Below are 123052 nucleotides of genomic sequence, written 5' to 3' on the forward strand. Positions count from 1 at the left end.
AAGTAAGATTTATTATTTTCCTTCCTATTATTATATTTTGTTAACTCGCTTCATAATAATATATGAGTACTTTAACCTCACCCGAAAAACAAAACTTACAAAACAAAATAAGATCAAGATTTATCACTACACTGCAAATAGACTACATGTACATTTTAAAACATGTCCATGGAAATATAAGATAAGAGAGAAAACGGACAAAAAAAACAAAAAACAAGCTGATACGTTTTGAAATTTTTATGAAAAGAAATACTCAACAACTGATTATAATCTAACACACAGTTCATGTCATATGCTAGAAAGAAGAATTACTCTGATCTTTTTTATTTTATTTTTTGAACTCAAACTTGAGCTTTCTTGGGATTACGTCCATGTTACAACCTCACTAGCATGTTTTTGTATATGGTGGGATCCGAATCCGATCTAAACTATTACAAACCTTTTATCATTATGTGTTTTCCATAAACATGAAAAAACACGGGTAAATGAACTATGATCCACATCTCGATCTATATAACCTCATCATGTTGTTTATAAGAAAACAAATTTTGTGTAAACCGATGGCTTTATGTGAATCCATGGCTCTACTGCTTAATAATTTTTTTTTTTTTTTTTTTTTTTTTTTTTTTTTTTGTTAATATGTGAATTTTCATTACTAAAACTTAATTGTAACGATTACAATAACTTGGCAAACAAAAGATAACCCATGCCCCAAAAAAAAATAAAAATAAAGGGAAATCTACCCGTATCCTGATACTTAACAATGGTACATTATATTAGCCTCAACCAGTCTTGAAGGAGATTCCTGAAATTTTTCCATGCCTCTTTGCAAGGATGGTATCGCGAATTTATCTGTCTAGGTGCTTGAAGAGGATATGTGCTGAAGTTGCTATGTTGTTGTGAAGTCGAGCATTCCTCTCAGTCCAGATAGTGTATAGAACCGCTTGAGCCACCAGACGCCTGAGATTTATCGAAGAAGTGGAGTCCTTCCTGTCTAGCCACGCTGAAAGAGCAGTCCAGGTGTGAAAGACAAAAGGCCTATATCCCAGTCTCTTCGTTACCTGTAACCACAAATCCTCACTCAGATTGCAACGAAGAAATAAATGTTCTCTGTTTTCCGGTTGCATACCACAGACGCAGCAAACTGTGTCTAATTCCATTCCCCATGAAGCAAGCCTAGTTCAGGTGGGTAGCCTGTCGAGATGCATCAGCCACATCATGAACGCGTGTCTTAGAATAGCCCCTTTGAAGCACACTTGTCTTGACCAACTTTGTGGATTCTGTCTTTGTCTCATGATTTCCCAGGTCTTCTTTGTGCTGAAGTGATCCAGCTCCTCAGATTCAATTTTCCAGGTATAACGATCCAGCTCACAGCTCAGTGTTGGAAGAGTTAGTGATGTCAGATGAATTTGCAGAAGTTCAGCTTGCGGTGATCTTGCAGGACGTAATTGCCACCCCTCGGATGTGCAGGCATGAGCCACAGACTCATGAACAGGAATGCCAGTTTGAGATGGGCCTGTAGTTCCCAGAAAATCTAAAAGGGGACCGAAGGGTGACCACCAATCAAACCAAAAACTTACCTTCCTGCCATTTCCCACTTTACATCGTAAGAATTGTAGAGCTAGGGGCCGCAATTGAAGGAGAGTTTTCCTGGTCCATGACGTTTGCTTCTTCGCATCAATTTGCCAGAAGACCCCATCTTTTATCTTGTTGTTCCGCATCCATTCTACCCACAGAGAATCCATGGCAGTTAGCAGTCTCCAGATAAGCTTAAGACAGAGGGTTTTGTTCCACTGAGCAAAGCATCAAAAACCTAGGCCTCCTTCCTCATGCGGTAAACACAGAGAATGCCATGCAACTTTAACAGCTGGTTTCTTAGTGATATCACCGCACCAAAGAAATCTGGAGCACATACTCTCAATGCTCTTGATGCAACCTTTTGGCAGTATAAACGCAGATGCCCAGAAGTTGACAATGCCATAGATAGCCGATGTAATCAGAGCTTTTCTCCCCGCGTAAGAAAGAGCACGGGCCAACCAAGAGGAAAACTTAGCTGAGATCTTGTCTAACAGAGGTCTGTAATCATAGATTCGAAGCTTTCTATGCGTCAGGGGAAGACCAAGGTAGCGAATAGGAAGTGAGCCGAGGTTGAAACCAAGTGTGCCAATGCGTGAGGTTTCATCCTGGTTCACTCCTGCTAAGAATAGATCTGTTTTATCTTTGTTCATGGATAAACCAGACAACAAAGAGAAATCTTGAAGCAATTCTGTAATGTTCTCGAGTGAAGCCATCCTGCCATAAAAAAATATCATTATATCATCCGCGAAGGCCAAGTGTGTTACCTGAGGAATCAACGCTTGGTGATGATGACCAATTGAGTTGTTGTTGTATTGTTTGTTCAACATCTGGGTTAGGACTTCCATTGCAAGGCTGAAAAGATAGGGGGATATAGAGTCTCCCTATCGCAAACCCTTGGCTCCCTTGAAATATCCACATCTTTCTCCGTTTATGGAGACCGAGAATGAGGTCGTAGTGATGCATTCGGTTATGAGCTTAACGAAGTGGTGGGGGAAACCCATCACCTTGAGGACGCAAAGAATGAAATCCCAGTTAACTGAATCAAAGGCCTTCTTTAAGTCCACCTTTAGCATGCCTCTCTCTGAGATATTTTTCTGATTATACCCTTGCACTAAATCCATTACCAACAACACATTTTCAACAAGGAGTCTTCCCGGAATGAATGCAGATTGAGTGTTGGAGATGAGATCCGACAACACTGTGATATGTCTATATTTTGCATCTCATTATCATGCATTTGTCATACACTTAGCTAGGATAAATAGTCGTTTTGCATCATTTTAGAACCTTTTTTATACACTTTGCATGTTTAGGAAGTTTTTGCATCATCCTTGCATACATTGTGCATTTCAGAGTATTTCAGGTGTCTAGGAGACGTTGGAAACGCAGACGATCGAGCCACCTTCGAGTCAGTAATCGAGCCACTCTCAGACACGCAATCGAGCCACTCTCACCCAAGCAATCGAGCCACTTTCACTTGCTCAATCGAGCCACTGTCGCCCACTCTGACTCGATGCACATGTCAGGAAGACGTTCCGTCTTACACGCTTCAGGAGATTCCCAAACCAACGCTTCACCTTGTCGTTTTAAGTTTTAGGGATTTACATGTTTTTACTATAAATACGTTTTGTTAAGTCTTTGCGGAGACATCTTATCTTTTATCTCGTTTTCTTTTTTAAAGTTTGACCTAGCCACCAAAAAACGCTCTAAGACTTGTAATCCAACATCTCCGAGTTTATTCAGTTTTTGCACTTGATTTCTTCTACAAAGTTGTTCTTCTCATTTCTATCTATCTATTATGCTTGGTTCAATGTTTTCTGTGTTTGCATCCTTGATAATGATTTTCGGATCTGAGTAGTGCGGTTGTTCTTGAGGATGGGATAGATTAGGTGGAGGATCTTAGGATGTAGAGTGTTTAAGCTTTGATTGTATGATTCCCTTCTGGACTAGAGTTAGAAATACTAGTTTCTCGATGAAATGTCTGACCAACTAGTGCTAGAGACTTACGTTCCTAGCCTAAGAGATTAGTTGTCTAGGATGTTTGTTGACGTGAATGAACTTGTTTTTCATGCCATGCTTGATCATGTTTCTCTAGCGAGAGCTAGGTTTGGAAGTGGTTGAGTTTGAGTAGCTTCTGTCAAGAGATTGGATTAGCTAAGAAGTGATGTTCATTGTTTAGGGATGGTTTGCTTGTGGCATGTTAAACACTTTGTAGACTAGGAGACTCCACCGACATCAATTACTCCCATCCTTAGGACCTCTTTCTTTCTGATTTTTATTACATTTTTGAGACTGTTTCGTTTCTTGCCTTTTAGTTCATGCTTAGACTCGTTTATGTTTTTATTCATTTTCGCTTCTTGTCATGCATTTTCGTTTCTAGTTCAGTGACTCAATTTTCGTTTTGTATCTTTCCCATTCTAGGATTGTTAGAAAAAAAAAACACTCTTTTTGAATTGGCTTAACTTGCGATATTTTGATTGCATCTCAATTGTTAGTAAAGTTTCCCAAATGGATTGACACCTTAAGTATTACAACTGCATAAGGTTAATTGAACCTGCTAGGATAGACACAAAAATCCTAGTATTACACTGTCTTGAGACTATTAGCCAGGAGCTTCGACACCACCTTGTAGACTGAGTTACAACAGGCAATAGGTCTAAACTCCGTCATTCTTGAGGCACTTGGCGTTTTAGGGATCAATGTCAGCAGAGTGGCATTCCATTGTTTGAGAATCTGTCCTCAGTGATAGAACTCCATAACCGCTGCTATCATGTCAGCTCCGACTGTGCCCCAATGAGCAGTAAAGAATTCTGCACTGTATCCATCTGGCCTCGGAGCTTTATTTTTTGGCAATGAAAAGAACCCTGACTTTATTTCCTCTAGTGTAAACGGACTGGAGAGAATCTGGAACGCGGACTCAAAGCATTGCTGACTAATAATATCTGCAATCACATCAATAGACGGTGCTTGAATTGGTCCTTTGCTACCGAGGAGGGTTCTGTAAAAGTCCATCGCTAGTTGTTGAATCCCAAGTTTCGACTCCACCATTTGATCATTGTCATTGAGCAAGAAAAGGATTTGATTTTGGCCTTGGCGAGACAACACAACTCTGTGAAAGAACTTCGAGTTCTTATCACCATTTTCCAGCCAGCAAATTCTGGATTTTTGTCTCAAATATGATTCCTCCGCTGCAGATAATATGCACCAATTCATATGAGCTTCTTTCTCTAGATGTGACGAGAGAGTAGAAGGAGAGGCCAATAGAGTTTGTTGACAAGTCTGAAGATTCTCAAAAGCTTCACGTGTCCTTTTTTCCAAAGCCGAGTAGTTGTCATGGCATAAGTCCTTAATTACCCTCTTCAAGGCCTTGAGCTTTTTAGATACCATGAGCATTTTTGAGCAATCAAAAGACAAAGCTTGCCACCATAGCTTGATTAAAGGCCCAAACTCCTCATTGCAGTTCAACAAAGCTAGAAATTTGAAGGGTTTCTGAATCTTTGGTTTACCAGTGTCTAGAAGACGCATGAAGGGCTGTGATCCGAGAAACCAGGTTCTCCAAAAACTCCTTTCATCGACTCATCGTTGATTAAGATTCTATCCAGCTTCTTCGAAATCGGATCTATGGCATGCTTGTTTGACCATGTGAAAGCATTACCGCAGAATGGAAGATCTGTGAGATGAGAATTTATTAGACATTGATTGAGATCTCGCATTCCTCTTGTTGGCATGTTTGTGCTGGGATTAGAGTGTTCCTCCGGGGATAGAATTTGGTTGAAGTCTCTTGTAACTAGCCATGGCCTGTTCGTGACAATGTTTGAATCTGCAAGTTGTTGCAGCTCTGACCATAAGGCCAATCTTTTCTCGCTGCTTATTGCAGAAGCGTAGACGATGGAGACCACCAAATCTTGAGTAACAAAAGGGAGGTTCACTAGACAGGTAATTATTTGAAGTGACTTAGATAAAATAGTAACCTTTACCGAAGGATGCCAAACCACCCATATCTTCCCAAGCTGTGAGAATTCATAATTATCCGCAAAAAACCACCCAGGAAGAGCGCGCGAGACTATATGATGCCTTCTCTGGGTGAACGTGGGTCTCTATAATCCCACCAAAACAAGGTTTATAAACCTTAACCCAATTCTGAAAACTTCTCCTCTTTACAGGATCATTTTGACCTCTTACATTACGACAAAAAATATTTATCAAGGGGATATTGGATTAGAGGATTGGAGGGCCTCCAGCCCTGGCTCGTATTTCCTTTTTTCTGCATTCTCTTAGAGATTACCCGTAGAAACCTATCTGCATCTTCTTCAGGGTTGTCATCATCTCCAGATATACTGTCAGGGTCAGAGTCAGCCTGATACAAACCTCCTCCATCCGCGGTTTGATACTAATTGTGAAATAATTTTACCGTTAGATCAATGCAGAGCTTTTCTACATCAAGATTCTGCTGGTAATTCACAGGTGCAGTAGGTGTTGGGTTCGTGAGAGGAACGTTGGTCGCCACCAAGGTAGATGCACCTCCTTGCTGCACAAAACAGTCTGGCTTTTTGCCAGCTTTTATCGGTTGCCAGGTTGCATTTTTTTGGTGAGGTCCCGATCGAGGCGCCGTAGAAGTGACTTCCACAATGGGAAGCTGACTCTGGATTGGTGCTTTACCATTCTTATTAGCTTGAGCAGAGCGTGGACATGCCTTAGAGGAATGTTTTACGGATCCACAAAAGCTACTGGTCGGCGGAGCTTTTGTACAGTGGGAGACTGTGTGGCCAACACTCTTACAGTGACTACACAATGAGGGCAGCCAGGGACTGGTGACAATAATTCTTTTGATCTTCCCAGATTCGAAACGAGCATTTACAGCCTCTGGTAGAGGCTTACGTGGATCAATGACCGTATACACTTTGGCAACCTCAATGTTGATAAGCTTCTCATTTTGTGGATGCAGACATACCGGATGCCCGAAAAGTCCAGCAATATGTTCCAATCCTTCCCTGTTGAAGAACTCCAATGGTACTCCATGAAACTCTAACCACACTGGGACCATGGATAGCTCTGGCTTCTTTGGAACGACATCCGGAGACCACTTTGCAACGAACATAGTTTGACCACCAACCTACCATAAAGCTTGAGTCAGAATCCTTCGTCTTGCAATCGGACAAGGCACCTTAAATAAAAACGAGTGACCTTCCATCTTTGATACAGTGATGTCTCTGCGTTGTTTGCTCTAGATGCCATTGAGAATGGCATGAACGGCTGCTCGATGAGGAGGTTCTTCATAAAATTAACCAAGGATGAAACTATCCCAAGATTTCTTGTTTTTCTCGATGACCGAATTAGGGATGGTAACACATACCTCACCTGATTCAAGCGTGAATGGAGTACCCTTCTTTTCCAACTGAACGGTGTCACCTTTTACCAAATCTCGCCAGGGGGACTTTGTCGTTGGCTCGGGAATGGCAGCATTAATCGAGGTTTTGGCTGGCATCACTGGAGGACTTTCTGAGACAGTTTAACTTTGGCCACAAGTGGGATTCACGGGTACGATAGCAGGTACATTAGTCGTAGTATTGGCATTTGCAGCTGCTTCCCCCAAATTTTCAGATCTAGGGTTTTCAGATCTAGGGTTTTCGATTGCTACTTCATCAGTCACCAGAGGGACTGATTTGCAGGAATCAGCTGGTTGGCTGAGATCCCAGGAGAGTCAGGCAACATTTTTGGCGATGTGGCAGACGACGCGGCACCAGCAATTTTGGTGAATCAGGCGGATTGCAGTTCACCGGCGACATGATTAATACATCTTTTGGGATACATCTTGATCAAACATATGTTATTAAAGACACCATCAGCCAAAGAAAGAGGCATGGCCGCATGGACAGCTGAATTCCTTTCCATAGTAGTTGCAGTTACATTTGTAACGATTGTCCTTCATTCTTGTGAAATGTTGCCATACATTTGATCTTGGGTTGAGAGTCTTTTGGATCTTAGACTCAGGCTGCTCAGACTCTGATCCGCTATTACGAGTCTGTTTCTTTTTGCTCCTTCGATTAGACTCGGGTGTTAGAACCTCTTCTTCTTCGTGTATATCTCTCTCGTCATCATCAAAATTTGGAGATGATGAATCCATCTGCAAATCATAAGTAAATCATTAGCAACTATAACCAAACAAATAGCTAAACAAATAGAGAGCTAAACAAACTTGAGTACACTAATGCATCATCAATAAAACACAAAACAATAGACAAAGAGAGAAGAGGGCTACGAAATGCTCAATAGGTGAAAACAAAAATAAGAAACGAATAGGACAGCAACAAAACACACCCTGGTAAGCTCACAATGATACCAATCACAAATCACACAATCTTATAAACTTTTCTTAAAAACCAAAAAAGCTTACTATTGTGGTCTACATAATTTACACATTGAATCAAAAGTAGATGAGCAAAGAAAAAGACACCAAAAGCTCTAGCAATAAAGATTGAACTAACAAAATGAGACAGTAAGTAGTAAACCTGGAAAACCAGTAGAGTCATGTAGAGTTGTAGACAAAAAAAGCCAGGTCCATTGAGAAAATTCGTAATCAAAAGAAGAAAACCAGTTCCTTTTCCTTATAGCTCATAAGTTTCTGATTTATACTAAGCTAGTTTCGTGAAACAAATCCAAGTCCATGCAAACAAAAGTGACAATGCACTTCCATACTTTTTTTTTCCTCGTCAATACACTCCAAAGACAGAGACAAAATAGTAAAATACTCATTCATCTCTGTTTCTCATATACATATCTACTACTCAACCATTTCTCTTTCTCAAAATACAGATAATGGTTTCGATCTCAATATTTACAGTAACCGAGAGAGAAGAGCGAAACAAAGAGCGAAACAAAGGACACACCACAGCCAAAAAAACGATTCACGAAACCAAAACGATTCTAGCAAATTCCCATCTCTAAACCATGGCAACAAGAAAGATAAGACAATTTCTATTTGATTTACACACAAAAATACCAATCAAGAACCATCCGTACAAAGCTAAAACTCACAGTAAAATCTATCAAAATCGTTTCAGCTAATCGTTTCAGTTTTACAATTGAATTGAACAAAACGTTTCAGTTTTACAATCGTTTCAGATGAAGAGCCCAGTTTTACAATCGTTTCAGTTTCAGCTACAAAAACAAAATCTCAATTTTGAAGATGAAGAGAAAGAAGAAAAACCTTTGATTTCCTCCGTAAAGTTTCAGAAGGAAGAGAAGATGCGACAACCCTTTGATTTGGTGTATCTAGTTTGACGATTTGGGGATTATATATTTTTTTTAAGAGAGAAACCGCACTTTTTGTCTGCGAATGCAAAGAGAAAGAGTAATGTAAAACTAGGGATTTAGGGATTTAGTTCGAGTGATATATGTTCGGGTTAATCGGATTTTATTTCGGGTTTTGGATAATACTCGAACCTGATCGGGTATCCGAACTTAATATACATTACACCCGATCGGGTTTTACATACTTCCCAAACTCGAACCGAACCACCTACTTCGAGTTGGGTTCAGGTTCAGGTTTCGGATTCGGTTAATATGTCCAAGACTAGGACAAATATTCGTTGTACATTTTTCGTTAATTTGCTTAATTAATTTTAAATATATATATTTAAGCAATGCATACTATCTAAAAATTAATGGGACCAAATATTAATAACTCAATTGGTAAAAATTCTCATTAACAAAAGTCTGTAAATTGCCGGTACAAGTAACGTTTTAAAAAAGACTATATAAAATATTTTGATATATGACATGCGAATATATTTATTACGCTGATATTTAACAAAGTCTATAAATACGCTGTTAAGCTCAGAATCTCTTTATTATAAAAAAATAGACGGAAACATTTACATTATTTGAATATATTTACTAATTGTAATAGAAATTTGTCAGATTTAAGATTGGAATGGTTTATAAATGACACGAATCCCATAATGTAATGGATTTATGTATCTATAAATGTTACAATATTCGAAGACTATTTATTAATGCTCATAGTTCATCTTCTTCTTCTTTTTTTTTTAACTTATGTCTATATATTGCTTTTCTTGATGAGATAGATTGTACAGGTGTAGTTTCCTCTTATCATCTCAAATATTCTTGTAAGCTATAATAAAGATTAAAGCCTTTGTTTTATTTTGTTTTCTCGATTTTCCACAACATGATTTGTAGAAATATATCTGACTGGAATTATCGAGAAAACTGCCTTTTACAAGCATCAACTAAGTAATGAAGATTCCTACATTAATATATTAGGGGGGAAAACGCTATTAAGCCAAAATTTTAACCAACCAAACAAGACTAATGTGTAGACTAATTCCAAATTTTACGATTAACATATGAATATACAATGTGGTAACTTAACGTGTACTTCAACTAAATTCAATTTTATATCGATTAATCGAGCCAAACCACAGATTTTTTTACAAAGAAACAAAAACAACTTGATTTAATTTAATTCAAACACTAAAGAAGATAGTAAGTTGATTATTATTACTAAGCTAGTGAGTGACATATATATAGGGGGAACATGCCGCCCAATACTTGGATCTTTTTGAAACTTGAAGCTACTTTGTGTCTAAGTCATGATTAGTAATATTTATCTATTTGTATAATTGTTGTGTTTCAATAATTTATTATTATGGGCTAATAATTATGTCCATAGGATTTGAAATCACTTCACAATATTATGAATGAATGAATCCTCCTTGGAAGTGCTATTTTTTCAGTCCCTTTTTTTCCCTCCACGATGGAAAAAGAAACAATTTTAAATACAAAAAAAAAAAAAAAAAAAACACATGTGAGCTTCTCCGTTTCTTCTTTTGTTTTCTTTCTCTTTTCCGATTAGAGAGTTTTATTCAGTCAAATTGCCAATTATGTTAAAGGTGCACTTCCTGAAGTGTTCTTAATGATAAGAGTTGGATTACTTTTTAGCTCTATCAAATAAACAAAGGAAACTTATAGTATTTATAAAGAAATAATGTTTTAAGATATTTTAATAGATTTTAAGTAATGTTTGATCATACTAAATATGAACTTAAAATTATATTAATATATTAAAAATCTGTGAAAGTTTTAAATATTATTCGAAAATGGTATAATAATTATTGTAAACAATTATTGTCTTACTTTTAAAACTGCATTTTCTATGAGTAAAACAATAAAAATTCATTATGCAAATAAACAAATATATCTATTTATTTGATAACATTTGAGAAATACCCTTTTTAGTGTATCTATTTTCAAAAATATATTTTATTAAATATGAAAATTTTATAAGTTTTATAAGCTTTATAACTTATAAGGTAATTTTAATGGTATCTACTATTCACCGACTCGATCCAAGTATTTGTAAAGTTTCATAAGATTTGATAATGTATTTATAAGGTTTTATAAGATATTTTATAAAGTTTTTCACAACATTTATAAAGTATTTGTAACTTATGTCTATGGTAGGTACTAGGTATTTATAAGGTTTTATACACATATAAATATAATTTGTGTATGTTTTTATAAGGTAACACACGTATTCAAGTAAATCTCAGATTTTAGATGCAATTATGATAATGTTTTAGAGATGAGACATTTTTGAAAAATGGTATGGAAAAAGTAATATAATTGAAATTCCCTCCCTTATTTTTATAATGATTTTTACTGCGAAAATATAAATACTGGATTTTAACATTGGGTAAAACATTATGCAGAATTTCTTGATTGATCAATTTTTTGCATAATTACATAGAGTTAGTTTTAAAGAAGAGACATTTTTGAAAAATAGTATGAAGAAAAGTAATTTATTTGAAATTCCCTCCTTTATTTTTAGGGTATAATGATTTTTTTTAGGCGTAAACATAAATACTTCATTTTAACGTTAGGAAAAACATTATACAGAATTTCTCGATTGATCAACTTTTTGCATAATTACATAGTGTTAGCATTCAGAATCTAAATTGTGATTGGAGAATGATATTATAGCTTTTTTTTTTTTTTTGGAGTTTATGGTTTTTTCTCCATTTGCACAGAGGGGAAAGTCGAATTATATTCGAGCATATAAAGTATACCAACATATATGACTGAATCACCTAGCTGTACAGATCCTCAACAGTAATTTTTGAATCTTGATTATGAAAAACATAGTTTTATTTTATGTGTAGTATTTGAGAGTAGACCTCATATTTGTGGTATTTTAGGGTATCCGAATAACTATGCATATTTTTTCTTTGCTTAGGCATCATTCATGCACGTAATCACTACGTACTAATCGGTAATCATTTTATCATAAGTCATACTCGTTTACATATCATTTTGTTATAAATCTTACATATAGATAATTAGATACTTTATTAAAACTACATATGCATTAACTAATACATTAACAAAACGTCAAACCAAAAAAAGACACATACATATGGTTTTTTATTCTAGTAATGGTCGATCGATATATATATATATATGTATATATATATATATATTATTGATGACAAAATAAATCAGCTAGGGTTTGTGAGCAAACTTTTTTCTCCACAAGAATTTTGATGTCGATTTGTTTATTCAGTGGGTCATTTGGCTTTCGGTAAAATGTTATTATAATTCCTTAAGCTTTTCGTGCACTAAGACCATATGCAACGGCGTACATTTGGCATGTCCCCCGGTATTTTTTGTTTTTAAATAAATCAAAAAAGGCAGCATCTGTATAGGACGTTTCTTAATATGGGACGTTTTTTGCTGTGTCCTTCATTACACGTGGCAGCATCTGTGTGGTTGGTGTTGTTTGGGTTTTTTTTTTTTTTTTTTGGTTTTTAATTTTATGGATTGAATAAAACTGTTTTTAATTTTTAATGTTTTAATTGTATGTTTTATTTTTTTTCAAGTTTTTGTAACTTTGTAATTTTCTTATGAACGGTTAAAAAAAGATTTGATTGAGCATATTTGGACTAACTTCGGACATCTTCCAGATAATGAAGATTAATTAAAAAAAATTCTATGAATTGAATAAAATGTTTGTTTTTATCTTTGATGTTTGTATGGTTTATGTATTTTATCTTTCATGTTTTAATTGTATATTTTGTTTTTTTTCCAAGTTTTTGTAACTTTTTAATTTTTTTATGTTTTTAATGTCAATGTTAAATGATTTATTTAAATTAAAACTTTAATATGTTTTTATTTATTAATTTAAATAATTAATTTTTTAAATTAAAAATACTATTATTTTTTCCAGGGGACCAACTCTGAAGTACACCAATACTCATACCACACTTAAGAAATTCTCAAAATAAGATTAATATATTTGAAGGACCAAAAATTGTCCTACACCAATACACATGCTCTAACCAAAGAGGATCTTGATCCTCTATGGTTGGGATAATTAAATAATACTATTATTGTTTCATGATAAATAGCATCAAAAATTCGAATTTTCAGTCCACTAATCAAAATCTTATAAAAATTGACATCATATGAAAGAATCTTCTATCTGGGTCAAGGATTTTTGCATAAGCTGACATTAAATTATTAAATTCGAACACTTGCACGAAACAGGTAAGGCCGTAAGAACAAACTGACAAGTCATTTTCAATACAGAAGAAAAAAATAACAAAAAACAAATACAATGTAATTTATTAGTATATGTTACATTTTTCTAAAATATATCAGTTTTATTGATGTTTTTTCTGATGCAATAATATACAATACAATTAAAACGATCAACTGAACTCGACTTATATATCAGAAATTTTCCATTCAGATGAGTCTTTCAAAGAAAGTGAAAAAAATATTGAACCCTTCGTCTTATAATTTAGAGTCTTTCACCAGAAAAAGGTAGAAGAAGCTGAGTATTGCAAAAGAGGCTGTTGCACCATAAAGCTACTCATAGTCATAGAAGCTTCCTCTTTCTCATGCAGCCCATCCAATTTCTGCCCACCATTATTTCAATACTAAGAGATCAAATTATTAATCATAACATACTTTGACAACTTTACTATACTATAATGTTTTTCTTTGCAATTAAGTTTATATATATATGATGAAAAAAAATATTTATGATATATACAAAACTAGTTTTATGAATATGATATATACCCAAAGGTCGGAGTCATCGTCTTCAATGTTGGGGATTTCTACAACTTCGTCATTGCGTGCGAATCTACCACGTATTCGAGGTCTACTGTCCGCCAATGTTTTCCGGCATGCATACTATTTTTTGTTTCCATCCAAAACACAAAGAAAAGTTTGTAACCAAAAAATATGAATACAAAGCCATCAATTTTTTTAAAAAATGTAATGATAATATTGTTACCTTAATAGTTTTGGTAAAGTTTCTCTGGTTTCGTTTAGCTCTATACTTTGATATTTTCTCTTTACGTTCTTCTGCACTATAACGCCCTACCTTGAAGTTATTATGTTCCTCGGATACGGTCGCCTTCTCCGACGATCTCTGCATTTCGAAATTGTTCTGAATACCAATATATATAAAAAAAAATCAAATCTTTTAGTATAATTACATACAGTGCAACGTAAAAAAAAAACAGAGCAACAAAACAGAGACCTGTAAATCTCCTGTGCTGTAGACTCGTCGCATCTGACCAGAAAAGAAGGCATTTTCCGGCGAGCTCAAGGTATTGTAATGAAGATTTGAAGAATCCATCACCGGAATGTTGTTGATTTGGTTTCCCTTCGACCGAGTTGCTGCTAAAGCTTCTCTGCATATATCTCCCTGCATTCTCTATTGCACTGTAGCTTCGTGCCATTGACGACGTCTGATCGAAGAAGTTCTCTGTTTGGACGGCGTCGGAGATTTCGAAATCTGAGAAGCTTGGATACATTCCGGTGGGAATTTGCTGAGAGAGAGTTAAAGTTCCGAGAAGATCACTTGGAGGAGATGAAGAGAGGATGTTTTGTGGGGTGAAATGGTCAAAATCAACAGAGTAGAGTTCGCTATTACAGAACAGATCTGTAGTTGTTGTTGTTGTGTCTGAAGAAAACATTTCTGGACTTGAGTTTCGGAATATTGAAGAAGAAGATGAAGATGAACCATCAAAGATATAAAGATCTGAAGAAGTAGCCATTTTTATCTTTGTAGTGGTGAACAAGTAAGTAAAAATACTCTGTTTATGTTCTGTTTCTTGATGTGTTTTTGTTTTACCAAAAATGGCAAGTAAAAATTCGAAATTTTTTCACAAAAGATGTGTTTTTTTTTTTATGTTCTTCGGTTTCTCTGTTTCAGAACCAAGACATGACAGGTGCAGTTTCTTTTGTCTGGTGGGCGATATTGTTGTATTTATAACGGTAGAAAATATGAGTTTTATTAATACATCCTTATATGTTTTTGAATTTACGGATTGGCATATAAGGTTTTGTATTATTACATTTTGAACCCAAAAGCTTTACGTCCAAATAGTTTATTTTTTAGAATCTACTTGGTCTCTCTGTCTTTTTGATGTATGATGTGTGCAAAAGCTCCTTTTGGTTGTTGTTATATTACTATTCAATTCTTACGTTTTAGAATCCAATTCGGCTATTTGCATTGCTGTTGAAAATGTACTTTTAGATTAGATAAATATTTTAAAGTGTAGTTGAAAATATTCGAGAGAATTTTTTGTTATGATCAACATTTTGTTTATTTGCAGCTAATTTGTTTTTTAGTCAGTAATATTTAATCCTATACATGGACCCTTTGCCTTTCCCGAGAATTGAAGAAGAAGAAGTTGTGGATTGCAAATGAGACTGTTGCGCCACAAAGATGCTAACAAAATCACTTCTCATTAATGGTCACAAAGATATTCTCACCATCGTCGAAAATGAGAATTTCATGGTAATATGGAGCATAATATAGTACATGGAGGTGGTGCATTTGCGTATATAGAAGTCAAGAAAACCTGAAATCTGTTTAAGCCGGACCCTTCAAAGGTCTAAAAGGATTCTTGTTTAGTTTTGCATCAGGAAATTTCAAATTCGAAACTGCCACTACAAAATCTGGTCCAACTACACGTCTTCTAGTATGGATTCGGAACACCAATATTCCTTTATATGATGTTTTGGGCACACCATCATACACAATGGAAAATGACTTCCTCTGATGCTAACATAAATTCAATCATCTGTAATATACCATTCACTTCTAGTAAACTATCAAATTATGCTGCCGTCATGCGTTCAAAATCTGGTTGGTCTTAGCATGAGCATAATATTATACGACCTAGCATGAGGAGGACTAGATGCATCCTAGCTTAAATGCCAGAAGAGCCTAGCTTCATGAGACTAGATGCAGCCTGAAAGTGTAAAATAAGTCAGACAACCCCTTGAGTAAGTATTATATGGGATGTCCATCAAGTGCATCTTTAAATAATGTGAAAGAACATTTGAAAAGGGTTAAACTGTCAAATGAGATATTTATTTGTTCTGAAATTTCGGAATTTCCATTGGGTCAAAGAGTTTTCCATTCAACCAATAAAAACTCGAGAAGAGCGAAATTTAAGTCTAGACATTAAATTTTAAAGTCTTTCATTTCATAAAAAGAAAAAGGGTAAAGGAGTAAAAAGAAGTTTGTAAAAGAGTTTCGTTTGTTACCAAATCAAGCAAAGAAAAAAAAATTGAATGTTAAGCGCGTGTAACGCTTACTTGATATTGTTACCATTTTCTAATTTTTTTTGTGGAATTTTCATTAGTAAGAAAATTTGTTTTGTGGGTATTTTGTGATTTTTGTTCGTGTGTAAATTTATCAAAATCATGGCGAGGTCGCAGGATAAGCTTGATAAGATGCAACTCCGGCAAAATTACCGGAATTTATGGCACTCCGATCTAATGAGCACCGTCACGGCCGATACTCCATGTAATTTATCTCTCGCTATATTTGAATGTTTATCTTTATTTGGTTAAAGAATTGATCAAAATAATTCACGCTTTTTTGTTCTTTTCTTAATATGGTTTCTGCAGATTGTTGCTTCTCGTGTTTTTGGTAAGTGTTCATCACTCTCAATTTCATTAATAAACTCTTGATTGTGGCTCTGTTGAATATAGAACTAGAAATAGAATTTTCACGAATCTGATCATAATCTTGAGTTTTTTTGTTTTCTTTAATATACAAGTGTATAAATACTAATCAACGTTGGTTTGAAAATAAAAAATAAAAAAATAATACTAATCAACGTTGTTAATAGGAACGGATTTGGATATGCTAGTTGAAACCTCTAATATATACATAATTTCAAAATCAGTGAATTCTACAAAGATTTCGAACTCTAACATATATTTTCAAATGTGATAGGTTTCAACTTCTGTGATAGGTTTTATAATAAGCTTCTTGATGTTATTAAATGATCCAATTGTTACTCCTTGTAATAGATGAGAACCTTTGGTGATGGATACACAAATGTGTCTTGTCACTGTATAACCGTATGTCTTTGGTTCACATCTAAATCTGCTATTCATTCTGATTGTAGTGGACCTTGCGTTTCATACTTACTTCGGAAAAGAGCACTTTACAATGACATGTCAAGGTACTGAATTCTACTATCTTTAGAGACATGAACAATGAGATTTATTTCTTCTACTTCTCTTAAATAATGGTATTGCGTTTTTATTATGTTTTTGTGAAGGTACACTTGTTGTGGTGGTTACATGCCTTGTAGTGGTAAGTGTGGAGAACGCAAATGCCCTCAGTTTTGTCTTGCCACTGAGGTAATCCATCACCTGTTCCTTGTCCCTGGATAATGTTAACTGCGCTTTCATTGACAAAATAAAGCCCCTTAATGTTCATGTTGATGAACAAAATGAGATAACTTGTGATAGAATCTTTAGTTTCTTGTGATAGAATCTTTCACCTGAAATCTTGATTTGTTTTGGTTAAGATATCACTCTTTTAATGATCTTCAGGTGTGTCTCTGTTTTGGAAACTCGGTGGCCTCCACTCGTTTTATGCTGCAAGATGAATTCAACATCCATACAACAAAATGCGACAATTGCATAATTGTACTCCCTAGTTTTCCCTCTTTGTTTTCACTTTCCGGCGAATACATCTTTGTGTGTGCTAACGTTTTACCCTTGTACTTTCGTTGTTTTGCAGGGATTTATGTTCTGCCTCAACCAAATCGCTTGCATTTTCTCTCTTGTCGCTTGCATTGTTGGAAGTGATGAACTCTCTGAAGCTTCTCAGCTTCTTTCTTGCTTGGCGGATATGGTCTATTGCACGTATGTATATTGTATAATCCTTTCCTCTGTTTCCACATGTCGCTGAAACGGTTTGGCTACATCACAAAAGACATATGCCAAATGTTTATTATTGCTGATTGTGTACTCTGGTCTTGATTTTTGCAGGGTTTGTGCGTGTATGCAGGTACACTGATAGAGTTTTTTCACATTTATTTTATTTTTAGTATGCCAAAAACCAATCTCTTTTGTTTGCTTGCAGACACAACACAAGATTGAGATGGACAAAAGAGATGGTTTGATTAGTTCTCAACCAATGTCAGTGCCACCGGCTCAGCAAATGTCTCGCATTGATCAACCAGTCCCTCCCTATGCCGGTTACCCTCCAGCCACTGGTTATCCCCAGCATTATTATCCACAGCCTGGCCATGGTTACCCACTTGCTCCAGGGTATCCACCTCCTGGACCGGGCTATCCACCTCCTGGTCATGGTTACCCTCCTGCTCCAGGCTATCCACATCCTGGACCAGGCTATCCACCATCACCGGGTTATCCGCCAGCACCGGGATATCCCTCAAAGCAGGAACCATAACCGATATCTCAATCATCTAATGGAGTTGTAACATGATCTAGACCGGTCTGCAGGAAGTTGACATTGTTGAGTTATCAATTTATCATCATCTTTGGTATGTTGTGATTACTTTGCAAGTATAATATCCGGTTTGTTGTCTCATCGATTTTCGATTTTTCTCTTATCAGATGAACCACTAACTCTATAAACCCATATATGTTAGATGTGGACTTGGTGATTTAGTGTATGATTATCCATGTTTAAATTTATACGTTCCGGTAATGATTCTCTGTTTTAAAGATTTGTTGGTCTACCAAACCGGTTTAGGTATTACCGATTGACAACTTGTATAAACAAGGGTACGTTCCACCGTGGATCCATTGGAGGATGTGAGCTTTTGATTAGGAGATTTAAATATATGATAATTCGTGACACTAAAATTATAGCTATTAGTGCTAATTATTCGAGCATCCTTTTTCTTGCCTTTAGCCTTTCTAGTCAAAGAGGGTCAATCCCACCATCTAATCGCTCATTTTGCCTTTAAATGACTCAAAGTTGCAAAGTAATCGTCAATGTTAAATCAGTATTCTTATTAGACTTTCTCTAAATAGTAACGTGTCTACCGAACAATACTTTTTTCTTCTACAATTTTTTTCCAAAATACTTAGTCATCAACTTCGTACAACTAAACTAAAACTCTCGTTGAATATATATAATAAATTCATGTTTTGTTATATTAAACCGACCTACAGATTTTAAAAAATAGTATGAGTCTTGTAGATTTTTTTCTGATATTTCAAGAAATTTTTATTATATATCAACAAAATATTAATTAGTGTTACTCAGTAATCTCTAAGAAAAAGAAGTCATTACAAAACTTAGCGTTACAAGTTACAGTTAAGTAACATTTTTTTTTCGTTCACATAATTTATCGTTTGGTTTCACCATTCTTCTCCTTCTTGCAATTATATAGTTCTACTATATATCTTTGTCTATAAATATGGAGTAGTATCATTTATCAATAGAAGCAAGCAATTATCACTTCTTGAAAAAGGTCTTTGTTACTTTGATGGTGTAATAGTAACGGAAAGCTTAAAATGATTAGGAGCGTGTGGGGCTTTTCCCTAATTGGGGTTTGATTGAAAAACTAAGGACCCAAAGCTGCGCAGACAATCCTACGAACGCCACTTGGCAACAGCTGAGCATATTCCACTTAAGGAGAAGCCTTCTTTGCTTAACGTCTGGAGCTCTCTGTGTGGACTCTCCATTTCTAATTCGTTGAGAGTTGAGACTAGTGTGTACGCTTACAAAAATATATCGTATATAAAAATATCTTATAAATTATATATCTAATCACACCTAATTTGCATCATGAAAGGATCAGAAAACTACGGTAAACCATGAGTTTGTCTTTTCAAAATATTTTAACGCTAAAATAAAATAAAAACCATGTTACTAATCTTAACAATGAAGTCCTAGAGAACGAATAAGATGGTTGGATTATGGGCTGAGCTGAGAGAATCAGTACAATGGTTTAATGTGCTTGTTGTTTGTGAACTGAGAACAGAGGATTCTCTAGTAGTCATCATCAAGATGTGTTCGGCGAATGCTTCGTGGCAGCATGAATGTCCCGTCTGTATGAAATAAATCATACATAACCATGTATGTAGCCCATATTTTTACGGTATATCTGTATCCACATTTTGTAACCATGTACGAGTAATTTAAATGGTCACAGGCGAAGACCTCAACGCAAAGAAAGTTCTATTGTGCACTTGGTCATTATGTATGTAAGTTTCTCAAAAGAAAAAACCTGGTCATGACAAAACCTGGTCATGATCATTATATATTTTAAAAGAAAAGAACACTGAAGAATTTTAATATGATAAAGACTTTAAACGTAATTTCTGTTTAAAATAGTTAAAATGGGTCGTGGCAATGATTTTAAGGCTATCCAAATACTCTGGTTCAGTACTGAACATGATCTTTATCACAATAAAACTGTAAGAACCATTTTTGAATTAAGAGTACTAAAATCCCTTATTAATAAATATCAGGTCAACAAGGCTCCAAAGAAAGGTCAGACTAAAAGTATCACTATTTTGTCAACTTGTGATAAATTATCATTTCCTCCCTCCAAAGTTGGAGTTAAAATATAAAATAAAAAGTCTATAAATAGTAAAAACTAAACTTTTCATTTCCTTTTTTTTTTTTCTTTTCCTCAGTGGATAATACATATTTCCTTCTTCTAATTTACTTGGCACCACCTATAATTATAGATTTACATACATATCAACCACTCAATTAACCCAACTAAAGATTTTAAATCAAGAACGACAAAAAAATTACAAAAGATTCTCATTAATTTGTAGAAAAAATAAAATAAAATAAAGAAAAAAAGATTCTAAGTTGATTCTGAGAGAAGTTCAGATTAAGACCAAACACGTTGGTTAAAAGCAACCTGTAACTCCTCAGGAATAAACGCCGTTCTACAAAGCGGACACGTCATCTGATTATAACCCATCATCCAACGGTCCAAACAGCTCCGATGAAATATGTGTTGGCAGTTCGTCAGCCGTCGGATCTCGTCCTCGTTCTCGAACTCGTGGATACACACGGCGCAGCAGTCGGATCCGGATCCGAATCCGGGTCGGTTTAGCTCCGAGAATCTGATAACCGGTAAGATTTCCCCGGCTAGCCTCGCCGCTACTGGGAAAAAATACGAGCTTTCTTGGTGATGATGCACCGCCGCCGTGGAAATATACGGTGGTTCCGGCCAAGATGATGAAGATGAAACCGTGTCGGATTCGAGGAAGTCGGGTAGACCCAATATCTGGAAACCTGTGTCTATGAGTGTTCGGATTAAGCCTAAAAGAGAGAGTAAGTGAAGGAAGATTCTTGGTAGGAGGAGCTCAGTGTAGCCCACCGGGTAACCCATGGCTTCGCCGTTAGAGAGAGAAAGCTAAAGATGTAGAGAGAGATAGAGAGCGTTTAGAAAACAAAGGTAGAGAAGAGTGGGATATATATATACACGTGGGTCAGTGACATATGCTTTCTATTTTTTTTAATTATGTTTTTCATAACACACACTTACATAAATTAATTAGTAACTACTACTACTAATTATAGGTTTTTCATTATTAAATAAATTTCAAATAATGCAAATGCCGTCGTGTATCATCACTTGGTCGCTTGAGTTTCGTTATCTTCACAGCAAAATTATTTTCAGGTACCAAATCTAAATATGTTTTTTTAGATAACGTTTAATTTTTAACTCAAATTGTTAGAGTTGGGCAGACCAGTTAAAGAACTTAACCTCCTTTCTTTTTTTCCTAAAGAAGTATTTATCTTTGTTTATATGCCAAACTAATCATACTCGTCACAAAATCAAACTAACAAAAACATTTGGAGGAAAAAGGAAAGAAAATGATAAAAGGCATAAAACTACAGGAAATTGTACAGAAGAAAACATGAAGGTGGGGACAAAATGGATTTGAATGGTTTTATTGACAAAAGAAAAAGAGAGATTTAAATGGTTTCAGATGGTTCCACGAATCAAAGTTACAGTAGCATAAAATTTGGAATATTATCAGAAGAAAACATAACAAAAAAAAGATGGAGCCGACAACAGTTTTGTTCTTAGGCTTCATTTTAGTGCAATTTCAACATCATATTTTGTCTTTGTCCCTCGTATTTTATACAACTACAATACCAACTTATATGTGCATATATTGGATTTACACATGTCTAAATAAATTAGCGACTATACAAGAATTTGGATTATGAATGGTGGTATTCAAATTTTCCTTAATATAGAAAATTAATGTTTTTACACACTTATTGGTGTATCTATGTGCAGCCGCACACGACATAGAAATGTGAGGTGAAGACAGATGGTTCGGTCATCTCAATTCCAATTCTACGTCTAATCATCTATTGATTTGACTATTTTTTTTTTTTAATTTCACCAACGCTTTTCACAGAGAAAGGTTTGGAGTTTCTTTTTAGTGTGGTGAGGAAGCCTATTCGTCTGCATCCGAAGACTGAATCCTGTGCTAACTTTGATGAAGCACAAATGTTGGTTGAAGCGGATTTAACTAGAGAACTACCAAACGAATATGTTTTCATGGGAGAGGAGGAAGGTGAGTTGGAATCAACGGTTCAATATTCTTACCCTTGGTTACCTCCAAGATGTACTGGTTACAGTAAATGGGGCATCTAAACTCGACTTGTCTTGTTACTGCACCGATCACTGATACTACGCCCTCAAAGGGAGTTGCAGAGGGTGTCACAGTCCCAGTGACAACCACATCTTTGACAGAGGAAGTGGTTGCACCAATACTTTTGTCAACAACAATATCAAACACAATTGGGGAGACGGCTAAGGGTGTTGAAGAGAAGGATCATGCGGGTTGGATAACGCCTCGTACTAGTTTGAGTCCAGGAAAGAAACTGGTAGGTTTAACGAATACTCTAGTAACTACTTCTTCTAACACTTTTGCGGTATTGGAGGAAACTGAGGAACTAGAGGACACAAACAAAACATGGGAAACAGGGGAAACAGAGGTGACAGAGGAGGGTCAGGGATTTGAACGGGAGAGAGACAAAGAGAAGATTTCTGATCGGTCTCGGCCGGTTGAGGAGTCTGTAGAATTTTCTGTGCATTCGGAACAAGAGAACAGGGCTCTGGATAGAGCTAGTGAGTCCTTGTTACGTCCCTCTCTACCGCGGGAATCAAAAACAGCTCATAAGGTGATTCATCAAAGATCAGAGAAAGAGAAACACTCATAAATCAAACTAAAATGTCTATGTTCTTTTGGAATTTGTGCGGTCTAAATAAATCTACAAAGCATTCCGTAATCAAAAAATGGGTGGAAGATGGTAAGTTTCAGTTTGGATGTTTGTTGGAGACTAGAGTGAAAGAAGGAAAAGTACTACGGCTTGGGAAGAAGGTGTTCAAAGATTGGTCTTTATTAACTAATTATGAGCATAACCACCTGGGACGTATTTGGGTTGTTTGGAGGGGTAATGTGAGGCTTACTCCATTTTACAAAAGCAGTCAGATCATAACGTGTTCTGTCAAACTTGAAGAACAGGAGGATGAGTTTTTTTGCACTTTTGTTTACGCGGCTAACAGTGTCGAGGGAAGAAAGGAGTTGTGGACAGACTTGAGAGCACACCATGCTTCTCCAATTGTTCGTAACAGACCTTGGATGGTTCTGGGAGATTTTAATGTGACACTGGAGCTAGATGAGCATTCTGGGGTGGACACTAGACCTGCTCTCTTTCCGGGGATGCAAGACTTTCGATTAGTGGTAAATGATTGTCGTCTCAAGGACTTGGCTTACCAGGGTCCCTTGTTTACATGGAGTAATAAACAAGATGGAAACTTGATCTCCAAGAAACTGGATAGAGTTTTAGTAAATGCTAACTGGTCCTCTTCGTTTCTACAATCATACAGTGTGTTTGAAGCTGGTGGAATATCTGATCATCTACGATGCAGGATTCTTCTGAGTAGGGTAGTAGACACAAGTATTGCACGACGACCTTTTAAGTTCGTGAATAGTATTGTTGAGATGGAGGAGTTTAAGCCTCTTATACAAGATTTCTGGGATGACACGGAGAGGATTTATTTGTCAACTTCATCTCTTTACCGGTTTTCAAAAAAACTGAAGCTTTTAAAGCCGCGTATTCGAAGTTTGGCAAAGATGAAGATGAGTAATCTGTCTAAAAGGACTAAGGAAGCATTCGAGGAGTTGTGTCGGAAGCAAGTGGCTAATTTATCTTCCCCATCTGCACTTGCTATGGAGCAGGAGAAAGAAGCTTACGCGCGATGGGACCATGTCTCTGCACTTGAGGAGAAATTTTTAAAACAGAGATCAAAGTTGCATTGGCTCCAAGTGGGGGATAGAAACAATAAGGCTTTTTATAGAGCTGTGGCTACTCGGGAGGCTGTGAATACAATGAGGGAGATTGTAGCTCAAGATGGGCGTCTATTAAAGTCCACAAAGGACATTAAAGTAGAGGCGGAGACTTTCTTTCAATCTTTTCTGCAATCTATTCCTGCTGACTATGAGGGGATGTCAGTGGATTGTCTTGCAGATCTGTTGACATTTCGTTGTTCAGAGGAAGACAGTCGCTAGCTCACAAGGGTGGTCACGGGGGAGGAGATCAAAAATATATTGTTTGCAATGCCAAGTGATAAGTCGCCTGGTCAAAATGGCTATACCGCTGAATTCTATAAAGCAGCTTGGGATACTATTAGTTCAGAGTTTGTTGTTGCGGTCCAGTCTTTTTTTGCTAAAGGTTTTTTTCCTGAAGGGACTTAACTCCACGTTACTAGCACTAATACCGAAGAAAAAGGATGCCAAGGAGATGCGAGATTATAGACCGATCTCATGTTGTAATGTTCTTTACAAAGTTATCTCGAAGGTGATTGCTAACAGACTCAAACGTATTTTGCCTAAATTTATTGCCGGGAACCAATCAGCGTTTGTGGCGGATAGATTGCTCATTGAAAACATTCTTCTTGCAACAGAGCTGGTAAAGGACTATCCCAAAGATAATATCCCCACTAGGTGTACGATGAAAGTGGATATCTCAAAAGCTTTTGACTCAGTCCAGTGGTTTTTCCTGTTTCATGTTTTAAGTGCTCTGCAATTCCCTCCTGTTTTTATCCATTGGATCTTGCTATGCGTCACTACAACTTCTTTCTCGGTTCAGGTGAACGGAGAACTCGCAGGTTATTTTCGCAGTGCTCGGGGACTGCGTCAAGGCTGCTCGCTCTCACCCTACCTGTTTGTCATTTGTATGGATGTTCTATCTAAGATGTTAGACAAAGCTGCTGTCTACAGGACATCGGGTACCACCCGCGTTGTAAGAACCTCTGTTTAACACACCTCTGCTTTGCAGACGACCTCATGATATTATCGGATGGGAAACTCAGATCAGTTGATGGTATAGTCCAGGTGTTGAATCTCTTTGCTAAGCGGTCCGGCCTAATGATTAGTATGGAGAAAACGAATTTGTATCTTGGTGGGGTTTCACCGGACAACAGGGAAATCTTGGGCAATCGGTATAGTTTTGGCTTGGGACAGCTCCCTGTTCGATATCTTGGACTCCCATTGCTCTCTCGAAGACTCACTCCAGCGGATCTTACCCCTTTATTTGACCAAGTTCGAAACAGAGTAAAAACGTGGACGGTATGCACCCTCTCTTTTGCAGGTCGTCTTGATCTCATATGTTCGGTGTGTGGAGCACAGCAAGTTTCTAAATGAGTGCATTTAGGCTTCCTCGGGAAAGTCTTCGAGAGCTAAATAGTATCTTTTCTGCTTTCTTATGGTCAGGTCCGGATCTGAATACAAAAAAGGCAAAGTTATCCTGATCTGATGTGTGTAAACCCAGTGTGTGAAGGGGGTTTAGGTTTGAGATCTTTGGAAAAGACAAACGATGTTAGTTGTTTAAAGTTGATATGGCGGTTTGTCTCTGGCGGAACGTCGTTATGGGTCCAATGGTCTCAAATGAATTTATTTAAGGAAGGCTGTTTCTGGTCGGTAAAACCTGTATCACTCTCGGCCTCCTGGATGTGGAAATGTTTGTTGAAGTATAGAGACTTGGCGAAAACTTTTGTTAAGGTGGAGGTAAAAAAATGGGGCTCTCACTTCGTTCTGGTATGATAACTGGTCGGATCAAGGGTATCTGTTAGATAAAGTTGGACCAAGAGGCATGATTGATTTGGGGATAAGAGAACATATGACTCTCCATGATGCATGGCATAGTAGAAGGCGACGGGTTCACCGTATGGGGATGTACAATGACATCGAAGATGCTCTGCATCAAGCGTATCATACTAGAATCCTTTCTCAGTCAGATCATGTCTTATGGTGAGGTAAAGGTGATGCTTACAAAGCTACGTTTTCTACTAGGGACACCTGGAACCATATACGAACCACTTTAAACCTTGTTGCTTGGCATAAGGGTGTTTGGTTTGCTCATGCAACACCAAAATATTCTTTTTGCACTTGGCTTGCAGCACACAACCGTCTATCGACAGGGGATCGGATGATCACTTGGGGTAATGGTTGTAATGGGGGCTGTGTGTTTTGCTCTATTCAGGTGGAGACGAGAGACCACTTGTTTTTCTCTTGTCCATATTCTGCTGCAGTTTGGTCAGGTATCGCCCAACCTCTATATAAGACTCGCTTCAACACCTCCTGGTTGCCGCTACTTGATTTTATCTCCGGAACTCCAACTGATCGGGTGTATGGCTATTTAATCCGATACACTTTCCAACTTACTGTTTACTCTGTTTGGCGGAAAAGAAACGCCCGGCAACACGGGGAGGCTCCGACGTCAGAGCAAACTCTTATTGATTGGCTCGACAAGCAAATTAGAGCTCAGCTGCTAGTTGTTGAAAGAATGGGCGATCGACGATATGTTGGGGTCTTCAGTCATGGCTGGCTACAAGATACTAATGTGATAGTTTATACTATGATAAGACTGGTTATTTGGCTCTAATCAAATATTATTTCAAATCAAGCCGATGTAAAACGATTTTTTTTCTTTTGAATACAATTTAACATTTATTCAAAATAAAATAAAAATAAAATAAAAATAAAAAATAAAAAATAAAAAATAAAGGTGGTGATTTGGAAACGATAATACAACGACAACATCATCAGTCATTACAATAGACAACAGTGTCACTAAAGAGTAAATACAAGTACAACTAGATTAAAAATAACATGGAAAATAGTACTTCCTGCTTCCTAGCTTTAATAAATGTAGATTAAGTTTTTTACTTCTTGTTAAGTAGATGCAAATACAGTACTCTCTCCACTTTATATTACTTGTCCTTATAGTCAATTTCACACATATTAAAAAAATAACTAATTTTTCTATTTTACTTTTTATTAATACATTATTTTATTTAATATAAATAAATAAGAAGCTAAAAATTAAAATTAAACTGAAAATTTGATTCGTAAAGTTGCCTCGTAAATATAAAACGACAAATAATATGAAATAAAAAAATTAAGTGCAGAACAAAATCTAAAAATAAACGGAGAGAGTATAAGTTTTGTTCTTAAGCTGGATGATTAAGAAATGAAAATTTACTGTATCTATTAGAATCACTTCTTGATAGAACAGTAATGTTACTTCGTATTCAATTCATTACTTTCTCTAAAAAACAACAACTTGTTTCTATTACTGTTTAATGAGACCATAATATTAAAGAGCTACTAAAGAGAGAAAGAGAGTGGTAGTCAAGTCATATGGGGACCTGAATAAAATGTCTGAAAGTGCCAAAGCAGCACAGACCCACACTCTCTCCATCTCTCTTCCTCCAACATTTCACATTCCCACATTTACACTCGCTTGTATCTATATGCACATTTACTTACATCTATATCATATCATATCATATAAGTATGTAATCAAATAATCAATACATATAAAAATATGAGCTTAATAGCGAATGCTGTAATCAGTAAGCTCCTAGAGTAACTAGACAAGTGAGGGGTGGATAGGAATAATTTGAATTTCTTTTAAAAATTATTAAGTTTAATAAAATAATCAAATATTGTGAGCTTTTAGAAAATAAATCAACAGTTCAAAAAGTAGACTATGTAACAAATTAATTAATAAAAAAAGAAGTCAGCTTTTTTTAGTATAAGTCAACAAAGAAAAAATATAAATCAGCAGGAATAAAATATAAGTCGATAGTTCAAAAAGTCAACCATATTAATAAAAATATAAATCAGCAGGAATAAAATATAATTCGATAGTTCAAAAAGTCAAACATATTAATAAAAATATAAATCAGCAGGAATAAAATATAAGTCGATAGTTCAAAAAGTCAAACATATTAATAAGTCAACGTAAAATGAAATAAGTCTACTAAGACCAAATAAATCGACAAGAACAAAATATAAGTCAACAAAGAAAAAAAATAAGTCAACATCATCAAAAGTCAACTATGTAAAAAAAATAATCAAAAAAAAAGACGAGAATTTTAAAATAAATCGATGGAAAAATAATAGTCGACAAAAATTAAACTTAATTCAACCATTCAAAATATTGGCCTTCTTAATAAATCAATGTAAAATGTAATAAGTCAACAATGAACAAACAAATAAACAGAAAAAAATATATATATATATATATATAAATTGATGAACAAAAAAAAAATTCAACAGTTAAAAAAATTGACTATGTTATAAATCCACCGGCCATAGCATTAGTCAATTGTTTAAATATAAGTCGATGATAAAGATAATTAGGTCAACATAAGTAAAAAAACAAAACGATTGTTCAAAAAGTCGACATTATAAATAAATTAAAATTAATTAAAATAAGTCTAAAACATTGATATATATATATATATATATATTACAAATTATACAATCTTGAATTATTTATTTTAAATAAATTTAAATCTAAATAATATCAACAAAAATATTTAAATTCTTTTTCTTTATTCAAAATTTTAAGGTCAAAAATTGATTCATGTAATAATTATTTAAAATACAATAAATATACTTTTGTTATAATTAATATTTATTAATAATTTATTCCAAATTTCACAATTTTAAAAAGTAATTTATTTTTAAATTTGAATTATTTAAAATTTTAAATTTAGTTTATATTGTTTTATTATTTTTATTTAATTGTTAAAATAACTTTTAATAAAAAGGATATATCTGTCCATTTTAATTTCAAAATGTGTAGTTTTCAAATAAATATAATATTGAGTGTAATTTTCAAATTTTTATAAAAATTTAGTATATTCTTAAAAATCTCCCTAAATCTTTTTATAATCAGGATAATAGCCATCTATTTGAATATATTTTTATGTTAAATATCTATTTAAATATTTTAGATATTCTTCAACTTTTTTTTTACTTTCTCTGTCTCTTTAATTCATGTGTTTTTTTTTGAGTTATTTGTTTATAAACAATAAAGACTGAAGCAGTAATCGTTTACGTAAAATTGATTAATCAACTACGAAGCAACCGATGATTGTACCACAAAAAAACAACAACATCATTTTAAATCTTTATACATATCACGAAGTTCGGCAGTTTTTATACATCAACGAATCATTAGGTTTTATTTGAATAATACATCTAATCGGGTCGGGGGAAAAATATGTGTTTATTTTTTTCTGTTTTTTTGTTGTTGTTGTTGTAAATGAATATATATATATATATATATATGATGCACTTATATCAGTGGAAATTAAATTTATTCATGGTTTATTTATATTCTCCCTTCTATCGAAAAGCATGCTCATATAACTAGGATTTAATAGAATTATTCCTATATGCTGATTAGCGTAAGCAGATTAAGGTTAAACACAAAACATGTAAGTTTGTAATTAAATTTTACGTATTTCAATCCATCCAGAAACAATGAGACATAATGGCAGAGAGTCATAAATATATACTCACCCATATAATTAAGTAGATAGTACATAAAACGAAAAACAAAAATTGGATGATATACAAACAAAGAGATCGCATGCCAATGTCTAATGTATGTCACAATAACTGGCAGATTTTGGTAATATTAGAGACATTAACAGGAAGACCAGCTCAATCCAACTAAGGCTTCATAGAGTAAAGAAAGACTCGTTTGTAAAGTTTGAATAATTGTGCCAATTATACACCATCCGTATTTGCACACACACTAACACAGTAACACGTATTCAAAATATACTAATTTAATTCGGTGCACTGTATAATTTGTACGTATGTGCGTAATAAAATACGAAATTGTACAATTGTATTGTACAAACCAATAGTATATAAACATCTCCACACGTAGAATCATCTTTTTAATTACATAACAAAATGTATTCGATATTCGCATAGTAACAACCTGATTTAAATGACGAAAAGCGTCCCGAATTGTCTGGAAATAATTTAGGAAATTAGTGTGTGAAATAAGTCGAGAACTCTTTTGTCTAAAAAATGATTATAGTAATAACTCAAATATATATTTGCTTGATCAAGAAGTACGAAGACAGCACTAGCTAGCCTACTAGGATACTACTATAACTGAACCTGATAATCTAATTTTGCCCTACACTTTTTTTCCTTGTCCGAAATATTATTTATTACTAAAAGCTAGATTCCCCCGATGTTGCGGGGGAAATATTTTAGAAAAAAAAATTAAATTTTAAAATTATACATTATGGAATTATTTGAATGTAATAGAATAGTTTAAATACATAAACTGTTATTAAAAACACAATCATCAAAATGAAAACTTATAACAAAAAATATTATGTAGAATAGATGTAACTTTGCAAAACATATTATTTAAAGTATTATAAATATAAGATATTTTTATGAAGAATTATGGTAAAAAGCTAAAATAAAATAAAAAATCATTATGAAAAAGTAATCATTACTGAAAATATTGAACTAATGGTTATAATGAGTAATGTAATTTTCTATTAAAGAACTATAATTAAAAATATATTTAATAATGAGTGAAACAGTATCAACAAAAAAATTAAAATTAAAATACACAACTCTTAAGAACAAAATAAAATAAAACAAAATAAAATAAATTTTAAATATTAAAATAGTTTTTAACAAAAAGTTACGTTTAATAGACACAACTGTAAATTCTATATTAAGTTTATCAAATTTCTATATTACTATAATCATTTCTAAAATTTTAGTTAGATTATAGAATAACGTTAAACATTAGATATTAATATTCAAATTATTTAGATTTAACATAAAATAAAAAATTTGTTTCAACGAACATTGATTTGTAAGTTATTGATGAAGAGACAAATATATAGAGAGTTCAAAACATATGACTATTTAAATAGACACACTTATTAGAATGAAAAATTGTGATAAAAAATATGAATAAAATATAGTGAAAAGACACAATTCTACAATGAACAAATACAACTGTTTGAGTTTTTTAAAAGAACAAATAAAACAAATTTTTTTACAAAAAAGTACTACGAAAAGTCGCAACTGTTGTTCTCATTTATTCAGATTGTTATTATATTTTTTAAACGGAAAGTTAAGATAATTAGACACAACTGTAAATTCAATATTAAGTTGTATTTTTCTCTATTGCTATAATCATTTCTAAAATTTTAGCTATATTATAGAATATATTCAGTTATCTAGATTCAACATAAAATGAAAAATTTGTTTCAACGAACTTGTTAGTTAGTGATGAAGAGACAAATATAAAGAGAGTTCAGAAAGCATGACTATTTAAATAGACACACCTATTAGAACAAAAAGTTGTGATGAAAAAATATAAATAAAATATAGTGAAAAGACACAACTCTACAATGAATAGATACAACCGTTTGAATTAAAAAAAAACAAAGAAAAACATTTTATTACGAAAAGGTACTACGAAAAATCGCAACTGTTGTGTCTGCACTTGATTATACTTACAAACTCATAAAAAGACATCTTTATTACCATATTCAAAAGTCAAATCCAAAAGCTCATTATATAATCCATCTAACTTTTGGAAAAAGACTCTAGGTATAAAATTAACTAAAAGTTGTAAATTATATTCATCATTCCAAATTTTTTTTGTGAAATTAAGAATTGGAGGAATCTCTTTACTTTTAAAAGAATGAATGCTAGAGAATAATTTAGAGAGATATAAAAACTGCTGGGGCATAATTTTATCATCATAAATAAATAAATATAATTTATTTAGTCACGCATATTTTGCTGGATAAAATCAGCGTAGATAAGAGTTTATCTTATAAAAGGAAAATCTTCCTGATTGGTTCAATGAACCGAGTTCTCGCGACTGACTCTGTCAAGAGACCGAGAATCTCGTGACTGACTCTATCACGAGATCGAGAATCTCGCGACTAACTTCGTCGATGGACCGAAAGTCACGTGACTAGATCTGTTAAGAGACCAAGAGTCTAACGACTAACTTTACTAATAGGCCAAGAGTCCCGTGACCGACCCTATCATAGATAGAGTCGGCAAGCCCAAGACAAATCCTAAGGGATTAGGGCAAAGGAGTCTCTATATAAGGAGAGCGGCCTCCACAAGAGACGGGGGATCGAGAGCAACAAATCAAGAGACCTAAAACACAAGACACACGACTCAACTCTAGAACGCGGCTAGGGTTTATAGATTGATTCGATGTGCCTTGAATTCTTGTATTTGAGCTCGAGACTTTGATCAATAAAAACAACTATTCAACATCTGTTTCTTGTTTCCATAGTCTTTAAATGAATCGATTATTTTTGCCCAAACAGTTGGCGCTAGAAGGAGGGTCCTAGAGTAATCTACGTGAGATGACAAGAAACGGAAGTGACACGACCAATGTCGAAGCGACTGTCGCCGCTCAGCTGGAAGCCCTGACTGCCAGGATGACGAAGCGCGTCCTAGACGGTGTGAAGTAAGACTTCGACTTAAATAGATCTACGAAGTTACCTTGGTTTTAATGGATTTTAAGAATACGATGCTAAAGATGTTTCAAGGTAAGACTTCGGTTTGTATTTTAACGAAGTTAAACCTCGGGTTTTTTTTTTATTATTACGAAGTGAGACTTCGGTTTTTGAATTGTACAAAGTAGGACTTCAGTTTTAAAGATTATACAAAGCGGACTTCAGTTTAGAGATTATACGGGACATAACTTTGTTCTTGTCGCTACGAAGTGAAACTTCGGTTCTTTGGAAAAAGTTTACGGAGTGAGACTTCGGTTTTTTAGTAAAAGTTTACGAAGTGAGACTTCGGTTTTTAGTAAAAGTTTACGAAGTGAGACTTCGGTTTAAATGAATTTCACGAAGTAAGATTTCGGTTTTGAGAGAGTGAGACATAGGTTCTACAACGCAGAACGGGCTGCCTACATACCTTTTCCGAGGATCAAGCCAGTCGTAGTTCGATACAGAGTTAAGATCGAACTAATTATAAAAGCGTTTCAGGTGTAAAGAATTCCAGGACCTCGGTACGGGTTTCCCATCTGAATCTTCCAGCCGATAGACGGCATTTTGAACTTAGCATGTGATGTTGTACGGACCTTCCCAATTGATTCCTAGTTTTCCTGCGTTGTCCTCCTCGGTGCTCTCATAGACCTTCCGAAGTACTAGATCGCCGACTGCCAAAGGCCTACCTCGGACCTTGGAGTTATAATAGCGGGCTACAGCGTTTTGATAGTTCTGCATTCGAATCGAGGCCTGGTCCCGTCGTTCGTTTATGACGTCGAGAGTGTCTTGTAGGAATTCTTCATTTTCTGCGGGCCGAGATGGATTTAATGTGGTACGGACTCCGGGTACCTCTATGTAAGCTGGGACTATGGCATCAACCCCATAGACCAAGGAAAAAAGCGGTTCGTTGGTGTCCCGGCGGGGTGTGGTTCGGATTGCCCAGAGTACACCTTGCAACTTGTCCGGCCAATGTCCTTTGCGAGAGTCTAGCCATTTCTTTAAATTGGCCATAATGACCTTATTCATTGCTTCAGCTTGCCCATTCCCTTGCGGATAGCGAGGAGTTGACTTGCTAAGCCGTATTTTTCAATTCGCTCAAAAACGTTCGAATTGCGAGGAGATAAATTGCGGACCATTATCTGTGACGATCTCGTACGGCACGCCGTATCGATAGATTATGCTTTTCAACATGAACTGTTCTACTTGTTCACTCATCATAGCCGCATAGGCCGCTGTCTCCACCCACTTGGAGAAATAATCAGTAAGGATTAGCATGTACTGAACTCCTCCCGGTCCCCGATGTAAGGGACCAATAATATCCATAGACCACCTCATAAATAGATAAGGTGCGGACACGGAACACAGGAGCTCGGTAGGCTGATGAATTGTCAGAGCGTGTTTCTGATATTTCTCGCAAGTTCGGGAATATTGCTCGCAGTCGACGAGCATAGTAGGCTTGAAATATCCCTGTCTTTTGATCTTGAAGGCCAAAGTACGACCTCCGAAGTGGTTACCATTGGGTCCGTCGTGAACAGCTCGCATTAATGTTGCGGACTCTTTATCAGCGACGCATGTTAAATAGGGGCCAGCCATGCTTCGACGTAGGAGTCCCTTACCATAGATGCAATATCGAGCACTGATGATCTTAAGCTTTCTTGCAGCCCAATTATCTGCCGGGAGGTCGCCTTTTTCCAAATAAGCCCATATCGGACTTCGCGAGTTGCCTGCCCCCTGATTATCAGTGGTTGTATTGCCTAAAGGTTAATGGAGGACAATAGGTAGTTTACAGCTCGGTGAATGAAGCTGCTCCGGTGTGCGGACTGCAACGTCAGTTTCTGTTTCTTCAAGAGGCAGGGGAGTGGCTTCTGGTATTGTAGCGGGAGTTACTGGAGTCGCTCTGGATGAGGGAGTGCGAGCTGTCTCTTCTGCTTCTTTCTTATTCCTCATTGCCCAGGTCATGACGCTCAAGCTTTCCAAGCATATGCTCGGGTACTTGATGACTTCAGCTGGAATGACTCTTTCGATAGTGGGGTTTGAAGTTGAAGCTAACGAGGCTAACGCATCAGCTGCGGAGATCCCACTTCGAGGAATCTTTGTGACTTCGAAGTCGTCGAACTTCGCTGCTAGTTCACGAGCTGCAGCCAAGTAAGCTTCCATCTGTCCATCCTTGGCTTCGTATTCTCCGGAAAACTGGCTAGCTACTAATTGTGAATCACAAAAGGCTCTGAGTTTCTTGACACCAATCCCTACTGCGAGGCGAAGTCTAGCCAAGAACGACTCGTATTCAGCTTTGTTGTTTGACGAGGCAAAATTCAAGCGGAATGACTGCTCGATCATTTTGCTTGTAGGCGAATTGAGACGAACACCGATTCCTGTTCCGGTCCTTGAAGTATCTTCGTCCACGTACAAACTCCAGGGTCCTTCAATATTATCCTCGACCGAACTGGCGAGTGGTAGTTCGATGAGGAAATCTGCTAGTACTTGCGCCTTTGCGCAAGTTCGAGTTCGGAACTCGAATTCATATTCGCTCAGTTCTACTGACCATTTAGCTAACCTGCCTGACTGACTGGGACTATGGAGTATCATGCATAGTGGTTGTGTTGTTAGAACGATGATTGAATGAGACTGGAAGTATGGCCTCAAATTCCTCACTGAAACCACTACGGCTAAAGCCAAATTTTCCATCATCGGATACCTAGATTCTGCTCTTGTGAAAGATTTACTAACGTAGAAAATGGGCCTTTGCTCCCCCCTTTCCACACGAACTAGAAATCCACTTACTACACCTTCCGAGATGGCTACATACAGGACTGGTGGTTCGGACAGATAAGTCTTTAGCTGGGAGAACGCCTCTTCGCACTTCTCATCCCAAGCGAACTGCCTCCCCCCTTTCTTCAGCACTTGGTAGAATTGGAGACATTTATCCATAGACCGCGAGATAAAATGATTGAGCTCTGCAATGCGCCCGTTAAAGCATTGAACCTCTCTCAAGGTCCTGGGGGAACTCATGGACAAAAATGCATTGATTTGCCTCGGGTTCGCATCTATACCCCACTTTGTCACGATGTATCCTAGGAATTCTCCTGACGGAACTGCGAACGTGCATTTCGTGGGATTGAGCTTCATTCCGAACTGATTCAGGATTTCGAAACACTTCTTTAAGTCAGCGAGGTGCGAGTTAGCTTCCACTGACTTTACTATCATGTCGTCGATATAAACCTCCATGGTTTTCCCAAGCTGCTTTTCGAACATCCTATTCCCCATACGTTGGTAAGTTGTTCCAACGTTCTTCAGTCCGAATGACATTACTTTGTAACAATAAGTTTTGCGGTCCGTGATGAACGTTATCTTCTCCTGATCATCTGGGTGCATGAGGATTTGATTGTAACCGGAGAAGGCGTCCATGAAGGAAATTAGCTCGTGGCCTGAGGTCGACTCGACCAACCCTTCGATGTGCAGGAGAGGAAAACTGTCCTTTGGGCATGCTTTATTTAAGTCGGTGAAGTCAACGCAGACTCGCGTATCTGTCCAGTCTTAAGCAGTCGGTCTACTTCCAAGTTGACGATTTCAGCTCGCTCGGGACCTTGCTTGCTTCACTTCTGCTTTACTGGACGGAAAGTTGGATCCACATTTAAATCGTGCGAGATGATGTCAGGACTGATTCCGATCATCTCTTCGACTGACCATGCAAAGATAGTTATATGCTCTTGGAGGACGAAAATTAGATTGGCCCGCAGCTCGCTCCCCAATCCTGCTCCTATCTTGATTTCTTGATCCGGAAATTTTGCATTAATGAATATGGCTTCAGTGAGGTCGCCTGTAAGTTGCTTTCGGACTGGATTCTTGGCGAACTCGAGCTGTGGTTGCTATTAGACCAACAGCTTGTGACTTGCAAGGTAGCAGCTTCTCGCCACTCTCTGGCTTCCCGAACTCCTTGTGGGGTTGGGAACTTGACACACTGATGGTAAGTTGATCGTACTGCCTTCATTTGGAACAACCAAGGTGTTCCCATTATTGCATTGTAGGCTACAGGTCGGTCAAAGACCGTGAACTCCACCATTTTAACTACGCCTTGAGTGGATACGGGTAAAGTGATTGTCCCTAAGGACATCGACGTTTCGCCTGTAAATGAAACTAGTGGTGAGGGAGGACCTGCGATGTGCTCTCTTCCGATACCCATCCTAGTGAGGGTTACCAAGACAATCAAGTCCACCGAGCTTCCAATGTCTATTAAAATCCGGGAGACCTCGTGATTCGCGATGTCTAGCCAAATGACCAAAGCGTCATCGTGCGGAGAATCCAAATCTTCTGTTTCCTTCTCCGAGAAGGTGATTTGGGGGAGGTCGGTAGCAGTAAGCTTTATTCGCTTAGGCCCTGAGCTGATTAGTTTCCGCTGATGGTCCTTGATTGCCGTTATCGAGTTACGAAATAAACGTGATCACCCATTATGACATCTATCCTTTTCTTGGGACATGTGTCAATATCCGTCTGCTTCGGCTTTTTTGGTGGTGTGGCGTCCTCATCTTCTTCGGACATCGTTTTTTGCTCGAGCTCATCGATAGACACGCTTGGCATCTCGCCTAATATAAACTTCTCAGCCAGAAGATGCATCAATTTTTTTTGTAGTCTCGATTTGAATGTCTGTTGCTTTTATGGAGTTCACATTATGTGTTTTCATCTCGAACCCACTTGTTAATTGGTAGGACCCCGCTCTTGGAACGTGGTGAAAATGGTGGTTTAGACGGTGATCCTCTAGGAGAACCCTTTTAAGGAGATTTATCCACTGCAAAAGTTCCGAGTCCGGACTTCGGTGTTAAGGGAGGCGTTCCGAGTCCGGACTTCGGTTTTACTGCGGCTTTATGCTTCTGGGCGGCGGCTGCCTTCTCTTCTTCTGCGACTATCCAGTTCGAAGCGCGGTGTAAGGCGTCCTGGATGGTAGCGAACTGGTTAACGGTCAACTCCTCGCCAAAAAGAGGCCATTCTTAAGAGCGGCCAAGGTGGTTGAATCCGAGAGCCCTGGGATCTGGACTTGAATTTCCTTGAACTTGGTTATATAAGAGCAGAGTGACTCTCCAGCGGCTTGGCTTAGGTTCCAAAGTTGAGCATCCGTTATTGCCGTTTCGATCAAGCTCGAATATTGCTTGACAAAAGAGGTCGACAGTTCCGTGAAATTAGTAATGGATCCGGCTGCTAAGGATGCGAACCAAAGCAGAGCGGGTCCGTAGAATGTTTCTGCGAACAATTTACAATACCCTGCGTCAGCTTCGTGAGGCTGGAGGTCCACGCGGCTAGCCGTGAGAAGGAAACTTTTGAGGTGTGTCGTGGGATATCCCTTTCCCTCTTAGCTTGAGAATGTAATCTTTCTCGTGTCGTTAACACAGACTCGAGCTATCTGGAGGGAGAATCGGGTTCGCTTAGACGGGGGAGGGATCCGAACTGGGACTTCTGAGGAACCGGTAACTTCAACTTGCATCGGAGTACGATTGTCTCCGGCAGGCGTCAGTGTCACTTGAGGAGCAGTCTGAGGCAGGAGGGTATCTCCAGGGGTCGTCGCTATCGTGACCTGCTGCGGAGTGAGTGGCTGGTTGGTGCCAGTGAAATCTAGAGCGCGCCGCCGTGGGTTTTGCTCGGAGGAAAGGAGATCGACGCGATCAGCATATGCGCGGTGAGAAGCCGATAGATCGGTGACCGAATTGGCGATTGTATCCAACCGAGCAGATACTTGCCCTTCCAGACTGTCAAAGTGATCGGACAAGGTGGTGGTGGCTACTTGTTGGCGATATGTCTTCTCCGCTAAATCCTGCAATAATTTTTGAATCATTTCCAAAGTTACCTGATTGGACGACTCGTGAGCCATAGTAGCGTTGTATGGTGCAGATCTGAGAAAAGGTCGGAACTATTGAGAGTATAGGTGATATCTCCCTCCTTCTAGCGCCAAATGTCAGAGCTGAATATGAACTTCTCTTTACGGAGTTTTTACTGAGCGGAGGTGCTTACCACCATTCTAGTTCCGAACTCAATATAGAATGTAAAAAACTATTTTGCGAGGTGAATGTCAAGTATTATTGCTCAATTAGAATTTTTCCGATCCCCATTACAATCTCTCACTCTTCGTACTTATACTGCCTAATTACAATTAATATCATATCAATCTATCACGTGAATCTCGCACTCCATTGAATACAATAAATAAAATCTTTGACCGATCCCCCGACCTCCGAAGCGACTTGTTTGCCGTTACACTCTACTTCACTTCTCCGCTTGTTGATTGTGGGCCGAAGCCCACGACCCGAGGTAACCGATCGTGGTACCAACAATTAGAATCCGTGCTAGAGCACTGGTTGATATTCTTTTTATTTATATTGTAATTTTTATATAAAATATAATTTATATGATTGTTTTTAAAAGTTGTTGTAAATAAAACATTATGCAATAAAAGCATATACTAAATATGAGGACTTGAATTTTTTTTGAGATTTCTTATGATTGTTCTGCGGATTAGCCTAAATTTTTTGAAATTTATCAAATCAATCATAATAAACATTATTTCTGTTATTTTGATATATAGTTGCTAGTATAATCGAAAATCATTTTTAATCCGCGGAAGAGTGATGAATTTTTGAGATCTTGTTGCATATAAATGGTTAATTAAATATTTTGTGGAGATTTTTTTTTTTTGGAATATCTTTGTTAAGAGGATCTGAAATTGAGATTTAAGTGATGGTTACAACCCATATAACCTATCAAATAATTAAATAATTAATTTTATAAACCATATTATATATTATATAGTACACACAAAAAAGTTTGTACTTCTGTTTTATTATATAGGTGATAAATTTTTGAATGAATATATACACCTTTTATTTCTCTTTTCATATCACCAGTATAAGTTTACAGAAATAATTGCCACAAAAGAAGTGGGGAAAAAGAAAATAATAATAATAATCAATGAAAAGTTAAATATTAATAATTGAAAATTTGGGATTTCGGGAAGATTCAAATTGTGGTTTGGAACTGGTGGATATCGGGAAGATTCCAATTGTGATTTTCCACTCATTTTATTCTATTTTTGTATTTTTTTTTTGTTCGATTTCGTTTTCTCGGTTGTAATTTTTCCTAACCGGAACAAATCCTTCAGGAAAAATGGAAAATATTGTCATTATGTCATCCTAAAATGAAATAAATGGGCCTTTGCCAACTCTATTGGGCTTACACTACAAAAGCTATTTTCGGCCATATATTGGTGAGTAATGTCATGGTTCGTCGACATTGGTCGGTTCAAGTGCTTCATCATACAAAAAAAGTTGGGATGCTGCCGGATGAATTAGCTTGGGTTCAACCGAAAACCGGATAGTGGTTTCTTTATAGACTAAGACCACACAACCACATTGAACATGTACCAAAATCCATATTTTTTATTTAGCAAACCAAGAAAGGTAAAAAAGTCAAGCTAAGATTTAGCCGTTTCGGTTCTAAACCGGAGAAGCAAAGACAAACTCAAGAAAAGATCTGTTGCAAGACTTTAGAATTTTTATATATAAATGTTTCCATTCCAAAGTTTTTCCTTTTTTCCAAGCTGAAAATATTCGTATAGATTTATGTTTTGTATCAGAAGAAAACGACGGTTTGTTTGATGGTGATAATGACGTCATTACAATAGGTTCACTGACTTTTTCAACAGACTAATTATATGAGTTTTTGAGGATTAAATGTGGCTTGTATATTTGAATTTGTTCATAATGTTTTGTACTTTCGGTTTAACTTTGTAGAATTGTTGATAAAATAAGATAATTTTTTTTTACTAAAGCAACAATAAAAGAAGTACTTAAATTCAATAAACTATTAAGTAGGAGCTACCACGAGATTTGTTTTCCATGCAAAATAATCAATTGCGTGATCGTGGAATAGTTTTATGTTGGAAAAAGTCTTTGACGGTGACAAAAACTCATTAAATATGTACAAGCACTAAGAGCATCTCCAGTGGGGAGTACTCTATGCGTTGCTTTTCTATTTGAAGCCAAAAAATAAATAAAAAACCCATAATATTGTCCAATTATTTGAGAATCGTTTCTACAGGAAGCAACGTGGAAGCAACCTTTCTCTCTCGTGTTAGGTTTTGGTTGGTTGTTGGATAAATATAATTTTTTTTTTCTTTCACGACCTCCTCTCTCCTTTCTCTCTCGATCTTAACGGTGATGGATTCGCCGATTCAACTCCGGAAAAATTTCCGATGATGGTAACGTCGACGTTGTCTCCGTTGAAGATGGTGTTGTTTCTCTCAAACTCCAAGGTTTGCTCTCTTTATTATTTTTGGATTTCAATTACAAAAAGTTCAGATTTTGGAGTTAGGTTATTGCTGATTTTGTTCGAAAAAGATTGAAACTTTTTGGAGTTGTTGGAATCTGTCACTGATCAGCCTTCAGATTTATTGAATTTATATGCTCTATAGTACTCTGGAGTCGAGTTTTTGATAAAGAAGTAAAGCAGATGACCGTTGAGGTGAGTGAGGCTCCTTTTAAGAGTGGCAATGGTGAAGCCAATCCAAAGAGAGTGGCAACGGTTTACATACTGCATGATGGGGATTGCGTTTGACTGTTATTGATACTTCTCTATCCCCTGATCAACGAAATATGATTTTATCTGGAAGCGATGATAATATCTGCAAGGTGATTGTTTTTGTTGCTGCGTTGATTCATTGGGAGAGATAAGCTCTGGTTTATTGCTGGTTTTGTCTCTGCAGAATCAAGAAGAAAAAGCCTGTGGCAATTGCGATCAATATGGCCATTGCGCTCAATATGGCCATTGCGCTCATTTGAATCAAGCATTGCTCTGTTTACTCTCTCTACAAAAACGTTCACAGCAAGCGAAATAGTGAAAGCTACTAATAACTTTGATGAATCGAGGGTTCTTGGTGAAGGTGGATTCAGACGGGTTTACGAAGGTGTTTTCGATGATGGAACTAAAGTAGCAGTTAAAGTATTGAAGAGAGATGACCATCAAGGTAGCCAAGAGTTCTTGGCTGAAGTTGAAATGCTTAGCCGTCTTCATCACAGAAACCTTGTGAATTTAATCGGTATTTGTTCTGAAGATCGTAACCGTTCCCTGGTTTATGAACTCATACCAAATGGCAGCGTTGAATCTCACCTCCACAGTATGTTTTTTTTCCAGACCTCATATATACCTATGGTTTTGGTTCCATTTGGTTTTCTTATTTTTGAAGCTAATCTCTTGTTTTCTTTATGTTTCTTGTTAAGGGATCGATAAAGAATCTTCGCCGTTAGATTGGGATGCTCGGTTGAAGATAGCTCTTGGTGCTGCCCGTGGTTTAGCGTATTTACACGAAGACTCTAGCCCCCGAGTTATACACTGAGACTTCAAGTCCAGCAACATCTTGCTTGAACAAAATATAGATGGTTCTCTCTCTTACGCACTTTGAGCCTAGTTGATCTTTATCTATCCTCGTCTTCTTAGCTTGTTGTTTAATACTTTTACAATATTGGTTGTCTTTCTTTTTCAGTTATCAGCTTCCTGCTAGTTCCAATTCTAACATGACTAGTAATCATGGTGTTGCGAGGAACTACTGAAGTCTATTGGTAGAGAGAAGTAGCTCAATCGTGGACGCCAAGCCTCCATTGATGTTTTCGAACTAGTCAGGCAAGTCAGACCACATCAAACCAACAAAAACTTTTGAAAGTGAGTTTTTTTTTACTTACAATCACTCAATACATTCGCTTCAATTCCCCATCCATATATGAGACTCAGTTTTTTTTGTTTTGTTTTTCCTGCTTGTGCTTCTCTAGATGATGGAGATATTATTAAGGATGATGCTGAGTCGTGGAGTATAGATTCGTCAGCTCCACACCTTCTTTCTCATTCATTCTTAATCCTATTTTCCTGCATCTCTTGCTTTATCAATGTCTGGTCTATATATGTGTTTTGCTTGTTTTTGATTCAGATTCTGCCAAAAAAAATAGCTTCTTTGATCATTATACAACATTTAACTTTTTTCCTCTTCTTTCTTTCTTTCTTTTGATTTTGTAGTTTAAGAAACATTGATGGGATTTCTCGAGTGGAAGGTTGTTTTATTTAAAGTTTTTAGTGACTTACTTTGTTTAGTTTAATATTAATTATATTATTAGTTTAATTGTGAGTAACTTATATGAGTTGCTCTAGTGGAAATGGTCTAAACAATAATAACTTAGCAGTTAAATAAATTAGCCATATCAAAAAAACAACTCAAAATTAGCCAATATTATAATGTGATATTGTCATGCATACGTGCAAAGATACAAAATATTAATATATTTTTGCATAGTCACTTGAGAAACACCTATAGTGAAATAGTTTATTTAAACAATACGTCTTCTTGTCTACAAAGAATCAAAGATACGTCGATACGTGTTAATTTAAATATGAAAGATCATTAATACATAGTTTTCCTTGTTTATTCCTCCGAATTAATATCCACCAAATTCACCCTATGTTCAAACACAACATATTGCAAGTTATGTTGTTATGCATGTCAATTATAACTTGTCACATCTTTTCTGGGGTCATAATTTGTTGTTCTACTTGAACTAATTCGATCAATTTTTTTTCAACCATTAATATCTAGGAAAAATAATCTCATACTTGAGAATTTTGGTCACCGATTCAATGTTTATTTTAATAATTTATTACAACTTTGATTTAGTTAAATAACTTAAAATTAAGTTATGCTTTTAAAAAGATGTAAAGAAAAACAAGGGTAACCTCAACTAAAAAAATATATAAATCACTAAACTGAAATTAAAACATTGCAAATATAACAACAACGCGTACCTCGATAAAGTTCACCCTCATGATATATATTTTTGGTGAAATAATAGCTTAACTTCGAACATGAACTCGGTTTCATTTTTGCTTTTTTCTTTCAGAAATTAGTTAAGCATTCAAACCATATACATATTAACTTCATAAAACATTCAATCCCCCTATTTAATAGATAGTTATGGGAATATATATTTCGAAGTATTCACATTGAGGGACCAAAAAAGAAGAGAACTGGTCCCCGAAGCAATAATTAGGAAACAACTTTGGTTAAGGGGCAAACATATATACCACTCTCTGTTCCATTCAATCATATATAGATAAAATAAATAAAAATAAAAATATATATGTGGATATGTAGAGTTGGACCACACTGTGAACAAGTCTGCAAGAATGTATAAAGAAGGGAGAGAGTGTGAGATCATGAGTAGTGTGAAGCAGTTTCTAGTTTCAAGTTTCAAGAACACTTACTAAACCCTAAAGCTCAAAACTCTGTACTGTCTCAGACATTTATCAGATCTCTCAGATTTTTCCCTTTTTCCCACAGTTATGATCACATTGGTTTTTTCTTCTTGTATTCTCTCTTTATCGGTTATGATTTGATTTGTTTTATTATTTTATGTATCTCTCCTCTCCTTAAAAACTTAACATAGGTGATGCTCCTTTTATATGTTAGAAAGTATTTGTTGATAATTACGTTTTAATGCATTATGCATAGCAATGAAACTCTGCCCTACTACTAAAAGTTGTTTATCATCGTAGATTTACAATGTTTCTACTCTTTCACACAAATACTAAGACATTTTATTCGCTTTCAAATCTTATAGATGTGAATCATTTTATCGCTCTGTCCATCTTTTTTATAAAAAGGTCTGAAGTGATGACGTCAAGCATCAGTGGAGGGTATTTTCGGAATATCAAAAAGAGGAAGGAAAAACAAAAAAAAGGATTGTTTGTGGAATTTTTGGTATGAAACGGCGGAAAGAGCTTCCGTTTCGGGTTGGACCACTTGCCCCCTTTTTAAAACATGTTTTATAAGCCCACTCTCATAAATCATGGCGCGTGTTTTGTCATACATATCTGTCTAACCCCAATTTTAATATTATAAGTTAGTTTTCATAGTGTTTAGTTATATACTATCTTCTGTAATTTGAACACAGTTATATAGGAAAATTGAAATAATAATTATTAGAAAAAGGGAATTACATATAAATTGTAACGTTAATTAGTTTCACTGTAACAGCTCCCTAGAGGATATATCTTGTTTTGAAATGAGTTGAATTCTTAGAAATGGGCGCGTGGGAGATGATATATCTTGTTTTTTACTTGGACAGGAGGACATATCTAGTTTCATTTAAATGTGTAAGAATTAGAGAAAATAAAAAAGAAAAATGGTCCCAAAAAAAGAGGAAAATCAATTAAATGCAATTTTTTGGTGGAATGAATTTAATTAAAGAAGAAAGAAATTAGAAAGGAAGAAGAGAAAATGGAGGACCACTTAATCACACCCCTCATGCACAATCCCTTAGTTTGGGAACAATTCTTATAAAACATTTATAATTATCCCAAATTCTGAAACTATGTATATATATTAGTTTGTTTGTTATTAATGTGAAAATCCCTCAAAGTTTTCGAGTATATTCTTATCCTGTACTGCCTTGATAGTTTATAATTAACACATGCGACGTATTTACTATAAAATTTAATGTAAATGATTCATTTAGAAAAAGTTGGTAAAGATTAGAGTTACACGTTGGATTTTTCGACTTCCTTGGCATGAACTTGATGTATATGTTTATACTATAATTAAGATACTCAATGTGAGTATTCTACTACACAAGTAATATCAAAATTTTGTGGTATTGTTGGTTATAAGTTATACTCAAATTTGTCATTTATAAGAAAACTCACTGGTTTATCCATCCAATGAAAAGAAGTAAGCTTTTTGGGTGATTCTATTAAATATTGTGTTGTTAAATAACTACAAACACAGTGTCGTCTTTGTCTCTTCCATGTATCTTTTTTAATGTCCTCTTTTACAACTTGGCTTTATGTTTAACTAATCAAAAGCTATCCTACTTAGAAAGCTATTCAATTAAATAATTAATTAACTTCTTAATATATAGTATTATTGCACTTCAGTTAAGTAATAAGTACATATACGTTCTTTTTCTCCAATGTGGCGTTTGACTTATTTTTTGATTGAACGATCGAGCTCGCATAATCGCATTTGCATGTAAAGAATGTTGTATGTCTTTTTTTTTGGATTGCCAAGATGTCTTATATCTAAATTAGAAAGAAAGGAAAAGTGTCAAATTTATTTTATCAAATAATATTTTTACAATAATTATTAATAGACATTTAAATGTAAATAAATTGATTTTTTTTTTGTATCTCTTTGTCAACGATGTTTAATAAAACTTTGAATATTGTTCTTTCTTCTGCGTATATAGTTGGAAATCAAACGGATATATTTTTTGTTTTGTACTCTCTGGATTAGTTAAATAGAGTTAGTGACCGACTAACAACATACTATTAAATGAAAACACAACCGTTTGTTTAATATGCTATCGTCAATCTAATACAGTAATATTAGTATATTACTCTTCCACGTACTGTGCAAATCAAATGGTTTTGGTTTCCTCACTAATTTACATAAAGGACTATAATGGCGTTATTCTGCTATAAGTTATGTATAACTTTTATTACCATTGTTTATTTATTTAAAGTTTTGACATGGATTGGTTTAATAGTTATTGTTAAACAGTAGAGAAGTGACACTGAGACATATCTGAGAAAAGCCTGAACTCAACTCCTACTTCTGGTTTGATTTCTTGGGATTCGCTCCTTTCATTTATTTACCTCTCCATCTGTACAGAAACATATATCTATATATATAATATGTATTGGTATGTTATTTCCTAAGGTTATTTCTCTAGCGATAAGAAAGATGAAATATATATTTTTTCTTGGTAAACAGATGAACTAATTTGTTATCTTAATATTTAAATTAGTATAATTTAATTATACTTCTCAAGCGAACTTTTTTTTGTTTGCTGAGAGTTTATCTAATGGGGAAATTCTTCTGGCGAAATGAATCATGGTGCTATTCATTTTTATATAATTAACTTTTCATAAAAACAATCTGTAGCAAAATAGCGGAGGCATACGTCTATACGTACGTGTATTATATATTCTAAATATACATATAGAAAGGGATACCGTTTGTACAAAATAGTAGTTATATTTGTACATTCACGTGACTGGCTAAATCATTTGTAGAATTAATATTATTTTCATTTGAAAAACCATCGTTCAATGTTTATGCCTCATAAAATTGTTTAAAAACTAGTTTACAAAAATATTTCAGGGAATATCTCATTGTTGCTTACTTGCTTACATAAAAGCAAAGGGTAACTAACAACAAAATTGATAATATCATAATATATTGTATACATCAATATACTGATATAGTGATACATGCATACCCATATTACACGTATATTTTTTCTAATCATTCTTTTCCGAACCACAGGACCCAATATGTACGTATACATGTCACGTATATCCTTATTTGAATAGTCTTGTAATATAAATTTTCAAATTAGTAGGTTCATAATAATTGAAGGAAGAAAATAATAAATAGAGGGAGACACCACCTGTATAGTATTTTCCTGGTCAGACTTAATATTACGAACGTCAAAGAAGAAGAAAATAAAAACCATTAATAAGACTTATGTTTCAATTATATATTTATACACAATTACAAAACAATTAACCAAACTTAAACTAAATGTATAATAATTGACAAGCTTTTTGTGACACCAAAAAAAAAAATTGAAAAGCATTTATATGCGGAAAAAATCAGAAAATAATATTATTAAGTTTTTTTTTTTTTTGGAAAAGAAAAAGCATTTTGACCCACTTGTGATATATAGATATATATAGAGAGAGAGATTAAAACATTGATGGCTAGCTATTGAGTCTATGGGGGAGGGTCATGATCACCTATCTTCTGATCTCTGAAGAGATACCCATCTGATATTTTCTCTTCCGAGGTTTTATTTTTTATTTTTACCAATTTATAACTTTTTTTTTGCCTGTAGTACAATTTACAGACCCATACTAAAAGAAAAATTAAATTTTGTCAAAGTACAAAACAAAGAGAGAGGTGAAGCCACACAATCTCTTTTCTTCTCTCTCTCTATCTCTCTCTGTTATATCTCTTTTCTTCTCTCTCTCTCTCTCTGTTATATCTCTTCTGTTTAGTTCTTTTATTCTTCTTCTTCTTCTTCTTCGTCTTCATAATCTCTCTTTCTCTCTCCATCTTCACCTAAAGAATAAAGAATAAGAAGAAAATATATAATTCACTTCTTCTTTATTATGCGAAACTTTCTTGTAGGGTTTTAGGAGAGCTATCTCTATTATCTTGTCTTGGTTCTGAAACAAAGTTTTTGTTTCTTTCTCTTTTTTTTCTCATGATTTGGCGGCTTTGGGTATGAAAAGCTTTGCCTTTCTGTTTTGTTTATTGGTTCTTTTTAACTTTCCTGGATATGGGTTCTTGTAGATCTTAATGAAACTCTTGTTTGTGTCCCAAAAAGAATTTTTTTTTTTTAATTTTTCTTCTCTTTTTTTTTTGGGTCTATTCTTGAGACATGGCAAGAGATCAGTTCTATGGTCATAACCATCATCATCACCAAGAGCAACAACATCAAATGATTAATCAGATCCAAGGGTTTGATGACACAAACCAAAACCCAACCGATCATCATCATTATAGTCATCAGATCTTTGGCTCAAACTCCAACATGGGGATGATGATAGACTTCTCCAAGCAACAACAGATTAGGATGACTAGTGGTCCGGATCATCACCATCATGATCAGACAAGTGGTGGTACTGATCAGAATCACCTTCTAGAAGATTCTTCATCTACTATGCGACTATGCAATGTTAATAATGATTTCCCAAGTGAAGTAAATGATGAGAGACCACCACAAAGACCAAGCCAAGGTCTCTCCCTTTCTCTCTCCTCTTCAAATCCTACAAGCATCAGTCTCCAACCCTTCGAACTCAGAACGCAACAACAACAACAAGGGTATTCTGGTAAATCAACGCATCATCAGAATCTCCAACACAGCCAGATGATGATGATGATGATGAATAGTCACCACCAAAACAACAACCATCAGCATCAAAATCATCATCATCAGTTTCAGATTGGGAGTTCCAAGTATTTGAGTCCAGCTCAAGAGCTACTGAGTGAGTTTTGCAGTCTTGGAGTTAAGGAAAGTGATGAAGAAGTGATGATGATGAAGCATAAGAAGAAGCAAAAGGGTAAACAACAAGAAGAGTGGGACACAAGTCACAACAATAATGATCAACATGACCAATCTGCAACTACTTCTTCAAAGAAACATGTTCCACCACTTCACTCTCTTGAGTTCATGGAACTTCAGAAGAGAAAAGCCAAGTTACTCTCCTTGCTTGAAGAGGTAACTTATTTACAAGAAATTCGTATTCTATTATCAAAACATTTCATGGTCGTTTCTTGAAAAAAATCTAATCCTCTTTTTTATTTGGTGTCAACTTATTCCTCAAATATGTAAAATACCCACAAATCTTATATCAAAGCATTTCATGGGTTTGTTAAAAAATCTTAAAACTTTTTTTTTCTTCTTCATTTGATCCCAACTTATTCCTAAATATGTAAAATACCCACAAATCTAGTATCTTTTCGATTTTTAATTAAGGTCCATATGTTTATTTCTTAAAGATACAAATTTCTTTAAGATATAAGATAAAAAGATTCCTTTTTGTCTTCATTCTTTCATGTATTCTCTTCGAAAACATGTTCCATCGTATCATTCACGAAAAGATCAACTCTTTTAATTCCTTTACTCATTAATTATTTCTTTTTTATATAGAACCAAAATAACAATATATTATCTTCGCTTTGATCTAATTTGGAGACTCTAGTGGTCCTCCATATTAATAGCAACCGGTTTCATCATCATAAGCCATAACGAGTTGTTTCTTTTTCATGAATTACTCATTATGTAAAATTTATATTTATACGATGTGATTAAAATCTTCGTGAGTGGTGTGGGGTAACGTTTTTTTTATTTAATTTGGCCACAGCTTAAAAGAAGATATGGACATTACCGAGAGCAAATGAGAGTTGCGGCTGCATCGTTTGAAGCTGCGGTTGGTGTTGGAGCGGCGGAGGTATACACGGCGTTAGCCTCGAGGGCAATGTCAAGACACTTCCGGTGTTTAAAAGACGGTCTGGTAGGACAAGTTCAAGCGACGAGCCAAGCCTTGGGAGAAAGAGAAGAGGATAACCGTGCGGTCTCGATCGCTGCACGCGGCGAAACACCACGGCTGAGGTTGCTCGATCAAGCTTTGCGGCAACAGAAGTCTTATCGCCAAATGACTCTCGTCGACGCTCATCCTTGGCGTCCACAACGCGGTTTGCCTGAACGCGCCGTCACAACGTTGAGAGCTTGGCTCTTTGAACACTTTCTTCACCCGTAAGTTACTTAATACACAATTAACCTCTTATAATATATTTTACGCATCATTTATAACTAAAATTCGACGAAAAAATGCAAATTTATATGAAGATAGGAGCCACGTTTTATAATGATCATTCCTATAATTTACTAATTATGTGTCTTTTTAGTGACACACATTGAGTGTAGAACCACAAAAGTATACTTATATAAATTTTATTTTGTTTTATAAATAAAGCATTTAAAATAGCATATATAGTTATAGTTTTTTTACATGAATATTTTCGAACAAGTTAAAGTTCTGTACATTTTATATAGAGGGGATTGAGATTGACTTGACAAGCATAGGATACATACAATCTTCCTTAATCTGTTAATTGCATAAAGTTTTTTTTGTTTACCTTTTTCTTGCACTTGCATCATTGGTGTGAAAGTGAGTGTACTAACATACATATACATGTATACCAAAACATTTAGAAATAAATTAATTAAATCAAAATTTAACTGGTGGATGAAAGACAGAAATAGAGAAAGGTACAAAGTGTATTGAGAGAGAGAATCAATGTTCTTTACCTAACACTAACAAAAGAGAGAAACTATGAATAACTCCGTGCTTTTTATTTTCCTCCATGTTTTTCTTTTGCTTTTTTCCTCTCTTTTTTTATTTTTCCATTTATAATTTTTTTGTTTTCGAAAATTATATATTATCATCATATGTAAGACTTGTCTCCATCAATTCCCAAACACTGCTCAAACAATGAAACATCTTGTTAGTTTTCACCAAACCCTTTACCTTTGCTTCCATTTCTTTGCATCATTCTTCAATCATTTATATTCTTTTTTTTCTTTAGTTACATATATAATTTATTTTACAAGAAATGCTATTTAACTTCCATAAAGTAAAAAAAATTCTTGTTTTTTATTTTCAGATATCCGAGCGATGTTGATAAGCACATATTGGCCCGACAAACTGGTTTATCAAGAAGTCAGGTAAACAAATAACTTCACTAATTCTTTGATACATTCCAAAGTTATTTACTAAAGTTATAATAAACCAAAATTGTTAGGTATCAAATTGGTTCATTAATGCAAGAGTTAGGTTATGGAAACCAATGATTGAAGAGATGTACTGTGAAGAAACAAGAGGCGAACAAATGGACATTACTACAAATCCGATGATGATCGACACTAAACCGGACCCGAACCAGATAATTGGTGTCGAACCGGAATCTTTATCTTCGATAGTGACAAACCCTACATCCAAAACCGGTCTGAAAGCACTCAACTCAAACCAGCACGCAACGACGTCGTATGGGTCAAACTTTGACTTTTCCTTGTACGGTAACCAGGCCGTGACATACGCTGGTGAAGGAGGACCACGTGGTGACGTATCGTTGACGCTAGGGTTGCAGCAACGTAACGACGGTAACGGTGGCGTGAGTCTAGCGCTGTCTCCTGTGACGGCTCAAGGTGGCCAGCTTTACTACGGTAGCAGAGACCACATTGATCAAGAAGGACCGGTTCAATACTCAGCCTCGATGTTAGATGACGATCAAGTTCAGAATTTGCCTTATAGGAATTTGATGGGAGCTCAGTTACTTCATGATATTGTCTGAATTAAAATAAAAAAAAAAGATTTAGGACCAAAGAAAGTCTCTCTCGAAACATATTTTTCGAAAACCGATTCGGTTATGTAACGGTTTAGTTTAGATAAAGAAACCAAATTAGATATTTTTATATATATTACCGTTGTCTGATTGGATTATGGATTGGTGGACACGGATGTATTAATATATGAGTTAGTTGGTTCGTCAATATCACTCTTATAGGATATTTTTATTTGTTTTCTAAAAAATATGTATTATCGAGAGGGTGTTTTCTCAATTTTTATACATTTTTTTTTGTTATAGAAAATATTAACAAGTGTCTTTTCAAATCCATTTCATATTCTAGGACCATCTCAAACTATTTGGGAATGGTCTTCATAGTCAAATCAACATTTACTAAATTGTTTAAAAATTACAAAATCAATTGAATTGGTGTTTATAGTCAAATCAACAATTTCAAATCCAAACTAAATTAAATAAATAATTTAGAAATTCATAATTTTATTTAATTAAATTTTTAATATAAAATAGACGGTTTGTCCAAATACATTAAATATTAAGTTAAATGCATAATAAATTAACAAAATATTATATCCATAAGTAGTTATCCATTTGGATAAGTTTTAAAAAATTTTGATGAGTAAATTTTAAGCAAATTGTTAATCAATAAACCATCGAATCAAGCCCAATTACTATGAACATATGGACTTGATTCGATGGATATGGTGTGAACATTTTTTAGTAAATTGTAAAAGAAGTTTATTTACTTCTACTTTAGTTTTGTTTGCATTTTTAATATTTTTTTTCCTTAGCTTCATTTGCATCTTCCAATGTTTTTTATTTTCACCTAGATACTATAACCATATATATTCATTTGTTTACAGTTTTGTGGATATGCTTAGATATAATAGATACGATTGTTTGTTTGAGAGTTATAAACTTACCAAACCACAAATTGTTTGATCAACTGGGATTTGATACGTTTTTGTATGACTAAACACAAGTAAGTATCTATTAGTGATACTGCAGTTGAGCAACCACATATTAACGAACAAATGTTCAACTAAAAATGTATAGTTTAAATATAATAATTTATTTAAAATATAGCAAAATATATATCAAAATGTAGAAAATATAATAATAACCTATTATATAAAAATAAATTGATAATTTTTTGATATTAACTATCTAAATTGAAAACCAAAACACAAAAAGAGAAGAGAGAGACAAACAAAAAAAATCATACATTTATTAATTGACATTTTGCTGACTTTTTGAGGGCAAATTAGTCATAAATTTGTGAACAATAGAAAGAAGTGATGAAAAGTACACCATTAACACAAAGTAGGTCAAAGTTAGAGATGTTTATATAAAAATAGCCAAGTAGGTGTAAGTGTCAATCTTCCTAAACTATTTGATTATGTGTGTACAATATTACATTTAGAAAAGAGATGCACATGTCTTTCTCTTGTATACATTTTCTTTTACTAAGATTGTTGATAGTTTTTTTTTGTTAAAATCAACACTAATTTCCTGTTACAGATACATGAATTCAAGAAGTTTTAAGAGTGATTGAACTAATAATGCGACAACACATAAAGATACAAATAAATTTGTTTATCCTTATAGTATTAGTATCTGTAACGGAAATTAGTGTTGAAGTCAACCAAAAAAAACTAGCTACAATCTTAGCAAAATAAAATATATACAAGAGACATGCATGTACATCTCTTTTCTAAATGCAATTTTGTTTAAGAACATTAATTGTCCAATTTAAAATGCATATCAAAAAATATTTTGATCTAGATTGTTTATTAGATTATGGTCCATGTGTCGCATTTTTAATAATTCAAACAGCCAAAAAAATTTCAACATTATTTGATTATAGAAAAGATTTAGGATTGTATACTATGACGGATATAGGATTGTATACTGTTGTGTCACATTTTTAATAATTTAAAATAGCCAAAAAGATTTCAACATTATTTGATTATAGAAAAGATCTAGGATTTTATACTCTTATTGTTCAATTTAAACTGCATTTCAGAGTAATTTTCATATAGATTGTTAACTAGATTTTGGTCCATGTGTCATATTTTAATTAATTCAAATACCAAAAAAAATTGAACACTATTTGATTATAGAAAAGATCTAGTAGTGTATACTCTTATGAATCTAGGAATTAATTTATACTCTTATGGATCTAGGATTGTATACTCTTATAGAAAATACATTTTTAGAATCTTAATCTCATTTTATTGTTATGGATTTAAGATTGTATAATCTTACTTTTTAGTGAGTCATACTTGTTGTTTTGTCCAGTTGCTTGTTCATTTTTTTCACATCAGTCTCCAATATTAGTTATGATTACTGTTACAATTATGGATCGAGAATTGTATACTCTTATGGAAAATATTTTCTTAGCATCTTAATCTGATCTGCTGTATCACTCATGTATTCTTTTAGGCAATGTTTTCTTAGGACCTTAGTCTGATTTGCAATACCACTCGTGTAAGATATGATGCTATGTAGCTGTTATTTGGTGTATATATTTCGTACAATACTTCATATTTTTTTATCATTATGATGTAAATATTTCTCTCTTTTGTATGTTTTTCATGTATAGTAAGTTTTGTTAACATGTATTATTTAGTGAAATCACATGGAATCACAACTTCAATTAAAAACTAAAAAATATATTTATTTGTTTATTAAATTAATTTTATAATTCTAGCATCTTTAAAACAAATAAAATGAATTACATATTAAACTAAATTAAGAAACTTCTTTTTTTTGATGATAAAATAAAAAATAAAAAATTTAGTTCTTAAGTATTTATAGTTTTATAGAACTCCTATGAAGTGCACAAGTTACACATATTAAAAATACGATTGGGTTGTAAGACGTACATTACTTTTTTCATAAAGGCAGCGTAAGATTTAGGTATATAAGTTCAATAAAATTGGAAGAGTTTTCATTCTTCATAAATCATAAACTCGTACGTATATACATAATACAAATATAATTTATGTGTATGTTTATACACATATCCCACAAACATATATTGGATGCATGGAATGAAATATTTGTTTTGGTTAACATACATTGTACGGATTTGAAAATAATACAATAACTACGTTAAACCCAAATCATTAGAGCATTAGACAATCATATGCAGAGAGTAAATATATGGTCGTTGTGTTATTAATAACAAAACCTAGTAAAATAATGTCGACGACAAACATAATAAAGAAAGAACAAACTGATGACTAATCGGACCATTTGATGATAACGTTCAAATGTAAACTTCGTATAAATATTTGGTTATATGTACACATGAATTTCAAGAAAGTTCAAAAGTGCTTGAATTAACAGTATGACACATAGAGATACAATACAAATAGATTTATTTATCCTAGTGTCTTATTAAACGATATACGGTCTTTTAAACTTGAGATTATATTTAAGTTGATGTTAACCAAAGCTTATATGCAATATTGTTTGTCCAATTAAAACTTTTTTTTTGGGGGGGGGGGGGGGGGGAAATGTTAAGTTATTTAGTATAGATTGTTTACGTGTACGTGGCGATCCATAATTCAAATTAAAAGCCAAATTTCCAAGATTAATGATTTTTGGCTCATGCGTCGCATTTTTGCAGCTCCTTAAAACCAAAATAAATCTTAACTAAAATTCCTCTTTGCGAGATGTCGAACAAGACTTATATAATATATAGCTTTGTTTTAAATTCTCAACATTCATTTATTTATTGGAAAATAATATCCTAATAACTAATATTGTCCCTGGCATTACGTAGCTAGATAACGTCACAAACATCAAGTGGAATCAACAAGTGAATAAAATGCTATATAATCCAAAGGGTTGAGCTTTGGTGACTGGCGTTGGTCTCTTCAACACTCACAACTAACAGATTCACCAGCAAATGTTTATGAAGCGAAACTCTCACTTAAAATTGTGCCTTCAATAATTTTTGTAGTTTTGAGTTTACTAATAAAGTATGCAGAAATGTGACCACAAAACCAGAATGTGAGATAAGCAAGGAGCCATGGTTTGGTGATTGTACTTGTGATCTATTTTCTCCTAACATCCTTGTGTGTAGGTGCTTATATCGCCATTTGCACCAGCATTGGTGCTTTACTACACCACAAATAAGTTGTGTCATGCCACCTGATTCCTGCATCATCCTCATTTTGCACATCAATCTTACCTTGGATCTGTTTTTGTATTTGAGCCGCCAAAACTCAGAAGATTTTTTCTTCTTCTTCTTCTTCTTCTTCTTGCGTGTTAGTCGTCGTTGCCTCCAACGAAACACTCCATCGAACACTGGCTGCTTATAAAACCACAGCTTATCACCATTTATGTGAAGAAACAGAGGATCTGTACGAGTTACAAACTATCGCAGAATGTACCTGAAGGACTTCAGACGAAGCGGGAAAGTGTCAAGGTTTCTTTGCCAGCACAACACCTTGAAGACAGTGCGGTGCATCGAGCGTGGAGATGCTGAGCATGGGCGAAAAAGGTGTCAGCCTAAAAGGTGTCCGTTAGAAGCTACAAGCATGTGGAGTGTTGAAGTCAACATAATGATGAGGGTTCTCCTATGACTCATTGGACAAAGAGAGGTTCTTGAAGGACATGGTGCATAGGATGACTTGCTGGATAAAGAAGAGTATGGTGAATATTGTTGCTGTCTATAAAAGAGAAGCATTTCACATCTTTGTGCGGTTACCCACTTTTAGAGAGAGAAAAAGTGTGTGTGTTTAGATCTAAGTAGAAGATCAATATTGCTTGAGAGTTTCATTGGTGAGTGAATTAAGAGTGAGCATAGCTGTTGCTGTGCAGGTAAGATTGGGTAGATTAGGATTGGTTCAGTGGCAAACCAGCTGTTGTAGTGTTGCATAAAACTGATCAAACAAGCTTGTAATATAGTTGTTTGAGAAAGTCTTAATAAAGCTCAGTTTACTGTTTTCCTGGTGTTCTTGTAGTAGTATTCACGGTTCTAGTTATTTCATTATGTTCCAAAGTGCTAACATCCCCTAAGTGTTTGCTTGTAACATAATCCTCATATGTTTCCTTTTCAAACGATAATTGTTCCTTCATCAACATTATTGTCTCAAACGATAATTCTTCCTGTTCTTGACGCAAATCAGTCTCTACCATCGTTTTTTGTGGCTAAGAGCGGCTCTTGTTTCAGACTTGACACTGGCTGCAGAGTAATTGGAGCCGAATTCCCAAATCGAACATATACAATGTTGACACAACATCTCCCTCTAATTGGAGCCGAATTCCCAATTCTTGAACCAACTCAGAGCATCTCCCTCTAATTTCTGTGACACCAATTTGTATATTTTCCATGTCGGTACGTCGATCTTTTTCACCAAGTTATCTCCCTTCCCTTCCATACAGAAATGTCCCTTCTAACTTGTGATCATCTAACCCATTAACCTGAGATGACAAACCCTCAAGCTTCTGCGCAGAACCTGACTTAAGCGAGCATGCTTTTTTTTTTACTTGATTTTGTTTACCATAATCACACTTGAGAATCAGAAGTTTGTACTCTCCCCTGTTTGTTTGATGTAGAATTAAAAACTTTGGGGGTTTGGTCATCTCAACATCAATCCTCTGATTTAAACTGAACCCAACTCTCACAAACTGTCTTGTGTTAATTTTACAATTTATACCACCAACACACAAGGCGCTTCACCATGTAAAACTCACTGAACACAATTCTAACTTCTCTGCATCATTATAACCACCACTGGTCCTACATTTTTCATAGCAGGCCTATTGTTGCTATGGCAAGGTGAATCGGCTTTGTTATTAAACCTTGAAATGTAGAGTTCTTTACAAGAAGACATCTTATATAATAATTAAAGGTCTGTTGTGAAATTGCTGAATTTTCTCTCAAAAGAAACTACATTACTACTACTTGAAAAAATATATGTATTTGAAGACCACCTCAACTGTTTGTGCCTGCCCTTTCGTTTCCCCTTCTTCTCACGTTTGTATTTGAAATTTGACCTTTTTTTAACATGTTTTCTTGCAATTGCTCTTAGCCTCTTCGGGTTCCCACTAGCAGGAGTGTGTCTTCCAAGCAATGGCATTGGCACCAATATAATGTAGTGAGCCAACTTCAAAAAGAACAACTCTCTGTCCATAATTAAGGCCTATCTGACTGATTTTGTTTTCGTAGGTACTAGTAATATTTGTTTAGCTGCATATGGTTTTTTTTGTAGGTACAGTACTACTATTACCACCACTACTACTTGCCATTATTTCAGCATTCGCTATATATTAAACACATTCATACTTAACTAAACGACTTTGATTGACATTTAAGATCAGTTGGTGTTAACACAACACTGGTACGATGCTATAGTTTCTGGAAGACAAAAGCTAGCTGCGAAATATGATAAAAAGAAAGGACTCCAACAAATGACCTATGGCACGACTCACATGCCTTCTTCTTGATGTTTTACTGTTTATGATAAAAAAAAAAAAAAAAAAAAGAAAGGACTCCAACAATGTCGATCCGACTGACTCATCGCATGCCTTCTTCTAATTAATGTTTGTGATCCAGGATTTAGAACTTGCGGATTAGAAACGAAAGTTTATTTTATTTTGACGTGCAATATTGCTAGACCTCGAGGTAAAATGTTGATTCATTTTTTTATGCAACAAGTTGTTAACAACCAACCAAGTAACTCATCATAAGCACTAACTGATATGTCTTAAATCTTGTTTGAACTAATATTAAGTTTGCGAGTGCTAAACACAATTAATGTCTTTTTTTTGGGTTTGGGTCAACCATTATGTTTTTAGTATGGATTTTTCATGGTTTCAAAACACACACAGTATATGGTTTCCCCTTCTTGTTTGCAGGGATTCTAATGTCACTCGAAGGGAGAGTTTGAGTGACAAAATTAAGGCAATGGTAATAAGATTTTCCAAAACAACTTCTAGTAATTGGATTGGCTGCAACATTATTTATAGTCAATCATCAGTTGCATTATAGAAAAAGACTTCATCAACTGGAGTATTTTGCCTGGTAGTTGTTTAGAGGGTGTATAAGAATCAACAACCTAGGCTTTTCATTGGTCAAGGTACCAGGAGTGTGTCTTCTAGCAATGGGATTGACACCAATGCAGTGAGCAAACTTCGGCTATGCATAGGGCCTATCTCAATAGCGACAATAACCACAAGAGATTAGAGGGAATACATGTACATACCCACAGATTAAACACACAGAAATGATATCATTGTGGACAATAAGGATACCAACTGTGAGATTTCTCTTGTTTGAGAAAAAGAGGTCTGTGATTCCAATATGTATAATTATCACTAGTCTTTAGAATAATTTAGTGCTTTCTCCTGTGATTATGTGTTGAAGGAAGCTTCAAGGCCTTTATGCTGCAAGCTGGGTGCGAGATATAGGTCTAAATGATTACAAGAAGCAAGTGGACGCTGAACCTAATAAAACAAGCAAAGGACACAGAGAATGAGTCCTCTGTTTTGGAAGATCTTGGTAAGAACTGCAAGAGGTGTCATGGAGGAGACTCTAAGGTCTTTATCATCATGGGTGTGGCTGACTCTCCTCAACGAGATCTACAATCACTCCATCAATTCCCATCACATATTGCATGTACACTGCCTCTCCCACATTGATTACAGAACCGATCATCTTTGTTTCAGGTGACGTACTGAAATGCACAGCCACAATGTCCTCAAAGGTCCACCGAGCCACCACCTCAATGAAATCGACGCCATGGTCCTTCTTCAACGATGTCCTTTTGTTTCCCCTTCTTCTCACGTTTGTATTTAAAATTTGACCTTTTTTTTTAACATGTTTTCTTGCTATTGCTCTTAGCAATGGCATTGGCACCAATGTAGTGAGCAAACTTCAAAAAACAACTCTCTGACATTTTTGTTGAGCTGATTCTTTTGGTTTGTTTGTTTGTGTTTCTGGATGATATAAGAACATTTAAAAATGAACAAATCACACTTTACGGTAATTGTTTATTTAACTAATTTTTTTGTAAATTTTCCATCACTTTTTAATATAGGTAATTGACTAATCTGTATAATTGAATGAGAACAAAATTTAAAGGATTTAAAACATGAATATTCTTATTACACAACTTCAACCACTTCACCTTCTTTGCAAACTGCAACACTAATCTCCAAAGTACTATTCTTCTTTGATTTCACCCTGCAACAATTTCTTCTAGGAGACTGCAGCCAGCCCAAAACAAAAAGTTTGAAACCATATGTTAATAGATTATTATTTTAAGCATTCATTCATTAGTAATAATAACATGACCATATAACATTTATGTCACAAATGTTCAACTTACTCTGTCCCAAAGATGAGGGTCCGGTTTCTTGTAAACAATGACCGTCTTAATGTCGCCCGGATTAGCCATCTTCCACCGACACTCAGGATGAGCCACACGGTGAATTTCATAACGGCTCACCGTCATATTTGTCACCGGATGAACTCCGGTTGATGTCATATAATACACAAACGGTTTCTGGCACGGATGACGACTCACTGGTCGGGTATTAAAAGCGTATGCGGTGTAATCCGCCCGTCGATACCTATCAGAGATATATTATACATTGTAAAACAAAATGACCATATCTATCAACTTATGTAATTTTCTAATGTTTTGATAATATACATTACCAATTTAAGAAGGTTCTCGACGGCATTTCGATCTCTCGAGCTGAAAATATTCCGCGGAAAATCTGAACTGCGAATCCCCAAGATACGGAAACAGTCCATTTGCGTCGTTTGTCGTAACATATCGACTGTTGCATAAGTCCAGCAGAGTCTAGCTTCGCCGGGGCTTGTAGATGCTTCAAGGCGTAGACACGTGTCATGTTTGGAAAGATCGGTTCGACCACGTCGAGGTGGTGAACCGTAACCAATGGAGCCACCGGGTGAGCCGCTAGTAAACCAAAGAGATTGCCATACACGTCGTACTGTGAAACACACACAAAAGAAGAGATAATCAATTAATGCCGAACGGAAGACCCGATATGATGTTAAACTAATCTAAACCGACCGGTTCTTGGGTAGGTAACCGACGATCGGTTCTGTAATCAATGAAACATATCACCAACGAACAAGGAAATTGTCACGTGCGACACACGCGCCGTTAATGGCGTGACAGCTCTCTTAAAGAAACGACCTGACACCGTGACGACGTGTACCTTACTCCGGCAACAATATATAACGTACGGCCAAATTGTGGTCCAGTGACGTGGCATTTTATCATAATTGAGTTTTTAAAAGCCCATCGATTTTTTTTTAACCAAAATGGTGTAAAAACTTTGTTTGTTAATGAAAAAAAGTCCAAACAAAAAACGTTTTAATTTATTAATCTCGATTACCCATTTAATGCTCTCATTAACTACGTACACATTTATAAAGAAAACATTTACTATCCCTATTAAAATCCAATGATCATAACAAAATCTAGCTGTAGTTAAAACCTACTTTGCTAATTTAACCAACTGAAACAAAACACGAATATAGTTTAACTAGATTCGTATTAATCAACCAAAATATTTATTATTAGTAATATTATTGTGTTTGGTTTAAAAAAATAAAAATCTGGAGATGTTTTACTGTTAATTAACCAACTTTAATTAAACTAGATTCATATGAATCTTATGAGAATATTTACTACTATTATTAATTTGAATAAAAAAAGTGATAATGACGACTGACCTGGTGAAAACCGAGTTCTTTAGTGAGCGGAACACCGAGTTCGGCCATGCAAGCTTGCATCCGATCATCGGAACCGTACAATGCCGGATACCTTTTGATACACCGATCTTGCATTTTGCTCAGCGCCACCGCTAACGGATAACTTATAGCGAATCCTCCGCCGCCGTAAGCCATTCCGTAAGAGAAGTAAATGTTCTGAAGATGACTCTCCGATAAGCTTCCGATGTAATACATCTGAGTGTGGTCGTACTTCCTCAAAACTCTGATCAGATTCTCGGCGACGAAAACAGTGTCGTCGTCTCCCATAACGAACCATCTCACGTCTTTGAGCCCTAGCTTGAGCGTCTCCGTGACGATTCTCGAGATTCTAATCGCCGATCTGTGTCCCTGTTTGTTCTTGTAAGGAAATTTCGAAGTATCGCCGGAGATTCTCACCGGCGGGAGGCTGTTTTCGTCGTCTTCTTCTTCCTTAACCGGTTTCTCTAACCAGACGTAACCGCGCATTTGGTTCGGTTTGTACCAGATCTTGATGTACTCTTTCCTCTGCTTCCACAGCCTCGCCGACGCCGCGATTCCGAAAACCACGTGCTGGAGTCCGGTTTTCGGCGGAGGAGGTGGTGGTGGAAGCGGCGAAGGTGGAGGGGGAGAAGATGCGTAAGGTTCGATCACGGCCGTTTGATTTGAGTGGAAGAGAATCAACGGCTGAGATGAGTTCACGATGTCGTTGAGTCGACGAACAACGGCGGAGAATGGCTCCACGTGACAGGCACGTGAGTTGGAGATGAGCTTGAGTGTGTAGACGACGTAAGTGGCGGAGACAAGGAGGAGGAGCGTCACCATTAGCTTGGAAACGGGTCGGGCCGGTGAACCGGATCCGGATAAAGTCCGTTCCCACATCAGCTTCTCTGATGGATCTTTATGGTTATTCAACTTCATCTCAAGAACCACAATATTAAAAAAAAAAACGAAAACTAAATCAAAATTGTGGAATGGGAAAATAATTTGATAATAAATATTTTGATGGAAACAAATTTTATGAAGAAAGTGAGATTAGAAGAGAAGAAGAAGAACATGCAGTGGCTCTGTTTCTGATTTTTGTAAAAGAGAAAACAAAAAGGGTCTTATCGTGAAAGAGACTCATTTTTACTTAGTTTATATATTGCTACTATTTTAAAATATACTTTTAGTATAGTCGTGAAAAAAGAAATCAATATACTTTTCATTATTATCTCAAAGCAACTAAAAAATAAAAATCTAATCTAATCGTGATAAAAATATTTTGTTTTCATATATAAAAGTTAGATACTTTTTTTTTGGTAGAATATAAAAGTTAGATACTGATCAACAGCTAATTGTTACTATCAGATTGATCTTGCAATCATATTAGCAAAAAAACAAAAGTTATACGTTATTATTAGATTTTAGTTCTGTTAAGCTATAAAATACCATCGAGTTTGAACACTTTTTTTCCTTTTTTTGTAATTTACTGTATATTTACACCCAAACCTCCGACAAAACTATACACACTCAATCAAATTTGCCTAAGTCTAAAATTAATATTTTTCTGTTTTTACTGTGATAACGATTGTAGTGTACTTTTTTACATGGACACGTGTAGGGATCATAGTGGAAAATATGTGTCGGTAGTAGTAGCAAAACTTTGGGAAAGGTGGGGGGAGCTAGTATTATTTTAATTATTATAGGGGTTGATTTAGAAATAAACTAGAAATGTTGGGGGAATTTATGAATGACAGGGGTCATGGGTGGTGGTGTTGTTGCTGCAGGCTACGAGGCAAATTTATCACATCCATGCTAAACTCTTATAAGGACATCTCTGAGTTCATCAGAGAGTAATTTGTTGCTTGTTTTACCTTAATTTTAGCTACTTTTGTCGAAACCACATTCTTTATGGTCAATGGGTTCTGTTATTACATTTTTCCCCTAAATAAAAGACCTAAATTACTTTTTGACAATACCGGTGTTTCAACTTAAATTTGATGAATGTGGTGGATTAGTTAAGTAGTATTTGTTAGATTACAATGCATGTACCGACGCTTTTAGTGTCAAGTGATTTAGATATAAGATGTTTTGTTATGGTTATACTGTTCTTATCCTTTGTATTAACAAGACTAGAGAAATGTGCCCTTACAATAATGTTTTGGGGCATGACATGTCCAACAAAGTGACTTGAATATTTTTGCCGACAATGACACCCGACGTTAGGAGCACAGAGTACACTTTATAATGGTGAAAATGGTAGGCCGTTTATCAATGTTGCATTCTTCGGATAGAGATCGTCGAGTTTAATTACTTTATATATCTGGTCTAAAATTTGGCCTTTTGAAGCGGTGATCTTGGGCTGAGACTGATCTTGAACTTGCTTTGATTTAGTGATCTTTCTTTACCATGAATCACCTTCCTTAGAAATCTCCTCAGATATATGTATTTGGACTCGAGTGGAGATAAATTGGTGTTAATAAAGAAACAGTAAAGATACATGCTAGGAAGCTTGGTGTGAGGAATAAGAAGAAAAGACGATAGATGTTGTCTGCTGAATTATGGTTTGAAAGATCTGTTTAAGTTGGTTGTGCTTTATTTACATTATATGTGACACTTACAATAATAATTTGTGATCATAAGTCTATGTAAGTTATAAGTCTACAATTTGAACCAGCTGATGCAATAACGAACCGAGAAGTTTTGGAGTAGATGCTTAAATCTCTTGATACGCTAATAGATCTTATTATTATAGTAAGGGATATGCTAAGAGTTATTGCTACATAAAGTAACTAAGAACATTAAAAGGTTATAACAAGAAGTAAAGAACTTCACAAGAAACCTACTTTAACAAATCATATATGAATCGTATGCAAACACCAATCTTCACATTCTCTTACCATAATTAAATTTCTCCACCAAAAATTACAAAATCGTTTATTTGTCGCATGCTAATTAAGCGATTCATATTACAACAATATATGGCCTCCATGGTTAATGTTATGAGTCCAATAGTTACGAGAAATCTCATCACCAAATTCATAACTCAACGGCTCAAACCAGATCTACCTTCTATACAACATTCCGGCCGGTTCAATGCAATCAAGGATGATCCAAAAAAGATGATAAATAAGTATGCTTCAAGGAGAAATACCGTGGTTTCGTGTTTAGATCAATCCAATCCTAAGTCGAATCAAATCTCTGGGTATGATGCTGTTATGAAATTTTATTCCTCTATAAACGAAAAGAATCAAGATCGATTAAGAAGTTGCATCTCCAACGATTGTTTTATCGATGATTTCTCCTTCTCTAAGCCTTTTCAAGGGAAAAATGTAAGAATATTTCTATATGACAACTATCCACGAATTTTTAATTCTATGCAATGTGTATATTTTACATTTCAAGATTTGGTTTTGTGACTGAACAATATATGTTTGCAGGAAGCTATGAAGTTTTTTGAAGAACTTGTGAAGAGTATGGGACAAAACGTAAAGTTTTGTGTTGAAAATGTGTGCGAAGGAGATGGACATAGTGCTGCTGTTAATTGGCATCTTGGTACGTACGTGTATATTAATTAGTACATCACTTAATGCATATTGCCTAATGATTACGTTATTAATTAACTATCTTAGTTATATTTTAATACTTTCATTAATTCGTCTTCTTTTCATTTTTTGTTTATTGATATGAAGAATGGAAAGGACGAAAAATACCCTTTACAAGAGGATGCAGCTTTTATGAATTTACAGACGAAGGAGGAAGATTGGTTATTAGGTTATATCTCAATATATATCAAAATGATTTTTTTTTAGCTATATCTCAATTTTTATTTATTTCAAATCTATACTAATAAACAAATAATCTTGTAATTGATTTAACAAAAAAAATAAAAAATCAGAAACGCGAAGATTTTGATTGAATCACCAATTAAACCGGGAGGAATCACACTGGTAAAATAGTTTTCTCAGTTTTTACAATGACAATATATGGATGAGAGTTATTATTTTGTATACTTTATAATATTCAAACCCTTTATTAGTTTGTTACTTATATTTTTTTTTTTGGTTCAGAGCCTGTTAAAGAACATCACGTTCTTGTTCGACGAATTCCCAAAAGGAGCTGAGTGTAAGTTTTCATTATTTTCTTTTAAAAAAATATCATATTTAACTTAAAATTGGTATGTTTTGTTAAAACCTTTTTTCTAATTTTTCAACATTTCAGTGTTTTTGGAGAAACCTTATGCTATAATCCAATCAGCAATACGAATTTATGCACTTTTCTTGGCGCCACTCATAAACCATGTAATGGCAAGCTACCTGAAGCTATTAAACAACATGGCCGAGTTCTTCTTATTGGTCGTCAAAATCATCATCAAAATTCGAAACCTCTTCTCCAAGTAGAACAAATAACAAGCATCACATCTTTTTATTCTTGATTAATCATCTTTTTCCTACATTTGATGATACATTTCACCAACCATCAATTATATGATTATTTGTATTTTTAAACAACAAAAACTAAAAATCTTCAAGGGATGTTAATTAGAGTCTAGAGATATGCTAAAATGAGTTTTACTTTACGGAATCTGGCCACAAAGTTACAAAACTGAGGTTAAATTCCGATTATAGAGCCAAAAAAACCCCAACCTTTTTGTAACTACTTCATAATCATGTAACTAGTCTTGGGCATATAATCCGAAATTGAACAAACCTGAATCGATTCAAATAAAACCAATTGGTTTTTATATTGATTGTATTCGGATTTCATTTAAACCAATTCGAACTAAAATTCGATCGGTTATCTGCTAAACCGAATACACAATTAATTTATGTATATTTGGGTTTAGGCATTCATATTATTTTCGGGTCTCTGTTAGGAGTCCATTAGCTATAAAAGGATCTCTAACTTCAGACCTTATTGTTAAGGACCACACACTTTAGCCATCTGAGCTATTATAACTTTTTGGTTTCACTTTCTGGATGGTATATATAAGGAATTCGACTTAAGTTCGGATTTTAAAAAAAGTTGAAAACCGATCCAAATCCAAACAAATATGAATCGATTCGACTTAAGTTCGGATTTTAAAAAAAGTTGAAAACCGATCCAAATCCAAACAAATATGAATCGATTCGACTTAAGTTCGGATTTTAAAAAAAGTTGAAAACCGATCCAAATCCAAACAAATATGAATCGATCCGATCCAAAACACAATCAGATTCTAAATGGATTCTATATATCCCAGTCCGAGAGATCCGAAATCCGAAAAATCGATCTGATCTAAACCGAAAATCCAAAACACGCAGGACGACAGGAAGTGATTACATTTAAGTATTTTATACCTGTTGTGATCCTAAGCCCAAATTATAAACAAGCCCATTAAGAAAGAGAGACAAAAAAATGAAAAAGTGAAGAGTCTTTCAGTTATTTTAATTGTACAGATGTAAGAACAAATAATTGCAGAGAAAGAGAGAGAGAGAGACAATTTTGATTGTAAAGATGAGAGCACTGTGGAGTCAGTTGAGTGCCATTTCCAACTGCAAGCTTTCTCCGAGGATCAGCACAATATCCTCAGCAAACTTGACTTCAATTCGAAATATGTCAACCATCTCTTCTACTGAAGATCCCGAGCTCAGTGATTTTTTGGCGTTTTTAGAATCTCTCAAGAACTATGAGAAAGCAGGTGTACCAAAAGGAGCTGGAACTGATTCTGGTGATGGTTTCGATCTCGGTCGAATGAAACGGCTCATGATTCGCCTCCGTAATCCTCATTCCAATTACAAGGTTCGTGCTTTTGCAATTTTCAACCATTTCTCTTATTGATCTCTAAGTTATAAAGGTCTCATCTTTAGATTTGGGATGTTTCTATTTTTTTTGTACTCTGATTCTCCTGTGGGTTGAAAACGCTTGTAACTGTTGGAAGTTGTTTATTTAAAGGTCTCATCTTTAGATTTGAGTAGTAACTATAGATTCTCCTATGGATTGATGAAGACACTTGTAATTGTTGGAAGTTGTTGATTTAAAGGTCTCATCTTTTAAATTTTGATTGTGTCTTTTTTTTTGTGTGTGTTATGCATACTTTGGTTTGATGTTTCAAGGTAAGATTAACAATGAGGGCAGTGATTATAGGTAGTTCATGTGGCTGGAACAAAGGGTAAAGGGTCAACTTCTGCCTTGCTCTCCAATATCTTACGGGCTGGAGGATATTCAGTTGGTTGTTATTCTAGGTAAAGTATTGAATTTGGATGAAGGTTATGTTAGATCTTGAGTTTGAATCTTTTGTGATTTCACATTCATGAGCTTTTGTTCTTGATTGCAGCCCGCATCTTATGAGTATCAAAGAACGTATTTCCTGTAATGGACATCCTGTCTCTGCTTCCACTCTTAATGATCATTTCTATTCAATCAAACCGGTTCTCGATCAGTCTATTCAAGAGGAAAATGGTTCTTTGAGTCATTTTGAGGTTACCAATTCAAAGCTTCTTCTAGATTTTTTTTTACTTCACATGGTATTGCTTAAGTGTAATTAAGATGTATCTGTTTTGCAGATTCTCACTGGGATAGCCTTTTCATTATTTGAGAAAGAAAATGTCGACATTGCAGTTATAGAGGTTAGTGATTTTGCTCATTTTTATTACATTACATTAGACAATCTAATGACACTTGCTTTTGCTGTCTTGTAGACTACTTATGGCACTGTTTTATTTGTTTTTGTATCATTAGGCTGGGCTAGGAGGAGCTCGAGATGCTACAAATTTCATTGAAAGTTCAAATCTTGCTGCCTCAGTCATAACAACGATAGGTGAAGAGCACATGGCTGCCCTCGGAGGTTCCTTGGAAAGTATAGCTGAGGCAAAATCTGGAATTATCAAACACGGTCGTCCAGTTAGGTGGTTTTGATGTATTTGCTTTCCGTATAACCATTGGTTATAAGCACATTGTTAGATAGAAATTTATGTGTTCTTATAAAACGTGTAGGTGGTTTTAGGGGGACCATTTCTTCCTCATATCGAAGGCATTCTTCGTTCTAAAGCAGCATCAATGTCGTCATCGGTTATTTTGGCATCTGATATTGGATCTAGTTCTTCAATGAAAGGTATCTTCAACAAAAATGGGATCGGTCTTTGTGAGTCCTGTGACATCGTAATACAACACGAGACAGATAATAAACCAGTAAGTGTCAGAAACCTTTGATTCCTTTATTAAAAGCAAGAAGTTCACTTGTGATTCTGAATGTATCAATAAATTATACATAATAAATGCAGATTGTTGAGCTTAGTGATGTAAATCTACGGATGCTTGGACATCACCAGCTCCAAAATGCTGTTACTGCCACATGTGCGTCTCTTTGTCTTCGCGCTCAAGGTATGAAGCTGAAGCACTTTGAACCTCCCTATATAAAGCTCCCTATATAAAGCAACGAAAGTATTAAAAAGTTGACAAATTTTGTAACTTTCTGGATGGAATAATCAGGATGGTGGAGAGTGACAGATGAGGCAATTAGGATTGGTTTAGAGAATACTCGTTTACTTGGGAGAAGTCAGTTTTTGACACCAAAAGAAGCAGAGACTTTACAGTTACCTGGAGCAACAGTGCTTCTTGATGGAGGTTGGTAATAGCTTTAGTGTCTCTGTTTCGAATCGGTTTACTGTATCAATCTTTGTTCTGTTTTTTCAGCTCACACCAAAGAATCAGCGCGAGCTCTAAAGGAGATGATAAAGAGGGATTTTGCAGAAAAGAGATTGGTGTTTGTGGTTGCAATGGCCAGCGACAAAGATCATGTGTCGTTTGCTAAAGAACTTCTCTCAGGTCTAAAGCCAGAAGCAGTGGTTCTTACAGAAGCTGACATTGGTGGAGGTAAGGTTAGATCAACAGCGTGTGCGGTTTTGAAGGAATCATGGATAAAAGCTGCTGATGAATTGGGATTAGGGTCTATGGAAGCTTCAGAAAACAAAACTGTGTTTGATTCCTTAAAGCTTGCGTATAAGATTCTCAGCGATGACACAAGTGACTCAGGAATGGTTATAGTCACGGGTTCACTTCACATTGTATCTTCAGTCTTAGCTTCTCTTCAACATTAAATTAGCTGCTTTCTTCTTTGATGTGTTATGCTTTTGATTATCTTTGTAAAAACTCAGTTTGTGTAATATAAACGAAAGTACAAACCAAATAAACCTATTTGGAACTTTATGAACACTACTTAGTCTTTGGAACCCTCCCAGCGAGACAGAGACTATTCAAACAAGCACATAGGTGAAGCCGTGAAGGTGAGATTAAAATGTTTTGTCCCACATCGGTTGTGTGGAGGAGTAAGAAGGTCGTGGGCCTAGTATAAAAGGAGAAGGGGTGGTGAGGTGAACAAGTATGATCCTTCAGGCAAGTTAAAGGGGAAATGAGGAATGGGTTTAATCTCGCTTTAAATGCGTGATGAGCGTACCGCTCAAAGCCTGTTACGACTAATTGGGCGCTCCAATTTTATACCAATCTGATCCCTCTCTCTTGTTCAATCCTTTTTTTAATCCAAACCTTTTTTTTTTTACTTTTTTTTAAAATTATATTTTTAATATAAATTAAAACTAATTATTTTGGTAATGTAAGAATAAACTATATTTTTGTAAAAGTCTTAAAAATACGTTTTTAGCCCACGTGGTATTGGCCTAGTTCTCATTAAATTTTAGGAAATTTCAAATTAAAAATATCTAGAATTATTATTATATTTGGATGGGAGTAATTTTGTATTTGGGTGTAATGTCTAGTTTGTATTTTCAAAATGATTAAGTTGTACGAGGAAACAGATGAAATAACTAAGAGATAAAAGTGGACCGAAGAGACTTTCCTCTAAGTTGAAAGCTAAATCATTCAATGTTCTTGAAATTGATTCTACTTCAAATTGATGCTCAAGAGGGAGGTGACACTGATACGATACTTTAAAGACGTCAACACAGTGTTACATTGTAAACTCTTTTGAAAGCAAGGATTATGCATGAGCAGAACATTGATAAGAGTGGTTGTGTTTTTGGAAATGTTTCGAAATGCTAAAGAGCTTCTTCCGTAAACCCTGAGCACAAAAACTAGCTTCTTTTAAAAATAAATATATAAGAAGTGTAAAATGGTGCTGCCCAGGATTGAACTGGAGACCTTTTGCGTGTAAGGCAAACGTGATAACCACTACACCACAGCACCTAATAATAATTTCTACGGCTCCTCCTTACATATCGTTTTGCTTCCACCATTGATAATACACTATTTTATAGTTATAAAAACATGAGGAGCCAAACCTAACCTAACCAGAGCAGCTCATCAAACAACTGGTCTCCTTTCCATTACTCCTCATCCGCAAATAACGCCTTGCAATATGATTGTCTAACAAACTTTGTTGAGCTTTATTTTGAAAGACATGTCATATTGTGTGGATTCTGAAGCCCACGATTGGCGCAGCCTCGTTTAGGGTTTTTGTATCTTCAGTTGATATATACTTTTTATTAACCGCAAGAAAACCGAGGAAAATGAAAATAGGGTTTCTGAAGGGTGAGAAGAACAAAAAAAACCACTAATGGCGACGATGATCTCCAATCTTCCAAAGGATATGATAGAGGAGATCATTTCTAGGGTTCCTCAAAGATTTAGGAAAGCAGTGAGATTAACTTGCAAAAGTTGGAACAATTTAACCACAAGTGAGAGCTTCACGAAGATGTGGATTGGCAAAGCAGCAACAAGAGAAGCGAAGACTATGATGATCTCGGTTACACCTCACAATCTTTATTTAATGAGCGTTGTTGTCGACGACGTCCATCCGTCTGTGGAGTTTAAAGGTCAGCTTAGTTTTCTTCATAATCAAGTTAGTATTGACGAAGTCTTCCACTTTGAGGGTTTATTGCTATGCATCTTGAAAGACACTACTAGGGTTGTGGTTTGGAATCCGTATTAGGGGCAAACAAGGTGGATCAAACTCAGATATCCACACAGTTCTCACTCTTGGGAAAAGTCCAAATTTGCTCTTGGTTACGAGGATAAGGAATCTTGTCGTAGGGTTAAATTGTTGAGGTTTTTAAATTCTAGAATACCCGAAAAGGAGGAACTTTTTGAAATCTACGATTTTGACTCTTGACTTATGGAAAACTCTTGATGTCACTCCAAACTGGTATATACCTTTTTCGGACTATGGGGTTTGTGTTAAGGGAAACACTTACTGGCCAGCTAAAAAAAGGAGCTCCTCAAGATTGCCCCGTCACATAATTTGTTTTGATTTTACAAGAGAAAGATTTGGACCGCTTTTACCTTTGCCACTTGGCGCTAGGGGTCGTGGATATACATATGTGATATTATCTTGTGTTAAAGAAGAGAAGCTTGCAGCTTTATTGCGATAGCACAATTCATATGAATATGAGTTTGTGATATGGATCTCGACTAAGATTGAGGCCAACATGGTGTCGTGGACTAAGTTCTTGAGAATGGTGGATATGCGTGATGATATGTTTTCCAGTTACGTTCTTCATCGACGAGGCTAAATACTTGAGAAAATTGGATACTTGAGAAAATTGGATCTAAATACTTGAGAAATAATAGAGACTATCCCAAGACATTTATACTTACCACTATTACTAAGGCTAAATACTTGAGAAAATTGGATCTAGCAGTACCAGAAAGAAACTACTGTCGGACACCTTTGTGCTATTATGTCCCAAGTTCGGTCCAAATCAAGAAACCTGCACGAGGCAAGGAGGATAGAACAAAGTGGTTTAGACAACCGTCGATTTGCTGAAAACAGGTCGAGACTTACCGCAAATGAAAGGCTAGTCTAGAATCAATATTTATAAGTAGGAGGTGAAGGCGAAACATTGAGAGAGGTCAAGTTTTGAAACGCTTCGCGAGACACACCTAGACACACCTAGTTAACTAGGTTCTCGACCCGCACCTACATACGTAATTATTTTTCGTAATTTAAAAAAAAAATAATTTTTAAGTAATCAAACCCATCTAATATGTCTGATTGCAACGTTTAAATTGTTTTGACTCGAAAAAACCCCATTCCTCGTAATTCACATGAGTAAATAGTATGTCCACATATATTTTGCATAAATTTTTGTTCCCAAAATTCTCGTCTCGTATTTTTGTCATACATAAATATATATATACACACAAAATTCTCATAACCTGATTATTATGGAACTAATTTGAACGATTTTCTAAAATATAATAAATCTGTTCTTTAATCTTTTTTTCCTAATATGTAAATTGGGTCAGTTTGACAACATGTATATTTGATATGATTTTCTTTTTAACCCTGAAGTGTATTTTCCAATTAATAGTATAGATTTCCTTCAATTATTGAATGAAATATTCCTTAGTTATACTAATGACAATTTAATGTAAATAATATAGTAAGAGAAGGGCAAACAATAAAATGGGATATAAAGTATTTTATATAGGAGATACCAAAGGTAATTTATTAAGGAGAATTCTATAAATTTGGATATTTTTAGTTTTTTTAAGGAATATATGTGTCCGTAATTGATGGAGAAATAAAATTACAAAATTGTTTCGTGAGAGGAAGACTATAATTGGTCATTAAATCTCTTATATAATTGGTCTTAGTTACGGTATTATATCACTGGATTTAATAAATTTTAATTAGTCATTATATTCCTATATATCTCAGCTATTGGTATAATATTATTCCTTGTTTTCATTTTTATTAGACTAGATTTTCTAAATTTAAAGATTTCTGTAAAAACACTATAACTACATATTTATATATAATGTTTAACTATATAGTTATCTAAATTAAAATATATATTCATGTCATTTCAATCGGTGTTCATATGTTCTTTTGGGCAAATATAATTATTGTTTTTAGCAAAAGAATAAACATTGAGCTAGTTTCAAATGATCTTCGTTTCTTTCACCATTAGAACTTTATAAAATTATTAGAAAGTAATATTATTTATATTTCTGAAAATATGATTTTAAATATATATTTTACCGCAAATGAAAGGCTAGTCTAGAATCAATATTTATAAGTAGGAGGAGAAGGCGAAACATTGAGAGGGGTCAAGTTTTGAAACGCTTCGCGAGACACACCTAGAAGAATATCTTACGTAATAAAGAACAATATATAATGTTGTTCGTGCTGTTGGGTTTTGTACTTTACTTTCTTCTGTCTTTTGGTATAATAATGTTTTGGGTTATGAATGATTGAACATGCAGGTAACCAAAACAGCCCAAGTGTTTAGGGTTACTCCACACAGCTTACACTAGGTGTGCTATAATAGTTCACTAACTGCAGCTTTATCCATCAAACCTTTGTGACATAACCTGCAAATGACTTCCTGATCAGTTGTTGAACTCTTAACAAACAAGTTCATGTTATATGCTTCTTCAAATAAACCGTAAGCACAAACAACCTCGTCTACCTTAATAAATGCTCTAATGCTTATCTCATATGCGTGGCTGTTTCCAATTCGTCTCCATCTCTTTGCATAGAGAGTCTTAGCTCGACAAGATCCCGCCGGACTTACCAATGTCTTCATGAATAAAATGTATATATGTAACTACATTAGGCTCTATCTAGCTTGATTCATAAAAGACATCATCTTTATGACTCCTTCAATATCGTTCTCCTTGCATAAGCCATTGATCTAGACATAGTAATAAAAATAAAGAGCAGCTCATCAAACTAGTACTTGTCTCCTAGTAAATATGTATTATTGAGTGAGGGCTGTTTTGTAATTTTGCCGAAAACCCCCCAGTAAACAAAACATAATTTAGTTGGGGCTTTATGGGACCTTATGCAGGGATGCTGACGTTGAAATGCACATATTGGTAGTCGGCTCTCTTGCTCTCTATTGCTCTCTAATACCAATTTGTATCGTAAACAAAAGGATGTGATTTTATAAAGCAAAGTACAAACAAAAAAAATACTTTTAACACTTGCTTTTCTCAACCTCTCCCAGCTTCCAAAATGGACTTGAGGAACCATTAACACTTGCTTTAATAACGATGCTGTTGGGTTTCTCTTTTACTTTGATTCGTGAAAATAAAAAAAAGATCGGTCCAAACATTTTGATGTTACAGGAGAGAAAAAGACAGACTATTAAGACAACTGCTCCTCGAGGAATTACAAGACAGTAGTTGATGTTTCAGTTATGGTCTTGTCTTGTGTTGAAGCTTGTCACTTGCTTGGGTCTCTGAGATATGTATTACTAATTATATCTATAAACCGTTATAACTCATGTATGTAGACAAGTCGCTTTGTATATAAGCTCCGGAAAAAAAAATTTAGGAGAATTAAAAAGGGATGGCAGGGAATGTAAAAGATTCATGACACGATCCAACATTTCTTCATAAAATTCTAACGTAAAAAACAATCATATTGTGAAAATGGTTTTAAGAAAGAAACAAAGTTCCCAAAGACACATTCGTTCTCAGATCAAAGGTACTATGTAACCTTTAATTAAGACCAAAAAGAAACAAGAAAGGATCATAAATTCCCTTTCAAGGAAGATCAGATCCAGCAGCTGGACCAGCACCACCACCAAAACCACCGGATCCACGACCAAACCCTTGTCTAGCTCCACCAGAAGGTGCCTGCACAACCCCAACACATTTAATTACACACCAATACAAATGCTCGACAACATTTTGTAATGATTCTAATGTAATGTGCAACAGCTAAAGCTTACAAATCATGTTTCCTAATGTAATGTGTAATGAAATGTAATTACAAACAAGTTTCCTCAAAATCAAGCATGATACTAATGTAATGTGTAACAGCTAAAAGGGTTCAGGAAGAAGTATCAAAGAACCAACAGTTAACAGAGAATGACAAGAAAAGAAAGTTTTTTGTACCCTGAAGGCTGGCTGGTAATCAGCAGGAGCTCCACTCTTGTCACCATACTCTCCACCTGATCTAGGACCTCCACGGTATCCCTCTCTATCACCAGACCTCCTCTCTCCATCACGAGGTGGGCCACTGTAAAAAACAAATCAAAACCGTCACATATTAAACACTATACAAGTAACCATTAGACTCTTCACCACACTCAATTGAAGAAGACATGATACAACAACAAGAAGATTGATACAATAGAAGATTAAAGTTGATTACCGGGGACGGTCACCATGTGGGCCTCCCATAGGTCGACCAAGAGGCTTCTGTTGCTTCTTCAAAGTAGCAGGAACAATCTCAGATGGGAGATTGAGGTAAGTCCTGAGGAAGTCAATGCCTTCATTTGTGAGGAACCAGTAGTAATGCATCCAGGCAAAGGTCTCACGAACATATTCCTTAGATTTGAAACTCTGCATCAACTTGATAACTTGCAGATTCGGGACACTCTCGATCAAAGGATGTTGTGGCAAATTGAAATCCTTTTTAGCAAACAAAACACCCTCTGCACAAAACACAACCCATTTCTAAGTACACTTATCTTGATTCTATCAATCAATCATTCAATCAATGCTATTGTCTTTCTATGCATAAAGACCACTAGATTCATAAGCTCAAAACAAGTTCGTACCTTTGAAGAGGTACTTGGAGATCTCACGGCGATTCTTCTCTGATATGATCTGCAAATACGAGAAACAAGATCAGTTTGATTTTGTACTCATCATTTGAAATCAGTATTGGATTAAGGCAACGAGAGATTCAGAGATTAGAGATGCCTACCATGGTTGCGATGAGATTGACAGAGGAAGAGGCGACAGAGAAGGTGACTGCGTTTGTATGTGTTTTGCTTTCACTTCTTCTCCTCACGCGAAACCCTAGTTTCGACTGAAGCCGCCACTTTTATATCATGTTTGTTTTAAGGGTTTTATTATGTATCCCAAATTGGGCTGAGATTAAAAAAAGTCTTAATGGGCCAACGTAGCCCAATATGTTTTCGACCCAATCTAACAAAACTTCTTCTTACTACGGTACCGTTTAGCTTACATCAAGGTCTTCTTCATGTTGAGCATTATGACATTTTAAAGTCTATGAGTAATTCGTGAGAAATTTCATCAAGTAACCATAAAGATACTTTAAATCAAGAAGAGGTCATATAACTCAATATACACATATGATTTCATACCTCTTGGTTCAAAGTAATCGATCGAAGAGGATACAACAAGTATTTACTTTGACAACACTATGAGTTCTTGCAGGAAAAAACTATGGGAAAACAAGATATAGCAAAAGCAAAGATATACTTAACGCAAACACCTTCTTCATCATCTTTGAATCATAATGGTGGTTCATGTTTTCTTCTTTGTTTTCATCATTTTCTTCTCTAGACCAAAGCTTTTTAAGCAACTCCAAAAACATGTATATTTACATTGAGCAGCTTCAGGTTCATAGTATTCATTTCCATCTGTATGGTCGTCGGTGATGGCTTCAGTTTCAAAGTAATCCACTTCGCTACCACTGTTACTCTCTGTTTCCTCACTCAAGATTTGTACACCGCACTCAACAATCTTGGTGTTGTCCATGCAGCTGAACTCAAACAGAATCTCGTTCGCAATCACATCCACGTTAGGTGATTCTCGAACCAAGTTAGCTCCACATATAAACAGATGCTCTGTTATGAAATGAGAAACATTCATTGAATCCCAGTTACGTTCCATAATGGTAACACCTCATGCTGTTATTAGACGACAAGTTATATCAAGATATGGGTACTTGATTGGCGAAAGCAGAAGACAAGCCTTAAATCTTGAGGATGCAAAGAAAGTTCCATCAGGATCCATAACCATGGGGATGATTATGGAGTTTCCTCTAGCTTTGTGAGTGAACTCCGCGGGAATTTCTTTACCTGGTAAACATACATATTCGTAAACACGTTGTTGTATGAGTACTCTTCTTGATTCTTCATCAAGATTCAAACAGTTTTGGAACATGAGCTCTCTGATTGGATATTGGAATGAGAAACAATTGTGGAACATGAAGTCCTTCATTGGATCACCGAAATAGAAACAGACTCTCTCAAGTGATCCACAATCCGTCGCATCTATGTACTTGAGCGAAGACGGAAGACCCTGCAATGTCACGAGTTTTCTGCACTTGAAGACAAAAAGACTCTCTAGTCGAGAGAGACTTGTGATGCAATCTGGAATCTTTGCTACTGGAGACGCCGACAAGACTGCTCAAGAGTGATGTGTCTTTATCGTTTATTGCTTTTGTTCTTTTTTTTTTGTCACTGCGAACTTGATTGGTGATTGCTTTTGTATTTTTCTTTTTGGTATTGCAAACTTGGTTGCTTTATGAACTAGGTCATTCATACTTTATTGATGATTTTCGCGCAAAAGTTGATTATTGCTGATTTATGTTTTCTTCATTATGATGAAGTTGCTTTTTACTTTTATGCTTTTGTCGTTGCGGGGGCATATTTTGCAGTGCAGGACGTCTCCTGGCTTACCATGGATATGTTATTCCCGTAACGCTGTGAGTAGAAAAGACGGACTTGTCGTACTAGTTAGGTGCAGTCAGCGTGACCGACTTACCTTGTAGGTGCTGCAAGAGTTGCGAGAGTGCGAGTCGGGGTCTTCGGCTTATTCACTCTGCTCTCTGCTAGCTTTATGCGAGTCTGGGCTCGGCTTATAAATCCTACGAAAGTAAGGATGTGGATTATTTCACCACTGCACCCATGCGGAGCGCTTGCGAGTATGGAATCAGCTTTCAATCTTTACAAAAGTAAAGTTTGTGGATTATTTCACCACTGCATTCATGCGGAACGCGTTTAAAATCGTACACCTGGCCAGGGCGACGATGTGCAAGCTAATCGTTTAGCAAGGCAGTATTGCCCGAAAACTCATTGGGTGCGGCTCTTGCGTCCGGCTTATCCCGTGAGTACTTAGAGATCGATATTGTCGAGCGTGTTTTTTTTTTTTTTTTTTTTTGAGAGGATCACGTTGCGCCAAGTAAGTATGGCTCCTTGATGCGTGCTGGTGAATGTGCGGAGGTTTGCTGGCGGCACTGTCAGATAGGTGCGCATAAGATATTGGCTCGGACGTTGACGTTGAGGCTTGCGAGATGCCTGTGGTTTGTAAGTCTCGATTCAGTAGTGCGGACTCGTTCATCCGACTCATGGCCATGTTAGTTTCGCGTACTGTACTGATTTGTGCGGAAGCGTTGCAGGAGTGGCGCGGTCAAGACGCGATGGAGATGATGGCGCAGTGGAGCAATCGAGGTGCGATGGCGCGAGATGGTCGAATCGGAGGATGTTGGTGGTGTGCTCGAGAATTGTCCTAGCGTAGTGTTTTTCGCGCGAGGTACCAGGCTGGCGCGGTGCTGATCATAGCGTGCTGGAGGCCTGGCGTGCGAGAGGGTTGGCAAGGTCGGCGTTAAGAGAAACATTGGCGAGGTCACAATTGCGAGATACATTGACGAGGTCGCCGTTGCGAGATATGTTGGCAAGGTCACCGTTACAAGATACGTTGGCAAGGTCGATGTTACGAGATACATTGGCGATGTCAACGAGCTCGCGGTCGCGTGTGATTGCTCGAGAGTTGGTGAGGTCTACTTGGTGTACTCGTTGCGAGGTGATACTAGAGGGTTCTCGATAGTCGGGGAACAATGTTCAAGACGTAGAGGAGGGCGCACTAGTTCAGGTGGTGCCACAAGAAGTCTTGCTGTGAAGGCATGGCGTGCAGGTGATTCTGCAAGGATCTGGAGGTGTACGAGCTGGCGCGGTGTGTACTATGGAGGTGCGCGATCTTGGTTCGTGCTGGCGTGTTATAACGGACGCGCGGGAGTGGTGGTGACGGACGCGCGAGCAAACTTATCGTGGAAGCGTCGACGAGCTGGTTATTGACGCGCGGGCGAGCTGGTTGTTGACGCGCGGGTGAGCTGGTTGTGTACGCGCGAGATAGCTGACAATTGACGCGCGGGCGAGCTGGTCGTGGACGCGCGGGCGAGCTGATTGTGGACGCACGTGCGAGCTGACAATTGACCCTAAGGCGAGCTGACAATTGACGTGCGGGCGATCTGGTCGTGGATGCGCGGGCGAGCTGGTCGTGGACGTGCGGGCGAGCTGATTGTGGATGCGCGAGCGAGCTGATAATTGACGCGCAGGCGAGCTGATAATTGACGCGCAGGCGAGCTGGTCGTGGATGCGCGGGCGAGCTGGTGGTGGACGTGCGGGCGCACTGATGGCGAACGCGCTGACGATGGACGCGCGGGCGTGCTGCCGGTGGATGCGCGGGCGTGATGATTCGTACGCGATACGCAGTTTGCGAGACAGTGCACGGTACGCGGTTTGGTGGACGTAGTATGCGGGACAGTGCGTGGTATGCAGTTTGGAGGACGCAGTACGCGGGACAAAGTGCGTGGAGATGTTGTGTACGATTGTATGAGACATGTTTGTTGGTTTTCTGGAAATGCCTTGATTTTCAAATTCTATTCGTCAAAAGAAAAGGATTCTGTTCGGCCCCACGGTGGGTGCCAAATTGTTGATGCAGGATCTAGACAATATAAATAATACGAATGTTGTTGGGGATAAATCGGATCTGGTCCTTTTATTAACGTAGAACTCAAGAAAGTGTTTACAGAAAATGACAATAAAGTGTTAAGCGCAGTTAATACGAAAATAATTGCTCTTCTCACTTTGATTGCCCAAAAAAGTCGATCCCCTTCTCTGACAATGACCTCTGGTATTTATAGTGGACCATTGACCTAGATTTTTTCGTGCTCTTCCGCAAATAACGGTTTTGCCCCTACGGACAGATGGTCCGAATCAATAACTTCAGGGCCTAAAATCTGGTGGATCTTCTATTTGGGCTTCACCAAATGTTGGGGGCAGAGCCCATATCCAACAGAAGACTTCATAAAAGTGTGTTCATTTATACTTTATAGTGATAATCTCAAGAGCTGAAGCATATGAGAGAATCCATAAGAATGAAAAGAACGAAAACGAATTGGAATTGGATGATGAAGAAGAAGTACCAGCAAAAGAACCAGCAGGAGAACCAGAACAAATTCAATTTGGGTGAAATCGGTTATATGTAAACCATGTAATTTGGTTCAAGTTATCTCAAACATAAACCGGAACCCTCTTCTTCTGTAAGAGGTAATTTAACAAACAACTTCACTCATATCCCTATATATTAATAGATAAGCATTCTGAAGAAAATGCTGATGTGTCGTTGTTAGAGAGCTCAGGATACCGATAAATTTATTGCAATAATTTTTATAGATATTTACACATAATTTCTTTTGAATGATTAAGGAATATTCCTTTACAATTAAATAAAAAAATTCAAACATTTCAATTTTAAAATTAGTTTAATCATTATATAACATATTTAATTATTAAAATATAAAATCATTAGATCCAAAACGTTTTCAAAACCGGAAATTATTCACCTATTAAAAAGATTGATTATTATTCACATATTTAAAGTTTCCAAAATAAAATTATCAAAATAATCATTATTATAGAGAATTGAATTATTTAATACTATTGATATAATATTTCACGGGTGAAACATATTCTTACACAAATACAAAAGAATAAAAAAATAAAAAATCTTGCGTAGATTAACAAAAGAGCGGGTTATACAGGTATTTGATACATAATAATTTAATCTAAAAATATTTTCATGGGTTATAGATATATATTTTAAAATCCTAGAAAATAAATTTACATATAACTCTAATTTATTTGTATATATTTATTTTGCAAATCGGGCGAGTTTATACCTAGTATATTTTATTTTTGACAAACACAACTTCACATCTGATCAACTTGGTCCTTTATTCTTTAACAGTTTCTTCAATTCGATTTATAAAAATTAAATTATCGAGACTAATCTTGAAACATATTTTACTATTTATCAATTAACTTAATAAAATGCAAAAAAATATATTCTCATATATTATTTATAAGAATATAACATTTCTAATTCCATTAACAATAAAGCTATAGTCACTTTTTATAGATTCAAGAATATATAATATAAGATCTAAAAATCCACACTTGTAAAAACTTTTTTTAAAAAATATTTCTTGTTTGTCATTGAAAAATAATGAAATGTGTTTCAAAATTGAACCCTAAACCCTATATTATACCGTAAAGTTTAGAATATAGGATTTAAGGTTTAGACTTTAGATATTAGAGTTCAATCTTAAAACATATTTCATGATTTATAAATTAACAATGTCAAATGTAAAATAATATTTTTTTAATAATATTAACATCCAATAGGACTAAATATAAAAATAAAAATATACAAATTAATTATAAAAATTGGTTAGGTGTAAGTATTCTTTCATCAGTAATTCCGATATTGTTGCTCTCGAAAATTCAGATTCTATCCTCATCATTTATCGTCTTCGAAACTCAAGGACATCTGAGATAAGTATTCTCCTCATTTATCGTCGACTATTTGCTTTTCTAACGCTTTAGCTAATTTTGTTTGAAAATATATATGTTCTCATAGTTTTTTGTTCATTTTGCACACAGATATGGGGTTACACAGCTACACTCAGTCATCTTCTAGTTCTTTGCAAGTATGGAGTGAAGGTCCACCTGAAGTAAACTTTCTTAGCCTGACAGTTGGAATTCCTGACAAATGTTTCTGCGGAAGGGTAACCGTTATGAAATGTTCCACCATAGCCGACAATCCTGGAAGGATTTTCTTTGCATGCAATAACCATGAGGTTGTTAGATTATATGATGGTTTATTCGTTTGGTATAATTATTATTTGAGTATAAATAATATTCTTATGGTATATTTATTTCTATGGTACGGTATAGGATGGAGAGGACCATATTATGAAATGGCGGGATGAGGCTATTATGCAAGAACTTCAAGCAATGAGAGGTGGACTTGCTGACCAAAGGGATTCTATTACAGCCATCCAGGAAAATGATGATATGCTATGGGTTCAGCAGGAGCTAGACAAGGTGAAAGATCAGATGAAGGAATTACGTCTGTCAGTTCGTCGTGTACGCGGGGTGGTCGAGAATGTCTTAATTGCCGGTATAATCTTAATTGTTGTATTAATCTCTTTTGCTTCGTAGATCTTTCAATTAAAATATGTGAAACTCTCTTTATCGTGGCCGTTTGTTTGAATGGCGTATCTATGTCTGTAATCTGTGAACTTGCTTCAGTTTCTGTAATATTTGGACGATATCGTTGACTTCATTAGTTGACCTATTTAGTAGACTTCCCCCGTTTACATTAAGAAGTCAATTGACGAAGTCTACTCGTTAATGATTTACGACGCGACGGTTTGCGTTATTAATTATGTAACTATTCATTGGAACCGTTTCGTCTCGTATATATAAACCAGCACTGGGCCTTTTGATTATTTTAAAACTGCAACCAAAAAAGTTATCAGCAAATCATGTCTTTAAAAAAACTAGTACGTAGTTCATCTTCACGACGGAGAATTGGTGATTTCAGTACTTGTATCGGTCAATATAAACCATCCACGCTTAATTGGAGACTGTTCACGGTTGGGTAATTGAAACTTTCTCTATTTCACTTCACTTCATCATATAAGTGTATAATCATCTATCATTCACGGTTGTCTAATTCTTAGAAAGTTTCTATATCATATCACTTCATACTTATAAGTGTCGAATTCTATATTCACACGCAACTTTTGTCCCTATACCATAGAAACTCGTTCATCGTCGTTAACGATGTATTAATTTGATTTGATGGATTTGCAGTTTAAAGTACATTTTAGTTTCCCTAGAAAGAAGTCTACTTGATTAGTCTTCAACATAATAGTACAAAAATTAATTTGATTTGATGGATTTGCAGTTTAAAGTACGTTTTAGTTTCCCTAGAAAGAAGTCTACTTCATAAGTCTTCAGCATAATAATACAAAAATTAATTAGATTTGATGGGTTTGCAGTTTAAAGTACGTTTTAGTTTCCCAGAACGAAGTCTACTTGATAAGTCTTCAGCATAATAGTACAAAAATTAATTTGATTTGATGGATTTACTGACGGTTCAGTTTCCCGTGGAGAAGTCTGCCAGAGAAGTCGTCAACATAATCATTACAAGATATAAATTGATTTGACGTTAGTTGGCGGTAATATTTATATGTTTAATTTACCGATAATCGGGAATTGGTTTACCGATAAGCGGGATCCGGTTTTAATCGGTTTCTTTATAATTTCTTTATAATTTTCTGATACTGTTTCTAATAAAACGGTTTTGGTTTTATGAAACCGGGATTATTATAATTATTGTAATTTTATACAACTTAAAAACCGAGATAACATAGGATAATATCTCTAATTCTTCCTCATAAGGAACCATCACACTTCTCTTCCGCTTATCTCTATCGCTTATCACTAACGGTTGATTTTCCCAATTTTTGTTCATGTTAATTCTAAATCTCTATCTTTCGGATTGCCAGATTACTTACTTTGTTTAACTTATTTGTACCAGATCTCGACCAAATTTGTATTCTTCAACCCAACCGCTTCATCTTCATCTTCGCCGCATCGTCTTCGCCGCCGTTGTCCTCTTCGATTAAACTGAAGGTTGATTTCTTTTGCAATTCGGTAGTAGTCTTCTTTTTCAATTTGACGCATAGACTTATTGGTTTAGTCTTCCTCTTTCTCAATCTCTCGTTTTTAATTTCCCGCCAAACCTAATCTTATCTTGCAGAATGGAGGAGGCGAGAACCAGAATTTCCTCGGAGGTTTTACACGAAAGGTGAGGAGCCGCTTCCGGGTAAAAGCATCGGCTATTACAGCAGCGATACGAAGCTGTTTGATGAGCTGTACAAAGCTCTCGAGCCGGATGAATGGGACGAGATTTATCAATCTCGGCTGGGTGTCTTGTTACAGTTCAACCGTCTCCAATTCGAATGAGCTTCCAGACTGGTTCACCATATGCTTAGCTTACAGATAGTCTACAACAAAAAGTTCGGGATCTGGAGTCTGGTTGGATCTAACCCTTTACGATTTTCTTTGAATGAGTTTGAAGCCATCAGTGGACTTAACTGTGAAGATGTCGAGTCGTTGGAGGAGCCACAGGTTGAGGTTTCAGACGAGATGGATGAGTTTTGGGAGAATCTTGGAGTCAGTTTAGACAGCGGTCCGAGTATTGAGCAACTAGTCGCAACATGTAAGAACTCAAACGATTGGGATAGAATCAATCGTGTTATGTTGGGTTATTTAGCCATCTACGCTGGGTTTATAGAAGCTAGGAAACCATCAACGCCCACCCGTCTAAATATGTCTAGGCTAGTCATGGATTTAGATGCATTTCTCGATTATCCCTGGGGAAGAGTTCCTTTCAAGAACCTGATTTAGTCTGTGAAGGAGAAGGACTTAAACAAGCAGAGTTACACCATAGACGGATTTGTCGAACCTCTACAGATATGGGTGTACGAATCTATGCCTGATTTTGCCAAAGTAATTGGGAAACCGTTGCCGAACAATCCAAGTCCACTGTTGCTTGCTTACTGCGGTTCTCGCGGTAGAAAATATGTCAAAGAGGGCATTATAAAACAGGTACGCATCTCTGTGATTTGTCTACAGTTTATCTACGATCTTAGATGAGTCAGTAACAGCTATTGTGCTAGATTTGAACTAGTATACTGTTTTATATAAATTGTAGACTTCCTTCATCCACTTCAAAACCATTGGTGGCATGATTAGTCCTGTTTGGGAAGAGGATGAAGCATATGACAACATTGATAACATTTTGAGAGCATTCAATGGGGATTTTGGTCCATGGAAGTGGGGGAGAGGTTTGTGGGAGACGGTTGGTATTTATGAATTCAACAATCCGAATGTTAAGATTCAAGAAAAGGGATCGGATAAGAGAGCCGGTTCATTTGGTGAACCAAGTGGGAAGAGGCACTGTCCAGGTTCTTCGACTGACTTGGACTTCAACATTTTGGATTCTATTAAAGATGAGCTCGGCATGTTGGGATCAGCTCTGCTCAATCAGATGAAGGAAGGTTTCAACAGTTGCGATATTCGGTTTGACATGTTGAATGAGAAGATTGAAAACCTGGCTTCGGATCTTACCAAAATGAAGGGAGATGTAACTGGTACGACAGAGGCTGATCATATATCAAAGGAACATAAGGACTCTCATGCAGCTACTGGTACGAAAGAGGCTGATCCTTTATCAAAGGAACATAAGAACACTCAGGCAGCCTGATACTCAAAAAACGGATATGGTTAGTTCTGAACACTTGCAATTTCCTACTATGATCCCTCACAATCACAATACCAGGTACAAGGCGAAGAAAAAATAGACTTCCAGAAGTTGTCATTTTCGCAGACATAATAACAAGTGATGTCTTCCTTATGTGAAGTAGACTTCCTTATGTGACGTAGACTTCTATATCCGTGTTGTCTTTGTTTGTTGTATTCGAGACTTTTAAACATATGTTGGAACTTTAATATTATTAGACTGTTACTCGTACGGATACGAAGGTGCCAAAGGTAGTCAGCTCTGAATCATCTGACACTGAGTCAGAACCACCTGTGTTTATTTGCACGGAAATCCCAACAGCTGCCGACTTGACTGCTAGAGCCAAGAAACAAGAACTAAAGAAGGAAGCGGCTAGGATTGCGGCACATGACAAGGCTGAAAGGGTAAAGAGGTTGGCGTCAAGTCAACGTTCTCCATTCGTTGGTGATAACACAGCCAAGAATATCATGGGTGGTAAGTCAGCTACATCAGTGTACAATCCTTTTGATAAAGCAGACCATGAGTTGAAGAAGGTTTTGCTTGTTTTCTAAAAGAAAGATCCGTAAGTCTACTAACTGTTATGGTATGTTTCAAAAATTCTATTTTTCGTAACTCTAGTAACTTATATGTTTCCAAACCATTCATCCGCAGGACGTTCAAGAACAAGGTCCCAGAGAAATCCCGATGTTGTCTTTGGTGGTACGAACTGCAAACAAGAACAGTGTGGCTACGAGATTCGGTAAGTCTACTAGAAAACTTCTTCTTCAAGTATACTAGAAAACTTCGGGTCAGTCTTCAATATATAAATTCGTTTTAAATCCATGTCGTTATCCAACACATGGATGCAGTGTTTAATCTATTGAGACATCAACACGCACAACATCCTGAGAGGTTTAGAACGCGTAGAGTGGCTTTCCTAGACGCTATGTTCACTCATTTGTGGACAACGAAGTACCTTGACTTTGTCAATTCTGAGGCACATGATAATGGATCTGGAAAACTGTTGCCGGCCGGTGCCTTCAGCTACCACGCATGAGAGTATCCACCGTATGCTCAGACTAACACACAATGGGGTCTGGAAGTGGACGACTTATACGCGCCTTTAAACGTGAAGTCGACGCACTGGGTTGCTTTGTGGATCTCTATTCCCATGAGACACATCGTCGTCTGGGATAGCATCCCGAGTGTCACCAACGACGAAGAGCTTGCATCTGCCATTGAGCCTATTACCGTGTTGGTTCCCTACGTGCTGCGGGAGTTAGCCAGCCCTGACCACAAGCAAATGTGGTCGTATGAGAAATTCACTCATGAGCGGGTTATAAAGGGAGTGCCTCCGAACAGGAAGCCATGTGACTGTGGTGTGTATTCTTTGAAGTACATAGAATGTCATGCACTTGGGATAACCTTTCCTACTACTTTGTGCGATGCAAACATCACATGGATAAGGGAGAAGATGGCTTGTGACATATTTCACGAGATTGAATGCTGTGGACCAAATGAGGAGAACTACATTGACGAATTTGGGCTCGATGATCCTCCCCCAATCCGGGACTGACTATAAACTTTGTTTGAAAGACTTAAACTCTTGTTTTAGTTATGTATGACTCATTAGGATGATGTTTTGTTTCTGTTGGGGGATCTTTCAATTTTGTGGGTGGGTTCCTACTCTGATTAAACTCTGATGATGGGCGGGATCTTGATATTTTTTGTGGGATCCTCCTTTTAAAACTCTAATGTATAAGGATGATTGTACTTGGTTAAGAATTTGTATGTGGGATATTGGTATTTTTTGGCTGTCTGTCACTCGTTACATATATATAGCTTCAAAAGTTAAGCTTAAAACAGGGTGAAAGAGTGTCGATGGCCAAAAAAAAAACTTAAAAAAAGACAAGTAGCGTACAACGAAAACTTAGTAAACATAAGTAGCGTATAGCAAAAGCTTAGTAGACATATGATTGAAGGTAACCAAGAGACTTCTTCTGCATCCTACTTCATACACATCCCAAGACACATGGCCATGACAACAATGAACCCTATCCAAGACAAAACCAAGAATTGTCGAAGCAATTTTTCCCTTTCATTGGCTGCCATAAAGAGTGTACATTGAAACTTCTTCTTGTCTTCCTCATATTTGTTAACCACCCCAAAGTTCACCAAACCGTTAACAACTTGTTATTTCATTTCTCTTATAAATTCTTTAAGTACCTTGATTTCTTCTCTCTGCCGACGGATCTCATCCCTCGCATCCAATAAGCTCCGCATTTGTCAACCACGTGATGGTTCTGCGTCTGACCAATGGGAAAACCCATGAACAGTGCCTCTGAAGAAATTTCGACCCGGATTTTCATCTGTCCATGATTTCAAAAGTATCCTCGATCTACCACAGTAGTTGCAGATTGGCCCAGTAATTTGTATTTGCGAATTTGTATCAGAAACTGACCCCAAAATTTGACTCATCATTCTCTAGCTGATGGTGCTTGGTTAAGAAGAGGAGTATCATAAAATGGTCTTACAAGTAAATGATAGTTAAGTACTAGTCTTTAATAATGTCGACTTGAACACGTGGGATAATCCCTAAAAATATTACAAAGACAAATTATTTCTGCGGAAATTCCAGATGACTTCACGATGAAGTTAACTTCTACTCGCCGTCTTCAACAACCTGAACCTGACCCGCGTGCCTGATTGGCCAGCTGAGCTCTAATTGAAAACATTGTCCGTCTCGATCTCATTGGAAAACCCAGATAAAAAACCGACTTCACGTGATTTGAACCGGCCCAATCATTTCAGTTATTTTCCGAACCAAAATTCCCACTCCTTGTTATCTCCAAGCATTTAGAGGAGAACTGTTTCGATGTAATTCATGCTCGCTCTGTTTGCAGCTTGTGGCGATCCACGTTTCCCTTTCCTTCTTCCCTACTAGGCCCAAGTTACTCTTTTCCCGAGTAATCGCTACACAGAGATCTTGAAGAAATGATCACCCTCAAGAAAGTCCCTTTGTTCCTCTTTAGATTCAAAACTCCTCCTGTTTCTGATGATGCGTAATCTTCTGAGTATTATCTTTAACAAATACTCGTTAGTGTAACCGACGATCAAATACAAAACGTTAAAAATGTATCAGGTGGGATTGTTACTTACACAATGAGGTCGAGTATGTCCATGCTGCCTGCATTTTGAACAAGCATATTGCTTATGAGACTTCCTCGGTTTGGTCCCCTTTTTACATGACAGTTCTAGCCATGTTAGCCAACAAGACTTCTTTTGCCTACCAGCCTTCCGCTTCAGTATGGGAGGTATACATCAGATATCTGACCCAATTGGATCGTGCTCGACATTGGGCATGATGTTAGCCGCGTACGACGCATAGACATAATCTTTTCTATAGTAAGCTTCGACTACGGTAGACATATGCCATCCGCTTGACTTGGAAGCCTTAATTGCATGTGAACACGGTATTTTCCCAACATCAAACACCCCGCATGAACAAGATTTTGCTTCCAAGTCAACCAAACAATCACGTTGCCCACCCCTAACGTAGAAATGCCAACCATCAATGCGTTCAACCATCATCATATCTGCGTAATGCTCCCTTACGGCCAATAAGAACTCAACACCCCGACTAAAAGTGGTTGTCAGACTAAGTGCATCCTCTCGTAATAAACTCAATGAGATATGTGATGGGATAACCTTCGGCTTTCTTAAGTATGGAGTTGATGGATTCCGCAACGTTGCTAGTCTTGATGTTGTATATATCTCCTGGATAGTAAACCCTAGACCATAAAGTTGGATCTGCCTCATTCAAGTACGCTGCAAGGGCCGGATTTACGTTAGTAAGGGAAGCCATGTAGCGGTTGTAATCAACATGCATATGCGCATATGCTGCCCCTTTCACCAAGTACATCAGTTGCTTCCCATGAAAATTAGAAATTATGTTTTGTTGGAGATAGTAGTAACATATCCCTCGTGTTGCCCATGGCATAACATTGCGACATGCTTTAGCAATTGAACTGCACCTATCCAAAACTACTACCAGTGGATATTCATCCGAGATACACTCACTTAATTTGGTGAAAAACCAATCCCATGAAGCATCACACTCTGAGTCGACAATTCCATAAGCCAACGGAAATATCTGAAAGTTATCATCCTGTGCGCAAGCGACTAGCAATACACCTTCATACTTTCCGGTGAGATGGGTCCCATCAACCACAATAACTCGCCTCACGTAATTGAAACCATGGATTGAAGCATCGAAAGATAGGAAAAGGTACTTAAACCTATGCTCGTCATCAACAACAAGGTCAACGATACTTCATGGGTATGACTGCTCTATTTTTCTAAGACAATAAGGCAACTTCGTGTATCCAGATTCGGTGTGTCCTCTCACATATTCCAAGGCATATTGTAAAGCCCTGTACAAAGTTGCATAATCCAATGTCATGCCAAACATTGTCCTCATTGAATCTTCGATATGTTGTGGGACAACACCGTCTACTATTCCTACCCGGTCGACAAAAAGCCTCCCAATATATTTGGGGGTGCAACGCTTACGGTGAGCAACGCGGTCCACAATAGAACATGTACGCACGTTCAGATATTTGCTGACCCAAAAAGTGCTTGGATCATTCTTCACAATGGCCACGACCCTCCACGTGCATCCTGGCACAGAGCATATTGCCACCAACCGAGACTTTGTAGACTTCTATATTTTGAAAGAGAATTTTAACATAACAGCGGTCAAACGCACCTCTCTTATGACATCATCTTTGCATGGAAAGCATTGAACTACTTTCAGTTGGTCTATCCAAGGATTATTTAACTGTCCATGAATACCACCAACAAATGGTTTCCCTTCTTCAGCATCTACATTCAGGTGATCTCCATCTTCATCGTCATCTTCATCTTCAAATTTCCCGTACTCACTGTAATCGAAATCCATGTCATCAACATCTTTCGGCTTCTCATATGTAGTATCATGGAGATCTTCTTGACATTCTTCTACACATTCATCGGCACCTGGATTTACATCGTCACCAAATTCATTTGTTGGCTCCCCATCGTCAACAGAACGAGAGTTGTTTATATCATTAACACATTCCTTAACCGGCTGTCCATCCATGCATCGCGTAGAGACGCAAAGGCAAACAACATTCCTACTACTAAAATCTATCAAGTTCTGAACTGATCTATCATTTGTGACATAGACAGGAGGGGTATCTTGGGGCAATTGATGAAGCATCATCTCTGTTAAGGGACACGATAACTGAACCATCTCTGTTTCTTTGTCAATCAGATAATCTTCTACAACCATTTCAAGAAGCTCAGCGTATGTACAACCATGTCGCAAAAAAAAAACATTCTCCCACCTTTGCGTCCATCCATGTCAAAATGCCAAGACCCATTTCTCGTCACCCATACTCCGAAAACAATAGGTATTTGCGCCATTTACCTGAAAGAGTAAGCAGCAAGTCAAATACTCATTACATAGCTGACTATCCATAGAAGTCTTAAATCAATAACCTAATTACCTAACAAAACCAAAAACATGATTGATCCAAAAGTATAATATATTATCATGAAAAAATAGACAGAGGCAAGTACATAACCGATACAAAACAAATGAGCTAAAAAATCAAAAAGAAAATTTTATAAATTTCAATTAAACACTATTTCAATTATACAGACTTCACAGATAACTCCAACACTTAGATTTCCAAAATTAGTCTAATTTAATGACCTAACTGCCTATGAAAACCAAAAACTTGATTTCTCCATATGTATAATATGGATTCATGTCAAAAACATACAGAGGCAAGTAAATAACATATATCAAAGAATACAACAAGAAAATCTTAAAAATTATTCACCAATTTGCAATAATTTGGTTTTCAAATTCTGCGGACTTCATGTTGACGTCAAACAGGTAGATATAAACTAGACTATACGCAGATAACTTCAAATGAAGTCTATTTTTTGTGGTCTATTTTTGCAATTACAATTTAACAAAGCAGACAACGGACGAAGTCTACCAGAAACGGTTGACTTCTTTTGTGGTCTTCCTTTGTTAATTTTTTTGTCAGTTTTGCAATTAAATACATAAAACAAATTAGACTTCAATGGGAAGTTCATCATGTTAACTTCAGTAACAGTCTACTCTGGTTATTTTTGTAATTGACCAACCCATTGACTTTACAGTAGACTTCTGTCTAACAAGTAGACTTCATCTATCCGTCAACAAGAATAAGTAAACTTCATCGTGGTTAGTTTTGCAATTGACTAAGTTTGACTTACACCACGTAGACTACGTAAGAAGTCTCCAGATACGTTGACTTCGTTAGCAGTCTACTTTGGTCATCTTTGGGGTTGACCATCATTTTAATTTAATTAACTAGTAGACTTCTTTTGCAGTCAACTGATTAATTTTATATCAATAATATTACGGTCAATCCCAAAAATAGTCACTATAGAAGTCTACTCTTTTATTATCGTTTGAAGACTTAGTCCGGCAGTCATAACTAAAAAGTCAAGATTTTGGTCAATTGCAAAAATACACCTTAGTAGACTGCAAACGAAGTGTCCGACGGAAAGACTATAATGCAGTCTAAATCATATTTTTTTGTTTTCAAATAAAATTAAGGAGACTGAAATTTCAGTATGCGGGCTCGAAACTCGATAAATTTGTAATTGCAAAACTGACCACATTGTAGACTTTACATGATATGATGACGGTTGGACTAACAAATGAAGTCTAAATTCGACAAAAACACAAGGAAAATCACGAAATCTACCGGAAAATAACCTTACAGTGGTTGTTTCGCAATGTCAAGCACCGAGGACGTCGTCTTTAGTCACCATGGAAGAAACCCAACACCAATTTAATCATTATCCAATAAGCACGACATATAACAAGATGAACGCATTTACAAATTTTTTTGGATTAAAAAATGGAGAGGAGATGGAAGAAAATGAAGTTTTCATATCATTGTGTGTTATTTAAGGTCACAAATTTGGGTTGTGGAAGCATTAAGAGCTTCAAATTTGGTTGTTCATGGTTGTTGAAAAATTGATGGCGATGGCACAACCGTAAATAAGAGAAGAAGATGAGGATATAGATGTAATAATCATTTTCGCAATAAATTCAAATAAATCAGAAATAATAGCATTTGTGTGAATATAATGATGGCCGAAGATTTAGTAGGAAGAAAGTGGCAAATGTTGGAGATAGAAAAATAGGGATCTAGTGTTGTAATTGACTCGTTAGAGGTCCAATTTTGGAAGCGTCCCTAACAAAATAGACATAAACGAGACCAAATGAAAAGAGATCACACGGATCCGTGTGAATCAAAGGGATATAAATGTTAACGTCATTGGCTAAGCTTGCTTAAAGTGAGCATCACATTACTTTTAATATGAACCGTTGATTAAAATCAATCTAACAGACTCAAATTTAACCTTTTCGTTTTATCCTTTGTGACGGATTACTCGGGTGGAACAAAACGATAAAATCATAAAAGAAGGAAAGAAAAAAAAACCCTTACGCGATGCAAAAATTTCTCAGTCGTTCTTTCTCTTTGCTTCCGAAAATCCGATGGCCACAACGAAGAAACGCCAGTCTCAATCTCCGACGAAGGATCCGTCGAAATCTGAAGGAGAAAAATAATACGAAACACTTAAGAGTGCTTCTGCTCTGGTTGTGGCCAGCTCAGTTTTAGAGTCTGGATCTAATTTGGGATCTGAGTCTGAGCCAACTCATGTTGTTGTCGTTGCTGATTCAACTGAGGAGAATCCATCCAAAAGAGCAAAGAGTGAGAGTGGATATGCGAAGAAAGCAGTGTGGTAGAGAGTTTGGAGTGAGGAAGATGAGATTCTTTTGCTTCAAGGAATGATCGACTACAAGAGCACGGCGGGAAGAAGTGCTTCCGAAGACTTGAATGAGTTTTTCAACAGTATTAAAAGCTCATTCAGCTTCGAGGTGAAGAATCTAAAGCAGTTCAGAACCAAAATCTGGTGGTTAAGGAACAAATTTATCAACAAAATGAAGAACGGTGGTGAGGCCTCGTTTACAAAGCCTCATGACCTCATGTGTTTGGCACTTTCTAAGGAGATTTGGGAAACTACTGAGAGGAAGGATGATGAGATGATGGTTGATGATGATGGTGATTGGTTGGAACAATATTTTCTCCTTGGCGTGCTTACAAGTTTGGGTGGTGTGACAGTTGATGAAGAAGCTATAAAAGCAAAATTGAGGTCGGTTCCTGTCAAGACAAAGAAAAGACTCCAGGAGAAATTCAAGTTATTGAAAGCTGATGAGATGAAATGATTCTTACTAAAGGCTGAGATTCTAAGTGAGCTGACTTCTTCTATCTCTTAATATCTCTAGATAGAGAGACATAATGTAATCTAAAATGCGTAGGGTGTCAAAATGGTTAACCCAACCTAACTCAACTCATTATCCAATGAGTTAAAAGCTAAATGAGTTTATGAGCTGACTCAACTCATTTAATAATTGGGATGGATCAACCCATGAATCCATTTAGTTAAATGAGTTAGATGAATAATTGGGTTGACCCACTACAATATAAATTAATTAATATTTAATATAAAATAATTATAATTAATTACAATAGAAATTAATTAATATTTAATATAAATTATAAGATGATGATGATGACATCATGTTGTTGACTATGATATATATGTTGACATGATGATGATGATGTTAATATGATTATGAAAGTATGATGATGATGATAATATGACAATGTTGACATCTGAAAGTGATTTAGGTTTTTGAAGCTGATGTGGCTAGGGCGACAAAAAAAGCGATTTAGGTTTTCTCGCGTAAGCTACACCGGCGGCGGCTGCTCCGGTCCCTACTGGTGGTGGTGTAGTGTGAGAGGAGGATGGTGGCACTTTGGATCTGAGGATAGGGAGTAAGCAAAATGTTACTCTCCCAGTGGTTGTTGAGGTGACTGGGGATGCTGACAAGAGGTTGTCTGCGGGTGCTCCGGTGGTTGATAAACCATGGCTCCGTGTGGCAAAAAAGCATGTTTTTACAAAGCAGAAGTTTGTGGTTGAAGAGGTGAATGGACAGGGTCGAGTGGTCGTTCCGAAAGAGGTTTTGTGCGGGGTAAAACCATTTTGGGAGGATTTCCTCATTGGCAAGTTTCTCAATGAAAAGGCTCCCCATGTGGGTAAAATACATATGATTGTCAATAAGATCTGGCAGTTGGGGATTAAGACAACTATGATTGACGTTTTTTAGGTCAATGCCTCGACGGTTAACTTTCGAATTGGGGATAAGGTGATGAGGAGGCGAGCACTGAACAGATGTATGTGGAATATAATGGGTCTTCCAATGTTAGTTTCTTAGTGGTCTCCATTTGCGGAGGAGGTGCAACCGGAAATGCGATCGGTCAATCTATGGGTGACATTAAAGAAAGTTCCCCCAACCATGTTTTCTGAACAAGGTTTGGAGTTCTTGGCTAGTGCGGTGGGAACTCCGGTTCGTTTGCACCCGAAAACTGAAGCCTGTGCAAGCTTTGATGAGGCTCAAATCCTTGTTGAAGATGAGGCTCAAATCCTTGTTGAAGGTGAACTCCGGTTCGTTTGCACCACTTCCTTCAGAGTACGTCTTAGCGGGTGAAGAGGAAGGTGAACTAGATGCTGTTGTTCAGTACTCCTACCCTTGGTTGCCTCCACGGTGTACTGGATGTCAGAAGTGGGGACATCTACACACTTCATGTCTTGCTAATACTGCAGGGTCTATTATCACAGTGGAACAGGCGGCTACTAGTGTCTTACCACTGATAGCTGAATCTGTGACTGTGAGTACCTCTGCAACTTTGTTAAAGGAACCACATCAAGAGATAGCATCCCCACCATGTGCCAGTCCGTCTCATCCTGAAGAGGATGCAGGATGGACCACTCCGCCTAAAACCAGTCGCAGTCCGATGCAGGGACAAAATCTCCCTAAGTCTGGTGATATGTCCGGCTTATCAAAATCTTATTCGGCTCTTAGTTAGGAAGATCAAGATGAGGAAGGTGAGGAGGCGGTCCCTCAGGTGACTAAGGAAACAATGGGGGATGCGAAGGTTGATTTGGAGGACTCCTCCACTGTGGGAGGCGAACCTGCTGTGGATGGGAAGGGGACTATGGGGAATACCTCAAAGCTCTCTAAACCATTGGTGGATCCTCCTTTACGTCTGGTTTTGCCTAGAGACTCAAAGACAACACACAAAGTCATTCCCAACTCTTCTGCTTGAAATCAGAGTAAGAAGGGGTACCGTAAGCGTTAATTATGTCAGGGTTCTTTTGGAATGTCCGGGGTCTAAATAAATCAACTAAGCATTCCATTATAAAGAATTGGGTGGAGAAGAATAAGTTTCAGTTTGGGTGCCTTCTAGAAACCAGAGTGCAAGAGAGAAAGGTTTCTAGGTTGGGAAGGAAGATGTTTAAGAATTGGTCAATACTTACAAATTACGAGTTTAATTCGCGTGGTCGTATTTGGGTGATGTGGAGGAGTGATGTTTTGGTGACTCCGTTCTACAATAGTGAGCAGCTTATCACCTGCTCAGTAAAGCTACCTAACCAGACATAGGATTTCTTCTGTTCCTTTGTCTATGCGTCTAATACTGTGGCGGATAGGAAGGTGTTGTGGGGTGAGCTTCGTGATCATGTTGACTCTCCTCTTATTCGTAATAAGATGTGGTTACTACTGGGTGATTATAATGAGACACTTGATATCTTGGAGCATTCACAAATGGTAGATCATCCCATGGTTACTTCAGGGATGCGAGACTTTCAGGGACTGGTAAACTATGGTTCTATCTCTGATATGGCAGCGCATGGTCCACTGTATACTTGGTGCAATAAACGTCAAACATGTCTCATCTCCAAGAAGTTGGACAGAGCTATGGTCAATGATGTGTGGCGGCAATCTTTCTCTAGCTCCTACTGTACTTTCGAGTCAGGCGGATGTTCTGATCACCTCCGCTGTCGAGTCCAACTAAACGTTGATGTATTGGTTTCTGCTCGTAGTCATAAGCCCTTCAAATTTGTTAATGCGATAACAAAGCTAGAAGAATTCCAACCTCTCCTTGAAGAGTTTTGGAGAGACACTTCTCTGCTCCATATGTCCACTTCTACAATGTTTCGTTTCTCCAAGAAGTTGAAGGCGTTGAAACCGCTTCTACGCAGGTTGGCTAAAGACATAATGGGAAATCTGGTCAAGCAGACGAAGGTAGCTCATGAGGACCTTTGTCAAAAACAGGAACAAAATATGATGCATCCCTCACCTGCAGCCATGGAAGCAGAAACTGTAGCGTATAACCGGTGGGAGTGGATCTCTGAGTTAGAGGAACAGTTCTTAAAGCAGAAATCCAAACTATTTTGGTTGCAGATAGGTAATAAGAATAATAAAACCTTTCACAGGGCTGCTACATTACGGGAGGCGAACAATTTGATTTGAGAGATCAAACTACCTGACGGGTCTGTGACTAAGAACACAGAGGAGATTAAAGCTGAGGCAGAGCGTTTTTTCCAGGAATTCTTACAGTTCCTCCCATCTGATTATGAGGAGGTGTCAACGAGTTTTCTAGAAGGGTTGTTGTCGTAACGTTGTTCCACTGCGGATAAAACCTTGCTCTCTCGGTCTGTCACTGCCGACGAGGTCAAGAGTGCCCTGTTTGCTATGCCAAGTGACAAGTCTCCGGGTCCTGATGGTTTTACTTGTGAGTTTTATAAGTCTGCATGGAGCATTATCGGGAGTGAATTTGTGCTGTCTGTGCAATCCTTCTTTGAAAAAGGTTTTTTGCCAAAGGGAGTCAACTCAACAATCCTCGCTCTTATACCAAAGAAGTTGGAGGCCATTGAAATGAAGGATTATCGTCCAATCTCTTGCTGTAATGTTTTGTATAAGGTTATCTCCAAAATCTTAGCAAACAGGCTGAAATGCGTGTTGCCAAAATTCATTGCCGCCAACCAGTCTGCTTTTGTTCAAGATTGTTTGCTTATCGAGAATGTCCTCCTAGCTACTGAGCTTGTGAAGGATTATCACAAAGACTCTCTTTCCAGCCGTTGTGCCATTAAAATCGACATCTTTAAAGCATTTGATTCGGTCCAATGGTCCTTTCTACGTCATGTTCTCACGGTTATGGACTTCCCTCAGGAGTTTGTTCACTGGATCATGCTCTGTGTTACGACTGCTTCATTCTCTGTGCAAGTTAATGGTGACTTGGTTGGTTACTTTCAGAGCTCTCGTGGGTTACGGCAAGGATGCTCTCTCTCTCCTTATCTTTTTGTCATCTCCATGGATGTCCTCTCAAAAATGTTGGACAAAGTAGCCAGTCAACAAAAATTTGGATACCACCCTAGATGTAAGAACATTGGTTTCACTCATCTCATCTTTGCCGATGATTTAATGCTTCTTTCAGATGGAAGAGTACGCTCTATCGAAGGGTTGATGAGTGTTTTCGATGAATTTGGAAAATGTTCAGAATTGAAAATTAGTATGGAGAAGTCCACAATTTATTTGGCCGGTGTCACTGACACGGTTACTCAAGCGATTTTTGAACGATTCCCCCTTGGTGTGGGTACTCTCCCGGTCCGGTACCTTGGTCTTCCTCTGGTTACAAGAAAGTTATTTGCGGCAGACTATCTTCCACTCATTGATCATGTTAAAAAGAAAATCGGTTCTTGGACTGCAAGGTATCTTTCGTATGCGGGGAGACTGAACCTTATAAGCTCTGTTCTCTGGAGTATTTGTAGCTTTTGGATGTCTGCTTATCGGTTACCTCAGGAATGTCTGAACGAGGTTGATAAGTTATGCTCTGCGTATCTCTGGTCCGGCTCTGATATGACCTCAACTAAAGCTAAGGTGGCGTGGGAATCTGTTTGTAAACCGAAACAAGAGGGTGGTCTGGGACTGAGATCCCTTAGAGAAACAAAGCTAAGGTGGCGTGGTAATCTGTATGTAAACCGAAACAAGAGGGTGTAGCTTAGGGTTCATGAGTTGAATTGAATTGAGTTGACTCATTAATCTTGACTCATTTTGACATCCCTAAATGCTTTTGCTCCTTTTGTCTTTTTGATTTTATGTTGGATAATCGGCTAATTAGTAAGTATCAATTACGTTGAGTATTTTGTGACCAAAATGGAATATACTCTTTCGTTTGCTGTCATAATAGTAAAGTAATATATCTTGAGTTCTCTGTAAAACAAAAACTTATGGTCATTGAAGTTATTTCCATGGAAGTGCGTAGTTATTTTGAATTCTGAATTAGCGTATGTAAGGCTGGCTTGTGGTTCTTTTTTTTTTTAAAAATGTTTTATGGAAGAGAACTTTTCTAAGTCTTGTGGATCCTGCTACTAGGCTACTATAGCTACTCTCAGGTTCACAGTAAAAGAGAAGTTGAAAATGTTATAAATTGAGTTACAAGGGTTCTGAACAGATGTCCTGACAGCGAATAACTTGACTGAACTGATTAAAGCCGTGCAAAATTACTCGATCTCCTTGAATCCTCCAGTTTCACAAAATTGCGGATTTAACAATATAAAGCTGAGCTGATGTTAAAATCCTAGACATGGATTTTAACTCCTTTGTTATCTTCTTTTTTTTTCATTTCCATGTTGGTTTCAAGGAGATTTCAACTCTCTTCAAACACTTGGAGTTTGCAAGGATGTATCTTAATACTTTTTTCTCTTCTCTTGTTCCTCTATATTCTTTCCACTGATAGATCTTGAGTTTCGTTGACAAGCATAGAGGCACATCATCAGGTTGCTTGAACGAAATTGGAAAATCTTCACTCTCGAGAAGTTCCTGGGAAGCAAACAACAATTAAACATGTTTGCTAGTTCTTTTACTGCCCTTTTGTTAAATGCATGTGCAGGCACAAACCTGGTCAATGAGAAGAACTTCTACTTCAGGACAATTTTGAAGCAAAGACATTGATGGCTCAAACCAATCTGAATTGTCAGGACATATTGTACAATCTGTAAGCTGTGAGAAGTTGATGGCGTGACACCACGCAACCTGCAATATGAACACAACACGTACATAAGTTGTATAATCTGGTGGCAATTAATGTGATCATATATAACAATAAATATAAAAATAAAGGGAGGTTAAAAGTACCGTTCCAACGCATAGACATATCTCGAGATATCTGACCGAGGAAAGAGATTTCATAAATTTGTCATCAGGATATTTATAATAGTATATAACTGCTTTATCAAGGCTAGGCGGCTTGTTCTCAATCGAGCATGAGTTTGTCGAATAATCTCCGATGGTGAATTCCTCTAAATTTTCTGAATCTATGACCAAAGATCCTTCAATATCCTCTAGTTTTTGTTTCCAATTAAAATACCTTAAGGTCTCTAAAGATGGCACTTTTACACTAAACTTTGTCACGTTGTCTTGTTTATGTCGCTTCACATACAAATATTCGAGAATTGGACAACTAGATAAGAGCCTAACAACAGAATCTTCATCTTTGTATACCACATAGACAAGGACAAGATATTTGAGGGATGGGAGGCATACCGGAGAAGATGAAACATCTACATAAACCTTGTTGTAAAGACTGAGATCTACAAGCGTATCACATGTATAAAGGCTTTTAGGCAAGCTAGTAGGTTTGGCGGACCACATGAGATCGAACCCTAGTTCACGAACCCTGCGATCAACCGCACTTGCAATCCACTTCTCAACGTTGGCATCAATAGGACAATGTGGACCGAGTTCTATATCCAAAGTTTCTAATCTAGGTGCCTTGTGGAGTCGTAATGACTAGTTAAGAAACCACCAAATAGACCGTGGTCGCTTAGTTTTTCGAAATAAACGGCCAAGTAAACGGCCAACAGATTTTGTTTCGATCTCTGTGTACTCAAGTAGTGGCACCATCGTCCATATAGTTCGCCATCGTTTTGATAAAATCATGGTGGCCACTGCATCCTTTGTTGGAACCAATGACAAAATCCTCACAAGCAAATCGTCTGGCAATGCACTGATCCTATCTTCAACTCCATATCTCGAACAGCTTATGGTTCTTTGCTTCACAAATTGTTCGGCACTGTCAATTGAGTTTCTTATCATCTTTTTTCTCATCAATGAGAACTACACCGATAAACTAGAGTGTTTTTTTTTTATAATTCATTTCTTTTTCTCTTTTACATATTAGACGGTTCGTATGATCCTTTTATGATTCTCTCTTTCTCTGTTTCTTTGTATTTACCTTTTTTAAATTTAAATAAAATATGTTTGATTATTGTGCTTCCATTTTTCCATTTACACAATATTTTGTTACCAATGTTAATATCTTCCGATTTCCATTTTACCGATATTACAAAAGACCCTCCTTTATTTAACAACTTCACATCTCAACTTAACAGTTTCAAACTTTCAATTCGATTATAAAAACGAAAAAAAAAATCTAAATTCACAAGACTATTTTACAAAAATATTAGCCGAACATGTAATTAATAGTCTTAAATAATTATCTATTCTTTAAAAAAAATTATATATTTGAAAATGTTGTTGTCGACATTATTTGTGGATTTCGAAGAAAGAAGATAAAACCAGTTTGTGAATGCACAGCTAAGACAAAACCAGTACTTACTGGCGAGACATATAGACAGACATGACTTTAGTATGTATAGATATGTACTAAAGAAACATCTAAGAGACAGGTTCTACACCACAGATGATTAGTAATGAAAAGAAGGTGGTTGAGAGTAATCACCAGATTGAGTGGTTGTGGTGACATCACCATAGATGGCCTTAAGGGTGGACAGAGGTTAATGTCGTGAGGTTTCTGCTACCTTTACCAAGCCACCCACAACGAGACCAGTGTCCAACAATTGACAGAGGAACGTCTTTTATCTTTGTGTTTGTTACATTGAGAGTCTCAATGTTGATTGAAATATCTGGAAAACTTCTCAACCGCGAGCAACAACCCATGTCAACTTTCTCAAGAGATGCTAAGTTGATGTTGGTGGGAATAACTTGTAGCTTAGAGCACCATGACGCATCCAGCCTCTCCAGTTTGTGTAGATTCCTAATAGAAGAGGTGACAAAGGTGTCCATACAGGTGTTCACTTTAGTTCAAAGGTGTCCACCTTGTTGTTTCAGCTAGTCTCAGCTTCCTCAGTCAAGAGTTGGACACCACACTCGATAATCTTGTCATCATTGTACTGGCAGCTGAACTCAAACAGAATATCATTCATGGTAACATCAACTTCATGGCCTCTGTTTTGTTCATCAGATAGGTCACCCTCAAAAATAAATAGATGTTCGGATTGAGATCGAGGACACATATCTATTGGAAGCCGTGCAAAATTGCTAATGCTGTTAAGGTTGACAGACACCTCCTTTGCTTCTTAGATGGCAAGTTATAGTAACAACTCGGTAGTCCATGATTGGCGAAAGCAGAAGGCTAGCCTTAAATCTTGAGGATGCTGAGTAAGTCCCCTTTCCACCGGAAGACAGAGGGATGGTATTGGACTTTCCTGTAGCTTTGTGGGTCAACTCTGCAGGGACTTTATTTAATTGATGTGATGACGTCGATGGTGATCTTGATCTAAGTATGGCACATCATCTCAATATCACATTTGTATTCTTGATTATTGGGAGAAACCATATATACCCTGAGTGAGTGATCTGGTTGCAGAGAAACTTCTTGTCTTGTTTAATGCTTCACTACCATCTTAATTCTTACACAAAACTTGTCTTGAGATAATTATAAAAAAATTTAGCTCTCAAAGAGACTTCATTAATAGGGAAAACAGTCACTGATTCTGAGAAATTTGTCAAGAAAGAAAGACAAAAGTGTGGAATTAAACAAAAAAACTCATCTTTTCATCAAAATAAAATCGGATACAAACAGATACATTAATTTGAGACAATACTAATTACAGGAAGAGATGTGTTGTTGACTAACACTAAACACATCAAAGTTAAGGTAAGGACTAATTAAGCAGTGTTTTCCTTGAGATTTTAATACATAGATAAGCTAGGCCCATAGCCAAAATCACCAAAAGGAGGAAACCCAGGAACAAAGATCGGAGTTAGTAGCGGAAACGGTGGTGGTGGAGGTGGACCGTAGAATCTGGTCATCATGGCAAGGTGGATCTGTTGTTGTCTGTGCTCTAGACGATCAGAGATGATTCTATAGCCGAGTCCATAAACAAAGCCTTCAGCCTCTTGCACATCGGGGAAGATCTTAGTCATCTTAACGAAAACCCTAGCGGTTAATTCGCTATCTGAACCGGCGTGGTGAGCAGTACCAACACGGTCAAGTCCCAACGCATCCGCTAGATGCTCTAAACCTAAACGACAACCAAGCCCTTCGTATCTACCGGCGATAGCTTTAAGATCAAAAACAGAGCCGAGGGTTCTAGCTACGGCTTTCGCAAACATCGCAGGAGTCACGGGTAAAGACTCTCCTCTGGTGAAACACTTCAACATATACGCGATATCATACGACCCGTGAAACGTCACCCAAGTGATGTTCCTCGTCCTCTTCAGAATCCAAGAGAGATCATTGAAAAAACCGTCGATTTCAATTCCTTGTGCCCTAATCTTCTTCAGATCTAGACCGTTGCGTTTTAGGAACTCGATGGATTTCTCGTTTCTCTCGTCTTCAGCATCTCCGAAATCACAGAAGTTGATCTCCCAAGTTCCATCGACTCTTCCGTTGCTGTCGAACAGAGTTAGACCTAACTGGATCAGTTTCGTCCTGTCTACGCTGTAACTCAGGTCGGTGTATCGTTGATCATCCGAAGCGTGTTGCGGTGTATCCCTTAAACTACCTGGAAACTCTGTATCAAACGCTATAAAACGGTAGTTTCTCAGACAATCTTTGATCGAACTCATCTCTTCGTTACGATTCGACCTCCAAATCTCACGCCAATTTTTCATCGTACTCATCGTCATCTCTGTTTTTTTTTTTGTTGGTATAGTAATAAGAGCGTGTGAAAAAACAAAAATAAGAGAACAACAATACTTATAGTTTTAGTATTTTTGGAAAAAAGGAAAATTTCCTTTTTTCCAGTATTATTGATTTTATTATTCCTTTTTATATGACCGTTTGAATTATTTTTTTCTGATAATTACATGAATACCAATTTCTCTTTTACAAAAACAGATAGAGAGGTTCGGAACTTTTTATTTTTTTGGTTATCACAGTTAGAGAATTTCTTTTCCATTATGGAATTTTGGACATCTTTATTTATTTTTGTTTTGGTTATTAAAAGATATAAAAGTTAATCAAACCATTTTCTCAATATATGTCATCACTTTGAGTGTCACAAGACATAAAACTCAACCTAATAAAAACAATGCTACAAACTCAGATTACTATTTTTGTTGTTGTCTAAAATCAAAACTGAATTAATCAATTAAACCTATTTTCCAACATATTTCATTACTAGCTTAGTGTAAATGTGTAATAAGACTTACCATGTTTTGGATTTCCTTTTTTGGAGGTTTACGGTTGTTCCAACACATGCGGTTTTTCCCTGGATCCTATGGTTTATTTGGAAAGCCCGCAATGATAAACTTTTTCAGTAATCTGGATTCGAATCCTCTTGCCATCCTGCGGATAGCAGAGGATGAGGCAAAAGCATGGGCTCTGGCTCAGTCAGAGGACATGGTTTTAGTACCAGAAAATCCTGGCACAGGTGTTCCCGGCAGAAGCCGGGGAGTAGGGTTTCTTAGGTATCTTTCGAGTTATATTTGTTTTGTTGATGGTTCTTGGAAAGAAACGAATTGCTATGCGGGTAGAGGATGGTTTTGTACGTCGTCCTGGGGTGATGCCCCCACTATGGGAGCAGCCAACCTTCGCCGTAACCTTTCCCCTCTTCATGCCGAGATCGAAGCCCTTGTCTGGGCTATGTGATGTATGATTTGGACAAATAATTAATTTGTAATCTTTTTCACCGACTGCTCCAACTTAGTGAAGATGGTGTCTTCGCCTGCAGAGTGGCCAGCTTTTATGCCTTATTTGGTGGACATACAGGCAGACAAGGAGGAATTTGCTTTTTTCTCGTTAGTCTACATCCCACGAACTCAGAATGGTAAAGCGGATAATCTAGCGCGAAAAGTTCGCAAGGTTCCGCATTTAGTTACCTATATAAATAATGTCCCTACGAAGTGGTTCTTTTGAGTCAACCTTGTCCTTTGTTGTAAAAAAAAATAATAATAAAAGACTTACCATGTTTTCTTTGGTCGACAAAGACTCACATGTTAAGAAGCCAAAGTCCAAAAATAAACTTTTTTTTTTAATATTAATTAAGATGAATGGTTGCAATGACATCTCGTTTTAGATAAAATCTCAATGATCCCAGTCTCTGCATCAAATCTCAACAATCAGGATTTCTCAGCCTTACTTCAAGAATCTCAGTTGAAGAATGAACACAACATGTATTAATTTGCAAAAAGCCTTTTATGTACTTTTTGTTTAGGAGCATCTCTTTTATTTGGTAGCTATAACAATCTTATGTCTTGTTGTTGTTGTTGTTGTTATATCTTAATTCAACCAATCTTGTCTATTATTTTCGAAATATACACATTGTGTAGTTCTTTCTTGCTAAAAACTGTGATGCCTAATGAAGTTTTCATACATGTTTACTTATATGGGATTTTGCATAACGCATGACAAGTATCCTCTGTTTTCAACTCTGTTTCAGTACTGATTCATAGTGATCAACTTACGTTTATTAATCTACTAATAGTAACAATAACATATACAACTTATGCTGACTACTAGTGTTTGCAAGCTTCACACTCATATTAGAAGTGACTCTTTATACTGCTATTATGCCAGATGATTCGTTCCCTTCCATTATGTCTGCAGCAGCTTCCCACTCCCCTTACTCTATCTCCTGATGGTTACTTGGAAGCTTCGGTTGACTAGTTTGTGTTCACTTGTATAAGACACTGAGATATATATGGTTTCAGCTGTAACCAAATAGATATTCATTAGTAGAGCAGCCGAATCACACAACAACAAGCTTAATGTAATTAAGTAAGCATCCCCACCCATTTCAGGTACTTAACATTTATCAGGATCAATACCCCTAACGAGCTTCCACCAATACGACTTGTAAGAAGTTTTCTACGAGGATATCACTAATGTTTTGGTTCTCATGTTCAATTACGATGAAAGCAACATACTCTCGGCTACTTATTTTTCAGGAGAGCTAAATTAAACACTAGGAAGCTTATTGCATTAAGTAAGCAAGAAATTACAGGTTTCCTAACACAAAAACTTACAACAAACGACAAGATTTATCAGGATCACAAACCTAGTGAGCTTCGACCAATACGACTTGTAAGAAGATTTCTCACTAATGTTTGGTTCTCACATTCAGTCAAGATGCAATCAACATAATGGAGGAATCACAGACAGAAGGAACAAAAGAGTTTAGAGGGTGAAATGACAAACCTTAAACCCGGTGAGATCAGGGACTACGTAATTCGGCAATTTATGTTGATGCACAACGTATCCTCCTGTAAAAATCCATGTCACAAAACTTAGAGAAAGATAAAACGAAGTCTAGAAAACAAATGCAAAAAAAACTGTATATAATACTATCTACAATTCGGCTTAAGATACCATTTTCTTTAGGTGGAAAGCTAACAACTTTAACGATTCAGCTTAAGATACCATATTCAAGAAAGGTTGAGCCTCTGATCAGTCAAACTACACCATGTCGCAAAAGTTAGAGAAATGTAGAATTAAGTCTAGAAACAAATTCAAATGATGATCCAAAGTTGCAGTTAAAGTTGTTAGCTCTCCACCTAAAGAATCTAGTATCTAAAGCCAGCAATGTAAAAATCCTGAAACTTGGTTGGTAACAGCTTAGCTAAATTGCATAAAAGATCTAATTCAAAACAACTTGGTGATTAACACCAAGTAACAATATTCAATTACCAATGATCATCAATTGTGTTAAAGCTGTTGGCTTTCCACCTAAAGAATCTAGTCTCTTAAGCCTTGTATATTCCTAAACTTAGGTGATAAATAATAGCCTTGCCTTTTAGACAATCTTTATAAACTATAAAGGAGAAATTGGGACAATGGAGCAATACCTGATTCATAACATCTGGGTTAGCTTCAAATGGAAGCCATCTCTTAGTCGAAGAACCCTCGACTGCGGTCGCCATCTTCGGATCTTTCTGGTAGCAACTATAAACATAAATCTGATTCATAACATTTGGTTTCTTCTCCCATAGAGTGATGATAGTCTCACATAGCAAAAAAATACATAGCAAACTCATATGCATCAGACAAAGAATGTGGCGGTACCAAAATATGTAGGTTGTGTTCTTCTCCTTCTACCCCAAATCAAACTACCTATGATGTGTTAAAGAGATTTTGATCTTTCTTTAACAATTTATCATACCCCACTCTAAATGCACCTTCAACTTTTTTACTACACCTAAGTAAAGTATCCTCATGTCCTTTTGGTTCAAAATTTTGGACAAAGGTTGATTTTGTAAACTCAACTTAGAAACATAGTCATCAACCCTAATGCCCCTATAATTTCCTTTGAGGTTCGTCATAAAACATCTAAGTCTAAAATCAGTTGAGAGTTGGTTGTATAAAGCTCCAACGAGGTTAGTCTTACCAATTCCCGCATGACCCCAGATTCCAATCATCTTCGCCTCATCACACTATGCATAGCAAAGAGTTAAGTTTCTCACGTGACCTTTAAGTCCTAACAACCCGTCAAAACCCATAAATGGTGTGACATTCAGTTTGTTGGAAACATCTGTGGCAATCTTCTGGATCATCTTAACCTCATCATACCTGAAAAAGAAACAAAATCCTGTTGGTGAGACTTAAAGTTCTTTATATGTTTAGTTGTTCCAAAAGTAAACATCATGTAAAAAAAGAAAAAAAATACCACCAAAATCATGTTGGTGTGTCTAAAATTAGCAAAACTTTACCACAAAAGCAACGATTAAGAAAGACACAAGCACTTTAAGATAATGAACCAAAAGAAACTACAAACCCTTTTAGAGAATGTTCCCCTTCTATGTTTGCAACAACAGTCAAAGCTATACTCCATCTCAGCTTCTCCTCCTCCATCTTACTTTCACAAGCTATAATTATTATCCTTGCTTATTTCTCCAGTGTTACAGAACTGTGGAAATGCATGGAACGTTGCTTATGTACTCTCTGTAGTGAAAAACTGAAAATAGTATCATTCCATAATATTATCCGTATTTATTTAGTAGGAAAAATGTGACTACTACGGAATATTTAAAGAAAGAGGTTACTTATATGAGATCAAACTATCATGAAGATGGCGAGGAAGCTAAGGAATGACTTACCTCTTTTCAGGGGGTCTGGTCTAACCACTGATCCTCAGACTGGTTTGGCCTCATGAGATTACATGAGAAGTGTGTAGGTCGTATTCATCTTTGTATTTTTCTTCCTGAGACCAACTTTCGTAAACCAACTCTAGTGACCTGTATGTTTACTGTTTTTGATCTTCTCAACTAGTAAGACCTTCACAGCTTCAAAGTAGTCCAGTTTGCTGCTGCTACTTTCAGTTTCAAAGTAATCCACTTTGTTGCTACTACTCTCAGCTACAAAGTAGCCACTTTGCTGCTGCTACTTTCAGTTTTAAAGTAATCCTCTTTGCTGCTGCTACTCTCAGCTTCAAAGTAATCCTCTTTGCTGCTGCTACTCTCAGATTCAAAGTAATCCTCTTTGCTGCTGCTACTTTCAGCTTCAAAGTAATCCTCATTGCTGCTGCTACTTTCAGCTTCAAAATAATCCTCTTTGCTGCTACTACTCTCAGATTCAAAAGAGTCCTCTTTGCTGCTGCCACTTTCAGCTTCAAAGTAATCCTCTTTGCTGCTACTACTCTCAGCTTCAAAACAGTCCTTTTTGCTGCTGCTAATTTCAGCTCCAAAGTAATCCTCTTTGCTGCTTTTCTTAGTTATAACGTAGTCCATTTTTGAAGCTGTGTAGTCCACTTCGCTTCTGCTATTCGCAGTTCCAAAGTAGTCCACATTACTGTTGCCAACAGTTTCAAAGTTTTCCATTTCGCTGCTGCTACTCTCACCAATAAAATAGTCCACTTCACTGCTGCTACTATCAGTTTCAGAGTAGTCCAAGATCTGTACATCACACTCGATAATCTTTTCATCTTGTCCCACCCAGCAGAATTCAAATAGACTTTCGCTTGTAGTCACTTCCGCTTCACACTCAAGTATCTCGTCGAAGTGCTCTGTGTAGTTGAAGTCCATATATAGAATTTCTCTCGTAGTCCCATCTGCTTCAAGGAATCTGGATTTTATAAACAATCTCCCAAAAAATATTAACAGATGTTCTGTTAGGAAATGAGACTGTATTCCCGAGTATTGAAGTTGGTTAGTAAGCACACATCCTTTCCTTCTTAAACGACAAACTATTTTACTTATATCGCAGACCTTAAATCTTGAGAAAGTCCCCTCACCACCCAGACTCGTAGGGATAGTTATGCAGTTTCCTGTAGCTTTGTGAGTGAACTCTGTCGGGATCTCACTACCGGGTATGCATACATAACTACTACACCATGGTTGTATGATTACTCTTCTTGATTCTTCATCCATTTTCAAACAGTTGCGGAAGTTGAGTATTGCTACATACTCATGTGAAGAGAAACTTACACTTTTGAGCGATACACAATTAGTTGCAAAGAGGCTAAAAAAAACGCAAGAGAAAGACCTTGCACTGACACAAGCTTTCTACAATTTTAGGAGACGTAAAACACAATCTGGAATCTCCGTTATATCACTGTTGCTTAGGTCTAGCTTCCCTATACTTTTCGGGATAACTGTTAATCTCTTGAAGGCTCTGCTGCCTATAACAAGAAACCAGAGATTAGGCAAACGTCTATAAACTGGTCTAGGAATGTCTTCTATCAATGTACCACCAAGAAAGAGATCTTTGATATTCCTAGAAAGATCTGGAAAACTTCTCAATCGTGAGCAACCACTCATGTGGACTTCCTCAAGAGATGCTAAGTTGATGTTGGTTGGAACAACTTGTAGCTTTTTGCAGTCATTCATCTTCAACAATTTTAGTTTGTGTAGATTCGAAATAGAGGTGGGAAGCTCCATCAAACTTTTGCATGACATTAGTAACAATCTCTCCAGATTAGTAGCTTTGGAAAAATTTGGGATTTTCGTCAACTTATAGGAAGAGCTCAAATCTACCTCCTTGAGATTTGCAAAAACCTACACAACAATGGAGAAAATATTATATATAGGTTGAGCAGTTGAAGCATTACCTATATAAAATAAAATAAAGTCAACCTCGATTCCTCTCCAGAGATTCTCGAGCTTGCTGAATTGCATACGGAGCTGAATGAGACATTCCGGTCGAAATTTTGGAGGAAGGGTTTTTCTTGGGTATGAATCCCAATGTAGCAACCTTAGATTAGGTAGATATTCCATGTCCTCTAACAAACTAACATTTCCGTTGTAGAATTGTAAGAACTTAAGATTACGCATTCCTTCAAAGGCTCGCTTACTTATAGAGAACTCACCCATATTGGACATATCTAATGATATACCTATGACAGATCCAGTACCCTGTCAAATATTGCAAAAGAAGACTGGTGAAACTGATATCACAAACAAAATTAGGCAATTTCTAGAGAATGTAGATGTCCGAACTTACTGTTTCATTTCTCAGTACATCACGAATCTCTTCGGCCTCAATTAAAAACTGACGTTTCCCCGGCTCGCCAGACTGTTGAGCAACTATTTGCTTACCCAATTTTTGTAGTAGAGAGTGCATCACTCTCCAGCCATCAATATGCACAAGAGATTTCACAGCTAAACTCTTCAACGTATTTTCGACATCCAAGATACTGTCAGCGAGCATAATTGTCACGTAATCGACACTTTTGTAGTTGAAGAAGCATGCAATGTGAAGAAATAGAGATTGATCTTTCTTCGACAATCTGTCATTTCCCACCCGTAATGTGTCCTCAATTTTTCTATCAAGATTAGTTTCGATCCTAGATAATTGAAGTTCCCACTCGTGCTTGCTCTCCCCACGCAAAGATGAACCCACGACACAAAGGCCTAACGGAAGATAACCGCAACGCTTTGCTACTTTATATGCAAGCTCTTCAAAACAATCTGGTATAGAACTTTGTCTGAAAGCAGAGAGACATAAGATCTCAAGAGCTTCTCCCATGGATGGAAACTCAACATGGTAGATATCGTTAATATCCCATGTGCCTTAAAAATCTTCTAATCTTTTGTGGTAACGATGATCCGACTTCCCTGACCGAACCAAGAAGTTTCTTTAGCCAAAACCTCTAATTGCTCTAGATCATCTACATCATCAAGAATGATGAGCACTCTTTGATCTTGAAGCCATTCTTTTATTGCGCCTAGATGATGTATCTTCATATCCTTTTGGCTCAAAATCTCAGACAGAAGTTGTTGTTGCAACCACAACTTGGAATCATGGTCATCAACACCCATCATGTACTTATAATTCCCCTTGAGGTTTCCTAAAAAGCATTTAAATCTAAAACTACTAGAGAGTTGGTTATATATAACTCCAGCAATGGTGGACTTACCAATTCCCGCGGGACCCCAAATTCCAATCATCTTGACTTCATCAATTTCCAAGCATAACAAAGAGTTCAGTTTTGTCAAGTGACCTTCCATCCCACCAAACATATCAAAATCCCTTGACAGTAGTGTAACATTCAGTTTGATCGAAACATCCGTGGCTATCTTTTCAACCATTGCCGCTTCATCATCCCTAACCAAAAGGAATATAAAATTAACATTATAGAAACTTCACCATTGAAACATTGATGAAGACAGGTTAAAAAAAAAAACACACATTTTCTTATTATATTGAGCAAAAAGAAACAACAAACCAGTTTAGAGAGTGTTCCCTAGCAATGGTTGCTACATATGCCAAAGCTTCGATCCATCTCTGCCTCACCTTTTCAGTTTTCCCTTGACAAGTTTTCTCGAAAGCGCTCCCGAAGTCTCCACTCTGTTTCCGTACATGGGAGGGATCAACTTCGTAAAAAATGGTCATCACAATCTGCTCAAATGCTTCTTTGCATCTCAAGATCTCAACCAATTCATCTAAACACCAGCTAGAAGAAGCGTACTTCTCCAATCGAGAGAACCACAACCGAGACTCTGGATTCTCCAATCGCTTGCACAAGCTCAGGTCCGATCGTGTGGCCTCTCTCGATGCCTTGATCCTTGAAGGTCGTGATACCTTTGCTTGCGAATTGATTGTGTAAATGACTGAGAAACCCTCTACGGACGTCTGGGCCGTGAAACCTCGGAAACACATGGTTTCTCTTGATGCGAGACGAAGAAGAAGCCATGAGAGAGATTTAAGAAGAAGAAGGTTTTAGTTTAGTTATGAAGAAACAAATCCCGTAAAAGAGGAAGAGAAATTGTCAAAGGAATTTGTATGAAACTGTAAGGAAAAATACAAAAACATGACTCCCCAAAGTCGTCGAGGTGGAGGACCACTGCCACTGGGCTAATTTTGATTTTGCAAAGTTGAAATTAAAATAGCCGTTGAGGACCACTCGGCACTGGCCATATTCTCGGAGAATAAACATTGGAAAATCAGATTTAGCTCTCAGAGATGAAAACATTACCCAGAGACGACGAGTGTAAGAAGAAGAAGAAGTAACTTTGCAAAATTCATAAATGGGCCCTTGAAATTGGGTTATAGTCTTGAAATTGGGCCCTTGAATTCATAAATGGGCCAAGCTTGACCCATAAATAATAGTATATTTTGTCTTTTTTTTTACTCGGGTTTGGTCTTGTTTAGTAGGTTTGGAATTTTTTTTGTTTAGAAAGGTTTGGTATGGTAACGTTTGACTAAAATTAAAATAACCGGAATTGAGTTCACTTGGTCAATAACTGGGAAAACTACAAAGCCATAGAGCGTCGTCCACTCCACATCTCTTAAGATTGACCCCAAAGCGACGAAGCAACAATGACAAGGCTTTTTATTTTTTTCCCTCTTTTAAACCAAACGATGTTATCTAACAATTTTGGAAGGGATTCAATCACGCAAAAGTCAGAACCTAGTGTAATGACAAGATTGGGATACGTTTATCTAATGAAATCAGTATTGTTCATTACAATACTAATTTCTTGAGAAAATTCCCTGAACTCTTTTATTTTCTGTTTTCACTTTGCAATTTCATTACAATCTTCCTGTTTACCATAATTAATAAATCTATTGTTTGAGTCTAAAATCCTTTTGGATTAGATCCTGATCTCTTAATAGCTCTATGCTAAATTTGAGCATAACAGATAACTTTGAACCTTCAGCTTCATAGTCTTCATCTCCATATGTGTGGTGGTTGTTGCCTTCAGTTTCGCAGTAGTCCACTTCGCTGCTGCTACTCTCAGTTTCAAAGTCCGATTCGCTTCTGCTACTCTCAGTTTCAAAGTTCTCTGCTTCGCTGCTGCTACTATCCTCAGCTTCCTCCGTCATGCTCTGTACACCACACTCAATAATATTGCCATCGAAGGAACAGTTGAACTTAAAAAGAATCTCACTTATAGTGACGTCCACTTCAGGCCATCTGTTTCGTTGCCCATGATACAATTTACCATGGAATATAAACAGATGTTCCGACCGAGGAGGGCAAGCTGAAGACCATGCCAAGTCACAGATTTTAATTGCAACACCTCTTTTGCTCATTCGAGTACAACTTATACTGTGATACCGGTGGCCCACTGGCAAAAGTCGAAAGCAAGCCTTTAATCTTGAGGAAGCAGAGAAAGTACCCGGAGCGACTGGGACTGTTATGGACCTCCCTGCAGCTTTGTGACTGAACTCTGCTGGTATTTCTGTACCTGGTAAGCATATATACTCGTAAACTGATTGTTGCATGATTACTCTTCTTGATTCTTCATCCAGTTTCAAGCAGTTGTAGAATGTGAGTACCATGAATGGGTTATGGAAAGAGAACCATACTCTCTTGAGTGATACACAGTCGTTTGCATTTAAGGTTTCGAGCGAGGGAGGAAGAGCTTGAATTGTCACGAGCTTTTGGCAGTTTACAACGATAAGATCTATTAGATGCGGGAGGTTTATGACGCAATCTGGAATCATCTTTATATCGCTGTTACTAAGATCTAGCGAAGTTATACTTAGCGGGGCATGTGTTAATGTCTTGAGGCTGCTGCTGCCAATCTTAAGGCACTCAAGACGAGACCAACATCCAGCAACGGATGGAGGGACATCTTTTATCTTTGTTTTTCCGACACGGAGAGTCTTGATGTTACTGGAGATATCTGGAAATCTACTCAATTTCGAGCAATAACTCATGTCAACTTTCTCAAGAGACGCTAGGTTGATCTTGGTGGGAATAACACGTAGCTTGGAGCAGCCCCTCATATTCAACTTACTCAGTTTGTGTAGACTCGAAATAGAGGAGGGAAGCTCCACCAAACTGGCGCACTTCGTAAGTTTCAACGTCTCGAGATTAGTAGCATTTGACAGATTTGGGATTTCTTTCAATCTACGGGAATAGCTCAGATTTATGCTCTTCAGATTAGGGAGGCGCTGCATGTTAAACAGAACAAATGATAAATCTCTTTATTTAGGTAGAATCACTCCAAGCACAAGATATATCTTATTATATATATACCAACCTGGATTCCTCCCCACAGCTTCTCAAAGTAACTGTGTTCCATATGAAGTTCGACGAGACGTTCCGGCTGAAATCTTGGAGGAAGATTTTTTCTCGGGTAATGATCCCAATGTAGTAACCTAAGACGAGGTAAATACTCCATATCTTGTGGTATTTGCAAAGTACCTTTGCCACCAAACAAACTCCTATAGATTCTTAGGAAACGGAGATTACGCATTCCTTCAAAAGCCCCTTTACTCACAGAAACCTCTCCGATATTGGATGTATCATATGATATACCTATGACAGATCCAGTACCCTACCAAATATTGCCAAAGACAACTGATGAAATTGTTATCACTAGAAGAGAATAGGGAATATATATATATGTAAGAACTTAAACTTACCGTTTCGGTTGTCAATACATCGTGAATCTCTTCGGCCTCGATTAAAAATTGACGTTTCCCGGCTTCGTCAAACTGTTCAAGAACTATCTGTCTACCCAATTGTTGTAGTAGATGGTGGTGCATCACTATCCGTCCATTAGTAGATATATGCACGAGAGATTTATCGGCTAGGGTCTTCAAGCCATTTCCAACATCCAAGTTACAGTCAGAAAGCATAGACATCACATAATTTACGACTTCATTGTTGAAGAAGCATGCAATGTGCAGGAATAGAGATTGATCTTTCTTCGACAATCTGTTATAGCCCACTTTTAATACGTCCTCAATTTTTCCATGAAGGCTAGTTTCGATCCTAGATAATTGAAGTTCCCACTCGTGCTTGCTCTCCCCACGCAAAGATGAACCCACGACACAAAGGCCTAATGGAAGGTAGTCGCAAAGATTTGCTACTTTATATACAAGCTCTTCAAAACCTCTTGGTATACAAGTTTGTTTGAAAGCAGAGAGACATAAGATCTCAAAAGCTTCTTTCACGGATGGATAATCCACATGGTAGATATCTTGAATTCCGTGAGCCTTGAGAATCTTCTTATCTTCAGTGGTAACGATGACCCGACTTCCAGAACCAAACCAAGAAGAGTTGTAAGCCAAAACCTCTAATTGCTCTAGATCATCTACATCGTCAAGAATGATGAGCACTCTTTGATCTTTCAGCCGATCTCTTATTGCACCTAAATGATCTGTCTTTATATCCACTTGGTTCAAAATCTTAGACAGAAGTAGCTGTTGCAGAGACCTCTTGGATTCATGGCTATCGACACCCACTATGCTCTTAAGACTTCCCTTGAGGTTCCCCATAAAACATTTAAGTTGAAAACCACCAGAGAGTTGGTTAAATAAAGCTCTAGCAATGGTTGTCTTACCAATTCCTGCAGGACCCCAAATTCCAATAATCTTCTTCGGCTTCGGATCATAACAGCCAGGCCATAACAAAGAGTTCAGTTTTGTCAAGTGAGCTCCAAGTCCCACCTTCCCGTCAAAATCCCTGGACGGTGTGATATTCAGGTTGTTTGAAACATCTGCAGCAATCTTTCGGATCATCGCTGCTTCATTAGCCCTTACAAAAGCAAAACAATATGGCGTTGGCATGGTACGGTGGGTCTAAATTTCAAAAAAAAAAAATATTGAAGCATTGCTTGAGAAAGAAGATAAAGCAATCAAGACATACCAATTAAGAGAGTGCTCCCCTTCTATGTTTGCGACATCGGTCAAAGCTTTGCTCCAACTCTGCTTTACCTCTTCAGTTTTCCCTTGACAAGTCTTTTCGAAAGCGCTCCCGAAGTCTCCCCTCTGTTTCCGTACATCTGACGGATCAACCTCGTAAAAAATAGTCATCACAATCTGCCCAAAAGCTTCTTTACACTTGAAGATTTCAACGAGTTCATCTAAACACCAGCTGGAAGAAGCATACTTCTTTGAGAGCAACACAATCGAGACTCGTGATTGTCTAATCGCTAGTACGAGCTCAGGTCTAATCGTCTGACCTCTCTCGATCTCCTGGTCCTTGAACGTCGTGATACCTTTGCTTGCAAAGTGATTTTGTAAATGACTGAGAAATCCTTTGCGGACATCTGGACCGTGGAAACTCGGAAAGACTTGGTATCTCCTGATGCGAGTTGTGAACAAAGAAGAAGAAGCCATGATATGCAATGAGAAGCTACTACAATGGAGAGAATATTTTCTGTGTATTTCTTAGACGCCGCTCTTTGCAAGTCTTTTTATTGACTACAGAGGAGGTCTTCTTCGAAAATGTAATTACAATCAATTTAAAAATCACAAACGTATTAATTAACCTTGACCGCCAATATACAATTTCCATGGTTTTGAATTAAGTATCACAATGTCTAATTTGTTTATTTATTTAAGCAAAACGCGTAATGAGAAGAGAAATTTCGAAGAAATTTGAATGTAACTTTTGTTATACTCAAAAGATTATATACGTTTGATTTAAATACAAAAGAAAGCATGCTTCCACGAAAGTATGTTGTGGCTTCCATACGGATAAACCGGTTTTTGTGCCGATGCTCACGGCTCACATCGCTGGTGGAATGCAAGTCCGCGTTAATCGAAGAGGTCCTTCTCGTTGAAGATACCATATAAACAATGTAAAATTTAAATAAAAGATTTAAGAAAAAAAAAAGTAACATTTAAGATTAAAACAATTTAATCCTATAAAAAAAAAGATTAAAACAATTTAAAGATATAAAATGTTTCAATACTTTGTAAAGTCAAAATGAAATCAAATATCTATTATAGACTTTTTAAAAATAAGATGTTTTAATAGATGAAAACATACAATACTTAATAATAATACACTGTATGTTTTACTCTTTTAAAAAACTTTTTTTTTTGTTATTGTCATTCTAAGTAAAACTCGAGATTAAAAATTAAAGATATTATAATATATATATATATATATTATGATAGATTAATTCATAAAGTAGATGTTTAATATTTGAAAAACACACAATACTCAATAAAAATATATGGTATATTTAATATTTTTCTTTGTTTTTATCAAAATAATTTGAAGATATATAAAATGTTTTTATAGTTCAAAAAAAATTATAATTTGGTAGACTAATTAAACTAAAGAAGAGTTTCTAAACCTACAAAAAACAAACAGTATTCAATATATATGGTAAAACCAAACCAACAAAACTCATATACCAAATTAACACTGACAACGTTACAGTGTGTATGTGGTTATAATATCCAACAAAAATCTAATATTGTATTTAATATTTACTAGATTATGACCGGCGATATACCGCGGGAAAAATTTTTACATAATTTTTTTTGTTTATATACTATTTTAATACTAATTTTGTTAATATATTATTTTGTTAATATTAGTGATTTAGTCTATAATTTGCGATATACCGCACAACAATTTTTGTTTAATATAAGTGTAGATGCAGTATGAGCTTTTGATGGTAACAAATAAATCCACACAGCTCGTGAGAAATCATCAACTATAGTGAGGAAAAACCTAGACCCGCAAATCGCTGTTGTCCGATATGGACTCCATAAATCGCAATGAACCAATTCAAAAACCATAGTAGTTTTGTTAATACTCAAAGGAAATGGGTCTCTTGTTTGTTTAGAACGAATACAAACGTCACAAGTAAACACTCCTACTAGTATTATCAGAAAACTTCAACATCTCTATAGTTGTAGATATACGAACCAAATTTAACTAAATCAGTTTGGTTCGACATATTTTATATTGGTATTGTTAGTAAAATGAAAATTTAGCCCGTATTAAAGTATCATATTAGCGATATTTTATTTTTTAGTATTATCAATTCAATCATGTCATATCATATAACCCGTCATGTAATATAACTCGTTTATGTTATTTTGAAAATTTAATATGTTTAAATATTCATAACTTTAAACTTTTTATTAAGTTTAGATATATCAGTTATGAATTATAAACTTCTTAAAAATTATAATTTACTATATACGGTAAATTTACTATATATGTATGTTAGACACACACTTTTTATATTAATTGAGTAATATATGTTTGTTTAAAAAAAAATAAATCACAATATATGCAAGAAAAAAAATATTTTTATTATTTTTATGTATTATATGATGATTCACTATATTTAAAAATTAAAATAATAAAAAAAGATGATAAAAGAATAAAATTTTATAATCTAGAAGAAATTTTTTAAATATCTATATTAATTGTAGACTATTATGTGGATATTTAAAATATTTTAATTATGTTTGGTTATAAGGATAGTAAAGATAGTTTTTTTTTTGTTTACCCAAACTCTTCATTCAAACTAACAAATACAAAGGGATAGAGCATATTCGAACATGCTCGAATAGCTAACTTGAAATTAAAGCACAAGAACAAGCAAAAAAATTAAACATAGAGACACAAACTTGACAAAGCTTGATAGGGAACCAGGAGATGTGTCGAAACAAACTATCACAAGAACACCCATGAAAGAAGATGCATACAACACGAAAAGCTCAACTGGGAAGATGATAGTCACCAAACACTGTGACTTTGAACTGAATTTCGAGCCATCAACAGTGGCTCTAGGCTGAAGGCAACCTACAGGGACGCCGGAGAAGGTTCTGGTGAACAAGCACCGCCAAATTTGGGCGGAGCCGAACCAACAAAAGTGGTTATGGACTAACTGTAAAGAGGACCTGACGGAGAAGTATCTGAAACAGGTAGGGAAGAGCAGGAGAAGTATACGGTGCTCTGTTGGGGGTGGAAGCAGGAGGTGCCTCGAGGAGTTGCAACGTGGTGGCGGTTGCCGGGAGGAACAGCTACAAACACACCAAATGAGACCATCAGGTTCGTCTGGTTCTGCTGGTTGGCACAAGAGGCGGAGATGGGGTCGATGGATAACCTACGAGGGGGAACTCCGAAAGAACAAAAGACTGAAACCGGAGTTTAGAGGCGGTTGGGGACTTAGCCCGACGAAGGAGGACAACGGACTGGGAGAGAAAAGTTCTCCGAAATCTCGCCGTGGAGCTCTCAGATCCCGACTTGGGCTGAAAAGCAGAACCAAACGAAGACATTGCCAGAAGGAGGCGAGCGACGAAAGAAGGTAGAACACGGCGGAAGTAGCGCCGGATTAAAACCGGAAATACGGTTCAAATACACCCTTGAGCCAAGGAGTGGCAGGAAGCTCAACAGACACAAGCCCAACAGACACACAACCCGGTCAGACCTATGGCTTCTGGAGTGCGAACAACACTGCTCTCACCGAATCAAATCACCTGCTCCACTGATGCAGCTTGGAGAGAAAACGAACACACGGGTTGCGGCTGGATCTTCAAAGACCAATCCGGTGAAATCCTGATCAAAGGAACCTCAACTGAAACACACATCCGATCACCCTTTCCCGAAGGAACTCCATGGGATTCTATATGATACCCACTCTCTTCTCTCTCAATTTGATCTATGTAATTTCTTTTACATCCCTAGAAATTATAATCGTCAGCAAAAAATGCCCTAGGGGGTATCTATATCGCAACCTGATTAAGTTTAATTGAGTTTATGATTTTATATTATAATTAACTGATTTTTAATGTAGATAATACAATGTTATATATATTTTAGTGTATTGGCAATAAAAAATTGTGCTATTGAATTGTGATTTAGTACATATATTTCCATAAAAGAAATCATAATTAAGGGAGGTAAGATATTGTTGTTAACATTCTCGATTAGACTTATGATTTTATTACAAATATTTTATTTTTTTTTGAAAAGGATATTACAAATATTTTATCCAAGTTTTAATATTTATTTAAATGATAAATGATTAATTATGCAAATCTTACAAATTAAAGGTTAGAATACAAAATGTATTTCAAAAATGTTAACATCATCCTTTTCAAACGCGAAGCTAAAATGCCACAAAGTAGCAAAAATTAATCTGGCATGCCAATTTTTAATCTAAATGCCATAAAAACGTGATATTTCCAAATTACTTTTAATGAAATTAAAGACGAAATACAACTGAGAGAGAAATGGACAACTAGTACAATAGAAACAACTAATACAATTCGTATAACTGAGATATAATATTATAACGAGTATAACTGATAAAGAATAGTTGGCTCTCGAACAATTTAATGATGCAATGCTGGCTAAGCAGTATTGGCGGCTAATTCATTATCCGAACTCTCTAATGGCTCGAGTGATGCGTGGCCGATACTTTAGGAAAAAACATCCTTTATTGGCAACTAAACCTTATTCTCCATCCTTTGCGTGGAGGAGCATATTTTCAACTAAAGGACTAATGGAACAAGGGGCACGGTGGGTAGTAGGTTCTGGATGTAATATTTCGGTATGGAGGGATCCTTGGATTCCGGATCACCAGCTAATGGTAGGGGGAGAGATCTACATCCTAACCTGATGGTCAACCACTTAATTAATCCCCTGACGATGGATTGGCATATGCCTATTCTTGAGGAGTTTATGGACCCAGCGGACATTCCGCTTATCTGAAGTTTGGCGGTTAGTAAGTCTTTTAAATCGGATAGCTTGATATGGCATTATGCTAAGTCCGGAAAGTATTCGGTGCGATCGGGTTATAGGTTAGCATGGGAATCACTTAAGGATGTTGATTACAGGCCATCGTGCACAGTCCTGAGGGCACAAGCTTGGAAACTTGAAGTACCTCCTAAGGTCCAGCATTTTTTCTGGCAGGTGGCGTCGGGTTCTCTTCCCGTGATGGAACGGATCGCTCATCGGGATGTCCGATATGATGTTACGTGTCAACAGTGTGGTTATGAGGTGGATTCTATTAATCATGCTCTTTTTGAGTGTGTACGTTCGCGTATGGTTTGGGAGTTGTCTCCGGTTCAACTGATCCCGAATGGATTTCCCTATGGATCAATGTATTCAAATTTAGACTTTCTCTATTGGAGGGCTTCCTCCAATTCTGGGGGTTCTGGTAGTGGCTATGTGCTTCCATGGATATTGTGGACAATTTCGAAAGACAGGAATAAGAAAGTTTTTCAAGGGATTGAGGCAGAGCCAATTGATATTATAAATCAGGCGTCTAACGATAAACTTCTTTGGGAGGAGGCCAAGTCCTTCTCTGCGAATTACTTGGAACCTCAGCTATCCCCGGAGGTACGGGATTTTTCTTTCTCGATGCCAGGTTGATGGTTCCTAGAAAGGTTTGGGATGGTGGTATGTTAATCGCGAAGATAGGACGCTACTTTTGGGAGCACGAAGCCTTAGACGTAGTCCAACACCTCTTCATTTGGAGTTACAAGCCTTGATATGGGCTATGGAGTCTCTTCGGGCGGTGGGAGTAGATTGTCAGAATTTTGAGACGGACAGTTCCGAGCTGGTGGCGATGGTGCAGTCCCCCGATGATTGGCCGACCTTCTCGAATTTACTGGAAGATTTTCATCCCTTCAGATTATCCTTCTCCTCCTTCACTCTGACCCAGATTCCGAGGACGACAAACGTGAGAGCAGACTGTCTGGCTCGTTCTTCAAGATCTTTAGTTTCTGAATTTACTTTTGTAAACTATTTCCCTCCAGTTTGGGCAACCAATCTCGGAATCATCTTTTAATTTAATGTTTGGTTCAAAAAAAAAATTGATAAAGAATGGGATAACTGGTACAATTGATATATACATCGGGTACAACTTTTACGAGACCAATTAATAATTCAAAACTCTAGCGCCGCCGCCGCCGATTATGCACCATCAACCTTCCATCACTCCTCCAGTCCTCCTCACTACTTCCTCCGCCATCAACCCTGATTTTAACCTCGCTGTCGTTTATTTATGCCCATAGATCTTCCTTATTCACCACCAATTCGTCTTACACCATCTTTGTCGTTCCTTTCTACTTTCTCCTTGTAATCCCTCTCTTTTGTTAACGTCATCTCCACAAATCATCATCTCCGCTGCAAATCATCATCTCATCTACAACAAATAGAGAACCGCGATAAGCTTTGGCCATGATGGCACACATACAACGATAAAGAAGAGACATCTCAGAACATTTTTAAAAATCAATCTTTTTGTTTTCCCATATCTGTCGGCTTGAGAGATATAAAATTCAAAGGAAAAGAGATAAATGAAATGTTAGGTTAAAGGGTTTTTAGTCTTTTCCATGTATTTTGATTTAAATAAACTAAAAAACGTAATATGGCTCTCAAATATGGCTAGGGATGTTGTGGTGGGTAAAAAAACCCAGTCCGACCCGAATCCAAAAAAACCCGCCCAGAAAAAACCCAAATTCAAATGGGTTTGACCTTTTGTGGGTAAACCCGAATGGGTTTGACCTTTTGTGGGTAAACCCGTGGTACCCATATTGTCTTATGTGATGTATTTTGTATTTTACATTATCTGTATCAGTATTTTTAACTTTTTTATACTAAAAAAATGTAATTTATATTATGTATTTTGTGTATTTTATTATACCTGTGACAATTTTCAAAAAAATTTAATCTTATATCATATGGATAAAATATAGACAAAAGCATAGAGAAAAATCAAAACCATAAACTTGAGTTTTAATAAAATGATTTTTTGTGAAAAAAAAAAAACAGATGTCTATCATGTATTATATATCGATTTAATGACTTATGTGTTTGACTTTTTATATTTGGGAAGCAAAACGTCATTGTTTTACTAACTGAGATTTAAGAAAAAAAAAACCCGGTGAGTATTCATATTCTTATAGGATAAACCCGAGAAAGACTTTATTAATTTGGGTATCCACCCAATTTAAACCCATATTTTTTTTTGTTAAAAAAAACAGGTCCAAACCTGATTTTAAAGACGGTCCCGGATATCCAATGGGTTTTAACCCATCTTTAACATCCCTAAAT

The 123052-nt window shown here is 36.6% G+C and overlaps 11 protein-coding genes, 2 long non-coding RNA genes, 2 other non-coding genes and 7 pseudogenes across 23 annotated transcripts; 10 read left to right on the forward strand and 12 right to left on the reverse strand.

The window, feature by feature from the left end:
- Positions 1–848: 848 nt before the first annotated feature.
- Positions 849–2291, reverse strand: LOC104728445 (uncharacterized). Its single transcript, XM_087472717.1, has 5 exons — positions 1814–2291; positions 1687–1769; positions 1581–1584; positions 1257–1534; positions 849–1061 (listed from the first exon to the last, which is right to left on the reverse strand). The coding sequence occupies exons 1-5, from the start codon at positions 2289–2291 to the stop codon at positions 849–851; spliced, it is 1056 nt and encodes a 351-aa protein (XP_087328843.1).
- Positions 2292–3861: 1570 nt separating this feature from the next.
- LOC147934643 (uncharacterized) lies at positions 3862–8942 on the reverse strand. Its single transcript, XR_015571611.1, has 2 exons — positions 8786–8942; positions 3862–7702 (listed from the first exon to the last, which is right to left on the reverse strand). It is a non-coding gene; the product is annotated as an uncharacterized LOC147934643 (long non-coding RNA).
- A 4204-nt stretch (positions 8943–13146) lies between these two features.
- LOC104724508 (uncharacterized) lies at positions 13147–14796 on the reverse strand (annotated as a pseudogene). The gene is made up of 4 exons (XR_015572952.1): positions 14150–14796; positions 13901–14056; positions 13684–13797; positions 13147–13517 (listed from the first exon to the last, which is right to left on the reverse strand). The product of XR_015572952.1 is annotated as an uncharacterized LOC104724508 (transcript).
- A 1361-nt stretch (positions 14797–16157) lies between these two features.
- LOC104728446 (uncharacterized) lies at positions 16158–18238 on the forward strand (annotated as a pseudogene). The gene is made up of 8 exons (XR_015572785.1): positions 16158–16432; positions 16537–16558; positions 17043–17099; positions 17199–17280; positions 17476–17571; positions 17666–17790; positions 17917–17935; positions 18011–18238. The product of XR_015572785.1 is annotated as an uncharacterized LOC104728446 (transcript).
- Positions 18239–20495: 2257 nt separating this feature from the next.
- LOC104724509 (brassinosteroid-responsive RING protein 1 pseudogene) lies at positions 20496–21301 on the reverse strand (annotated as a pseudogene). The gene has a single exon (XR_015570942.1). The product of XR_015570942.1 is annotated as a brassinosteroid-responsive RING protein 1 pseudogene (transcript).
- Positions 21302–33335: 12034 nt separating this feature from the next.
- On the reverse strand, positions 33336–33791 carry LOC147934644 (uncharacterized). The gene has a single exon (XM_087472718.1). The coding sequence runs from the start codon at positions 33789–33791 to the stop codon at positions 33336–33338; it is 456 nt and encodes a 151-aa protein (XP_087328844.1).
- Positions 33792–40794: 7003 nt separating this feature from the next.
- On the forward strand, positions 40795–42859 carry LOC104724510 (uncharacterized). 3 transcript variants are annotated; one of them, XR_757698.3, is made up of 5 exons: positions 40795–41058; positions 41218–41919; positions 42023–42181; positions 42286–42461; positions 42569–42859. It is a non-coding gene; the product is annotated as an uncharacterized LOC104724510 (long non-coding RNA). The 3 variants fall into 3 exon arrangements; XR_757699.3 differs by having other exon boundaries at positions 40828–41058; positions 41192–41919; XR_015570964.1 differs by having other exon boundaries at positions 40908–41058; positions 41256–41919.
- A 4604-nt stretch (positions 42860–47463) lies between these two features.
- On the forward strand, positions 47464–51907 carry LOC104724512 (homeobox protein BEL1 homolog). The gene is made up of 4 exons (XM_087471124.1): positions 47464–49072; positions 49719–50110; positions 51022–51082; positions 51160–51907. Exons 1-4 carry the CDS (start codon positions 48233–48235, stop codon positions 51706–51708), a joined length of 1842 nt encoding a protein of 613 aa, XP_087327250.1. The 5' UTR covers positions 47464–48232; the 3' UTR covers positions 51709–51907.
- A 7809-nt stretch (positions 51908–59716) lies between these two features.
- On the reverse strand, positions 59717–62743 carry LOC104724513 (uncharacterized). The gene is made up of 4 exons (XM_010443005.3): positions 61451–62743; positions 60401–60699; positions 60069–60312; positions 59717–59946 (listed from the first exon to the last, which is right to left on the reverse strand). The coding sequence occupies exons 1-4, from the start codon at positions 62384–62386 to the stop codon at positions 59845–59847; spliced, it is 1581 nt and encodes a 526-aa protein (XP_010441307.1). The 5' UTR covers positions 62387–62743; the 3' UTR covers positions 59717–59844.
- Positions 62744–64296: 1553 nt separating this feature from the next.
- Positions 64297–65971, forward strand: LOC104724514 (uncharacterized). The gene is made up of 6 exons (XM_010443006.3): positions 64297–64779; positions 64888–65002; positions 65140–65221; positions 65346–65397; positions 65518–65572; positions 65669–65971. The coding sequence occupies exons 1-6, from the start codon at positions 64396–64398 to the stop codon at positions 65845–65847; spliced, it is 867 nt and encodes a 288-aa protein (XP_010441308.1). The 5' UTR covers positions 64297–64395; the 3' UTR covers positions 65848–65971.
- Positions 65972–66854: 883 nt separating this feature from the next.
- LOC104724515 (dihydrofolate synthetase) lies at positions 66855–69618 on the forward strand. Of its 2 annotated transcripts, none has more exons than XM_010443008.3 (9): positions 66855–67228; positions 67574–67671; positions 67764–67908; positions 67993–68055; positions 68168–68329; positions 68423–68617; positions 68710–68809; positions 68918–69052; positions 69122–69618. In XM_010443008.3, exons 1-9 carry the CDS (start codon positions 66944–66946, stop codon positions 69523–69525), a joined length of 1587 nt encoding a protein of 528 aa, XP_010441310.2. In that variant the 5' UTR covers positions 66855–66943; the 3' UTR covers positions 69526–69618. The 2 variants fall into 2 exon arrangements, with proteins under 2 accessions (XP_010441310.2, XP_087330640.1); XM_087474514.1 differs by having other exon boundaries at positions 66876–67228; positions 67565–67671.
- Positions 69619–69831: 213 nt separating this feature from the next.
- On the forward strand, positions 69832–69937 carry LOC147934645 (small nucleolar RNA Z279/snoR105/snoR108). The gene has a single exon (XR_015573489.1). It is a non-coding gene; the product is annotated as a small nucleolar RNA Z279/snoR105/snoR108 (small nucleolar RNA).
- Positions 69938–70554: 617 nt separating this feature from the next.
- TRNAV-UAC (transfer RNA valine (anticodon UAC)) lies at positions 70555–70627 on the reverse strand. Its single transcript has one exon. It is a non-coding gene; the product is annotated as a tRNA-Val (tRNA).
- A 370-nt stretch (positions 70628–70997) lies between these two features.
- On the forward strand, positions 70998–72206 carry LOC109127368 (F-box protein At5g41490-like; annotated as a pseudogene).
- A 2559-nt stretch (positions 72207–74765) lies between these two features.
- On the reverse strand, positions 74766–76244 carry LOC104724516 (small ribosomal subunit protein eS10y). Its single transcript, XM_010443009.2, has 5 exons — positions 76110–76244; positions 75961–76009; positions 75552–75834; positions 75293–75416; positions 74766–75031 (listed from the first exon to the last, which is right to left on the reverse strand). Exons 1-5 carry the CDS (start codon positions 76110–76112, stop codon positions 74939–74941), a joined length of 552 nt encoding a protein of 183 aa, XP_010441311.1. The 5' UTR covers positions 76113–76244; the 3' UTR covers positions 74766–74938.
- Positions 76245–93476: 17232 nt separating this feature from the next.
- LOC147934646 (putative transcription factor At2g01370) lies at positions 93477–93914 on the forward strand. Its single transcript, XM_087472719.1, has one exon. The coding sequence runs from the start codon at positions 93477–93479 to the stop codon at positions 93912–93914; it is 438 nt and encodes a 145-aa protein (XP_087328845.1).
- Positions 93915–96299: 2385 nt separating this feature from the next.
- Positions 96300–97064, forward strand: LOC147934647 (uncharacterized). Its single transcript, XM_087472720.1, has one exon. It carries the CDS (start codon positions 96300–96302, stop codon positions 97062–97064), a length of 765 nt encoding a protein of 254 aa, XP_087328846.1.
- Positions 97065–99122: 2058 nt separating this feature from the next.
- On the reverse strand, positions 99123–100515 carry LOC104728452 (putative F-box/FBD/LRR-repeat protein At1g22000; annotated as a pseudogene).
- Positions 100516–101719: 1204 nt separating this feature from the next.
- On the reverse strand, positions 101720–103526 carry LOC104724517 (putative CCR4-associated factor 1 homolog 8 pseudogene; annotated as a pseudogene).
- A 571-nt stretch (positions 103527–104097) lies between these two features.
- Positions 104098–104490, forward strand: LOC147934648 (uncharacterized). Its single transcript, XM_087472721.1, has one exon. The coding sequence runs from the start codon at positions 104098–104100 to the stop codon at positions 104488–104490; it is 393 nt and encodes a 130-aa protein (XP_087328847.1).
- An 800-nt stretch (positions 104491–105290) lies between these two features.
- On the reverse strand, positions 105291–112253 carry LOC104724518 (disease resistance protein RML1A-like; annotated as a pseudogene). Its single transcript, XR_015570553.1, has 9 exons — positions 111500–112253; positions 111191–111378; positions 110275–111121; positions 109908–110186; positions 107934–109829; positions 107612–107778; positions 106686–107406; positions 106039–106103; positions 105291–105551 (listed from the first exon to the last, which is right to left on the reverse strand). The product of XR_015570553.1 is annotated as a disease resistance protein RML1A-like (transcript).
- Positions 112254–112729: 476 nt separating this feature from the next.
- Positions 112730–116541, reverse strand: LOC104724520 (disease resistance protein RML1A-like). Of its 2 annotated transcripts, XM_087471125.1 has the most exons (5): positions 115880–116447; positions 114652–115768; positions 114267–114563; positions 113142–114177; positions 112730–113060 (listed from the first exon to the last, which is right to left on the reverse strand). In XM_087471125.1, coding segments are annotated over exons 1-5 (2925 nt in total). In that variant the 5' UTR covers positions 116353–116447; the 3' UTR covers positions 112730–113058. The 2 variants fall into 2 exon arrangements, with proteins under 2 accessions (XP_087327251.1, XP_010441319.1); XM_010443017.2 differs by having other exon boundaries at positions 112730–114177; positions 115880–116541.
- Between the last annotated feature and the right edge of the window lie 6511 nt (positions 116542–123052).

The sequence above is a fragment of the Camelina sativa genome, chromosome 11 (genome assembly GCF_030686135.1).
Source record: "Camelina sativa cultivar CO46 ecotype springtype chromosome 11, ASM3068613v1".
In the NCBI taxonomy this organism is placed as follows: Eukaryota; Viridiplantae; Streptophyta; class Magnoliopsida; order Brassicales; family Brassicaceae; genus Camelina; species Camelina sativa.

Coding starts and splice junctions, on each gene's coding strand:
- LOC147934647 (XM_087472720.1), top strand. CDS start 96,300: ATGTGGTTACTACTGGGTGATTATAATGAGACACTTGATATCTTGGAG.
- LOC147934648 (XM_087472721.1), top strand. CDS start 104,098: ATGCGGTTTTTCCCTGGATCCTATGGTTTATTTGGAAAGCCCGCAATG.
- LOC104724516 (XM_010443009.2), bottom strand. Junction 75,417..75,551: donor CCACATGGTGACCGTCCCCG/GTAATCAACTTT, acceptor TGTTTTTTACAG/TGGCCCACCTCGTGATGGAG. Junction 75,032..75,292: donor ATTACCAGCCAGCCTTCAGG/GTACAAAAAACT, acceptor GGGGTTGTGCAG/GCACCTTCTGGTGGAGCTAG.
- LOC104724512 (XM_087471124.1), top strand. CDS start 48,233: ATGGCAAGAGATCAGTTCTATGGTCATAACCATCATCATCACCAAGAG. Junction 50,111..51,021: donor TTTGAACACTTTCTTCACCC/GTAAGTTACTTA, acceptor TTTTATTTTCAG/ATATCCGAGCGATGTTGATA. Junction 51,083..51,159: donor CTGGTTTATCAAGAAGTCAG/GTAAACAAATAA, acceptor CAAAATTGTTAG/GTATCAAATTGGTTCATTAA.
- LOC104728445 (XM_087472717.1), bottom strand. CDS start 2,291: ATGGCTTCACTCGAGAACATTACAGAATTGCTTCAAGATTTCTCTTTG. Junction 1,770..1,813: donor GCATGAGGAAGGAGGCCTAG/GTTTTTGATGCT, acceptor CTCTGTCTTAAG/CTTATCTGGAGACTGCTAAC. Junction 1,062..1,256: donor CACAAAGTTGGTCAAGACAA/GTGTGCTTCAAA, acceptor TTGTGGTTACAG/GTAACGAAGAGACTGGGATA.
- LOC104724513 (XM_010443005.3), bottom strand. CDS start 62,386: ATGAAGTTGAATAACCATAAAGATCCATCAGAGAAGCTGATGTGGGAA. Junction 60,313..60,400: donor TCGAGAACCTTCTTAAATTG/GTAATGTATATT, acceptor TATCTCTGATAG/GTATCGACGGGCGGATTACA. Junction 59,947..60,068: donor ACCCTCATCTTTGGGACAGA/GTAAGTTGAACA, acceptor GGCTGGCTGCAG/TCTCCTAGAAGAAATTGTTG.
- LOC147934646 (XM_087472719.1), top strand. CDS start 93,477: ATGATCGACTACAAGAGCACGGCGGGAAGAAGTGCTTCCGAAGACTTG.
- LOC147934644 (XM_087472718.1), bottom strand. CDS start 33,791: ATGAATAAGGTCATTATGGCCAATTTAAAGAAATGGCTAGACTCTCGC.
- LOC104724520 (XM_010443017.2), bottom strand. CDS start 116,352: ATGGCTTCTTCTTCTTTGTTCACAACTCGCATCAGGAGATACCAAGTC. Junction 114,564..114,651: donor ATGTATTGACAACCGAAACG/GTAAGTTTAAGT, acceptor AATATTTGGTAG/GGTACTGGATCTGTCATAGG. Junction 114,178..114,266: donor AGCTGTGGGGAGGAATCCAG/GTTGGTATATAT, acceptor TTTAACATGCAG/CGCCTCCCTAATCTGAAGAG.
- LOC104724514 (XM_010443006.3), top strand. CDS start 64,396: ATGCTAATTAAGCGATTCATATTACAACAATATATGGCCTCCATGGTT. Junction 65,222..65,345: donor GGAGGAAGATTGGTTATTAG/GTTATATCTCAA, acceptor ATAAAAAATCAG/AAACGCGAAGATTTTGATTG. Junction 65,398..65,517: donor AACCGGGAGGAATCACACTG/GTAAAATAGTTT, acceptor TTTTTGGTTCAG/AGCCTGTTAAAGAACATCAC.
- LOC104724515 (XM_010443008.3), top strand. CDS start 66,944: ATGAGAGCACTGTGGAGTCAGTTGAGTGCCATTTCCAACTGCAAGCTT. Junction 68,330..68,422: donor TTATCAAACACGGTCGTCCA/GTTAGGTGGTTT, acceptor TAAAACGTGTAG/GTGGTTTTAGGGGGACCATT. Junction 68,618..68,709: donor ACGAGACAGATAATAAACCA/GTAAGTGTCAGA, acceptor TAATAAATGCAG/ATTGTTGAGCTTAGTGATGT.